The following is a 126,817-nucleotide window of genomic DNA, read 5'->3' as shown; positions in this document are numbered from 1 at the left end:
ATTTATTTTGCTTTTCTTTGTATGCAGAAACTCTGCTGGTTTTATTTTTTCCTTTTAATAAATCCTGTAAATAGTTATTCTGAGTCTAGCTGACTAGTCATTACTGCCGCAACTAGCTTCCTCGCTGTGCAGGAAAACTCTGCTACGTTTGGGCTAAAGCCAATAGGGCTATGCCTGACACTCCAAAGTTCCATGAGGTTATGGGCATTGTGCTGCCAGCCTGAGTTGCGGTGGTGTCAGCAGCAACGGCGTTGGTTCCAGTAGTTCCAGAAGTTGTTGTTCCTGGCTGGTTCCTGACCGTGGTGAGCTGGTGACGCAGCGGACACAAGGACAACAGCTGCAGCGTGTGAGTGCTGGGTGCTGTGGTTCCTGTTTTCTCTCTCGGTGGTCGTGAGTAGCTGGTTCCGGGTTCCAGGGACATTGCTCTCAAGATGACCTCACAACCAGTTCAGATGGCTTTTGAGCGTCTGAATGACTCCAATTACTTGCTGTGGTCGGAACGCATGCAGGCAGTGCTGCAGAGGGATCGTCTCTGGCAAGTGGTGAGTAAGTTTCCTACGAAGCCTGATGATGAAGACCTTGATAAAGACCAAAGAGCAAGGGCCACAATTGTCTTGGGGCTGGAAGATTCCCAGTTGCCGTATGTGAGGGGAATCAAGACAGCTAGAGGTGTGTGGCAAGCACTTAAAGAACTCCATGTGCGTGAGACAGCGGTTTCCAAGCTGTTCATTCGCAAGGCATTGTACAAGGCAATGTTACAGCCTGGGGTTACAATGCAAGAACACCTACACAGTTTACAGTTAAAGTTTGCTGCGCTACAGGAAAGAGACTGTGCGTTAGACCAGCAGGAGAAGGTGGCTATTATTTTGAGTTCTCTCCCTGAAAGCTGGGATAATTTAGTTTTGTCTCTAGAAGGCATACAGGAGCGTGATTTATCAGTCAGTTACGTTACTGGGCGTTTGATTGAAGAATGGCAGAAGAGGCAAGAAAGGTCGTTGGCTGCAGAGGCTTCTACAGGTGGGCGGTTTGGAAGGAGTTCTCATGCCGTGCCAGAGGTGAAGCAAAAGCAGCGTACTGGTGAGGAGTCAGCGTTTGCTGTTAGGCGTTGTTTCCGATGTGGGTCTTCAGCGCATCTAAAACGACAATGTCCGGAGTTGGTCAAGTCTCAGTTGCCGGTGCAGGAGCAGAGACGAGATCAGCAGCAGCAGCAGCGTAAAAAGAAATTCTTCAAACGAAAACAGTCGGCTCAGCTGGTGACCGCCGTGGCCAAGATTGCTGATGAGAAACAAGCTGTCTGGGTGGTCGATTCGGGAGCGTCGCGCCACATCGTGAATTCAGATGAATTGTTTGTTTCCAAGAACTCAGCACAGCGCAGCCAGGTGGCTCTAGCAGACGGAAGTACTTCCGAAGTAATTTCGGGGGGTGCAGTTTTTGTTCCTTGTCTTCGTGAATGCCTGCAAAATGTACTTTGTGTGCCTTCATTAAGGAGCAATCTGATGTCTGTAGATTGTTTGCTGAAAGCTGGGTTTAAAGTGCATTTTGAAGGAGACAGTTGCATTATTAAGAAGGCTGGTGAGATTTTAGGCACTGCTAAGTCAGAGGGAGGCTTGTTTTGGCTTAAAGCAGGATCTCAAGTTGCAGCAGTAGTCAGTAAATCTCAGCCTGCTAACAAAGCTATACATGACAACTGTGTGCACTTATTGCATAGGAAAATGGGGCATGCTTGCTGGAAAAGTGTACTAAAAATGTCCGAATTGGCTGATGGGGGTAATTTAAAGAGTTGTAACAAGTACCTTGATTGTAATGTGTGTAAAAAGGTTAAAACCCACAGAGTCTCTTACCCCAGAAGTGACAGAGTTAGTGAGTCACCGCTACAGCTGGTTCACATGGATGTAATTGGTCCATTTGCTGTAAGCAGGGGTGGATCGCGTTTTTCACTAACAATTGTGGATGACGCCACGCGTTATTCCTGGGTTTTTCCCATGAAGAATAAGGGTGACGTGTTCACTAAGTTTAAAGGCTGGGTGGCATCTGTGGAAAGATTTCTGTCCATTAAACTCAAAAGGATTCAGACGGACAGAGGTGGCGAATTTATGTCAAATGCCTTTAAAGATTGGTTACAAAAGCGTGGCATTGGGCATAGAAAAACGAACGTTTTTTCCCCAGAGGAGAATGGCGTTGCAGAGAGGAAAAACAGATCTTTACAAGATATGATGTTTGCCATGCTTGATGATGCTGATTTGCCCATGTCTTATTGGGGGGAGAGCATGCTCACCGCGTGTTATCTCCAAAACAGGCTCTTTCATCAAACAATAGGTACAACCCCTTACTTTAAATTGTTTCAGAAAAAACCTAAAATTGACCATTTGCATGTGTTTGGATCAAAAGCCTGGGTATTAATTCCGAAACAAATGAGAAAGAAGGGAGATCCTAAGACCAAACAGTTAGTGTTTGTGGGTTACCAGGAGCTGGGAAAAGGTTTCCGTTTTGCTGAAGGGACAAATGGCATTGTGATCTCCAGGAATGCCAGTTTTTGTGAACATAGTGGCTGGGAGAGACTACATGCCAATACTGAGGTTTGGTTTGAACCTTCCCAGGAGCTTCATGACTCTGAAGGTAGACACAGAGAATCAGAGTCTGAGGGGGAGGAAAGTTCAGACAAGAGCTCTCAGGAAAGTGAAGTTAGCCAAAGACCAGTTGCTAAGCAACAAAAGAGAGGTCGAAGTTCTGAGGAGGAAAGTGGGTCAGAAGAAAAATTTTCTCCCAGAAGATCTAAAAGACAAAACAAAGGAGTGCCTCCGGTGCGTTTTTCTCCTGATACTGCAAATGTGTTTAGTGTAAGTGCAGAACCCAAGAGTTTTCAGGAGGTGTTAAAGTTACCAAAAGAGGAGGCAGAGCTCTGGAAACAGGCAATGGAGGAAGAGATGTCCTCTCTGAATGAGCACAAGGTTTTTACACCAGTGGCAGCGCCTGAGGGGGCAAAGATTGTAGGCTGCAGGTGGGTGTACGAAAGACTTAGGCCCGGTTAGGACATATCTAGGGTTGGAAGTGTGCTGGGCCCAAGATGGCAGCTGCCTAATTAGTCAGCAGAACAAAGTTAAACAACTACTGACTACATACAGGATGCAGGATTGCAAAGGGGCAGCGGTGCCTATGGATCCAGGTTTCATAAAAACACTTCACATAGATGAGAGTCCTGAATTTGAACATCCTGATGTATATCACTCTGTAATTGGAAGTTTATTGTATATAGCACAGTGGTCCAGACCTGATATTAGCTATGCAGTAGGCATATTAAGTAGATTGATCTCAAAACCCACACTAAATGCCTGGAAAGGGGTAAAACAAGTTCTGAGGTACCTCAAACAGACAATTGGCTATATGTTACAATTAAATTCTTCAGAGGATGAAATGTTGAGTTGCTACTGTGATAGTGACTGGGGAAATTTGCCAGATAGAAAATCTGTCACAGGACTAGTTATAATGGTCGGTGGAGCTTTAATCAGCTGGCGGTCACGCAAGCAAGACGTTGTAAGTGTGTCATCAACGGAATCAGAGTACGCCGCATTGAGTGAATTGTGCAACGAGGTGATTTATTTCAAGCATTTGTTGGCAGATTTGAATGTAAATTGTGGAGAACCAGTACAAGTTTACATTGATAATCAAGCTTGTATAACATTAAGTAAAACAGAGGGCTTCAAATCGCGTTCCAAACATATCTCTGTAAAATACCAAAATGTACGTTGCTGTGTACAAGACAATGTAATCACCTGTACTTATGTGTCAAGTGAAGAAAATGTAGCAGATGTGTTAACTAAACCATTGGCAAAGATAAAGAACAAGCGAATGTGCAAGGGTTTAGGTTTGCTGGAAAAATGATCTCCTACATAGGTGTATTTGGTGTTAATTGTTCAGCAGAATCTGTGAGGGGGTGTTCAGTTTCGGTTTCAGTTTCTGTTAATTGGTTCTCGTGGGAAACTTGCAGATTCTAGCTTCACCAATTAACTCAAGCTGGTGTCAATTTACTCTTGGCAGAAAGCCCAGGTCTGCTTGACCTAGAAACTACTCACTCTGATTGGTTAACGAGCAGCACTCAACTCTGTTATCTAGGGATTGCTAGCACAGTTTGATGTGAGGTGTGTTTGGAGTTAGAAGTGCTGTGTATGGTTTTGAGAGAGAGAAAGAAAGAGGATTTATTTTGCTTTTCTTTGTATGCAGAAACTCTGCTGGTTTTATTTTTTCCTTTTAATAAATCCTGTAAATAGTTATTCTGAGTCTAGCTGACTAGTCATTACTGCCGCAACTAGCTTCCTCGCTGTGCAGGAAAACTCTGCTACGTTTGGGCTAAAGCCAATAGGGCTATGCCTGACACTCCAAAGTTCCATGATGTTTGTTTCCTTCCACCAGGCCTTTGCCCATGGGTAATATTTAGAGCTGGAAAACACTCCTATGTTTGAAATGTGCTTAATGTTTACAAATCTGAGGATCTGCGTGAGAATTCCCCCTCACACAGGCTGTTTGAAGCACACAGGCTTACTTCCAAGAAATGTTTCAGAGCAGATCATCTCAGGAGACCATATTATACATTGATCTCTTGGCTTAGTGAAGAAATTCCTATGCCAAATGGATATTATCAGATTCTTAAGCAGCAGTTAGGCCTCCCCTACGAACGATTTGTTTCAAGTACACATATGAGCACTCATCCAGGCCCAGAGGCAGCTGTGAAGGGGAACGATCTGTAGTGGCAGCAGCAATGGGGGGCGGCAATAGGGGCGGTGGCAGCAATGTCCAACTTGAGCTCTGGTTGGAGCTAGCCAAGCTATCAGCTGCAAGAGCCAAGAGCCTACTGAAATCTGATGCTGGCCTTGTTGTCAGCCTCTGTCAACATCTGCTACCTGATGCTTTCAAGCTGGAAATGCTGCAAATTGAATCTGGGGGTTGCAGCAAACAAAGCACCTGCTCTGCCACCAACTTGTGGTCCACACCTGATCATAGCTGTCAACCGTCCCTTATTTGGCGGGAAACTCCCTTATCCCAGCACTGTGTCCCGCTGCTGTCCCTTATTGATGATGTCCCTTAAATTTTCCGGGTTTCAAAGGAAGCAGCTCCTCTCCCTCCCTCCCTGCTGGCCAGGGAGGCTCCAACTGTGTTGCTTGGCTGCGCAGCCCGCCCCCCTCCGGTCTCCTCTCACCAGTCTCGGGCCCCGGGAGCCCCTCCCCGCCGGGACTGAGGAGCCTTGAGAGGAGAGTGAGGGCAACCATAGAGAAAGCAGTTGAGAGAGAGGAGGAGGAGGAGGAGGCGCGGGCAGGTGTTCCAAGGGCTAACCATAGAGGGGGAAAGCAGAGGAAGGACCGCAAGCGCTTCTCCCATAGATTTGTAGTGGTAGACTAGCATAGATGGTCTGATCTGCGGGTTTACTTCGGGCGCTATTCCCCCCCCCCCCGCCCCGCCTGATGGAACTGAGAGCTGCAGATGGAGCACAAGAGAAAAGATACAGAACTGCAGCAGCATCTTCGTAGCTTGGACTTCGTTTTGTGCAAAAAGTGGTTGCTGCTTGTAGTTATTTAATTGCAGTGTTTCATCAGCTGGTGTCTTGAGCAGCAACCTCTGGAAACGAAGGGCTAAAAACCGGCGCTGCTCTCCCAAATTATCTGGTCCCTTTTAACTTCGTATTTCAGCTGGTTGACTAAAATCCCTTATTTTAGCTGCTGGTCCCTTATTTTCAAATCTGCAAGTTGACAACTATGCACCTGATGTCTTTTCTCAGTTTCAAACCCACCTTCCACAGCTTGCGACACAATCAAGTGAAAAGGCAAGCTTCATGCGAGTCAGCTGAAGACAAACCAAAATAATACGGTTGATGCGTGAGAGAAGCAAGAGACCGGGCGATGCTCACTGTCATGTGCCCTCAGTGCGGGGTTCGCCTGCTTCTGGCTCAGCCTTGCATTTTTATTATGACAACAGTGACATCCAGTAGCTTTCAATCCTAAAGACTTGATGAAAATATGTGATGGAAACTTTTCTCTCTCTCTTTTTTCTTTCTGGAAACATGAGAAGAAGCTGCTTATCTTTGGGAAGACGCTACCTTTGATGCTGATGTAAAAATGTACAGAATGTGTCTAAACTCAATTAAGAAGTGTCTGAAGGGGGGAAAGAAATCACTTAACCTCTTCAAAACACTTCCTTTCCCCATTCTAGAGACGGTTGATGTGGCCTTTGAACAAGAGTAGGAGGGCAGGCGAGAATTGTGCTGAAAATTTGCTTCTTTGAAGTAAATTGCCTAATTCAAACTACTGTCTCTAAGTAGTTTCATAAAGGGGGGAGGATCAAAACTAGCATGAATTACAGTTTAGAGCAAAATAATGTTGCCAATCTGCTCAAGGTAGCACTGCCCACCTTACCTTACCTTCACCTCTCCTTGGCACTGCTCTCGCACAACTGCCTGTTGGAGTTGTGCTCAGCTTTCCCCATGTGGTAAACCAGAGAATGGCACATAGCAGCCTTTTCAGGGACGTGCCTTTCACAGACCCTGGACTGCTTCTGCCCATCAAGGCAGGCCATTGGGATCTTCCAGGACAAGCAGAGGCATAAAGAGCTTCCTGTTTCAGTTGAGCCTGGATTGAGAAACAAGGTCTTTCTGACACAGATGGTTCTGGCATAGATGGTTCTGTATCCTTTGGTACTGACTACTCAGCCCTGACTACTGTTGACTATGGTCCAACCCTGACATCACTGAACCAAGGACTGCTATGGTCGACACACTCTCCACACGTGGAGGCACCGTGGAAACTTTAAATACGTTATCTGTCCAATCCCATAATGCTAGCAGTTACCTTTACAGGACACTTAAGAAGAGCCCCCCCCCTTAAAATGACTATTTTGGGGAGGAGTTTCCCCAAAACAGTTCAACAATTTGGGTTTGTTCCCAAAGAAAGCTCAACAATTTTGGTGGGTTTCCAAAAATAGCTCAACAACTTTGCAGGTGTCAGGAATTTTAATTTTTGGAATACGGCAACTCTACCTAAGATCATGAATTACCTTGCATGTTTATTTTTTAAAAAAATTAAGGGTGGGGGAAGTTGAACAAAAGACCGCAAAATACGATCTGTAGCATGCAAGTTACTTTTAAATGCAAAAGATGTAAATGCTAAACAAGGTTAAGAATATTTTGCTTCCATAAGAATCAAATTCCTTTAAAGGGTTTCTTTTTTTTGTACAAGGAATGTAAATGCTACACTTAAAACAAACTGAAATTTATTTTGTTAATATAAAATAATATTAGAAACTGGAAGGGTGTGTTGTGTGGAATTTAACATGTATCCATACAGCTCTGTACAAAAATATTAACTTTAAACTACAAATACAGAGACATCTATAGACTTAAGTCACATTCAAAAGTTCTGGCTGGTGATGCTGGAAAACAAGACTACATTGAGGATAAGCTCAGTGACCCATTTCAGACGGAGGTATGGGGAGAAGGGTTAGGGACTGAAACCATCCACTGTCTGCCTCTTTTAACACGAATCAATTAATGAAATGGTTTGCTGTTAAATTATAGCCTGCCCTCACACACATGATGTAAATACATGCTTAATTCCCATTGAAACCAGTCAGTTCTGCTCAAATTAAATTGAATTATGCATAAAGAAAAGAAGCGTCTTCAGAGCACAAAACGCCCATAGCACCCTCTGCTGATAAAGAGGGAAGAGAATAAAATTCACAGACAGCAATTCTACAAACATGGTTTTTTTTAAAGACTGTTGTGGGGGGGATGGATGCATGAAAAATGCATATGACATTAACTGTCATGTAAAGTGATCTATTAAAGAAAATTGTACTTGGAAATCTACATTCAGAACATCCCAGCCAAATGAAAAGATTCTAACCAAGCAAATGCATTTCACAACCTTCCCACATTTCTATTCATCAGTCCAGTATTCATTTTGACATTATTTGATGCCACCACTCAACAGGCCATTGAATTATTCATTTGGCTCCTATTGAAATATTAAGGATGTAATCAATGGAGCGCATGGATGCTTAGTAGGCTTGTATTGAAATGAGATGATGGGACGAACTAGGGTGCAGACTAGCTAGGATAGGGTACCATTCAGTGTTCGTACAGAGGTGAGATCATAAAAAGCTCTTCTGTTAAGTCAATTTAACTTACTATTACTGATCAATGGGGCAACCTAATATAAGTTAAGAGTCAGGAAGTAGTGGCTCCTAGGCAGTACCCTGATAATGCCATTGTCAAAACCAAATGTAGACAAGTAAATTAAAACAATTCTTTAAAAAGATAGTTTAAAAGGCTCTTCTTAAAAACCTAAAAACTCCCTTAAAAGAATCAAGTCTTCAAAGAAGTTGTATGATCTAAGAAAGTCTTTAAAAGAATCCTCCCAAAAGAATTTAAAAATTATAAAGTAGCACCTTTGAGACCAACTGAGTAGTTTTAGGTACTGTATAAGCTTTCGTTTGCATGCACACTTCTTCAGATACCTGGACAAGTAGTAACTGCTGAGATAGGTTTTGCCAGAAGGCCATTATGGAGTATAGATATTGGAGCTGTGACCCATCCAACCACTTTTTCCCCCTACTGGAAAATGTCCTTCAAAAGCAGAGTCCAGCATGACACTACACTACTGCACTATAATTTATTGGCAACTTCCATTCTGTCCAGTCTAGTCAAGCCTGGGAGTATTTTTTTTTCCCCACTACAGCATGTAATTGTTCCTCTTTAGGTGTTAAATTAGCATAGGAAGGAAGTATTATCACAAATGATATTTGTGAGTGGATCAGTTTGGCTTCAACAGAATTGTAAGACATTCTGCTATCTTTTGCACACCCAGCCAGATGGGCAGGGTATAAAGAATAAATTATTATTATAACAACATCCAGTGTAGATGTTCCTTTCCAACTCTGGATACTTCATGCATCTGATGAAGTAAGCTCCAGTCTACAAACGTTTGTACCACAATAAATGTGTTAACATTCAATTTCTACAGCATTGTGACTTTGACAGCAGAGAAGGCATTCAGAGGCCCATTTGCCCCACACTTACAGACAGACAGACAGACAGACAGACACACACACACACACACACACACACACACACACACGACTGCCTTCCTTTTAGCTCAGTATTGTCTCAAGTGTTTCAGGCAGGGGTCATTCCCACCCCTAGCTGGAGAGGCTGATGGACCTGTTCCCCAAAAATTGAATCTGTGTCCTTCTACATACAAAGCAGCTGTGCTCCAGCCTTTCCCCACCAGAGCTCTGGGGGCCAAACTATATATTCTTTTTTCTTTGTTTTAGTGGCTCTCATTTTTCAGTGTAAGCTGCCTTGAGTCCCATCAGGGAAAATGGGGTGTGGGGTATAAATAAATCTTTAATAATAATAATTTGATTTCATATCTTTGCCCTTAAGTGTAACATAAGGTGTAACATAAATTGCCAATGCAAGGAGTCTATCTAGAATCGAAATGTAGTGGGGAGTAGGAGGGCTTTAGCCTTTGACAGCCTTCCTGCAAAGGCCTGTTTTGGAATCAACCCTTGATTGCTGGCAATTAGCATACTGGGGAAAACTTCTCATTTGCTTTCATTTTAAAACTCACATGAAAACTAATTTTAAGATGCTTCGTACTGTTGTTTTTAAAAACATAGTAGTCGACTTTGGAATTGCTCAGAGCATGCCCTGAGATCTACTGTGATGACAGTTTTAATAAAGCAGCTGCTACGTGCCACCAAGTCTAGCTTGGTGCTGCCTTTTAAATAGGATTGTTTGTCTAGAAATGCAAGCAAAGGCCAGTCTCTGGACTAGAAGAGGCACCTTTTGATTGCACACACTGAACTGAATCCCTAATAAATTTCCCCACACCTTTGTCTGAACCAAGGGAGGCAAAGGTCTGCATTTTCTCACAAGCATGTACAAGCCTCATCCCAAGTCATATGGCTTTCAGCCTCAGAATCTCACTCTTTATTGACTTAAAGAGTTTGTCTGAGTGACAATGGACATCACTGATTTGTTACTTCTGTCATCTTTGCTACCAGTGCGCTTTACTTCAGATCAAAGTCAAAAGCCTATCTAATATATATATATATTACATATACAAACCACAGTGACAAATAGTATGCTTTGTTTGACATTGCAAAGCAAACAAGAAATTGCTTTCAATAACAAAGAGAAAGAATCCCCTCTTTTCAGTCCTAATTCTAAAGCCTGAAATGCTATGAACTAGAGGTTTACTTCACGCTCAAGGAATGAGCCCCTTTCAAAAATATAACTAGCCTGACAAAAGTTAAACTGGAATTGCAGTGTCGGGATTTTTTCAAAATTGTGTACTAAGAAAATGAAAATAATTAGCTTCCCATCAGCAGAAAGTATTTCTTTTAGCACAGTTTGTTTATTAGAGCCAATACAGTAACATACTTGCAACTGCAGGAAATAAAATAACCATAAACACATAAAATAACCCCCAATAATGAAACAAACGTTGAAAAATACATACAAATACCAGTAGTATTTGCATACCTATTCTGATTTAGATGCAGCTCAACAGCCTTGAACCTATGCTGTCCTAGATTTCAAAGCCAAAATTCTATGATCAGGAAATCCCAAACTATGGGAATTCAGGACTCACAAAATAAACCATGCAAACACACTAATTTTGGACTCAATTTTATTTGACCTAAATATTGCAACAATGGTTGGTTAGTAGTAGCCTGAACACAGTTTAAAATAACATCAGGCCTTATTTGAATACCTACACTAAGCTAGATATTGAACTGCAAAATAGTGCAGTTGGGAGCAGTGCAATGAAAACATAGCTTATACTCATGAATGTGACCCAGAACCCTGATGTGCACATAATTCCTGCAGGGTCAAGCTTCTCATCAGGGCCAGCACATCCTGAGTCGGTACCCCTGTGGGTGGTGAAGTTGCACTGGCATCAGCACAACATCTTGCTGAATTGCATGAGATCTTGCGGAGTGCACAAGATTGTCCTGGAAATCGGTGAGATCTCACCAGCAATCGGCAATGCTTCTCCACCAGTGACAGAAACAGTATGGCTGAAGCTGGGAGGCATGGCAACAACAGCAGGGCCTCCAACAGCAAAACAAGACACCTCCAACAGCAAAACAAGACACACTGTTCCTGCTCCTCATTCATTTCAATAGAGGCTGATCTGTACACATTTCCATAATCATAAAGGAATAGCAGGCTCAGTGGCGTAGCGTGGGGGGTGCCAGGGGTGCCGACCGCACCGGGCGCAACATCTGGGGGGGGGCGCGAGTCCAGAGGGAAGGGACAAGTTCCTTCCTCCGCCGGGCTCCCCGCCGCCACCGCCAGCCTTGCGCCCTACCGCGCGCGCCCCCCGCCGTCGCTGTGGCTGCGCTCCGCTCACTGCTCGCAGGAGGAGCAGCCGCTGCAGCAGCGCCGACGCCGCCACCGACGCCTGGCCGGGCACGGGCAGCCTCTGCACCCTGCCGCCGCCGCCATCCCCTCGGCCCAGCCACAGGCGGCGGCTGCTTCTGCCTCCATCCTCCTCCGGGCAAGCAGTGTTGTTTGCGCGGCAGCGCCAGCGGCAACTCGCAGGTTAGGGGTTGGGGGGGCGCAAATTACTTGCCTTGCCCCGGGTTAGGGGGCGCAAATTACTTGCGTTGCCCCGGGTGCTGACAACTCACGCTACGCCGCTGAGCAGGCTTCCTCAAACTCGGCCCTCCAGGATCCCTAGCTAGCAGGACCAGTGGTCAGGGATGATGGGAATTGTAGTCTCAAAACATCTAGAGGGCCGAGTTTGAGGAAGCCTGGAATAAGGCAAATAACAGTTTCATAATAACCCTGCTTTGAAGTTCCATCTGCAACATGTATACCAATATTGCAGCCATGGCCCTCTTGTTGTATTGCTGGCCACACTGCTAATCTGTCTGCTAGCAGGGTTGCATGTCTACGCTCAGTTGTCACAGGCATGCCGCTCAAGCCAGGAGTATCAAAGGGTGTGGCCTGCAAGCACAACCCAACTCTCCCTTTGATCCAGTGAACATATGACGGGCACATCTTCACACTAATGATATATGGGATTGTGTACATGAGCAGGGAAGAATATAAAGCAGGGATAGCCAGTGTGATGCTCTCTTTTGGTTACTGTATTTTTATTCTCTTTCACACCGCTATACACATTTGGATAACGTGCTTTGTGTGCTTTTTGTTTCCTTGGCACAGGTCACTTACTGCAGCAACCAAGGTTTGATTTGAATTTATATCCCATACTTTCAACATAAACCTATGTACTCATGGCAAGTAACAAAATAGTAAGAAAGCAAAAGTACAATTTTAAATAGTAATAATGAAAATATAATGCATACAAATTATCACAGGGAACAACCTAATCAAATAGAGTAAAATTAAATTGTCTTAAGTGCCGGGATGCAGGTGGCACTGTGGGTTAAACCACAGAGCCTAGGCCTTGCCGATCAGAAGGTTGGCGGTTTGAATCTCCGTAACGGGGTGAGCTCCTGTTGCTCAGTCCCTGCTCCTGCCAACCTAGCAGTTCGAAAGCATGTCAAAGTGCAAGTACCGTAGATAAATAGGTACCACTCTGGCGGGAAGGTAAATGGCTTTTCCGTGCGCTGCTCTGGTTCACCAGAAGCGGCTTAGTCATGCTGGCCACGTGACCCAGAAGCTGTACACCGGCTCCCTCGGCCAATAAAGCGAGATGAGCGCCGCAACCCCAGAGTCGGTCACGACTGGACCTAATGGTCCCTTTACCTTTACGCACCATAACTCTATGGCAGGGGACCAAGAGACCCCAGTTGAAAACCCTGAAGGATGTCACAGCCAGTCAGTGTAGACTTTCGAGAGGACCCACTGCAGAATAACACAGAATCAGTCTGCAATGAGGTTTTATTTTCGGAATGAAATCAGTTTTCCAAGAAGCGCTTTTCAGGGGCAAAAAAAAATATGTTATACCTCTCGACTGTGGGTAAACTACATAGCAAAAACAAAGACTCTCCACGTGGTCCTGGAGGGATGCGCGTGCATACAAGCCTCAGTATAAGGCAGATTCCTATGTTCCTTAAAATGTTTACTTTGGTAACTTTTAAAAACCTGAGGAAACAGAAATAGGGAGCGTCTACAAAGCAGGTGCTCACTACTGGCTACTCCTAACTAGGAGAATGAGGGGTCTCCAAGCGAAACACGTTCAACTGCGCTCTCCTCACAAAATTAGCAGCAGCAGCAGCGTTCACTGTAAACCACGCGCCGGATCCACCTGAGCCGCCCACCGCCAGAGGTGCGTACGCGCCTGCGCCTTCCCTCTTCCTCGCCGCTTCGCGTCTTCTCCCGCGCGCCGCAGACGTTCGTTCAGTCTCTATCTCTCTCTCGCGCGCGCGCTGAAACCTCCAATCACAACGAATCTCTCTCGCTCGCGCTCAACCGTCTCCGTCGCCGGTGGGCGCGCGCGCGCGCGCGGGCACACTATCTGTTTGGGCGAGCCTGGTCGCTTAGCAACCGGCGCGTGGCCGAGCCTGAGGGGGGGGGGGAAAGAGCGGTTGACCAGGTCGGTGTGTTGGAGGGGCGAGGGAGAGAAACGTCGCGGGAGGCAGGCAAGCTGAGGGGGGAAATCTGGAGCGGGGGCAACTACTGTTAATCTGTTTATTACATCATTCATATCCAAGAGTTTTCTGGTTTCCTCCTCCCTCTTAACCCTTTTCCCTTTTATGTAGCAAAAGTCTGAGGGCAGGGACTTCTCTTTAGCCGTTTGTAAGCTGCTCTGGAGCCTTCCCTCCACCCTTTTCTGAAGAGCGGGGTAAAAATTCGTTAAATGAAATAAAACCAACGTCTCGCCTTTCTTCCAAGATGCCTCAAGCAGCGCACGTCGTCCTCTTTCCCCACTATCCTAGAAAAGCCTGTGAGGTAATTTCGGCAGATTGGTCACCATCAGTGAGCTGCTTGGCCGATGGTGGAAGTTTGAAACAGTCTCCCTTGCCCTGATTGGACACTCTTAACCAGGGGTCAGCAAACTTTTTCAGCAGGGGGCCGGTCCACTGTCCCTCAGACCTTGTGGGGTGCCGGACTATATTTTGAAGGGGGGGGGGGATGAACAAATTCCTATGCCCCATAAATAACCCAGAGATGCATTTTAAATAAAAGGACACATTCTACTCATGTAAAAACATGCTGATTGCTGGACTGACCCTGGGCCGGATCAAGAAGGCAGTTTGGCTGGATTCGGCCCCTGGGCCTTAGTTTGCCTACCCATGCTCTTAACTAACAGCTCAGGGGTGCCAACTTGAATAAAATACAGTATTGCGGGGGGGCAGTTAAGCCCTGCCCTGCATATTCGATCACTTGACACGATGCATGGACAAACCATTCGAAAGGCAATGCCCATCAACTTTGGAAGGGGAGGGGCCCCTCAATTTATGGGGGGGGGCAAAGGGCCCTCGACCCCTAGGAGTTTGCTCCTATGACACCACTGGACTCTTTGTAAAGTTTTTCTGTTTCATTTATGCTATGCGATTTGTGCTCAGAGTGCTTTACAATAATTTTAAATTGGGATGTGAAAATATGTAGCCCTCTATTTTTATTTATTGAATTTATATACCACCCTTTACCTGTGGGTCTTGGGGCAGTTCACAGAATAAAATCAAGATATAAAACCACAAAATACATAATAAAAATAAAAACCAAGCTAGTTTAGCCCCCCCCTCCCCAAAAAACACATTTTATAAGGGCATTGCAACTCCCCTCGCCATTAGCTGAGGTGGTGTCCAACTACACCTAGAGAGATCCCTGATTAAAAATGACAAGATAACAAATCAGGGGTGAGACTCACGTTTTGGAATCACAGCAAGGGACCTGTGAGAATGATCAGTAAAAACATTATTTTTTGAAAGTTGGTTGGCGTTGAATTCTAACAACAACCAGAGGGAGCCCTGATTTAAAACAACCAGCTGTTAAACCAGGGGTGGATAACCTTTTGCACCCATGGTCAGCACTCCAGAGGCTGTGTGTCAAAATTCACAGGGCCAATTCTTGATTTATTTTGAAAAGGACAAATTTAGAGCTACAGTTCACAACACAGATGGGCATCACAGTGACCTTTTTTTAAATGGAGAGATTCTAGAGGACTGGGTTTTAAAAAAACAAAAAACCTTTTAGCACCACAGTATTAGAGCCGGGGACCGATGGGATCAGTGAGTAAAAACATTTAAATTTAATTTTAAATTTTTAAAAGATGGAAAAGTTAGGAGGAGTGTGCAAAACCTTCTGGCATTATGGTATCCAAGTGAGAAACCCAGAGAAAGTATCAGTTTTATAAAAAGCAAATCAAACTTTTATTTGGTATCATAGTAAAATGAAGAGTCCCCTGCACCAAGGAAGTTACATACTGTATTCCAAAGTTTGCTATAGAAGAGGGAGATAGCAAAGGAAGATTACACATCCATTTCAGATGTCCTTATTTAGGCTTAGTAGGAAGATGTAGATTAAAGGGCTGTGATGAAAAATATGAACAGGTAGACGTAGTATAGAGCACAGCTCGGAAACCTATTGCCCTACAGATGTTGTGGACTACAATTCTCATTTTCCCTGACTATAGGCCTTTTAGAGTGAGGATAGTGGGAGTGAAAGTACACCAATATTTAGAAGGCCATTGGCTTCCCAGCATTCATCTTAACATAGCCTGGCCCAGCCAGTCTGGCAGGTGCACAATGCAATACTAGTTACCTGCCAGACAATATTTTTGTTGGTCAGTTTAGTGACAGTTGGAGGAGAGCTGCATTGTACTTGAGCTTTTAAAAAATCAGGATAAAATTGAATTCTTGTTAATGCATCTTATGTGTACATACGATTAAGAGGTTGTATATAAAGAGAAGTGGAGGGGGGTGATCAAAGTAGGAATCATAAATAAAGCACAGTGTTATGGGGTGTTGGGTGCCAGTAGAGGGAAAACCACAATGGACACAATCACACAATCCACTAACAGTCTGTTCCGAAGTCCCCCTAAAAGAAATGATGCTTAGCTTAGTTACAACAAACTCACATCCCGTTGCTTTCAAAGGGATTTAGTTGCAATTATCTTTTACTAGATTTTGTCTAATTAAATGTTGCTGCTCAGTCCTGTCCATGCTTTGGCGCACGTCCTGTTGATTTAAAGTAATAATTACTTCAAGTAACTATGCTTGGAATTATATCCTTAAGATAGTAATGTGGTGCATATTTACAGATAATTTGCAAAAAAAAAAAAGTAAGATTTTTGGTTACAGCAAAGATTAGCAAATGGGCAGGCCAAGGTTTCTGATTAATAAGATACCATAAGTGAGTGTAGAGGTAGTACTGGGAGACAATTAGAAACAGAAGATGACCGAGAAAGAAGCTTTTTATATTGTGGAAGAATAAAGGAACTAGTAGCTCATCTAGTCAGTCATGCTTTGAATATTATTAAAGAAGAAGTCAAAAGGAAATCTTAAGTTAATAAATTGTTTTTTATGGAATAGAAAATGTAGACTATTTGAAACATTTTAGAAGAAAGCAGCTTGCTTCAGGTTTTGGTCAACCATCTAGGATGGCCAAGCAACAATGAAAAATAACGTTAAACCTGTGACATGGAAACTGTTGGAACAATTGAAGAACTGAGAAATGTATTTTATAAGAGCTCACTTAAGTCTTTGAGAGGTCAGCTCTTCCAGATATATTCTGAATACTTTTTGTCCACCACATATGTCACCAGAAATAGGCATGCCTGTTTTATAGCATTCAGCTGTGATGCTGAAACTGACTCATGGCATAATAGACTGGCCCCACCTGTCTCATAGAGCAACTTCAACATGTGCCATTGTGCTACATACACATTATATTTTGGGTTATCATTCCAATTACTTCTCTAGTGTTTGTATTTGTTGTTTTAGGACACAGTTTTGACAGTCTGTTCTATCAAATGTTTAGATCAGTGAAGCATCCTTCCATACTGAAGATAACGAAATCATCATTGCCTCCAGTTCCATGATGCAAACAAAGTATAGCAAGGTGCATGAATTGTATGGTTGTAAAACATGCTAAAAATTGTAACTTTTACAATAAGGTATTATAAATAGGCCCATTTGATGTATGTAGAATATTATCTACTGACATGGGGTTTTTTAATGTGTAGTTGCTTTGGAAGGCAAGAGTAGCCTAAGGTTTGGTTTTTAATTACATCGAAACAAAATATGTTTAGGCATGTCAAACTTTTATAGTTCATAATGAGTTTATTGCACATAATAATTATGGGTTCAGTAATTAAAAGTTTAAAAATTGCTGCTATTTTATTTAATATAAATGATAAATCAAAGATTTCTTTTGCCTTTATATAAGTAAAAGTTAGGATGTGTCAAACATCAATCTTATGTTTCATATTATGGTAATTGTATATTAGTAAGACTTCAAGCATGGGAGTTGTAAGAGTATAAAGCCTCTGTCAAGTGAAAAACCATCATTGGCTAAGGGCTGAATTTCTTTTGTTGTTTAATATGCAGTACATAACGTACACATACAGAAGTAATTTATAATAATAATTATGAAACTTTATTTAGGGGAGTTCCTCCAAACGAGACTCTGTAGCACTTACCGCCGTGGCATTACAAGATCACATTTTACATAATCTTCAGGTGCAGAATCTTTCATTAGCAGATCCTTTTAAGTCAAAGACACAGAGTAAAAAGAATTCATACAAACCTGTGAAGAAGGAGACAGTCAGAGCAGTAGTTGATACTGGACTAAAGAAAACAAGCAGGCACCAACAAAAAAATGAAGATCCAGAAAAGGAGTATGTTCTTGATCCTTGTCCTCAGCCTCTCACGTTAGGTAAATTATGTTACAATGTGTTATTTGAAAGAATATTAATTAAATTATAATAAGTATTTTTTTTCCATATTGCAACAAAGCAGAAGAAGAGTCCTACTTGTCCTTACAAGTAGACCCATGTAGTCTGCACTGTTTGGAAGCTTAGGAGCAGGGCACAAATATAGCCTGACCTGGTTTGCCTAAGCATCTACTATTCAGAGAAAATACTGTCTCTGAACATGGAGGTTCTAAATATGATAAGTAGAAGGAAACTTTTAAAGACCAAGGCTAATTCATTTCAAGACTTAGAGTAAAAAAAAAAATAATTGGTAAGGATGTGAAAACCTAATCTGTGAATTGATATGGCTATGATTACCTTCAGTTGAAATGTAATAAATTACAGTGGTTGAGGGGGGAAACCGCATAAGGTGCTGACTATATCTTTGATAATTGTGTTCACTCATTATGTTTTCTAACACCAAGAAGTATCTCACGAAGGCTAGGACTTACTTACTTACTTGCATGCATAATATACTGTGTGACTTCATCCTTTAAAATAGTAGCTCTGGCTTTGGGTTAAGGGGCAATGTCTTTAAAAGAATGTATTGTTTCCTCCTCACCCATATATGTAAATTGCCACTGTGATAAAGAATAGCAAAAGACAATCCTTCCAGAATAAATAACTTTTTGAAAGAGAGTTCTTTATATCAGTGAACTGAAAATACAGTGCAATTAAACTGTATTAGCACCATCTAGAGTTGCATTATTACTGCAGGTGGGATAAGCACTTGGGCAACTATTGCTTTTTCAAAAGGCAGTTACTAGTCTGGGCATAAAACTTTTACTTAACCTTTATCTACCCCTTGCTCAAAACTTTACAAGTTATGTTTTCATAATGATTTTAGGGCAAACCCATGAATAATGCCTGTAGTTAAACACTTCAAATCAAGAAGCAGACGTGTCTCATAATAAAAACACATGGATGCAGAAGCTTAGAATCCTGCCTCAGGAAACAGGAGTTGCACAGGCAACACATAATATTGCCATGAGATAACATGTTATATTATCTGGCAATCAGGAAGGCCTGCCCAGCTCAAATGTCTACACTTTCCTGACTCCTAAAGTTTCTAGCACACTCTTATTAACCCAATAATAGAAAAGCATTTAGCCTTTCTTTCCCTTTCAATCCCTTCCCCCGGCACTTAAAAAATGTGACTCAAGCATTTCCAGAGGTTTAACACTCTAATCCTGCAAGCACATTAGATACTTACAGGTATGTTTAGAAGTCTGCAACTGGAAGCTCATTAAGATATGTAGGTATGCAATCACATAACTCTCTGGGCAAAGGGACTTCATAGTTCAACCCTGCCAAAAATTGTTAAGATCTTGGTTTCCGTACATCATCCTACATCTTGGACCTCTTCTGCAGCTTTCTTTCTGCTAATATCTCAACTGCATTTTTAAAAAAGCATCTTACATTTGTTTGTGTATTTAAAGCACTTGCACCCCACCTTTAAGCTGCATAGCAAATGCCCATGCAAATAAAAAGCCATCAGAATTGGGAGGGATAAAGATTGGACATGCACACAAATCTCTGGCGCAGTCATACTGTATAGGCCCAAACTGGGCTTGCTGCCGCTATTGTGCAATATACGAGGAAAGTCAATTCATATATGACAAAGGATTTCTCAGAAACATTAAAACCTGCTACATCTTTCAGAACTGCAAAAAGGATTAATAACTGCTTTCAAAGAACACTTCATTGAACTGGCTTGATGACCAAGATACTAGGTGGAAGGGTGAATCACACCTTCTGCTGGTTCAAACAAATAAGCCTCCAAGTTCCAAGAAATTTACAGTCAGTTGATCAGTCTGCATTTGTTTAATTGTTCAATGCACTTTCTGTGAGTCATAACATGGAATGGTTTCCGTGCTATTGTAGGTAAATACAAATATACATACAGGGATGGGATCTGAAGTCTACAAACTAAGATGTTCTGGCCATCTATTTTTGGTTCAGGATTTTGTTTGTTGGCGCCCTGCACTGCACATACTCTCTCAGTAACTTCAGTTGAAGAGTTGTCAGAGGTTTTGCTTGCCTGAAAAAAACTATAGTGCTGCTTTCAGATGGCACATCTGCCACTCTGAATAAGTGAGACTTAAGGGTTCATAAAACAGATCAATTAATTTTTCATTTAAATGTAGATTTTAATATTCAGATTAGTAATAAATTTAATATGTGCACATGCACAAAGCATTAATTTTGGGTGGTTTCTTGTGGGACTAAAGCCAGCCTGCACACTGTCTGAAAGAACGCTGTCCAACAGAATTACATTTTTAAAAGGGACAAATAAAGTTTAATTCACTGATTGCCTATTATTCTGTTACTTTCATCGAAGCCACTATTTTCAAACCTGTGCTGGCATGGTATATGGATGTATGTTTGTGTACACAGAAGGAGGAAAGCTTCCATGAGGAAAAAGCTTTAATGTGTGTCAATGTCATTGCCATATTTTGGACTTTGTGTCTATAGCTCAGCAACTTGGGTTGGTGGAACCTCCTGCCATGCCACTAACCATTGAGGAATGGGAGCATGTGAAACAACGATCCATAAAACAAGGAGATTCAGTTCAACCTTGCGCCATATGCAGAGAAGAATTTGCACTTCAGCCACAGGTATTTTGTCTGTCTTAGCATTAAGTCAGCTATCCTATGAATATGTTGAAATATGGACTGGAATCACAGTCAAAGCACTGGGAGAGGATAGCAAAACTTAAATTATATCATTTTGCCACTGCACAGGGTCTTTTTGTATCAATGTGTGTTGATAGAATGTATGCTGAAGTTGGGCATAGGAAAAGTTGGATCACTTCCCCACGTTTCTGAGAGAATGGAATAGTTTGCTACTCCTGAGCAATCATTGAATTCCTCTTCCCCAAGAAGTCTTCTGTCAACAAAGAGCTGGAACATGCTTTTTAATACAGAGTACCTTGTGTAGCTACTATAAATTACTCAAGTCTAGGCCTTGTGAAATAGCTCAAAGTTGCACCATTTTTGTAAACCGGGAGGGGGGGAGAGAAGCAGGCCACAGGAGTTGAAAAACTTTAGAAGAAGATCCTTAAGTTTATTTATTATAGTCAATAATAATAATAATAATAATAAGTTTTTATCATTATTATCACCACCACACCATTTCCTGAGCAGAGTTCATGATCATTTTTAGGAATTTTGATTGTACTAAGGTAGAATCACGCTTTTAAGAAAGGGAAAGCCAATATAGGTTAGGAAACAATTTTTCAAAGTAGTTACTGCAACTTTTTGTTCTTGATCTGAAGTTGCAGATTGTTATTCTAGCCAATTCCCCCAAATGGTTAATGTAAATTTTGCTAGATAAAGAATTACAAATTGTGATTGAGCCCTAAATATTATATTTCTTCAATGAAAGCTATTTATCTGACATGCCATTAGCAATTTTCACTAGTTATACCAAGAGTAGTATATATTTTTTGAATTTTTAGGTTTCACAATATGTTTTTATTCTCTCCTAACAGGTGCTGCTGTCATGTTCTCATGTGTTTCACAAAGTAAGTAAACCCTACGTTTATTAAAAGTGAAATGTGCATCAAAACAGTCTTGTACATTGTAGAACTAATGTGAATTTAAAGTGTTGAAGTCAGGCTTTTGTTTCTAAGATTCACAAGTTGAAATAATTTGAGGATAAACTGTTTTGAGATAGTTGCTCTTTCTTGTAACACTAAGCCAAGCCATGGTTTAGCAGGAATACATGAACTCCTGGAGAGAAGATTCTGGCTGTTTTGCTCCTCCTCTGTTCCTGCTGCTGCTGCTGCTGTAAGCTTAGCTGCAGTTCAACCTAGTGTGTTGCCCAAACCCAGACTCATGATTTGTCTCCTCAGCACAACAATGGCATGTTGTAAATCATGAACCTATCTTGGTTCATAGCTTGCCCAGGTTCAGATGATGTGCTGAATTAAACCATGGCTTAGTTCTCCATGGTAGGATTGAAGAATGAACAAAGTAATTGTGATCTCCAAGAGAGCACACTAAGCCATGGTTTGGCTTAGCTTTACATGCGAGATGGATCAGTGTCCTTTATCTTATTGTGAAATGTTATCATTCATATATATAAAGGCAAACGTACCACAATTGCATGTAGTTATGCACTCTTGAGGTTCTAGTTATGTCAGTGGACCTAGTGTTGCATTCCATTTAAGTGTATCAGAATCAACAATGAGCAAGATTTAACTGTGTATAAGAATAAACAATTTGCAACATTTAACTATGCATGGCTCTTTATTTACTCTAGCTGCTTCATAGTTATTTTATTACATATATTATTTTATTAATATTCTGATATTCCTCTTTAAAGAGCCAACACTGTTTATTATTATGGAATTGGCAGTCTGAGTAGTGCTCTAATAAGGATGGCAAAAAGTGCCTAGACAACATGGAAGTATAGGAAGAACAGAAACAGATCAGGAATTGTAGAAACTCCTCTCCGCATTCCAATTCCATTACTTTGAAATAACACATTTCCAGAATTTTAGCATCATGTACATTCACTGTCCCCTGCTGCTAGTTCCTGTGCAAGCTTTGCATAAATTGTACCCACAAACTCATATGTATAAAGATGGTGGGGTGGTGAGGGAAACACATTTCAAGCAGATTTAAAGGTAAAACTGAATGTTATTTTTCTAGGCATGCCTGAAAGCTTTTGAAAGATTTGCAGGTAAAAAGACCTGTCCAATGTGTAGAAAGATCCAGTATCAGACCCGAGTAATTCATGATGGAGCACGCCTATTTAAAATAAAGTGTGCTACAAGGTAAGGATGACTGGCAAATGACAAAACTGTTTTCACTGAGAAACATTTATTGGAAGATCTGCATACACAGAAGACACTACACAGTGATGGGTGCAATGGGTGTATACCAAAGCTAGATAATGATACTTTAACCTTTTTTATTTACATTTTAATGGTTAACATTTAATTTTTACAATTTAATCATCTCTTATTTAAGCAGAGATGCAAAGCTTCTATGCAAATTTTCACTTTGAGGCAGATACTAAGTTAAGGTTGATTTTGCTCAGAAAATGTGTGATCATATTCCAGGCTCATTCCAGACCATCATGTGGTTCATGCAAGTGCCTCTACTGGTGCAGTGGAACAGTAGTTACTACGAAACTACTAGAAATTTAAAAAGCTCAACAACTTCAACCCTAAAAAAAGCGCAACAACTTTGGTCGGCCCCCACGGCCCTTCACTTCATCAAATCTGGCCCTCTTTGAAAAAAGTTTGGATACCACTGCTTTTGATGGTAGATGTATGCGAAACCAAATGACCTGCTAGCAAGATTTTAAAGATAAAAGAAAGACCATAATTTTCTACTTATAGAAAATCTTTCTAACTTGTAGTAGCAGTAATTGGTGTGAAATAGTAAAAAATGGAAGTGTCTAGTCAGGAGCTCGCAGTCAAGGGTTATGTTTTGTTGCTGTAGGAGAGCCTGTCTTGTTCTAGTAGTGGTGGAAGACGAAAAACAATAAGTGGTGCAAATGCATTCTGGATGCATGGTGGCCACATAAATTTGCTTAGCAGTTTTGGCTCCATTTAATAGAGAGCCATTCCTCTAAAGTAGCCACCACTGACAGAAATGAGCTCTTTTTTCATCCTATTTGTTAGTCCCAAGATAGGAGCCACCAAAGCTCGCAAAGCCCTATTTCTAGCCTTCATTCTGGGTGTTTTAATCTGTATCTTTTCTTGCTACAGAATTCAAGCTTTTTGGCGGGGGCATATTGTTAGGAAATGGTATAAAAAGCTAAGAAAAACAGTTCCTCCAAAAGATGCCAAATTAAGAAAAAAATTCTTTGAAGAAAAGGTATGTGTAGCATTTTTTAATTCTTCACAATGTTCCCCAGATTCCTCAACCTCAAATTATAGTGCTATAAAAACAAAACAAGTCCAGCATTTATTTATAAGTTAATACTTTATACAGCAGAAACCTAATACACCTTGATAATGTTTAAAAAGTATATAATGACTCTGGGTTTTTCCTGGAGATTCTCTTCTGCATGCATTTTATGTTTAGTCAAACTTGCAGGTAGGTGTTCTTTTGTTTTTTCTCCTATATAGTACATGGTGGAAGAGCTGGATAGCTACAGTGCTTCTGATTTAATCTCATCTTTAGTTTAGACTTTTAACTGGGATAGTGAGAAGAAAGGTTTCCACTTTGTGTAGCAGTCCACTACACAGATGTTGGGGACACTACCATGTGGAATAATTTCAAATGCCTTTCATACTTCAATAGCTGAAAACAAAAATGTTTTTCAAATGATTTAAAATAGTTATTCTTAGTTCTGCGGGAATCTTACACTTTGTAGTTTTGGGTAATTTTCTTATTATATTCTCAAAGGATTAATTGTTAGACCAAGTCATGTTTGATACATAAACCATATTCAGTGCCCTTCTAATGATATGATTCAGTTCCCAAAAATCATTCACATATTATCTATTTTTATGGATATCGCTTCTATGTAGAATAACAACAGCAGTCATTCCAGTGTAAGAGACACAAAGTAGTTGCAGATATTAAGAGCATATGTATATTGTAACAAAAGGAAATAATGATTATGACAATAAGAAGCCATGTCCTCCCACCCATCATGCTCTCTGTCTTTCTGACCTTTCAGCTTCAATCATGTTGCTTTTCAATGCAGCAAAATCACTCTGAGTTGACTTTACTACATCAGTTACAATCTAAGATGCGTGGTTTGAATCTTCCCACACCTAGTTAAAAAAATTGCTTCAATGCTTTACTGTGTCACAGTAATTACTAGCTCTCACCATGTGAGGGCATATTTAAACAATATATTTGCCTCTCAAAACTCATATGGGGAAATCACCTCAAGGTGACTTTATCACATCAAAACATAACATGTTAATCAAGCTTCAGTCTTAATCTTAAAATGCAATCTGTACAACTTGAAAATATGCACTTATGGAATTAAAAGTAGAAATCTAAATATAAAGAAGAGTTGGCTGAGCCGCAGCTTGCATAATCATAGTCGCTGGTCATGATCTAGAGCAGTGCTTCTCAGCCTGTTTTAACTGATGCCCCATTTTAGCTAATACAGAAATCCTACCACTAACTTCAAACCCAACTTCCCTAATTATTTTATTTTAATGTTCAAATGGATGGAAATTGCATGATGTTCAGTTTTTTACTTATATTGTACATATTTTTTGGGAAATACACCCACACACAGAATATCTTCATACGCCCCTGGAGATGGGATGCCTCCTGGCTGAGAAATACTGAACTACACAGCTCACATACAAGGAAACCTTCATATTGATTTCAACAAAAACACGGCAATAGGTGTTCAGGCCCCTCAGACCCTCCATAAAGTAAACTTTGCCTTTTCCTTCTACAGATTTTCTTCTGTTTTCATTATTTTAAAAAATCTGATCAACCGTACCAACTCTTCCTTAGTTGCCATACCCTTGTTGCTTCTTTCTAACACAGGGGCACACTACTAAAACCACTCAGATGACTTGTATATAAGAGGCAGCATCATTATATTAACGGTGTTACATTGTAATTGTTAACTCTTTAATTCGTTTTTCTTAGTCTCTAGTTTTTCCTCAGTCCTAGTACACATTCTTCCTCCTCTCTCTGCATTGCCAGGAAGTTCTCAGGAAGTTGCAAATAGCCATGGAAGGAACTGCAGTTGATCCATGAGCCCCGGGGGGGGGGGGGAGAAGGCCTGCTCCAATACCTAGTCTTATTAAAAGGACCAGAATGCAGGACAGTATTTTATACCCTCAATGTGGTCTACACACTGTCCTTGAGCAGTTCTTTTCTCATGGACTTAATGCTATGCCAGGAGTGGGGTAAGAAACACCTGCAACTCAGTTTGCTCCATCCATTCAATTTGCTAGGTTTGATGGACAGATAGGTAGTAATAACCAGTCATCCTTGTCTGCAGAAAATAACACATTCACATTCAGTTCTCCTTATGGAAAACCATTGTTCCTAATCATGTACTGCCCTCCACTTTTGAATCAGAGATTCCACACTACTTTTCACAGTTATCCAGCCTCGTTGTTCACGTGAAATATACTTTTTAATATGTGTACACTTCAAGGTCTCATAGGCATTCAACTTGGTCCTGAAAAATATAAGGATGGAAAAATATAGGGCCATAGCTGCTTGCACCAGTATGAACTTTATCCAGTTAGGTATGGATATAATGGTCACATGGACAATTGGTGTAATAAACTTAGCTCTTTATATATTATTAATACATTTAATATTTATATATTTAAGGGATTTGAACCCCCCTTTCCACTATACAATATGTCTCAAAGCTATGAACAAGCCTTGTGCCCCCTTATGCTCTTCTCTCTTTGTGTCAACAAGCAAGCATACCAGAAAGTCATTGGTAAATTATATTTTCCTTTCTGTCAGAAAATCTATAGTTAATGGCTTTAGAGCAAGCTAGGATATCAAGCTGCATTTTGAAGTTGGCTTCATATTTTGGCTTTTTCCAAAGCAGTTAACTGTAGTTTTCTGATTTGAAAGTGATATAGAACATGGATAGAGAAACAATAATTAACTGATGACTTCCTGGTATGTTTGCTTGCTCACAAAAGTGGAGGAGTGAAGTGGCTGTATTTGGGGACACAAGACTTGTTCATATATCAGCTACTTATGCAAAGATACAATAATTTAAACACAGGTACTGCCTCCTGCCAACCAGCCCCTCCCAGTTCCTTACCACTTAATCTGTTCCATGAAATCATGATGGTCCTGAATGGGGTAACTGTGCCCCTGAAGGACCAGGTGCGCAGCCTGGGAGTCATTTTGGACTCGCAGCTGTCCATGGAGGCACAGGTTAAATCTGTGTCCAGGGCAGCTGTTTACCAGCTCCATCTGGTACGCAGGCTGAGACCCTATCTGCCTGCGGACTGTCTTGCCAGAGTGGTGCATGCTCTGGTTATCTCCCGCTTGGACTACTTCAATGCGCTCTACGTGGGGCTACCTTTGAAGGTGACCCGGAAACTACAACTAATATAGAATGCGGCAGCTAGACTGGTGACTGGGAGCGGCCGCCGAGACCACATAACACCGGTCTTAAAATACCTACATTGGCTCCCAGTACGTTTCCAAGCACAATTCAAAGTATTGGTGTTGACCTTTAAAGCCCTAAACGGCCTCGGTCCAGTATACCTAAAGGAGCATCTCCACCCCCATCGTTCTACCCGGACACTGAGGTCCAGCGCCGAGGGCCTTCTGGCGGTTCCCTCACTGTGAGAAGCCAAGTTACAGGGAACCAGGCAGAGGGCCTTCTCGGTAGTGGCGCCCTCCCTGTGGAACGCCCTCCCACCAGATTTCAAAGAGAACAACAACTACCAGACTTTTAGAAGACATCTAAAGGCAGCCCTGTTTAGGGAAGCTTTTAATGTTTGATGTATTAGAGGATTTTAATATATATTTTTGGAAGCCGCCTAGAGTGGCTGGGGAAGCCCAGATGGGCGGGGTACAAATAAATTATTATTATTATTATTATTATTATTATTATTATTATTATTATTATTATTATTATTTTGCCATTGTTGGATACATTCATGCAGGACCAAAAGAATGACACAAATCAAGAGCATGTGTCCTTATCAGCATCATCTGTGTTGCTCACATTACTTATCTACAAGTACCTACTGATAGATTCAGCAACTTCGAAGATAAAAAACATACCCTGCAGAAACAACAGGATGGCTTTCATAGTTAAAGAGAAACTTGGTTTATTCATATGTTTTATCATTTATAATTCAAGCACCCAGGAAGATGCACACAGATTTCCATTAGATATACCGTATTTTTCGCACTATAGGACGCACTTTTTCCCCTCCAAAAATGAAGGGGAAATGTGTGTGCGTCCTATGGTGCGAATGCAGGCTTTTGCTGAAGCCTGGAGAGCGAGAGAGGTCCGTGCGCACCGACCCCTCTCGCTCTCCAGGCTTCAGGAAGCTATCCCAAGTCTTGCAAGCCCCGCGGTATGTCCCGCGGGCTCGCAAGGCTTGCGGGCAGCAGCCTGCACCCAAAAGCTGGGGACAGCGGGGAGGCGCAGAGCCGCCACCCCGCTATTCCCCGACCTGATCTGGAGGCTGGCGGGGGGAGAAGCAAGCCTGCTTCTCCCCCCCACCATCCCCACAACCTCCAGATCAGGTCGGGGAAAAGCGGGATGGCGGCGCTCCGCCATCCCGCTTTTCCCCGACCTGATCTGGAGGCTGGGGGAGGGAGAAGCAAGCCCCACAACCTCCAGATCAGGTCGGGGAAAAGCGGGATGGCGGCGCTCCGCCATCCCGCTTTTCCCCGACCTGATCTGGAGGCTGGGGGAGGGAGAAGCAAGCCTGCTTCTCCCCCCCACCATCCCCACAACCTCCAGATCAGGTCGGGGGAAAGCGGGATGGCGGCGCTCCGCCATCCCGCTTTTCCCCGACCTGATCTGGAGGCTGGGGGAGGGAGAAGCAAGCCCCACAACCTCCAGATCAGGTCGGGGAAAAGCGGGATGGCGGCGCTCCGCCATCCCGCTTTTCCCCGACCTGATCTGGAGGCTGGGGGAGGGAGAAGCAAGCCTGCTTCTCCCCCCCCACCATCCCCACAACCTCCAGATCAGGTCGGGGGAAAGCGGGATGGCGGCGCTCCGCCATCCCGCTTTTCCCCGACCTGATCTGGAGGCTGGGGGAGGGAGAAGCAAGCCCCACAACCTCCAGATCAGGTCGGGGAAAAGCGGGATGGCGGCGCTCCGCCATCCCGCTTTTCCCCGACCTGATCTGGAGGCTGGGGGAGGGAGAAGCAAGCCTGCTTCTCCCCCCCACCATCCCCACAACCTCCAGATCAGGTCGGGGGAAAGCGGGATGGCGGGGCTCCGCCATCCCGCTTTTCCCCGACCTGATCTGGAGGCTGGGGGAGGGAGAAGCAAGCCTGCTTCTCCCCCCCACCATCCCCACAACCTCCAGATCAGGTCGGGGGATAGCGGGATGGCGGCGCTCCGCCATCCCGCTTTCCCCCGACCTGATCTGGAGGCTGGGGGAGGGAGAAGCAAGCCTGCTTCTCCCCCCCACCAGCCCCACAACCTCCAGGCTTCAGGAGAGCCTCACCGCCAGCCCCACAAGCTCGGGGGACAGCGGGAGAGGCGCAGCGCGCCATCCCGCTGTCTCCCGACATGGTTTGGAGGCTGGCGGAAGGCTTCCTCCTCCCCCAGCCCCGCAAGTTCCCAGAGCGATGCCAAAGTTGCGCGCAGCTTCGGCATGGCTCTGGGTCCCGTTCTGGGGGAGGGGGAAGCTCGGGCTTCCCCGCCCCAGCCCCGCGCCTGGCGGGGGGGGGGGATAAATTTTTTTTTGCCTCTATTTCCCCCCCCAAATCTAGGTGCGTCCTATGGACCGGTGCGTCCAATAGTCCGAAAAATACGGTATACAAAAAACACTGTAGTATTTTACTAGCAAGTGAAAGTTATGGCTGATTCTGCACGCTATTAATCACTGTAGGTTCAAAGCTATCCAATACACTTACATGAGAAGTAAGTCCCATCCAAATCAGTGGGGCTTAATTCTGAGTAAACATATAGGATTGCACTGTAAATATCAGTTTCTTAAGGCACTTAGTCTGCAGTCCTCTGCACATTTACCTAGAAGTCAATCCTTGCAGGCCTTAGTTTTGAGTAAACATGCATAAGATTGTAATGTCACCCTGTGATCCTCCAAAACTGGTGTTTCTAGATTGCAAAAAAGCATTTTAACATGGAAGTCTTACCTTTTCAAAAGTTAAAGAACCACACAGTTCAGTTAAAAATGCTACAAAAAGATGGCTGAGTAAAATGTATTAAAGTATATATTGACTTCCTTTGGCAGTAACACACAAAAGAAGGATCAGGTATTGTACTGGTAAAGAAATTCTACAGTTAGACCTTGTGTTTAAAATGTCACTGCTAAGTAGAATGTATTTTATTTGTCTGACTGTGGCACAGTAGCCTTTTTATTAATCCATTCAAGATTTTACTAATAAACATCAAAGGGGTTGCAAAAGGTTACTGCAACCAAGCTATGCTAATTTTTAACACCAATGTATACACAGAGTGAAGTGTTGCCTAGAATTCAATGTGCTTGGTAGTGAATTTCTTTGATCCTTATCTAGAACTCTGCTTGTATATGTCATCTAATTGAAGTAAGATATTTTATTGCTGTAATTAAATCTTTTCAAATGCATTGCATTATCTTAAACTTAGCTAAAAATGCAGACAATTGTTTAAGAAGCTAGGTATATTATTTGTAAAACAGTGCAGCTTGTTCTAGTATCCTCCTTCCCCACCATGTGACTTCTTCCCAAAGATTTTAATTTAAATCTCACCAAACAGCATAATGGTCCATGAGTTTGTTTAGCCATTTGACTTCCTTTATCACATAGAGATGGCAAACATTCTGTTGCTAACTTGATGTGGCTCCAGGCAGCAAGGCTATGAGGATTTTAAACCAGTAAAAGCTTATCAACTGATTCATTGATATGCTGTAAATTCCAGTCTTTTCATTTTACTTTAAAGTCAACACATTAGTAAGCAATTTGCTGACATAAAGATGGATTGCTTTAAAAGGGTTCCCCTTGGGTGGACAAAGTTCACCTCAATGCTTTTGTGTGCATCTTTAATTTAATCTTGTTCTTGGGCGTTGCCTAAAACTTGTGACTGATGGTGCTTTACATATTGATAAAAATATTTAGAAGGCCTCCACTTTGTCATGTTGTTCAAGTTAAAGGGCAGAGAGGTCACGAAGTAGATACAAAATTAATTTCTTAAATATAGCATTCTTTTCCAAACAGCTTTTCTGGGAAATAAAGATATCCCGGTTTTTTAACAGAATATTTTCCTTTTATTCATTCATTAACTACCTTTCCTTTGAAGAAAACATGTAACTGCTTGGATCCTAAGTTGCTTGTCCATTCATGTAAAGTGAAAGGGGTGGTTTCTGCCACCTCTCCTTCTGTTTCCAGCTCACAACACCATATCACAAACCATTCCCAAAAGTTCCCAAACCCCCAGGAGGGGAAGTGCTGGGGTGAAGGAGACGTGGGAACGCTCTATTCAGTCCAGAAAGGAAAACATTAGGATCCCCCAAATTTTATTTTACATTACAAATTTATATTTTTGGTGTCTGTTGAAGATCTTCCTTTTTCAACAAGTCTTTTAACTATAGATTTTTCATCAGTATCACATTTGAAATTGTTTTCTTAAATGTTTTTATTGCTGAACACTTTGGGATGTTTCATAAATAAAAATAGATTAATTGCAAACACTGACTTTGGTCTTAGTGACAGGAAGAAAACTGCCCTATGATCCTCAGATGAAGGGCAGTATAGAAATTGAATAAATAAAATAAATACCGTATTTTTCGCTCTATAACACGCACCCGACCATAACACGCACGTAGTTTTTAGAGGAGGAAAATCCGTAGGCATGCCACCCGTAGGCATTCCCTCCATAACACGCACAGACATTTCCCCTTACTTTCTAGGAGGAAAAAAGTGAGTGTTATGGTGCAAAAAATACGGTAAATAAAAATATTTAGGAAGCTTCATTCACTGTCAAATAGCCAGGGGCAGTTTTAGGCAGAAAACAGGCAAAGGGTCCTAATCCTGTTGGAGAGCACCTTCTGGATTGTGGCCTCACATTCTGGGTGAGAAGCAGATACAAAGCTAGTAATGTGCATTGGGAATAGGATTCCTTATTTAAGCCATAAGGGTGTCTCTTAACTCCCTGCAATGGAGGCAACCCTGGCACTGATGCCTCATATACTCTTCAAATCTGCTTGCAACCTATTACAATGGGAGTAAAATCTGTGTCTTACCGTTCAGTTTTCAGAGATCTGCCAACGATTATTGAATTCATATGATACCCGCATAGACGAACTCTTCTCCGAGATTGATTCTAATGTAGCTGAAAGTCAAAACGTGTTTCAGCAGCTAGACAAGAAGCTGGGCCCAGGCATAGATGAAGTTGAATGGGAAAAGATACAGATTCAGGTTGGTTTCAGAGACAAAAATGTATATTGCCTCAATCTAGCTAAAAGACTGACTCTGCCTCCTGTGCTTTGTGTTAATTGACTGGTAGCAGCCTTTTTTGGACCTATTATTTGTCCTCCCTTTTCCAGTGATGTGCATGTGCTACTCCCATGAGGGAGGATTGGCTGGCTGGGCTACTTCTGCATCATTACCTGCGAGCTTAGGAATTGAACAAAGTGGTGGACTACTTTTTCTGATCCAAGTCCAAAACTGCTTCCACTATACACCGCTGCACACAGAATTATCAGTGTGCCCTGTTCAGACAGCAAAGCCAGCTATTGGTGGTTGCCAGTGCCAACTCGTCCTTGAAGCTTTAACATAATCTACCTTAGAGTTCTACCACCTGTCCAGCACAAAGCGTAGTTACCTGATTTGCTGCATTAACCCTTCATCCTGTTCATTGTTGGCATCTTAGTGATCCTAACCCATTGAGCAAGTTCAGGGAACCATTTTTCAGTGCCAGGGCTTGATCAGAACTCCCCCACCATCCATGGGCCATTTTTGAGAGAGCTATCCATCTTACATCATATGATCAGGCAATTCAGATTTCACGCCAGGAACAAGTTCAGGCTAATCTCCGATTTTAAGAGTTGTAGTGCTTCGCACCATAACTTGGAAATAAAGAGATCTCTGTGATCATATTGAGTCAGTTGACAGATAAGTATGTGCGCTCAGAATGGGCCAAATTCAGAGGCATGAACGTACCTTATGGACCTCTTGAACCCTTATACCCCAGCTTGATCAGAGAGAGCATCTCGAGGAGCAGTTACCGTATTGGCCTGAATATAAGCTGCACCCGAATATAAGCCACACCTTTAAAAATCGGGGAGGAGGAGAGAATACCCAAATATAAGCTGCTCCCTTAAAATTCTGTGGGCACTCACACCTGTTCCGTTTTACCGTATATTTCAGCAGTGATATCATAAAAGCCAATTTTTGTAAGGTTGTGAATTTAAGCCACATTTTAACTTTTCATGGTCAGAATTTGGGGGGGGGGGTGAGGCTTATATTCAGGCCAATGCGGTAGTTGCTGTCCATGTTTCAGAGGCCCAACCAGTCTCTGCTAAAAATTAGGTATTTTGTGTCACTGCTACCATGCTATGGCACACTTTCCAGCAGAGATTCGACAGGTATCGTTGCTTGTGACTTTAGACCTTATTATGCCTACAGGTATTTGCAGCTGATTAATTTGATTAGCAAGTCACTTTAAGGATTGTTTTTAAATGTGTTTTATATTTTATAGTTGAGCACCACGGTGATATTTTATATGATGGTACAGAAATAATAATAATAATAATAATAATAATAATAATAATAATAATAATAATAATAATAATAATAATAATAATAATAATTTATTATTTATACCCCGCCCATCTGGCTGGGCCTCCCCAGCCACTCTGGGCGGCTTCCATAAAAACCAAAAATACAGTAAAATATCACACGTTAAAAACTTCCCTGAACAGGGCTGCCTTAAGATGTCTCCTGAATGTCAGGTAGTTGTTTATCGCTTTGACATCTGCTGGAAGGGCGTTCCACAGGGCGGGCGCCACTACCGAGAAAGCCCTCTGCCTGGTTCCCTGTAGCTTTGCTTCTCGCAATGAGGGAACCGCCAGAAGGCCCTCGGCGCTGGACCTCAGCGTCCGGGCAGACTGATGGGGGTGGAGACGCTCCTTCAGGTATACTGGACCGAGGCCGTTTAGGGCTTTAAAGGTCAGTACCAACACTTTGAATTGTGCTCGGAAACGTACTGGGAGCCAATGCAGGTCTTTCAAGAGTATTTATAAATACTTTTATAAATGCAGAAATTAGGCTTGTGGGCCAGAGATTCTTTACCCATTCTTAATAGTCACAACCCACTATTGCTGTGCAATAAATTGCCATCTCAAATACTGGTATTGAAATGACATCGTGATAAGTGTTTCAACAAGGCAATATACCGAGAACAAAAGGTGGAGACTTGACAGCTACGCAGAGGGTAGTTCAGCTGATAACTTTGCAGGCATCAGCTCTCCTGCTTTGTTTGCTCTCTCACTCTTCACTCCCTCCAAACCCCTCACACAAACCAGCGAACTCTTTAAGCTTAACCAGTATCTTCCACACCATCTCTCTCTGCTTTGTTCTCACTCAACCTCACTGAGAAATAAGGAGAGTGGCTGGCTGTTGGTAACCCCTTGCAAACACACAAACCAACTCTTTAAGCCTAACTTCCTGCTCTCGCCCAAGAGGTCTGCTAATTATGCAGAGCCTGCTAACAGTCCAGGAGGAACACCCCCCCCCCAGGCTAGACAATCAAAGATTCAGCAGCAAAGTAGACAGAATGTAAAAAAAGAACTGGAAATCTCTTCTTTCTTCCCTCACACTCACCCCCCACTGGTGGAAAAAAAAGAGGGGGTAGAGTTTTCATTTTTATTTTCTGGTGGTGTTTATGTTGTTGGTTTCCCCTAAATAGCTTTCCTCCATATTAAAAAGGAAGATTTTAAAAATTGATTTAAAGGAGACAGTCTTTGCTTGCTTGCCCTCCCTCCCTCTCTTTAATAAAAAGGGAGAGATTGGTAGTATGGGGGTTTTGGGGGAGCCCTTCTGTGGAGGGGGATGGAGGGGAGAAGATTTAGCTGCCTGCCTTATGCTGAAATGGGAGGTTGGGTACTATGTGAGAATGATGGGGAGTGTGTCTGTAAGCAATGCAAGCAAATGAGTGTCTGCTCACAAGCAAGCCCTACTGAATTCATTGACACTTACTCCCAGGAACATCGAAGTTGGGCTTATGCATGCATGGATTCCACTTAGACCTCTGAGTGGGGAAGCAGATGCAACTTGACTAGTAAATCACTTAAACTACTCTTAAATAAGTTGAAAATATATTAAATATATTCTATGGCAGTTTATTTATTTTTATTAAATCTATTTCCTTACATTTTATCATGATATTTAGCTGATGCTGTATCGTGATGTTGAAAACCAGATATTGCCCTACCCTACAAACCCACTAGAACTCTTTCCTACATTTAAATATTTTCTCCATCTTTCATCAGTGAAACATTTTGAGTATTTTTTTATTTGACCAGAAATGACTGACAGACTTTAGTGCTGCAAAAGTTGGTGTAGTTAGTATAATTCCAGTTTCAACTGTTCTATCAGCTTAAGAACTGTTGCAAAAATGATGATTCCAAAGCCATTCCCCCCCCCCCAACGTTCTTTTGGACTTTTTTGTGTATGAATACAACGTGTTGCTATTAAGCCAGTTCAGTATTTTCTATGCTTACCATTTTCTTTGTTTCAGGCATTCCGGCAAGACATAGTTGACTGCCCAATTTGCATTATGCCGCTCATCTACCCCACTCACCTGCAGGACGGAATTGCCCAAGCCAGCTACCCATCATGCTCCAGCAAGACCGTTCTGCTCTCCTGTTCACACATGTTTCATAGTACTTGTGTTCAAGCATTTGAAGACTTCTCCTTGGGAGAAAGACCCATATGTCCTTTATGCCGCTCCCATTATCAGAAGAAAATACTTAACTAATGTTTTAATATAATTGTTCAAGGTAACTAAAAAAAGGCATTGGGTTGTATCCAATGCTGGCCATATTCCTTGGAACAGACCCATTGAAATTTAAGTCCATTAATTTTAATGGGTCCACTTTGAGTAGGCCTTAGTTGAATGTGTATTATAGAAATATTAATGTATTTCAAGTATATATATGAATTACTTGCCATTTTCAGCAAGAGCTGCCACACAAGTTTTTCCTTTGTGCATATGTTTATGTCAATAACCAAAGATTGCTGTCACTGGCCTTCTGGCAATTCAGAGTGGGATGGGCTTTTATAGTATTGGATACAGCGTATTTTCCCATAATCGGGAAAGGGGTGGAAGAGATGTCAGATTTATGGGGGAAGGATTTACCAGGCCTTAATTAAAACACCCCTTTCATCCAGTTTCTCGAAACCAGAGACTGTAGGCAGAGGACATTGCAAGTGTGGTAGCAGTAGCAACTAGGCCACCATGTTCAATCTTGTCCCTCACAGACTCCCAAGCGGGAGAGAGGTTTCAATTCCTGCCAAGGAGTAAGCACTGAAACTGGGAAGAAAGGCTCAAACCCTCAAATCTGTAAGCAACCTAGGGGGTCATTTCATGCGTTTCACTAGAGTCGGATGTAAATACATGCGAGCTCCATCTCATCACCATTCCTATTTTTAGAACAGGGTTCTAAAACATACAATAAACCTCCCTGCTGCAATTGCTCTTCATGAGTCATTCCCATTGTTCCACATTGCAGGCAGTCACATTACAGAACCATCATCCTAATCCCTGAAGAGAGCTTTTCTCTCCCATAAAGTCAGTTCCTCACAAAACAGAAATAATATTATATTACTTGTACCCTACCCATCTGATGGGTTGCCCCAGCCACTCTGGGCAGCTTTTAACAAAATATAAAAGAACTCACAAGGTTGAAGAATGGCTGTGTTTATCCACAGGATAGCCACTTGAAGGACAGTTAACAGGAAGGTAACTTTTGTTTGTGGGTTCTACGGAGTCCCAAATGGGAAGAATAACAAGCTCACCAAGAGATGGGAATAGGAAGCAAGCAAGTAAAGAGACAATTGAGGTAGTTCTCAATAGCTTAGAAATGCTTTGTATGAAGCCAGCAAGCTTTTTGTTTTTGTTTTTTGTTTTTGGTGTTTTTTTTTTCATTTCTGGCAATACTTGCAAGATTTGAGTATGTGCTCCTTGCCCAGGTGAGTGAGGCACAAGCCAAATATACTCAAAAGAATTTTATTCCCTACACTCACCTTGATGTGAGTATGACAACAGGCTAGAGACTGGGGCTAGAAAAGACAGCACCAGTACAAAGGCAATGAGGAAATGCTAGAACAGAATTCCAACTCACTTGGAGATAGAACCAGTGTCTTTCTGCTTAGTTCCTTTCTGACAACTCAAGAAGGAACCTCTTTACACAAGTGGTTAGTCAGAAAGGAACTAAGTAGGAATACACTGGTTTTACCTCCTTATAGGTAAAGGGTAAAGGGACCCCTGACCACTAGGTCCAGTCGTGGATGACTCTGGGGTTGCGGTGGTCATCTCGCTTTATTGGCCGAGGGAGCCGGCATACAGCTTCTGGGTCATGTGGCCAGCATGACTAAGCCGCTTCTGGCGAACCAGAGCAGTGCACGGAAACGCTGTTTACCTTCCTGCCGGAGCGGTACCTATTTATCTACTTGCACTTTGATGTGCTTTCGAACTGCTAGGTTGGCAGGAGCAGGGACCGAGGAACGGGAGCTCAATCCGTCGCGGGGATTCAAACCGCTGACCTTCTGATCGGCAAGTCCTAGGCTCTGTGGTTTAACCCACAGCGCCACCCAGCACCTCCTTATACTATGCATCAAAAAGGTATTGTACAGGAGTGAGGAGAGGAGCCAGCACTCCTTAGTCTTCCAGAGCTTTCTTCAAGATTCTGCTTGTGGTCAGCTTTCAAATCATGGGATGTATGTCTTCCCCTACCTGGATGTGCTTTCATCCATTTTCTATTTAAAAAGTGTTCCTGGGCACATTAATGGTACACCCCAAAGATCTGTAAAGGTGGCATATCTTATTGTCCATAAACTTCACTCATACATACAAACAAATACATACATTGCTACCCACTCCCCATTTCTTCTGAAGAAAGTTCACAAGCTCCCTAAGAGGAGAACAGAAAAATCTCAGTGCAGAGGCAGAACATCTGTGAGATGTTCTCAATACCAGGCTGTACACAACGTCAAAGTGTTTTAAGTGAACAGAAGACAAGGTGCACCATTATGAATCTTGAGCTGAATGAAACACCTCTGAACGAAGTAAGCTGTAGAAGAACATATTGTCAAATCCTTTAATTGACACTGTAAAACAGGCAACTGTGTAAAAGAGATTGGAGAAAGGGGTGAAGGTAAACGTCACATTACAATCTGTAAACAAAGTGTCCTAGTGAAGCCAACTTCTAAATAACCCCTCTATGTCTGCTTGACATTAGCTTAAAAAGCTAGAAAGTAAAGATGTGCTCAGACTTTGCAACAACAATTCTGTCACGCTGTGTTAACACAGTGTACCAGCGGAGGAGAAAGCCAAACAATGGCGCACTTAAGACACTTAACTTGCATACATTTTTGGTCTGATTTGATATACATCTAGCTCATACAAGAAAAGCATATTTGTGCTTTAGCCTCATAACGAGGCAGATGGTTTATGACTGAAGTAGGGGTTTTTGTACCTTAAAAAAAAAGGTACAAAACACTTGACTACACAAGTCAAACCACTAGGAATACATTACTAGTATCCATCAAAGAATTACTAATACCATCTACTTAAACACATTTAAGCCTTTATAACTTTAAGTATTTATGTGTAATTTTTATCACTATATTTGAAAGTAGAATATCTGTAAAATAATTTTCAACTGAGGGATAAAATGACAATTTTAACAATTTCACATGGACAAAGTCAAGGAACAGGAGACCATCACATATACTTATAATGGGGGGGAGGTGCTGAATCTGTCCCCCTTCTAGTGACTCTTATTTCACTTGCATCTCCAGAGTGGTACATTGTGGATTTTTGTGTAAGTTTGGAAGTGGGAGGCAGCAATAGCCAGGTTATACTTCAATTTCACAGGGTGAGATGGCCTGTATTCTTGTATCACCGGGAAACAATGATTTGCTGCAATGGCACTGGTCACATTACTAGATAGATCCCTCCTATTTTCGTGCCAAAGGCATTAAAACTTTACAGGGGACAGCTTAGACTTTGGCCTAATTTCATGCTAGCGGCTGGGAAGGGGCGGGGAATGGAAGGGGAGGAAGAGGTCCTACCCATCACTGGCCTATTTAGCACCACAAATATTGTCCCAAATGTGGCCCTTGAGAGTGAAAGAAAGTACCCCACCCCTGATCAAGATGCACACCAGTACATAGGATATGTTGCACACCTGATCCTAAGAAATTACAAGAATTGAGATGGAGCCTTCACTAATCAAATGTTTTTTGGGGATGGGGGCAGGTTTCATACCATGTACCATTAATGCTAACCACCCCAGGATAACCAAAGGCAACATTTTCAGGGAAGCATTTCCTCTTGCACAGCTGATTTGAATGGGGCTGTACAGTAGAGCACTTACAGGTGAACCAACCCAAGTTTATTAAGGTACTTACGGAAGATTCCGCATGCCATCTGCATTTATTGTCTTTGATGTTTAATTTGCAAATTTGTCTTAAGTCAACTCTCTACCTATGAAGAACATGGATTAAAATTCTCAGTAATTTGGTATGAACTTTGTCCAAAGAATGATAGCCACAGAATCACAAATACTTTCAAATTCAGTTGGATCCATCTATATGTTGACTGCAGTAGCTATGGTAATAAGCATACTGTTGATGTACCTTTACTATACAGAATCCACTTATTTTTTTCTGTAGGCATATTACTATTACAACATGAACGATTATGTTTCAATGTGGTGTTGAGTGGAGGTGCCAAGCACACTAAAAATCCTAAAACCAATTACTACCATTTCAAAATGAGATACAAGGTATCAATATCTAAACTCTTGGGGCTGGCTCAGATAATAAAATGCTGTGAATGTGAATGGAAAAACAAGTCAGGAAGCAGAAGTTCATTGCAACTTCCCTTGCTTAACAGCTTCCAAACAAGCTTATCCACAAGTTGGCTGGTTCAGAAGCCATTAATTTTCCCATTTGCATGTGATGTGAAGTTATAGTTAACTCATAACTACAGCTTCCTGGCTTCTTTCCCCACTTATGTGCAGGGTGCTGTATGTGGTGCACAGCACTTGTGCATATCCTGGCTTAATCTGATTACCCTAACAATGTCACTAAGTGAGTCGATTTCTCTACATCTTCCACTGTGGCAAAAAGCCCCCCGTTTACAATTTATTCCAGTTCCCAGAAACAGTTTTATGAAAATAAGTTCTGTCCTGCATCTGTTCTATTTGTCATTTCCACTGACAATATTAGAAAAAATTCTATTATGTATTTACTATAAATGCTACCTTCCAAAATTTAATGCAAGATTAATTTTCATAAGAAATCATATGAAACTTAGAATAGTGTCTATTATCCAGGAACTCTACACTGATTTCAAACAGTGTAGAAAATGCTTGTGAGCCCCAATGAATCTAGTAACATTCTGAACTTTCTTAAAAAGCAGGATAATTTGCAGAATTATTTCAACATTGTACAACACATCAAAACCCAGTTTTGGACTTACTGAGATTAATATAATACTGATATTTTCAAAGTGAGGTTAAACATTAAAGTTGTGAAGATCCAGTTAACCTTATGGGATCTAACTTATAAAATGTGCTCATCTATGAATGGCCAGTGTCATCATCCAAGAACTACAAACCTTCAGCAAAGTTTCATAAAATGTCATGCTAGCCTTTACAATCTACCTACCTCTACTCACAGTATGTATGCTAACTTCCTTCAGATTCATATGTTACACACAAGATTTGCTAAAGTGTAACAATATCAATGAAAATTGCATGCCTTAATTGGAATCTATATTTTCATATTTAAAAAACTGGAGTTTATAATCTGCTACCTGATTACTCCATGTTTTTTAAAAAGATAGATCAACAAAGAAAATAATGAAAAAATGGTCTATTCTAATGAACTAGAATGCACTGCACACTTAACCCAGGGCATCTAGAGTGGGATAATTGTTTTCACACTTGTGGAAGTTGTGTGCTATTGTATCCTTTTCTCACTGCTTATGCATATAAGGCAACACATTACACAGAAGGGAATGAACAGAATTCTCTGTGCATTTAATGGAGTTGTGCGATTGCCCTAAAATGCATGATTATGTACACAACAATCAGAGGTCTGTGAAATTACAATTTAGCACTGCAACCTAGGCTTACGTTATTGTGTAATTCATAAGTCTCAGTGGAAGTTACCTTTAGTGATAACTGTAGGCCAGTTTGTTATTTAGAACCAGGAACTGCTGGTATCTTAAGACACAATGACAGTGGAAACTCATCAGACGGGCAATGAATGTACTGATCCTGGATCTTACCATATTCTCTATAAGTTGTCCGTTTTCATAATGCAATTTTACTGAAAAAGCAGCAACTCTAGTAAAGGATTTGCCATTTTCAACTAGCAAGTCTCATCTGACACCCAGCCTAATTCTTCAGCAAAAGGTTTATGCTCGGGAGATTCTTGGCCTAATATGTTGATGGATCAATATGGAGGTGTATCCAAAGAGGAATGGAGTTTTCTTTTCCGCTTCCAGGTTTCAAGACAATTCTGCGCCAGCTGACACAGTAATTTAACATGGATCAATCTGAGCAAGAAGAGAGTACAGTCTGATACACCCAGCTTTCTTGGGTGCAGTTTTTTTTGTTATCAACTTGGACCCAATATACAAACAAGAAAAAGCAATACAAAAACAAGTGCTATGAAGTGACAGGAATGTCATGAAGTCAAAAGGGCTCGGTTCCACCACCTGCTTTTCACAGTGTTTTCTGGTGCCCGTTTACAGATGGCTTTGAAGCCTCAGAGTCTCTTGCATTGTGTGAGAGGTGAAGCTTGTCTAAACCTGCAAAACATTTCAAAAGACAGTCCATTTAAATTTCTCTTTCACTTCTGACAACTATAGGTGTTTTCAAAATCACATTAGTCTTCGTTCCAATACATAAATAAATTGAAGATTTTTGTCTGTGGAGACCTTATCTGAGAACATGAGAAACTAGACAGGATTATAAATGGCACAAGAACAGCATCTGTGCAACTTAAATGCCCCTTGCAAATGTCTAGTAGAACTTGCAAACACTGTAAAGTCACAATAAGAGGTATTTCCTCTCCCCAGGTCTAAATATTTGGTTGCTGACGGGAGAAGCAGAATGTCATGGCATCATTATACAAATTTAAATTCTATCAGTCATTACAGAGGGGAAGGGGAGCTGCATGTGAGCTTTCCATCACATCTTACTTTCACACAACAAATACTGAACATTCTACATGGCTTTGTCTATTGATTTCTAATGTGAAGTTGAATCCATACATCTGCAATTTCATTATTACTAAATTTTCAAGTAACAAAATAAGCCCCAAAAACTGTAAAACAATAAACTACATCATGCAGTTTGAAAAGCAAAACAGAACAGAGCATTCGTCTACTCAAAACATCTCTCTGTCCATGAGTCTCTGGTGGTCTTCTAATGTTGCAATTCCTTAATTTCCACCTCAAAGCTTTCCAGCTTTTGCATCATTATCCAAAGCAAATCAATTGGCATGTCAAAACCTGATAAGAAATATCCTGTGCCCACTCTCAGTGTTGGTGGATTTGATTGTGGCAACACATTCCTTAGTTATATCTTATCTGAACTACTGTAATGTGCTGTTCATGATGCTGACTGAACAGTGAAAGTTCTACTGCTTCAGAATATTGCAGCCAGGCTATTGAACAAGGCAAGCTGTAGGTGGCATGCAACTCCCATATTACAAGAGCTTCATTTGGTACCAGTCTGCTCCCAGGGAAAATTCAAAAGTACTGGCTGTTAAATCATGACAAGCCAGAGAACTACTTGGCCTCAAATTGTGTAAGCTTTTGCAGATCATAACTAACATAATAATAAATTTTATTATTTTTATAAATAACAACAACAACAACAACTAGTATTATTATTACTACATTCTGATGGCAGATAAAGCTTTTATTCAAACAGGCTTTTGGCTTCATAAGCCGGCTTGCTATGGACACTGTAAGTATGCAAAACAATTGGTTCAGTTGTTCTAGTTGTTTTTATTTTTACTTTTGCTTCATTATAAGTTGCCTTGAGACCACTTGACAGAAAGATGGGATAAAATCAAACAAATAAATTGTTTTCTTAAAAGGAATAAACTAGGTGAACTCAACACAGAACCACTCACCACATATGTCTTTTTATACCACATGAAGGAAGCTGGAAACCCACACCGGGCAAATTATTCTCCCTATAACTCTAGAATTCAAATTAAATTAAATTCAAATTATGCACAATATGGCTATCAAACAAAAGAGAACAAATGTTACCTAATGCTTTGAGAAGCTCCTCTCTAACTGCAGAGGTGAACTTTCTAACCAGACACAGGGTTGTCACAATGGCAAAGAGGATATTGTAGGATAGCACGATGTAGAAATTTCCTAACCAGTTAAACCTTCCAAAGTCTCCAAGGAGATCAAACCTGGTAATACCTGCAGGGGGAAGAGAACGTGACATAATTCAGAAAAGCAAATGAATGAGGATGATATCTAAGATTGAAAAATGACCGCCAAGTACTTTAATCGAAATAAATTAAAAAATTGTCCAGTAGCACCTTAGAGACCAACTAAGTTAGTTCTGGTATAAGCTTTCGTGTGCATGCACACTTCTTCAGATACACTGAAACAGAAGTCACCAGACCCTTATATATAGTGGAAGGGTGGGGTGGGGTTTTTCTCAGAAGGGTAGTAGGAGATGGGTGATTGGCTCAATGGATATGATAAATCTGTTGACTGTTAACAACTGCAATTAGTCCTACAGGAAAAAGCAAGGGATAGGATGCGGATTACCAAAAATAGCTTTAGCATATGTAATGAGACAAGAATCCAATATCTCTATTCAGACCAGGTCTCTCCATAGTTTTCAGTTTAGTAATAAGTTGTAATTCAGCAATTTTTCTTTCAAGTCTGTTTCTGAAATTCTTTTGTAATAAGACAGCTGCTTTGAGATCCTGTATTGAATGTCCTGGGAGATTGAAGTGTTCTTCTAGTGGCTTCTCTCTCTTGCAATTCCTGGTGTCAGATTTATGTCCATTTATTCTTTGGCGTAGGGTTTGGCCTGTTTGTCCAATATAGAGAGCTGAAGGGCACTGCTGGCATTTGATAGCTTACACAATGTCAGAAGATGAGCGATTAAATAGGCCTGAGATGGTATGTTTGATGTTGTTGAGTCCAGTGATGGTGTTGTCTGGGTATATGTGGCAGCAAAGTTGGCATCTGGGTTTATTGCAGGCTCTGGTACCAGTGTCCATGTAAAGTCTGGTTGCTGTATTATTGTGGGTGAGGAGTTGTTTAAGATTGGGTGGCTGTCTGTAGGCAATGAAAGGCCTTCCTCCCAGGGCTTGAGAAAGAGAACTGTCGTTGTCTAGGAGAGATTATAAATCTCTGATGATGCGTTGAACTGTTTTAACTTGAGAGCTGTATGTGATTACTAGTGGTGTTCTGTTATTTTCTCTTTTGGGTCTGTCTTGCAGCAAGTTCTCTCTGGGTATCAGTCTGGCTTTGTTGATCTGTTGTTTAACTTCATCAGGCGGAGATTTTAGTTCCAAAAAGGTTTGCTGTAGATCTCTTAGGTGAGAATCCCTGTCTGTAGAGTTGGAACAGATGCGGCTGTAACGTAGAGCCTGGCTATATACAACTGATTGTTTGGTATGTTTGGGATGGTAGCTGAAAGCATGTAGATACGTTTGTCGGTCAGTTGCTTTTCGGTATCAGGTGGTGTCAATGCACCCATCGTGTATTTTTATAGTAGTGTCCAGAAAATGTATTTCTTGCATAGATTGGTTCATTGTTAGGTTGATGGCGGGGTGAAAGTCACTGAATATTCTAATACAGATAATTTTACTTTCCCATTTGCCATTCCCATTTATGACAGAAGCTCTCCTCATTTTATCACCCAGAAGCCTGCTTTACTCATCCTATGAAAAGCTTCATAGCATCCAATGTGGTGTGTTTTGAGATTCTGCAAAGCACCACATGACTCACTGTACCCTAATGCACTCCACTAATCCTGTTTGGACAGCTGTGTATGTGCATTTTGTTAGCTGTGCTTTAACTGTTCATCTTTGCAGTTTTAGCCTTCCTTTTATCTCTATGGCAAACAATATAGGAATTTCATTTGTGTCCCTCAGCAGGGAACTAGGGAGTCTTGCCTTTAATTTGCTTTTTGTGTAGCAGCAATGACACATCCTCTTGTGTGCATGTGTGCACACTCATTTTTTTCCTGATTATATTTTCTATAAGAAGGTCATCTTCATGCCTGTTGATATAAGGTTTCCCACCCCCCTAGAAAGCCTGAGCAGCAAAATATTACAGACCTATTTTTACCCCTCACATTTTTTTAGGCTGAAACACCTAATGGCTGCAATTACTCACTTCATTATTTAAATAAATGTGTACTAAAAGTTAGGAAAAATTGCTAAATTGATGAGACTTTCAAAAGCAGTTTGTGGAATAGCACAGGGGGCTTGCTCCATTAAAGGGAAAATATGCCTCTAGGCATGATCAAACATTTGAGAGTTCCTCAAGTAGCTCTTTCTAGGTTGTTGATGCTACTTTCCTTTGGTTTCCCTCGTTTCCTCTACTTATCTAGCAAGTGAGTATCATCAGTAGTTATGACGGAAAAGCTCATATTTGTTAACTATTTGTTTGTTTGTTTCTTTGTTTGTTTGTATCCTGCACTTCTAAAATCGTCTTCAGAAACCTCAGAATCTAAACATTAAAAGAACAATATGGTGCCATGCAAGTCTCCTGGAGGAGAATATTCCAAAATGAGGGCAGTGTGGTCCCACAACTAAAACTGCTCTTGTCCTGTTATAAACCACCACATCTCAGAACGCAAGGAAATCTGGAGCGGAAGCTCACAAATGATAGTCTCTGTCACTGCACTGCAGCCATGAATGGCTTTAAGGGGCACCAAGACTTTGAACTGAGCTCAGAAAGAAGACTGAGAATCACTGCAGCCAGTCTAGTACAGAGGACTATGATCCCACCACCCACCCCAGTTAGCCTTGCAGCTGTAACCTGAGCTACTTGCAATTTCCAGACTGTCTGTAAAAGGCAGCACAATGTACAGCCCATTGTAATAGCCCAAGTATATTAGATTTGTTATCTGTGGCTGCAGCTGCTTTCCTATTATCGCAATGACAAGGTCATTTGTGTTATGAAACAGTCTGTGTGGCTTTTCAACAAGACCACCTCACTGAGGTTTGTGGCTATGAAGAAACCTGAATCTGGATTTTCCACAACCAACCCCAGACCTATCCATTGTGCTACACTGGCCTCCAAACTGCATGGCTGCATTCTTGGACAAACCTGATGGTCTATATTCCATTTGACTTCAGGACTAGTTTTAGCACTGAAACTAGCCTGGTTGCCCTTACACCTGAAGGACACAGGGGTATGGCCTTGTTAATACTTCTAGACCCCTCAGCAGCTTTTGATACCATCAAATCAAGGGCAAGCTACTCAGCTTCAGAACTGGGGCACTTTGAGTCAGTTGCTCCATTCCTATCACAGAGGCAGATTTCAGGTGCTGGTGGGAAACTACCACTGAGCTCTGTGAAATTTAGACTACAGTTCTGTTTTAGGCTTTTGCTGTCCTGACCTTTTACTGCTAATACAGTGGTACCTCGGGTTACATACGCTTCAGGTTACATACGCTTCAGGTTACAGACTCCGCTAACCCAGAAACAGTACCTCGGGTTAAAAACTTTGCTTCAGGATGAGAACAGAAATTGTGCTCCGGCAGCGCGGCGGCAGCAAGAGGCCCCATTAGCTAAAGTGCTTCAGGTTAAGAACAGTTTCAGGTTAAGAACAAATCTCCGGAACAAATTAGGTACTTAACCCGAGGTACTACTGTATTTATGCCCTGGTTTATTTTTAATCTTTGCTAGCCACACTGGGAGGGCAATTTGCTTGAAATCAGGCCATAAAGTCTGTGCACACATCAACACACACAAATCCAAGGGTTTGTCAGTATAAGAATCTTACTGTCTATATTTCCTCCTTGCATGAAGAAAAAACACTACACAGAAGGCAAGGGTGTGCTACCAAGCAAATATACGCTGACTTTCCCCAGGGTCTTTCCTCTTAACTCTGTCCCTTTAGGGCCTACCACCCAAGCCACAGGCTTACAAGGAAACTTAGGCATTGCTGCTTGTGTTTCTGGAACCCCAGCAGTAATGCTCAAAGTATGGCGCTGACATGGGAAGAATGGCCAGTCTGCACTGGCTTAAGAGCTCCAGCAAAGTATGTTCAGAACGCTGTTTCATAAGACACTCAAGTTGTACCTAGATTTTCTTTCCTGAAAATATGACTGAAACCATTTACTGATCTGTAGGCAATGACGCCAAACTACACACACCTCAATAAAGAGTTCTCTAAAAAACAGAAATAAGACTTACCCAGTGTCCTTGACATAACTGGCAAAGCTGAACTGAGGACTAAGATCGAAACGCAGTTCCCAATTATCTGTTTGAAAAAAACAAAACAAAAAAGGATTTCAATATGATTGATGAGCTCTAAGTCTACCAAGTAAGGCACTGAAAACACACCCAGCTTCTTCTAATTTGATTTTAAAGTCTGCCCATCCCTAAGGTTAATGTTTCCTCTGCATTTCTTCAATATTGCTCAAGTCTCCTCTAAAAAAAATTATGTAGACCACCGGGACTTTAGATATTGGCATATACTGTATCATACAAACACAAAGAAAGCATACTAAGCCCCTATTTCTGCCACAGATGCTTTTTAACATACAGAGATTCCAGCCTCTGTGCATCCAGAACGGCATTTGGTCTCTGTGTTGAAACGAGCAGCAGGCTGGAGTTGCTGCTGTTTTTGGTCCCAAAGGAATCTTTGGGTTCTTTGTTGGTAAGAACCACTGCAGATCAAGAGCTGAAACGGTAATGGGCATCCTTCTGTGTGCTGAAGCGGGGGGGCTGAAAGAATACTACAGGTATACAAATCACTGTATAGTTTATTTAAATTTAAATAACAATTTGACACACAGCTGTGAGGCATTTGCGAGCTTTTTTGCAGAGAAGGTCCTGTTGCTCCGCCGTGACCTCCCTGCCAATTTGGATACAATAACGGAACTGGAGGCCCCTCGACTGTCCTCGGGTCCAGTATTGGACCACTTTGACCGGATATCCCCAGCAGATGTGGACAGACTCCTCTGAGCTGGAAAGCCCACCACCTGTCCTCTTGATCCGTGCCCATCCTGGCTGATTAGAGCATGTCCAGACGAGGTGCGGGCCCCCCTAGGGGATATCATCAATTTGTCCCTTGGCACCGGGACATTCCCAGGGGAATTGAAGGAGGCAGTGGTGCGCCCACTCTTAAAGAAAACATCATTAGATCCTTTAGATCTATCCAATTACTGCCTGGTTTCGAATCTTCTGTTCCTGGGTAAGGTGACTGAGAGAGCAGTTGCTGAACAGCTTGGTGGGTTTCTGGATGAAACATCGGCTCTGGATCCATTCCAATCCGGCTTCCGCGCTGGTCATGGGACCGAGACGGCTCTGGTCGCCCTAACAGATGATCTCTGCAGGCAGCTGGATCGAGGCGGGTCGGGGCTGCTGATTCTTCTAGACTTGTCAGCAGCCTTCGACATGGTCAATCACTAACTCCTGGACCACCGCCTTGCCGACGTGGGGATTCAGGGCACAGTCCTTCAATGGCTGCGCTCGTTTCTCTCTGGTCGGGGACAGAGGGTAGCGCTTGGGGGGGAACTGTCATCGCGCCACTCCCTGGTGTGTGGAGTCCCTCAGGGTGCGATACTCTCCCCGATGCTTTTCAACATCTTTATGCACCCCCTCGCCCAGCTTGTCCGGAGTTTTGGGTTGGGCTGCCATCAGTATGCTGATGACACCCAACTCTATCTGTTGATGGATGGCCATCCTGACTCGGCCCCAGACACACTGATCAGATGTTTGGAAGCTGTGGCTGGATGGTTACGTGGGAGCAGGTTGAAGTTAAATCCTTCGACAACAGAGGTCCTTTGGCTGGGTCGGGACGATATGGGATTGGGGGGCAACTCCCATCTCTTGTGGGGGCGCAATTAGTGCCAGCACCGTCCGTTAAGAGTTTGGGTGTAATCTTCAACACCTCCCTCTCCATGGAGGTGCAGATTGCAGCTATAACAAAGGCGGCATTTTTTCATCTCCGCCAAGCTAAGCAGTTGGCTCCTTACCTCTCTCGCCCTGACCTAGCCACTGTGATCCACGCGACAGTCACCTCCAGACTGGATTATTGTAACTCGCTCTATGTGGGGCTGCCCTTGAGACTGACCCAGAAACTCCAGCGGGTGCAGAATGCTGCAGCGAGACTCCTTACGGGGTCCTCGCTGCGAGATCACATTCACCTGGTGCTATACCAGCTGCACTGGCTCCCGGTGGAGTACAGGATCAGGTTTAAGGTGCTGGTTTTAACCTTTAAAGCCCTATACGGCCTAGGACCCTCGTACCTACGGGACTGCCTCTCCTGGTATGTCCCACAGAGGAATTTACAATCTTCAAACAAAAACATCTTGGAGGTCCCAGGCCACAGAGAGGTTAGGCTGGCCTCAACCAGAGCCAGGGCTTTTTCAGCTGTGGTTCCGATCTGGTGGAATGCTCTGCCACAAGAAATTAGGGCCCTGCGGGACTTGACATCTTTCCGCAGGGCCTGCAAGACAGAGCTGTTCCACCAAGCCTTTGGCCAGGGCACAGCCTGACTCCCTCCTTTGGCAATCTTCACAGAACTCTACCCAATGGTTGCCATCAATTTGATTTGAAGTAACTTTTTAATGAAATGATTTTAAAATGTTGTCTTATTTTATTGTTGTTAGCCACCCTGAGCCCGGCTTCGGCTGGGGAGGGCAGGATATAAATAAATAAATAAATTATTTTTATTTTTATTTTTATGGCATTTAAGGCCACTTCTAGAAACACTTGCTTACATGTTCAAGATTTAGGGGGTAATTCAACACAGCATCCAGGAGACTGTTCCATCAATGCAAATATTTCTCCTTGCCCAGCAGAATCATCTCCCTTCTCCTTCGCAATGTTCTTGGAGTCTCCTGAGTCTCCAGAGCAGATTTGAGGGAGTCACAGGGGGAAGGAGGGGGGAAAGCCCCACTGCACTAGAGGGAGTCCTCGCACTGGCTTCCGTTTATGCAGTGGGTAGTTGAATCTGACACTCATACATTAACCATGGATTACATAAATATGTGATGAGCATTTTTCTAACATGCTGTATGTGAAGGGGCTGAGCATATATATTGGGATTCCTCAACATTTTTAATCAAGGATCATCTATAGTTGTTTACTTTCCCACTTTCAAGAATTGCTTTCAAGATGAAAGCAAATATTTTCCCCCTCCTCCAATTCTTTGAATACAAAAAAAGAAAGGAGAGAAGGAGAAAGGGGATCTCAAAAATTCAGAAGTTAATGGACAGTAGGTTTTCAGTTTAAATAATTTTGCTCTGTTTGTGGGAATGACTTTTTAATGTGTACACTAGTTCTTCTAAAGCCACTATAAAGTTCTGGAAAAGTCAAAGTAGCCTCAGAATAAAAAGTGTTGCTGAATAAAACTACTTCTGATTTAGTTATTCAATTTGAATTAATTTGCCTGCATTACTTGTAGCAACCAAATTCTTTGCATTTCAAAGAAGCTCCTAAAGTACAGTTTGCACAGAGTTACTCATTAGCAATACAAGGGGGGGGGAGGGAACCCTTGAACAGATTTTCTATGGCTAGTTAACAAGCTTGGCCATTCCAGCACTTTACAAGTGAATGGACGCCATCCAAACTAAACAGGACAAGGCTTTTCCTTCCTTCCCCTCCCCCTCAAGACCATTCAGGGCCTGAAAAAAATCTTCTAGTCTGTTTACGCAACTTACAAACACTAATCACCACAAATGAGCCATTCAGAGCAATTACCATCTGTGGGAGTCAGGTTTGCCTTGGGTGGAAGAAATGGGCAAGCAAGAGGAGGGAGACATCACCACCTCGGACTTTTTAACCTACCTTTGTCATCGTTGTGTCATCCTTTCTGGGAGTGAAATCTCCAAAAAAGCGTAAGCTATAGAAGCCAACAACGGAAGAGACCATTAGATAGCTGTGAGAATCAAGGAATAAAAGAACCACTAAACAATGCCGGTTTCAGACTCCTAGAAGACTTAAGCACCACAAAGGGAAGGGGGGAAGAGAGAGAAAGAGAGAGAGAGAGAGAGAGAGAGAAATAACAACCACTTTTGAGTGCATGGGAATGGCCGGCCTGTCATTTTCTCTCTTCTAGGCAAGTGTCTTAGTAAATTAACAGCGTCCCAGAAAATTAGACAGAATACTTGTTAACAGACAAGAACGCCTACTGAAAGAAAGGATACAAAATCAAAATGATCTCGAGTGCTGCTCCCACAAAACCAAATGTGGACAGAGAGGCATTTCCTATGCCAGGCCCCTGCAAGATTTAAGAAACAAAAGTATTACACAGAGAGCACTATTATTTTTCTGCCCATGAAATCTCAAGCGCATTGGACAGAAGTACTAAAAAGGAAGAGTTATGAAGCATCATTTTCTGATAATCTTCTTACTAAGCTAATCCCTAGCCATTAATAATCACACACTATCAAGGCTGAAAACATGAGCCAGACATTCCAAAACATAATTATTTTCCATCCAGATGAGTTACGTTAGAATGCCAGTGTGCACAAATAATTTGAAATGCGCAAATAATTTGACGCAAATAAAGGGAAACCAGGGGAATTGTAAAGCAGTTTGCCTTACTGGCTTAACAGTAAGTGCAACTCTTTCTAAATCATGCTCCATGTGTAAATAGAGTAACACAGAAAAGTCACAATATAACTAAGATATATATAAAGAAGGGTGACTGTACACAACTGGAGCCTTGTTCAGTCTTCCTGCTGATGTGATGATCCCTATTGCTTTAGATACATGCCACTTTAAACAGCTTTCCCCACCAGCGGTGGTGTTAATGGTGACAAACAAACAGCTCTGTCCATTATTAACCTGTACACATCTGCTGCTGCTTCCAACACTGATTTTTGCGATTGTTCCTTTTATTCTAATTTAGATATGTTACACATGCCAAACAATGTGTGAGCCACACTTCACAATATGAAAACTTGAGGTTGTGTGACTGCTAAATCAAAGTCAGGGACAGAATTCATACTTCTGAACACAGGTCTGCAATTCTATACCCATTTTCCTGAAGCCCACTGAATTCAATGGGACTTTTCCAAGTAGGCATGTATTAGATTGTGCTGTCAATGTGCCTTTTGCTGGTGTTAATATCACAAAAGAATAACACTTTACCCTTGACCCCTTTGGCATTGCAGTTTCATCAACCAGCAGGCAAAGAATATTGCAAGCAACCAAGAGGACAGAGATTGCCTTAAAAAGAAAAAGAAACATCAAGTCATAAAGGTTCAAAAATATTTGCTGTATTTCACACTGATTACCATTTCTGAAGAATTCCCCTCTGTATTGGAGAGGAAAACTGAGTGCTAATGGCTTAGGGCAGTGGTGCCCACAGGGTGTGGCCTGCCACACTGGTGTGGCAGGAGAGGGTGGCAAGTGTGGCAGATTCAAGGACAATCAAAGAAACATTTAAACATTTCAGTGTAGTATAGTATCATATCACATCAAATGTAATTGTTTTATACTCTCTGGATGTCCCACAATCATATTATAAAGTAGTTGTGTTCTATGTTATAAATCAAGCACAAATAGAAGTTGTTTCTTTTTGTTTTCCAATGTACTTCTTATCAATAAAAAATTGGTGTGGCACAAGCAGATTTTTATTCTGGAAGTGTGGCCCAGGCCCAGAGAAAAAAGTTTGAGAACCACTGGCTTAGGGAGACAAAAACAGCTCCTTATTATTTTTGTTACTCAGCTCACACACGTACATGAAAAAGATCACTAATCTCAAAAAGACAGGTGGGTTTTAAGCAATGGAAGGAAATTACAGCTTACAGTTTCAATTAGCAGCAGGATCATTACAGCTGGATACACAAGATTCCTCTCCCAAGCTGAAGCCTTTTTCCGTCGTTCTTTTAAGAGAAAAATAAGAAAACTTGCTATTTTAAGGTGTTTAGAGACAAACATCTTTTCCTATTCTGAAAGTAGAAGTTCTCTAAGATATAGATCCACCACACTTAACTAAAAGCAGCCCAGATTAATATTGTAAGCAAGACTACTGTGGAATTCCAATGACAACTTCCTAGCCTACCTCTGGTTTCAGGAGCAGTTTGTAGGTCATTTATATTGCCCTGCCAAGCAGTAAGTGGCACGCACAGTACTCTGAGTACTATTAAATTGTCCCTAACCATGACCAGGCAAAGTATTGGAAGGATTCATTTTGGGGACATCAACCACCTACCCATCTTTCTGGAATGTTTTCCCCAACAATCTGGCTTCACATATGAGGAAGTACTTGGAACATTCAAACATTTGGCTCCCTGTATGGAGTCTGCAATGGTATCCTTTTCACTACAGATTCCATCACATGCAAAAAGCTTATCAAAAAGAGCTAACATCCCATTGACAGAAGAATGTATATGTGATTTATTTCCTCTTTTAATATAATTTTCCAAAAGCACAGTCAACCCATGGAATTTGTTACAAGGTGTGGCAATTCTCACCAACTCAGGTGGCTTTAAAAAGTGATTAGACGAATGCATGGGAAGATAAGGCTTATGATGGCTCCAGGACCAGAAACAGAATGCATCTAAAGACCAGCTGGTTAAGTACATCAGCAGGAAAGGGCTACTGCACTCATGACCTATTTGTGGGTTTCCCAGAGGCATCTATGGGAAGCGGGGTGCTGGACTACACAGGTCTTTGGTCTAATCCAGTAGGGCTCTTATTTCCTTATTTTGTGTGACTATATCCATCCATCAGATGGGATACTTAATTTTAAAAAACAACTGAAAGCTATTAAGTACATATTTACTGAGTCCCATCAGGGAAAAACACAGGGCATAAATAAATCAAAACCCATTTACAGGACTGCAGGGTTTCCCGCCATTAAGTGTGATGTTAACAAAACCTATTTACACAAGAGATCGTCTTGGTAATAACACCTGATATGATAAGCACACACATTTCTAACTCCACCCAGAAACAGTTTTAAACTGAACTAACACACACACACACACACACACACACACACACACACACACACAGAGGGAACCACAGAAAAGGCCCGATGTAATTACCCAATTTTGTCTTCATACTCTTCACATTACTTAGTTCCTGCTTCAGCTGCTTTGTGTTGTACTCCACTGGTGAAGACATCCCTGTTCAAGAAGAAAGACATGGCCACTTGGTTAGGACTACTAAAACAAACCTGGCTGGATTATAATGGTGCAAAAGAAGCAATTGCGCCAGGGCCCATGCCAATAGGGGCCCAAGACTATGAGCTGAAGCTGCTAGGAAAGTTATGAAGCAAAATGTGCAAGCAACCTTCTAAATGATTTCTGTGAGAAGACTCACACTGGCTGCTGCCAGCGATGTTTTTAGCCAATGAGTTAAATCAGAACTGTGACTGATGAACTGTTTGAATCCCAGACTATTGGAATCCCTGGGATCCTAAAGAGTTGTTGTTTTCCTTCCTCTTTCCTGCTTTTTTCTTCTTTTCTAGTCCTTGGCATTTCCATTGCCCTTCCTTTCTTTGCAGAAACCAGGATGCACCTTTCCTGCAGTGGTCCATCTGCAAAAATATAAACTGTCCTCTGCTTCCACATGGAAAAAGGCAAACACCTCTTTAACCATTTTACACCAGGAACAGAACCATAAATCACAGGTGGAGCATAATGTTTGCATGCATGGGGTGCTAGGTTCAACCTCTGGCATCACCAGTAATGAGGATAAGAGGAGAGCTAGGAAAGTCCTCAAAGAGCAGCTGCCCCTTGGAGCAGAGAAGAGTGAGCTAAATAATGGGCTACCCTGTATAAAGGAAGCTTTATTTGTCAATACAGGTGTTTGGATGCTCACCAAATCTCGCTGCATCTGCAGTAATTTTCACATCAGTGTTAATGGGAAATACATCAAATCTTTAATATTTACACTGACGCATAAATGACAGGTCTTACAACTTCCTCCGAGATGATAACAAGGCAACACTAATCCCAATATTTTGCCAAAGAGCAAGGCAACATTTTAGAGCAATCACATCAGAACTCTGAAAGACAGCACAAACTATTCAAAGCACTACAGCCTCTCAACTTCATTTCAAACAAGCACAAAAGTTTAATGTCTGCATTGTCTAGCCAATAAATCAAACTGGTAGACAGAACATGTCCAGACTAGTCATGAAAAATTAGAAGGGATTCTCCAAGAAAACCACAAAGCAGCTCATTTAAGGTCAATTTAACAGTATTATTTTGTTTTTCTTCCAGCCCCAACATAATATTTCAGTACCTCAAAGGAAATTGTAGGAGTATCTATTTGCATTCCCTGTAGGTGATTGGCAGTTCAACACCAATTAGTTCAAAATTACACTGTTACTAGTGCGCAATAAAAACAACACCTTTCATCTTTCTTACATAGGTCAGAATACCTTCAGAGCCAATAACTTTGATCAAATAAGCATTTTTGATCCTGCCCCACCCGTCTCCTTGGATTCAGGAAAACTAATAGCTAAAGGCAACTTTTCCCTTTTAATATAAAGAAAGTCCTAGCTTTATTCTTTTGGTGTAGGAATGATGTGGGTATTGAAATACAATATGCTAGAAACACTGCTGCCAACCCAGTCTCTTTCGCAACAAGAAAGTTTAGGCAGATCATCCATTGCAGGGATGATTTCCTCACCACCAAAAAAAGCATATGGGGAAAATAAAGTTATATAAAATTCACATTTTATAAATTATAAGTGTTTTTAATAATTGGCATGATCTTAAAAAGGCATTTTTAAAAGACACAAGATTAATAATAATGTAAGTTTTTTTCAGTTTTATTCCTAGAAGCATTCCGCTAAGCCAGAACCGAAGTAAAAATATTGCTGATTCAGATCCCACCGTCTAGGAAATTATGAAGATTATAGCTACCAAAGTTTCTCATTCTTTCCAGGATTAGAGGCAGGTTCCATAGTCCTTCATTATGCTAGTACCTGAGTTTCTGCCAAAAATGTGATTAACATCTGTTCTATGTGTGTCCACACTTGCAAACAGGTGCTCAATACTTCCTTGTTCAGTATTTGTTAGTTCTCAGTAGCATACAAAGACACAGTTCTTCAACAGGTGTGTTTCTTTTTCTTGGATAGATGAGTGGGACAAGCGAAGGTCCACAGCACCACTGTGTTGACTGCCCCACAGAAAAAGGAAGATTCTGAAAAGGTTCCATGTTTAGCCCAGGGAATTTTTATGTACAATGCTTTATAACACACAAACCAACTAACCTATTCAAGAAACCGAGGAGAACATTTCCTGTTTTTTGGTTGCAGTTCCAACACCTCTGATCCTACACTGTTGCAACTGAGGATAAACAGGAACTGCAGCTTCCGACTCCAAAGCTCTTCTTTGGAATTCTTCAGGGAGAGGGGATTTTCATCAGGACTGGCATGGGAGATAGGGTTAACTTCCCTTCCCCGCAGAGTCCTGATTAGTCATAGGGGCAGTATCTTCAGCAATTGCTGGGTGAAGTGCAGGAAGCATAGGAAGCTTTCTTCTACCCAGTGAGACAATTGGTCCATCCAGCTCATTACTGTTTACACTGACTGGTGGCGACTCTCCAGTTTCAGGCAGTCCTACCTGGAGATACCAGTCTGGTATCACGGGACACCAGGGACCTTCTGCATGATGCAGATGCTTCACCACCAAGCTATGGTCCTTCCCAACGGTTGGCTAACTAGCTGATCCCCTGATCAGGAGCACTCAGCACTGCAACGTTTTGTAGCAGGCCCATCCGTCCACAAAAAACTTGAAAATAGTCAAACTAAAGGAAATGTGACTATAGTAACTACACGTATTCCAAAGCTTCTCAGCTATACAGTAAAACATTTAAGCAGCTGAAATGCATATTTTAGTCTTCCCATTTGATTCTCTGAAAGGACAGAATTCAAAACCGACTGTGTCAAAACACAATTTCTCTTAAGGAGCTCTCCATGAGCACCAAGGAAACAATAATGAAATACACAGCAACAATTATTATGCAGTTCCATCATAACATCAAGCTCTGTAGTTAGGGAAAAAATAATTACTCCACTGTAGCTTCAAAGAAATTCACTGACATTTGTGCTAAAGGTAACATATAAACCTGTTCAATGAAACAGATGCTCTGCTCTAAAAATCTCAAGGTAGTTGTGAGGGTTTGATTAGCTGCTTGTGCGTGAAAACGTGCTCCCTCAGAGTTTGTGCGCCCCCACAAACCTCCGTGTGTGACGGAGCTCCTCAGACATGTCTGCTCTAGTCACTAGTAGAGTCCGACAGTGGCTGTCTGCGGAAGCGTTTCCAGCAAAGAAGTTCCTTAACGGAAACGCGTCTCCTGGACTCACGGCGTGACAGTTTCCTGCGAGGTATGGGTCTCCCTATGGGAGACTCCGATACCTCCCCACTGTTCTCGCTGGAAGTCTCCCTGAGCCCTCCCTCCTGCTCGCATTCCCTCAGAGACCCACTCCTCCCCCTGCTGGTCCCTGCTTCAGCAGTTGAGTCTCTTTCATCCTGCCTGAGTCCCTCCACCACCTGATGCTCTGATGGCAGTTCCCTGACATCCACCTCCCCTCCAGGGCCCCCCTCACCCCCTCCCAATTCCTCCCCCCTGGGAGGTGAAGGGCTAAAACCCCGAAACGAATCTTCCTCATCTTCTGACGTCTCGAACAATTCTCTCCATCGATCGTCGTCCTGGCCAGCTGAATCCTCCTCCTCTTCAGAATCTGGGAACCCCTCCAACTCCTCTTCCTCGTCGGTGGTGGCAAAGTATTCCCTTCGGAACCTCGCTACAGGCTGAGGTTTACGTGGGAACCTCTGATGAAAAGTCTCTATTAAAACCTCGTCATTGACATCCTCTGCCCTAACCCAGGTGTTTTCCGACTCCGGTTCCCCTTCCCACATTACCAAATACTCTACTTGATCTCCCTTCCACCTGGAATCGAGGATCTCCGCTACATGGTAGCTGTGTTCCTTCTCCTCCATTGCTGGTCCCCTAGTGACCCTCCCCTCACTGTCTCCTCTATACGGTGACAGCAACGACCTGTGAAAAACTGGGTGCAGCTTCATGTGGTTCGGTAACCGGAGCCTGAAAGCCACTGGATTGACCTGCTGTATGACTTCAAACGGACCCAGCCTTTTGGGTCTTAATTTCTTACAACCTCCTTTGAATGGCAACCCTTGGGTTGACAGCCACACCTGGTCCCCCACCCTGATGCTTTCACCTTCCCTTCTGTTTTTGTCTGCTTGCCTCTTATATTCCTCCTTAGCCCTGTTTAAGTTGAGTTGGAGCTGGCGATGGATCGCTTCCATTTCTTCCACGAACTGTTCTGCAGCTGGAACGCTCCAGTTCTCCCCCTCCCCCCCTGGGAAGGCTCTGGGATGGCACCCGTGATTAGCCAAAAAGGGGCTCATCCCCGTGGACACGTTCTCTGCATTGTTGTAGGCAAATTCTGCCAACGCCAGCTTCTCCACCCAATCATTCTCTCTGTCATTAACATAACACCTCAAATATTGTTGGAGAACCCCATTTGCTCTTTCCGCCTGCCCGTTGGTTTCAGGATGACGGGCCGTCGAGAAATTAACCTCTACATGCAGTAAGCTCATGAGCTTCCTCCAGAACCTGGAAGTAAATTGTTTCCCTCGGTCTGAAACCACCCTCAAGGGGGCGCCATGCAACCTAAACACATTCTCTACAAACAATTTGGCGGTTTCTTCTGCTGTAACCGCATGTGAGCAGGCTATGAAGTGGGCCATTTTAGTTAACAGGTCTACTACAACCATGATGGCTGTTTTCCCTCTAGACCTTGGCAGATCAGTCATGAAATCTATTGCCACTGCTTCCCACGGTCTCTCAGGTGTGGGCAGTGGTTCTAATAAACCAGCCGGCGCCTGCCTCTCCCCCTTGGCTCTTTGGCATTGTTCACACCCTCTCACATACTCCCGCACATCTTCCCTGACCTTGGGCCACCAAAATTCCCTGGTAACCAGCCACATGGTTTTGTGTTGCCCAAAGTGCCCTGCTGTGGGGCTATCGTGCAGCTGCTTGAGTACTTTCTCCCTCAATTCCCCTTCAGGTATATATAACGCTCCCTTATAATACAATGCCCCATTTCTCTCCTCAAAACCACCGGGTTTGTCTTCCTCCCCTCTGAGATCCCTGAGTTTCCCCTGGGCGTATGCATCCTGCACCGTACCCTCTACCAATTCCCTTTGCCCCACCAAAGTCGCCCCACACACCCAGCGGTCCTCTGGAATGATATGGGTTTCTTCGGGTGCTCCCTCCCCCTCCAAATATTCAGGCTTGCGTGAGAGAGCGTCCGCCCTAACATTCTCTGGGCCTGGCACATAACAAATCTCAAAGTTAAATTTGGAGAACTCTTGGGCCCATCTCAACTGCCTTTGGTTGAGCACTCGCGCCGTTCTCCAGTACTCTAGATTTTTATGGTCCGTGCACACTTGCACTTTATGTTGTGCACCAACTAGCAGATGCCTCCATCTCCGGAACGCCTCATGAATAGCAAGCAGTTCTCGGTCGTACACCGTGTAGTTCCTCTCGGATTTGTTCAGCTTCCGCGAGAAGAAGGCACACGGACGCCACTCCGACTCCTCCTTCCCCGGCTGCAGAAGAAGCACCGCCCCTATGGCTCTGTCAGATGCGTCTGTTTCAACCCTTAGCTTCTTTCGTAAATCCACATGCAGAAGTTGTTCTTCAGAGGCGAAGGCCCTTTTCAGTTCCTCAAACGCTCGCCCCGCCTCCGCCGTCCATACAAACTTCTTCTTACTGCTGAGACAGTCAGTGATGGGCGCCGTCAGATGGGCGAAGTTGCGGATGAACTTACGATAAAAGTTTCCAAACCCTAGGAACCTCTGCACATCCTTCTTGGTTTTGGGTGTTTTCCATTCCAGCACTGCCTGTACCTTGCCGGGATCCATGGCCAATCCCTTGTCTGACAGGCGGTACCCCAGGAATTCCACCTCCTTGGTATGGAACCGACACTTCTCCAGTTTGACCCACAGCCTGTTGGCTTGCAGTCTGCTCAACACTTCTCTGACGTCTCTCACATGTTGCTCCTCATTCTCAGAATACACCAACACATCATCTAGAAAGGCAACGCAATTCTTGTAGAGCAAAGGGCCCAGCACGTGGTTCATAAAAGATTGAAAACACGCGGAGCCTGCTTGTAATCCAAATGGCATAACGAGGTATTCAAACGCCCCCAAAGGGGTAAACATGGTGGTTTTCCATTCATCCCCTTTCCTTATGCGTATCAGGTTGTACGCCCCCCTTAGATCCAGCTTTGTGAAAATCTTTCCCTTCCTCACCATGGTCAAAATATCATCAATTCTGGGCATAGGGAACGCCACCGGTTCAGTCACTGCATTCAGCCGCCTAAAATCACATACAAGTCTCGGCTTGTCTCCATTTTTTTTGTCCACAAAGAACACTGGGCTCCCCCCTGCTGCTTTGGACTCTCTGATGAAGCCTCTCTTCAGGTTCTTGTCAATGAACCCTCGCAACTCCTGCATTTCCCTGTCTGACATGGCATACAACTTGCCCACGGGAAGCTGTGCTCCAGGGAGTAAATTGATCTGACAATCAAAGGGTCTATGAGGTGGTAGTTGGTCAGCTTCCTTCTCGCTGAACACGTCGCTGAGATCTGCATACTGTGGTGGTACCTTCACCTTCCCCATTACTTCAGTCCCTGCTAGGGTGGCTTGGGCCCCTACGGAACCCTTCTCCCCTTTGCAGTGTTCTAGGCAATGTGCTGAACCAAAGGACACCACTCTTTGATGCCAGCCAACCAGCGGATCATGTAGAGCTAGCCAGCTCATTCCCAAAATAATGGGAGCGCCTCCCAGGGTGGCCACATTAAACGCTATCAGTTCTGTGTGCCTTGCCACCCTCATTATCATTGGGACAGTCTGCAAGCGGACTCCTCCTCCCAACAACTCCCTGCCATCAATCGTGGTCACCTGCAGGGGGTTGCTTAAAGGGATGGTCTGTATCTGGTGTTCAGCAGCAAACTCCTTGCTCATAAAATTGCAGGAGCTGCCTGAGTCCAATAGCGCCTTTATTTTTAGGGGGTGCCCATTCTGCAGCTCTAGCGACACTTCAATCACTAGAGCAGGTCGAGGAGCTTCTGGCACGGGCACTTTCACTGCTCTTTGGCCTGGCTGCAGTGCCCCAATTGTGGCAACCAGGCGTTGGCTTTTACCTGCTCCGCTCCCCCTTCTTCTCCCCCCTCAACAGCTCCCACCATCCCTTGCCATTCCTTCCTCTGGGGGCAGACTCTGGCAAAGTGGCCTGGCTGTTGGCAGAGATAGCATTTCCGGGGGCCCTTTCCCTCCTTCTTAGCTCCCTCGCTGGTTTTTGAAAATGCGCGCGCGCGCGCTGTTCCGATTTCCATCGGCTCTGCCGGCGGGAAAGCTGGCTCAGGAATGTCTGGAATGCGGAACTCCTTCCAACGTTCCCCTCTCCCTTCCCGCCTCTCCAAGGCTCTTGCCTCCTGCCGCGCTCCTATGGTCAGCGCGGATTTGGTCAGCTGATCCATAGACTCCGCCCTGGGGCTCCGTGCCAGCTCGTCTTTCACCCCCGAAGAAAGACCTTCTTCAAATAGCATTTGAACGGGTGCCGCCGATAAATCCCAACTCAGTCTGTGAATCAGCATGGTAAACTCAGTCCAATATTCACGGACAGATCGACTCCCCTGCTTACAAGCCATTAGCTGTCTGCGCACCACCCCTTCCTCAATATCGCTGGAAAACATGATATCCATTGCACGAAAGAACTTCATTGTGTCCTTTAGTATGTCATTGTGCGTTGCCATTAGGGGTCGCACCCAGTCTCTAGCCCCTTTCTCAAGATGCCCAATTACAAAAGCAACTCGCGATTCCTCATCAGGGAACTCATCGAACTGCACATTAAGGGCATATTGCATCTCTGTCCTAAAAGCATGGTAGTCCTTGGGGTCCCCCCCAAATTTCTGCACCAATCCTGGTACCTTTCTGGGGAATTGAGTGGCTCTCCCCTTCTTGTCTGCATCCTGAGCCCTTCTCTCCTCCAGCCTCGCCGTCTGCAGGGCCAGTTGAACCTCCAACGCTCGGTATCTATCTTCCAAGCTTGGACCAGCTCCAGCCCCTGCTCCTCCGGTTCCGGTTGGTTCGCTCATGATGCCTTCTCTTGCACAGGCAGCGTACAAAGACTGTCGGACTGCTGTGAGGGTTTGATTAGCTGCTTGTGCGTGAAAACGTGCTCCCTCAGAGTTTGTGCGCCCCCACAAACCTCCGTGTGTGACGGAGCTCCTCAGACATGTCTGCTCTAGTCACTAGTAGAGTCCGACAGTGGCTGTCTGCGGAAGCGTTTCCAGCAAAGAAGTTCCTTAACGGAAACGCGTCTCCTGGACTCACGGCGTGACAGTTTCCTGCGAGGTATGGGTCTCCCTATGGGAGACTCCGATACCTCCCCACTGTTCTCGCTGGAAGTCTCCCTGAGCCCTCCCTCCTGCTCGCATTCCCTCAGAGACCCACTCCTCCCCCTGCTGGTCCCTGCTTCAGCAGTTGAGTCTCTTTCATCCTGCCTGAGTCCCTCCACCACCTGATGCTCTGATGGCAGTTCCCTGACAGTAGTCTTTGAAATTCCAGCTATAATTCTCTGTATTTTAGATGCTTATACAAATAAAACTATTCTCTATGGTTATATTATGACATGATTACGGTACATTACATAATGATTACATTATGACTTGAGCTCATTTGGAGGTTCTGGCAGGGCAACACAGCTATCATATACCCTTGGCCGAAGAACGGTGCATTCATTCCTATCTGAGATAGTCATCCTCTTCCACCGAACTTGCAGCTTCAGGAAGGATGCACATGGAGCAGTGAGGGAGGAAGGGCCCAATCAACCCTGGCGACCAATGGAGTGACAGATGTCACAGCCAGATCACCCTCAAAACAATGTCACTTCATTGTAATTGCCACCCTATATTTGTTTATTGTGTTTTTCTTCTTATGATAGCACCTTCATTTCTGCCAGCACAGTACACAAACACTTGGGCCACAATCCAGCAGCATCTGCATACCCTCTGATGGAAAAGGACAATGTGGTATTTCTTTCTGTGAGTTCCCTGTAACGTTTTATGCATAGCATGTAAAGAAATGGTTGGCATCCATCTGTTTTGAGAGGCAAAGGAGTGTGCCTCCAGTGGTTCTGAAGTCAAATTGCTGCATTAGCAGCACGAAAGTGACCTCTCCAGGGTGCAAGCCTGGGACGTGTGTATGGGGGTCCTGAGCTGCCCAGATGATAAGAACCCCCTCTCTTGTCCTCGCTGATGTGGTCCAAAGGAAAGCAGAGTACATTTGGCACCAGCTTGGCTGCAGCAGCTTCCAGAAGGAGGGATACAAGGAAATGTATTCTTGGTTTTGCCTTTATTTAAAATGGCTGCCCAAACCACAATCCGTTCGGAGCACTTCCTGTCCTTAAGCAAAGGCAGGTTTGGATCGAAAACAAATGTGGCAGCTGGTAAAGCTTATCATTTCTGTAGAAATGACAAAAAATTGCCGCCTTATACAACCAGATACAAGACAAACCACCGTACGTATCAAACATACCTACCATTTAGCCTCCTCATGATAGCTTCTTCTTCCAAGGTGATGATATATATCTGTTCATCCAAGTCTTCAAGGATCTAAGTCAGAAATTTAGACACTAGATAAATATGCATTACAGGTAGTCCATACACAATTCACCATGTACATGGCAGAACCTAGAGAGAATAGGAGCCTAGGCATGAGGACAACCTATACTGCTGGGCCAAGTGTGAACTGGCCCTCAGCTGACCAAAATGGAAACATTTATTTTTATAACAATGCTTCTGGCATTCTCCTAGGTTTTTCTCTTGGTTCCCAAACACAATGGATAATTTTACATTTGTGCATATAGAATTGATCCTATGTGATGAGCAAAATTCTTCAAGTTGTCTACACATGAAGAAGGTTTGTTAAAAAATGTTCAGTTGACCACACAGGTCAAGGTCACAATTCTGAAAATACACAAGTACAGATTTATTTATACGTAGGACCCAGGTTACAACATAAAAGCATTTTCCTATAACAAAGACTATGAAACAAAAACTTTCAAGTTTGTTCAATATTTTTTTCTAGAAAAGTTTTCCAGTTTAAGTCACCTGGCCTGAGATAGCTCAGTCAGTAGCACATGAGAATCTTAATCTTTGGGTCATTGCTTAGAGCCCCATATTGAGCAAAGGATCCCTGTATTGTAGGGGTTGGACAGGGTGACCCTCAAGGTCCCTTCCAATTCTATGAATCTGTGATTCAGACAGAACTTGGTCAAACACAGACTGTTTAGGTAAAGCTACTTTCTAGTTTGGGATTCAGGTCCCAAGCATGATATTTTTGGGCCTGTTACAAACATGTTAACATGTGCCTTCTCCACACACTTGCCATGATCCCATACATACAATTTCATGTTATCATAAAAGAAATTTTTCTAATTCTGAAATTAAATTGTATACATTTCTGAAATTGCACCATGGTGCACACCGAGGTTTCTCTGCCATGCCCCCAAACACTCCTCATTTCGGCTATTTTGTTAGAACACAAATTCCAGCCGGAATGAAAGTTCTACAAAGCTTGCCGACTATTTTGAAAAGAAAATGGTCCTAATAAAGGGTGTAATGTTTTGCTTTTTTATCATATTGTACCAACACAGCAGGACGCAGGTGGCGCTGTGGGTAAAACCTCAGCGCCTAGGACTCGCCGATCGCATGGTCGGCGGTTCGAATCCCCGCGGCGGGGTGCGCTCCCGTCGCTTGGTCCCAGCGCCTGCCAACCTAGCAGTTCGAAAGCACCCCCGGGTGCAAGTAGATAAATAGGGACCGCTTACTAGCAGGAAGGTAAACAGCATTTCCGTGTGCGGCTCTGGCTCGCCAGAGTAGCTTCGTCACGCTGGCCACATGACCCGGAAGTGTCTGCGGACAGCGCTGGCTCCCGGCCTTTAGAGTGAGATGAGCGCACAACCCTAGAGTCTGTCAAGACTGGCCCGTACGGGCAGGGGTACCTTTACCTTTACCTTACCAACACAGCAGCAAACGTTTTACAAATAAATCAATTCATTTCACAGCTTTATCTTTCTGCACTTTTTCTTTGCAAAATCATGGATTGTTTTCCAAAAAAATCAATTTCTCATTAGATCCCTTGACCGACAAAATAGCCAGGTGCCATAACTGCAGTTTTTGATGAGTGCAAGCTTGCTTACACTTATTTCGGTGTCTGACAGAGAGCCTGACAGTGTGCAAAAAAGTATGGAGGGCTATACACACTTCACTGAAAACTAACTGCAGTTCTTGGTTGCAAATATCCTTTAGTAAGGTAAGTGATGATACTTCACACTCTTTTCCAAGTGGACTTGGAATATTTATTTTCAGGTGGAAATGTCTCTGAAATATCTGTAGGATATGTGTGAAACAGACATTTAGAAGTTTCCTCCAGTTTATCGGGGCCTAGTTAAGTATTTTATGACTGAACAAAATATAGAACATATGGGTTTATTTGATTACAATTTAGCCTCATTATCCCCTCATGGTAATGGGGTTACAGCCTGGCCAGACCAGGCTCCTACTTGATCTCAACCCACCCACCCACATGCTTGGGACCTGTTTGGATTTGCTTACTGCATCAAAGCAGGCAACACCTACCGTTGGCTTCACAAGCAACTGACCCATCACTGTAAACATTCGTGAAAGTCCCACTGGTGTGCATACTATGGAGGAAAACACAAGATAACACAGTTCTAGTCTCCATTAAACAAAATCTGAAAGAATTAATATAGGGAACGAGCAATTGTAGATAGCAAGAGAAGCTCCATTCTGCCCAATAGTTTCTTAATTTGTTGCCATGCAGGATAGACATTGGCTGTTTTCAGCTAAGTAAGAAACTCTAGTAGGGGTATGAAGTTTTCACAACTAGTGAAGCACTGAAGTTTTCATAACTAGTGAGCACATTTATAAACAAATGTTGTTAATACTAGTCTAACAAAAACCAATAGCCAGGGGTGAAAGGATAAAGCTATTGATACTAAAACGTCAAAAATAATTACATATGCATTACTTCCTCTTCTGGAATATATGGCAAGACTTACGTAGAAGTAATAAACATCCCATCAGTGATATACAGGAATATAAATAAGGGAGGTAGAATTCCCAAAGATCTGGAAATAAAAAAGGTAAAATGGATTCAGCTTGTACACTATTTTGTCTCATTTGGGCAATAACATGGGGGAAAAGTATGCCGATCACCGTGCAATCATTCTGCTGCTGTCTTAGTAAACAATTATACTACCATGCTTACAAACATTTACTTTAACACTTTAACAGTGGCTGACATGGACAAATCTATCCTATGAATGCATATATTTGTCAAGTTGCTTTAACCTCAATTAAGACTCTTGCTGAGCAGAGAAATGCAATTCCCCATACCTTCTGTTCGCCGCAGTGGAACAGAATATGTTATAAAGATGTCCGTACCATACAAAGACTCCATACTCGCAGCATCATTGTCTATGAGAGCTGAAGCCACCCAAACGATTCCAAGGATAAGCAGTGCAAGAAGAATGAGCATAACAAGGGTTTCCAAAATGCGTGCTTTGATCCCCTGTAACAAAAAATAACTTGCAGTTAAAACACACACAAATATATATTGACCCACACACAGCTGATCACCATATATTTCCTCCCATAAGTGACTTTTGAGAGCCTAAACCAGACTTTCTTCTTCTAAAGCCACAGACAACAGTTTACAGTTACTAACTGGCATCACAGTTTTTAACAATTTAATTCCATAAATCTTAATATTTTCACAGGAGCGTTTTCAAACGACAAACTGCTTTTATTAAGTCCCTCAGCTGAGAAAGGATATTGGTCAAATGTTATCTACAGTTCCAGTCAAGAGAACGGAAAGCCAAGTGCGGTATGTAATCCAGCCGGCATTAGTTTGCTCAAGTACAATGTGCCAATCCAAACACAGTCTTCCACCATAATGGTTTCTGCTCTGTTCCTTGCAATGTGAACACCCTCAAGAGCACAGCACAGCACTACACATACTTGAGATGCAATACCAGTTCCTTAGCATGTAGGTTATTGGAGATGGCTGGGTTTGATATAAACATGGCCCAACACACATCAGTTTCTCCTGAGCCAGACACCCAGATCCTCACTTTAAAGTTCCTGCAATGCCACAGGGCCAATTTCAATTCAGCAAGAGGAGGTTGCAAGTTTTAAAAGCTTAGCCTCATTTTCATAAAAGCACTTCAAAAATCCTTCTATACTTCCAAATCCAATTTCCCTATGTCTATCGCATTTCTTTTCACGATTACAGCCATCCTGCAGAGGTGTATAAAGGACCTGATAATTAATTCTTCTAAAAAGCAGAATATGCCTGTAAAGTAACTTTTCAGCTCATGTACGAATGGCGGCTGACTTTACAGTCTTGAAGCAATGAGAGACTAGGAAGCCACAAAGCATAATTACTAAGAAAGAAGCCCTCTCTCCTCCCCTAATAAATCTGTATTAAAGAGGATTACTATTATGTCAATTGAAACACATTAAGACATGCCTCAATAAGTGTGTTTACAACTTATACCTAGAGGGTAGTTTCTCTCCATTCATGAAGTATATGTTTTCTGATGACAGTTCCCTGTTGACTCTGGATCTAACTTTTGACTTAAAATTTTCAGATTTTGTACTTTTGGAAAATTCCAGGAATAAGTAGAAGCAGAAAACACACCAGGCTACCATACACATACAATTATATGGATTGGCTAAGAAATATTAAGTATTATTGACTCAGAATCAAATGAAAATTATCAAGTCTTGTCAAGAGAGTGTGTATTAGACTACAGATAAAATTTATTTTAATTGTGAGAAAAGCCTGACTTGTTAGGTTGGTATACTAGATTTGGAGCTTTCTGCAGTCATGCTTGAGGCTTACATTAATATGCATTTGTAGCTAGTGTCCTCATTAAATTAGTGAAAATCACAGAAGCTGCCTTTGTTGTTACAATCATTCACTATTGGGACATGAGAGTCAAGAAACTTGAATCAGCAGACCTAAATGGAAGGGGAGCAACACAATTTTTGAATATACTCAGGATAAAAGATGCATGGATGGATGACATACAAAAGCCTCATACTGTCTAACAAAAATTGTTGTCTCTCATTCATTAAAAATGAATGAATTTAAAATGAATGAACTTGGTAGGCTGGTGGAAACCTACACATCCTACAATGCTTGCCCCAAAGTGCTATCTATCAGCAGTAATATATACATATATTAAAGGAAGCAAAACATCAAATAGGAATACTAGACTAAGGGTCATTTTAAAATAATATATTTGCATACATATTTATTTTAAAATATTTTGATACCACCTTTCACGTCAAGTATTGAAGTGGTGTAGTAGAACAATTATCAAAATTTTAAAAAACAAGAAGATGCAAATAAAAACTAGGAAAGAGATATGATGACAAGCATTAGCAAAGATCGGTGTTTTTTAAATACCATAGGATTGCATTGGAAAACAGGGAGAACAAGCTCCTTCTGGTATGCTGGCCCCAAACCGTTTAAGGCTTTGTAGCTCAATACCAAAACCTTAAACCTTATTAGGTGACAAAATTCAAACTGATTATTAAGGTCAATTAAATTTTTCAAAGATCTTAAACTTTAGCTGTCTACCGTATTTTCCGCCCTATAAGACGCACTTTTTCCCCTCCAATAATGAAGGGGAAATGTGTGTGCGTCTTATGGGGCGAATGCAGGCTCCTTGGCTTCAGCGATAGCAACGCGAAGCCTCCGAAGTGGGCTTCTGTCATATAAAGGAACTCTCTTCTCATTAACAATTTTTCTGGGAAGCTATACAGAAAACCCTGCTTGGGAAAAAGGCAAGAGTTTAATCAAGAGATGATTCCCCAGTGAAGAGCTGCCCTTGTCTTTAATAGTATTACCAAGAAATAAAAGGGATTAAAGTTATTCCAGAATTTTTTTAGAGGAACAAAATGTTTTTAACAACAAATCCTCTAAGTGATGCACTACAAATATTCCATCACAGTTAAGATAATTCTGCACTTACTTCTTAAAACATGTAAAACTGTGTTAAGATACCTGGCAAGAAAGCCAAGATCTAAAGCATTTGTACTAAACAATATTCAAAGATAATGCCAAATAAGATTCTCTCTGTGCCAAAAAATCAAACATTAAACCTATATCTAAGGCTGCTCCATCAATTTCTAAACCTGCTATTCTTGGCATAGCTGAAATTTCAAATAACGTAGTTTATGAACTCCAAAATCTATCAGGAATGATCCTGTGAACTAAGGAGTCACAGCATATCAGTCATCTATATTAAATAGCCAGCACTAATTTGCTTTTTTCTGTTTAAAAAACATATAGGACCTAAAATCACCACAAAGGTGTAAATTATTTAACTGAAGTTTTATAGATTTTTTCCCTGCATATTATCTGTACAGTGCTATGCAGTCTCTTGTTGCAAATTGTTTCTCACTGCTGAAAATTTAGGAAACAATTTGAAGAACTACAGAAATGCTTAACATAACTTGAAGCACTGAGCTGTCATAAATAAAGTCTTTTGGGCAGCGATCTCTCACTCATATCTGTACAAAAAATAAGGCTAAGCCTGTTTTATTTTCAAACAGTTTTCTTATTACAACTGTTCTATGCTAGAGAGGGAGAGGTGGAAGTGGTGATGGGGTTACTACTTGACACACAACAGCTGGTGAAATATTGCTCTATTTTTTGTAACAAACACCAAGATCAAAACATTATGCAAGTTAAATTTCCTTGAAAGGTTCCCAGCAGGAGCCTTCCTTTTTGTTTTTCGCAGTGCTTGATTTCCTTTCACCCACAAAAAAAACGGCTCACCAAGAACATCCATGTGCCACTAACACTAAGCAGCACTTCCTTAATCACTTATTTCCAACAATTTATGGATGATCAGTGGCAAAAAAACGAGCAAAAATAATGAAAGAACGCAATGAAGCGTCCTTGAGACATACTGGCTTAGACTTCCTACTCATTTCTCTGTCTCTTTAACATTGGGGGCCTGATACAAATTAGCCACTGAGGGGGGGAAAGTCATCTGGTCATAAAATACAGTACAGGGTCACTTTTATGTAAGTTTGCCAAAAGGGACATAAACCAGGACAATTTCAAACTGTGACACAGGATAGAAGTATATTAAAACAATCTTTGTTCCTCCTCTATTGTGCTGTCATGTTGCTCAGCTTTATAGATATTCTGAGCACCAACACTGGCCTCTTCACTTCCACCTGGCCTACCTAATTAATTAAGCAAGGAAGTTACCTCAAAATTTTCTACCATTTGCTTTTATTATCAAGCACTCTCTTTTGATGTTCTCAGAGTTAACTTCTTAATCCACAGACTTCTTGTGCTGTGTTTCAAACATGAAGATGTCTGGATACTTTGCATAATTGGTCAGGATGTTGCTGTCGCTCATGGTAAATTTTATGCCATAACTTCAAGGGCAAAAAAAAACCACACACACAAAAACCCAAGGTGAAAGTATGCTATGGTGTGTGTTTTTTATTCATGTTTCAAATTTCGCATTTCAGTAAAATACAAATGATGCCCCTTCAGAAGCCCTTCTTACTATGATAATACATTTGATGATATGTCAAGAAGCATCACTATAGCTAGGTTATGAACACATATAAACAGCATTTATCTTTCAATTGAGAATAAACACAAATTGAACTTATGGCGCTGTGTACACATTGTGTGCACTGCTCCCCTAGGTTCCTTTGGGAGGAAAGGAGAGATAGAAATTTAATAAAATACATACATACTCTGACAGCTGAGATTTCAACATACAGGCCAAAATCCAAATAGCTCCTTAAGCCAATGCAAAAGGTTTATCATGGAACATGGAAATTTAAGAATCAACGTATTTTTCGCTCTATAAGATGCACCAGACCACAAGATGCACCTAGTTTCTGGAGGAGGAAAACAAGAAAAAAAATATTCTGAATCTCAGAAGCCAGAACAGCAAGAGGAATCGCTACACAGTGAAAGCAGCGATCCCTCTTGCTGTTCTGGTTTCTGGGATAGCTGCGCAGCCTGCATTCGCTCCATAAGACGCACACACATTTCCCCTTACCATTTAGGAGGGGGAAAGTGAGTATTATAGAGCAAAAAATACTGTACTTTCCTTTCCAATAACCCGCATCCCCATGCCATATCCCCTATAATAGCAAACTCAGGGCAATACAATCAAACCAAAATGAGGTTACTGAGAAACAAGAGGGAGAGATCAGCTTAATTGGGTGAACTTCTAGCAACTTAGAAGTCTAAAACTTTTTTTTTTTAATTCAGAGGGGGAAGCCTATTCTATTCTATTCTGATCACATGCTGTAGGCAGGAGCAATGATTTCTGAGATGTCAGCTCGCTCTGATCAGTTTTTCAGACTCGCCAAGCTGTAGCAGGTGTTAACTGTGTCCTTCTGTAAAACATCTAAGCAGAATTGTATACCTCCCACCCCAGATCAAAACAAGGATACATAGAAAAATGTAGAAGTAAATAATGAACACATATTTTTAACAGAAAACTGAACTGCACACCCAAGAGGAGAGGGCCCTAGTTAAACCCTCATCACCTACCGTCCTATTTCTGTAAGTTGATGAGGGATTAACTTGCTTGGGACATACCACAATGGTTCCCAACTGGACGGGTCCCAATTGCAGTGCTAGCGATCAAAGCACCTGATGCAAAACTCTGCAGCCGAATGCCGCATCAGAGGAAGACCACTTGTAAGCTCCTTACAAGTTATAATATTCTAGAAGATATACTGCAATATTTTGTTGCTGATAAACTTGTCACAAACTGTTTTAAAAACTCATGAGTTTTTGTGTTCGTGGGTGGGGGGTGCTATCTTGAAAAGAACATGTCTAAAGGTCCTTGTTATCAAGAACTAATTCCACAGTTCTTTGGATCACAGGCTCAGAAGGCAATGGTGTTTTTTGTTTTGTTTTGTTTTGTTTTGTTTATTTATGCATGTATGTACAGTATATATTATTACATTTATAGCTAAAGGTAAAGGTAAAAGATCCCTAGACAGTTAAGTCTAGTTGAATTCAACCTTGGGGCACGGCGTTCATCTTGCTTCAGGCCGAGAGAGCCGGCCTTTGTCCACAGACAGCTCTTCCAGGTCATGTGGCCAGCATGACTAAACCACTTCTGGCGTACAGAACACTGTGACAAATGCCATATCACACAGAAACGCCATTTACCTTCCCGCTGCAGCAGTACCTATTTATCTATTCACGCTGGTATGCTTCCAAACTGCTAGGTTGGCAGGAGCTGGGACGAAGCCATGGGAGCTCACCCCGTCATGTGCGGATTCAAACTGCCAACCTTACAATCGACAAGCCCAAGAGGATCAGTGGTTTAGACCACAGCACCACCTGCACCTCTATTATATTTATATCTCAAGGTGGTGTAATAGTTCTCCCCACTCCATTTTATCTTCACAACAATCCTATGAAGTTAGGCTGAGAGACTGTGACTGGCCCAATGTCACTCGCTGAGCTTCTTGGGTCAAATGGGGACTCGAACCCTTGTCTCCCTAGTCTGACATTCTAACCACTACACCAGACTAGCTCCAAAGAGCCATGAGGGGAAAGAAGGACACTCCCATTGCTATTTTGGAAATGCTTGCGGAAGAGCTTCCTCAGAACATCACACAGCGCTGTAACAATTCTCATGCTTCTACTTGCGCAAGCAGAAGAACATCCTTGATTCAGCTTCCTTTTTCTGACACAGTGCTCAAGTGCATGGCATAAAATAGTCCTTCCACATAGGAAAGTGTAGCTTGGCTCTAACACAATGAGACAGAGAAGCTACCAATTCACATAATAGGTAAATTATTCCAAAAAGAACCAGCTGAAGCACCAGCTGCATATTAACAACAACAACAAAAGTCAAGCAGCAGATGAACAAAATCTCCTTGGGTAAAATAAAAATCAAGAATTAAAATATAGGAAATTAATTACATTGCCCTTCTTATGTGCTTTTAATGCTTTGTGTATCACAATGAGTGAATAAGTGAAAAAGTAGATTCTAAAAGTAAGCCTAGGTGAAATAATTTGGGTAACTAAAACAATTATGTTTGTTTACTATCAAGGCAATAATGAACTCCAAGACATTTAACAAGGATGTAAGTACTGAAAACCAGCTTTCAGAGTGAAGACGGATCTATCTAGATTTACAATTTAAAGAATATGGAGAAAACTGCAGACCCAATAAAAAAATGTAACAGTGGACTAAGGGAAAAGGCCATTTAAGTCCCTTTTAAAAAGCAGTGAGTTAATCCCCTTAGGCCTAAAATATCCTGTCTGAATTAACAGAATGGTTTAATTAAAACCCTAGACAGAGAATCGTGTTTAGTTTGATTTTCAGAACACTGCATCCATCCGTGGTGAGTGGCCAATTTCCGTATCTGTATCTCTGTGTAATATGGAAGTGGTTTAAAAACAACAACTTTTGCCCAAGGGAATCAATGGGAGCCTTCCAGAGGAACCATATGCCATAGAGAATGAATGCCATCAATTAGAACAGAATAACTCACAATAAATTTGCAAGCAGCAAATAGTGGTAGTGATGAGGATTTATCTTTTTTAAACAAACAGAAAATATTAGTCTAGTTGTTATAAACATTACTAAGGCCTACTTTTCATTATCAAAATATGTCATAATTTATTATACAATATATTACACTAGGGTAGGGGGTTAAGTTCTAGCCGTCAAGCCATCAGCCGGTACCCAAAAAGAGTCAGAAGACTTCCTTTCATAACTGCAAATTTAACACTGTCTGTTCCTTAACTGTAGTAATAGGTTCAGGAAGGTAGCCGTGTTGGTCTGACGCGGTCAAAATATATATTAAAAATGTCCAATGGCACCTTAGAGACCAACTAAGTTTGTTCTGGGTATAAGCTTTCGTGTGCATGCACACTTCTTCAGATAAACAGTAATAGTAGTAATAGGGTTATGAAAAGGTAGCAGAATTACATATTCCCATCAGCCTTAATCAAAAGCAGTATAGCTATGGTCCAGAGACAAAGCCATGGTGAACACTATCCAAGACTTGTTTCCAAAATCAGCACAGCGATAACAACAATCATGTCGAAAGAAGCAGAGACTGAGGGGAGAGAGTGTGTGTTTCTAAAGAAAATGCATATTCCTTAGCTGGATCCCAGCTCCATAATGATGATTAGGGGATTGGTATCATTACATCTGTGGAGGCCTCAGATATCAGATACAGATTGTAGTCCTACCTAATGGGAGAACCTCAAGACTTGTTCGGGGGGGGGGGATAAATGGCTTTTCAAATGCTATAAAAATACTCACCATAAAGTAATATCAAACATCAATTCACGTTTTGAATTACTGTATTTTTCGTCCCATAGGACGCATAGGACGCACCTAATTTTTTGGGGGGGAAATAAAGGGAATTTTCCCCCCCTTTATTTCCCCCCCAAAAGCAGGTCGGGGAAACCGAACCAGGTCGAGGAACAGCGGGATGGCGACGCTGCGCCTCCCTGCTGTCCCTCGAGCTTGTGGGGCTGGCCGATGTCTGCCCGGCGCGAGGGGCGCTCTGCTTCAGGGCGCCCCACCTGTCGGGCGGCAGGCTGCTATCCGCAGCGTGGGGAGCCCTGCGGGGAACTCCTGCAGGGCTCCCCACGCTGCGGATGTCTGTCCGGCGTGCGGGGCGCTCTGCTTCAGGGCGCCCGCCCGCTGGGCAGCAGGCTGCTATCCGCAGCGTGGGGAGCCCTGCGGGGAACTCCTGCAGGGCTCCCCACGCTGCGGAGGTGTTCCCAAAGCGCCGGGCGCTCTGCTTTCAGGGCGCCCGAAGCTCCGGGAAGGAGGCTGCTATCCGCAGCCTAGACAGCCCTGTGGGACCTTCCGCAGGGCTGCCTAGGCTGCGGAGGTGTTCCCGAAGCGCCGGGCGCTCTGATTTCAGAGCACCGGACGCTCCGGGAAACAGGCTGCTATCCGCAGCCTAGACAGCCCTGCGGGACCTTCTGCAGGGCTGCCTAGGCTGTGGAGGTGTTCCCGAAGCGCCGGGCGCTCTGCTTTCAGCGCACCCAGCGCTCCAGGAAGCAGGCTACTATCCGCAGCCTAGACAGCCCTGCGGGAACTCCCGCAGGGCTGCCCAGGCTGCGGATGTCTTCCTGAAGCCTGGAGAGCGAGAGGGGTCGGTGCGCACCGACCCCTCTCGCTCTCCAAGCTTCAGCGAAAGCCTGCATTAGCCCCATAGGACGCACCCAGATTTCCCCTTCATTTTTGGAGGGGGGAAAGTGTGTCCTATAGGGCGAAAAATACGGTAGATAGTTCAGAATTCACTCACTTCATCACTTACATCCTCATAGAAACTTGCACCTACTTCCATTAACAAATGGTTTGGGAGCACCTAATCTTGCTCCCTGAAATTTGCCATTTTAAAGGATGGTGTAAATATATACAAAGAAAAAGTGAAGAGTTTTAATTATTTATATTCAGGTTGCTACATTTAATCAATTTATCCAGAAGCACATTTACATTTTTTTTAGCTCTACTTTATTTACATTTTTTATATAGTAAAAAACAAATTCATTATTTTGGAAAAACCTATTTCCATTTCATTTATTGAGGAGTATGATTGTGTGTGTAGGAAAGTTTCATAGACACACACACACACACACACACACACACCAGATACAAAAATTCCTCTGCAGGCATGGTATGTACATTTTCATACACCACCACCTGTGAAGCAATGCAGGTATCAGATATTCAGTGAAGGGCGACAGCTCAATGGTAGAACATCTGTTTTGCATGATGAAGGCCCCAGGTTCAATTCTCCAGGTACAGGTGAGAAAGACTCCTATCTAAAAACCTGGAGAGCCACAGTCAAACATGTTGACAGTACTGACCGAGATTGACCAATGGCCTGACTAGCAGATTCCAGGATCACTGGGATATCTGAACCGTTTTCATGCTCATACGCTGTCATATGCATTTTGCCCTGTCTGGGCTTCAAAATATAAATCTGTCTGAACAGGAATACAAAGGAGACTTCTAAATTGTATCTATGGAGACTCCACATGAAGAGGAAAGGGTTAATTCAGATGGCAGAGGTGGAGGATAACCTGCAGAAGGAAACTAAGACTAAGAAGGAGACCATACCAAACAATGGGAGAAGTTAGCAGTCAGCAGCAGTTCTATTTAGATGATTGCAGTCTCTGGGAGCTTGCGACTAGGACTTGTAAATAAGGGTGTCTGAAGCGTGTTTTCAGGGGAAGGCCCAGAGTGCTGTCACAGTGAGCCTGGTGCAAAATATTACTCAATTTTTTAAGTGTCAGCCCAATGGTGGACCTGTCCTTTTGTGGCCCTGAATCTTGAACAGTTATGGGGGCCCATTTGCAACCAGCAATGTCTGGGTAACCACTGTTATTTTCTTCAATGGGGTTGTTCCACAACAGATCACTGTACCTTTACAACAACTGTGATACTGACTCTCAGACTTTGGAATAGTTGAAATATATACAACCAAAAATTAATCAATTTAAGTCATGTGACTCCATTTGGGTCTACTAGACCCAAAATTGTAAAGCAATGAGACTTAAGGTCGCTTCTGGGCCCCTTCAAGATTCATAACGTATTTCAGATATAAACTCCCTAAATAAATCTCTCTCACACTCACTTGTTATACTCCTTCAGAAATATTATTTGTGTACTGTGTTATTTGTTTTATTGTAATAGCAAGGTTATCAAACCTAATATATTAAGAGGACTAGCCTGAATGCAGACCAGCCAAGAGTTTTGTTGCTACTATATTTTTAAGTTCCTATTACTCAGGTTTATACATAATTATTGCCAACGCCAATTACTATCATCATTTAACACACAACAATTTGTTTTACATAGATCCTAAAAGCTGGCCATTAGTTTTATATATATAGCGCTGCTGGCTGCTCATAGTATTTTAACCATCACATTCACATATATTTAATACCCACGCACCTTTTTTAAGCCAGCAAAGCCTTCCGACTCCAGAAAGAAGAAAGCAAAGGGCATCAGTACAAACAAACAAAGGTTGGAAAAGAGAGAAACAAGATTCCATAAGCCTAGAGAAAAACAAAATGTATGTGTTACTTGTGAAAACTGCAGAATCTTTACAGTATAACACAAAATGAGTTCTATCATTTATTCCACAACACCCTCACTGAAGTGAAGAAACATGCTCAGTTATTTCTAATGATTTCAAGTTTACTATAGCTGAAAGTAGGTGGGGAAATTAGCAAAAAGGGCAGGGGTATTATCCTGCAAAACCCCTTCCCCGAGCTGCCAATTTGGGAGACGTGTAAAACAGGGCACCATTGCCCTGATTTGATTTGGTTTCTCAAATGTCTTGTAGCTGAATTTGATTGACTATATGGCAGCGTGACATCAGTACACTGGTTGTATGAACCCTGGCTGGCTATAATGCACAGATATCCTGTTTTTTTAAAAAATACAGTATGCCAAAGCAGCTACCCAGAGTCAGCAAACATGAGCAAAATGGTAGGGGAAAAGGCCAGGTTTGTGAAATCTTCGGAATAAACATGTTGGTTCTGTGAAATTAATTCATACCTGTGATGGGATGATTAGCTGCTTGTGCGTAAAATCGTGGTCCCTCAGAGTTTGTGCAACTCCACAAACCTCTGTGTGTGACAGAGCTCCTCAAACATGTCTGCCCTAGTCACTCGTAGATTCCGACAGTGGTTGTTTTCGGAATCGTTTCCAGCATAAGAGCTCCTTAACGGAAACCCGCCTTCTGGACTCACGGCGTGACAGTTTCCGGCGAGGCGTGGGTCTCCCTATGGGAGCTTCAGATACCTCCCCACTGTTCTCGCTGGAAGTGTCTCTGAGCCCTCCCACCTGCTCGCATTCCCTCAGAGAGCCACTCCTCCCCCTGCTGGTTCCTGCTTCAGCTGTTGAGTCTCTGTCTACCTCCCTGAGCCCCTCCACCACCTGTTCCTCCGATGGCAGTTCCCTGACAATACCAAAAGTGTTTGTCCACAATTCAGCTCACTGCTGAACTTTATTCTCATCTGCTTATGAAAGACCACTATATCACTTAATTATTACCTTCCAGTGTTAACAGTAATGCTCACTGACACTTTCACTACTCTGAAGTACAGTGGTACCTCTAGTTACAAACTTAATTCGTTCCAGAGGTCCGTTCTTAACCTGAAACTGTTCTTAACTAGAGGCGTGCTTTTGCTAATGGGGCCTCATGCTGCCGTTGCGCCGATGGTGCACAATTTCCGTTCTCATCCTGGGGCAAAGTTCTCAACTCAAGGTAACTCTTTCAGGTTAGTGGAGTTTGTAACCTGAAGCGTTTGTAACCTGAGGTGTTTGTAACTCGAGGTACCACTGTACTTAGTTTGAAAACTAGATTCCTCTTCTTGGAGGAAACCAATTTTCTGGATCCATTTCAATCAGGGTTTTGGCCTGGTTTTGGCACAGAAACTGCTTGTATGATAGCCTCTGTCATGAGGAGAGATGGGGAAATATGTCCCTGTTCAGTTTCCTTGACCTCTGATCCTGGCCCAGCTGCACTGGCTGCCAATCAGACCCAATTCAAAGTGCTGCTTTTGACCTATAGCGCTTTTAACGGCTTAGGACCACAATACCTCAAGGACTGCCTCCTCTCATATGAACTGCCCCAGACCCTGCAATCATCATGTGAGGCCCTCCTTCATGTGCTCCCTTCTGAGAGAGGTCTGCAGGGGGGCAACATGAGAACGGCCCTTTTCTGCAGCGGCTCCCCATTTGTGGAATGCTCTCCCCAGGGAGGCTCTGGCTCACCCGGTGCCTTTATGACATATCTTTAGGCACTGCACAAAAAATGTTCCTATAATACCTGGCCTTTGAGCAATCTAGGGCCTTTAAATTGTGTTTTCACGGGGTGATTTCTTTTGCTATTATGTAATCCATTTCATGTTTTCTTTTTGTATATTTCTCTTGTGCACTGCCCTGTGATCTTTGGATGAAAGACTGTATATAAAATAAATAAAATAATAAAATAAAATAATAGATTGGCATCTGAAGTGGCTCAGTTGCATGCCACATGTTGTCTAGCTCTCTGAAAATTACTGCAGGCAGTGCAACGTAGAACTCAACCTCATCCATTCAAAGTTTGGTCCTCTTTTCCTTAGAAGAACCTATGAGGCGAGCAGCTTGGGCAAGATCTTTGTCAAGGGGGGCAGGGAATCAAACTACACCCTGAAAATATGTTTGGAATGTTTTGCTATGCACACCTAATTGTTCTCCTATACTTACTTTGTCCACAAATATTTGTGTGCCAAAAATTGCTTTTATATGTATGAAGAAGCATAGGCCTATTACTGCCGGTAACTCTTTTAACCCCCCCCCCAAAGAGAGGATATCATAAAGGAGGAACAAAAGGTTGTCTGGGGAGGGGGTAAACTGGCTGGGTGCGCAAAGCATGGGGTGAGCAACCACACCCTAAGCATTAATGCGGCTGATGACAAACTACAATGTATGAAGGATTTTATGAGCAACCCACACAAACCTTGCCAGCTTAACTGATACAATCTAAATGTTAAAGCATTTAAGTGAAAGAAAACTGCAATTAAGCAAGCATGTTACCACTTCTGATAAAGCCTCACCCTTGCCGACAGTACTTGTGGAATAGAATGCAAGTCCTGCATTGTGTGGATGTGGAATTTTCACTATATTCTATCCCCATCTGCTGGACACATATGAGATAACAAGAACCTCACATTTGTCATGTTCATTTTATGCACATTCCACTATCTCAAGAGTTTTGAAAGTGAGCTAAATTTATCTGGTGTTAGACATACCTTAAAATTATTCTTTTCACTTTAAAAGGTTATCTACCTTGGCTTTCAGAATCATTACAAATGAATAACTGAACTACAATCACTAGCCTATTCCAAAATAAAAAATTCCTTCCAGTAGCACCTTAAAGACCAACTAAGTTAGTTCTTGGTATGAGCTTTCGTGTGCATGCACACTTCTTCAGAAGAAGAATCTGAAGTATCTGAAGAAGTGTGCATGCACACGAAAGCTCATACCAAGAACTAACTTAGTTGGTCTTTAAGGTGCTACTGGAAGGAATTTTTTTATTTTGACCATGGCAGACCAACACGGCTACCTATCTGTAACTAGCCTATTCCAGTTAGCTCAGTTGGTTACGAGTGTGGTGCTTGTAAGGCCAGTGTTCAGTTCCCATACATTCCACCTGCATATTCCTGTGTTGCAGGGCTGGACTGGGTGAACACTGGGGTCCCTTCTGAGTCTACAATTCTAGGATTCTAAGTGTAATAAACCTGGCATTCCCTAGATGTTTGTATCAAACACAATGCATTTTCAAAGTTTTCAAAAGATTTCTGAATTCAATTAAACACCCTTTATAAAGGAATCTACTATAGGAATAGACTGCAAAATTATATGCTTACATGTAGATTACAGATATTACTATGCAAAATAAGATAAACAAACTTCATGTAGGAGCTTCTGGTTTTAAACTACCATGTGCGCCCCCCAGGTAGCAGATGATACACAAATATATTTTTATTAATTCCATTTCTCTATGAAGGACTCAAGGGAAGTAACACATTCTAGTGCAAGAATTAAAAATATTAAGTATCTAAAACAATCCATGCTAGCGCTTAATAAAAAATACCACAATGACTGAGGACCCCCAAGCACACAAATTCAGCAGCTAACTAACGTTAATACAGTGGTACCTCGGTTTAAGAACAGCCCGGTTTAAGAACGATTTGGTTTACAAACTGGAAATAGTGTCTTGGTTTGAGAACTTTACCTCGGTCTAAGAATGGAATCCGAACAGTGGAAGGGCACCAAAGGCAGGAGGCTTCATTAGGGAAAGCGCGCCTCGGTTTAAGAACGGTTTTGGTTTAAGAACGGACTTCCAGAACAGATTAAGTTCGTAAACCGAGGTACCACTGTATAACTTTGTATGTGACATTCAATATCACACTGAGATTCTAAGCTGCTGACTAAGCAGTATACTCCACCTGTTCAATTACTCCCCCCCAAAAAAATATATATGGTGACTTCAATGTCATTATTTCACAGACCCTTTATTCACACGCCACTAATTTATTTATTCAATTTATATTCCATTTTGCCTTCAAGGAGCTCAAAGTGGCACACAAGTTTTTTTCTCACCACCACCTCATAAGGCAGGTGAGATAGTGTCTGGTCCAGCACTACTCAGTGAGCTTCATAGCTAAGTGGGATTTGATCCTGGGTTTCCCAAATCCTAATCTAAGTGCTACACCACACTAGCTTTCTCATCTTCAAAGCAAAGAAACGGAATAATTCCTGTCTTGCACAGCCAATAATCTTGCTTCTGCACTGCAAACTGAAGTACCAAAAAGAGTGGCAGTCTTTATACACACATTCCCACACATCAGTCTCTCAAAGCAGAGTTACCATTGATGATCTTCATTTATCTCATGCCCCCTTAAATCAATTCATCGTACAGTTGGATATGTGGGTTCTCATATGCAGCTTGTTGCTATTGGCGAGCTGGAGGATGACCAGGAGCTCCCTGAGGCAAACATCACGGAGGAGCAGCCTGTCAATGAATTGTGTCTACCTAGCTATTTGCTGGGCCTCCCTCTGTTTTGACTTTAAGACTGCCTTTGAACCATGTTACCTCTGGGTTTGAATGTATGACTGCCATCAGACTGCGATTCACATACCATTCACTGCTGACTCTCAGCTACACTGCTTGTGTTATCACCTGTGGAACGCCAGTTCTGTGTGGTTCAGAATACTAATCTGAATACTGGACAGAAGTAGAGCAGGACATCTCTGACCTCATAAAAACAAACTCTATAATGAAAACAAAGCAGCCACTCTTCCCAAGTTTCATTCTTCCCACACAGAACCAGAATGACAACTAATTGGGGATGCCGCCACATCCCACAAATCTAGTATAGATAATTGAGGAATGTCTAAAAGACAGCATTCAACCCCTTCGGAAAAATAGTTAAGTTGATCTATCCAATGGAAGTCCTGTTTGTTTGTTTGTTTGTTTGTTTGTTTGTTTGTTTTGTTTTGTTTTGTTGTTTTAACTGGACTTACAATCAGCCTGTCCCAAGAGCTCAGGGTGGAAAAGAAAATGCAAATTATTGTACCATGTCCCTTGCCACCAAAAGCCAGTTTTACTAAAAGCATCTTGCATCAATTGCAGAAGATGCATAAGTTCAGGATTTGGAGAGCCCTTATGAAAAAAGAGCATTCTAAAGATGAAAAGCAGGTAAGATCACCTGCCCAGTTTACTGAATGCCCCTACTTAGGATGGAAAATATTTCCTAAAGTAATCTGTGTACCCTAATGGTTCTGATTTGATGCATAGCTGGTGCACTTAAAATAATTTTGTGTTTCAAATTCAAGTACCAATATTAAAATGATATAATACAAACCATGAATTAGAGATCCATTTAACCACTGAATATAGTAGCTATGTGGAAAAGAGAGCAGGATTTCGTTGCTGATTATTGAGAAAGGTAGAAGGAGGACAGCACCAGCTGAAACTGCAAGAGTAAATGTACTCAAGAATAGCCTGAAAATCAAAAAGAAGAATTATTGTTACTGCTAATACAACAGTTCAAACTGTTAAGTTAATGAAAACAGCTTAAAAAGAGCTTCAATGCATAACTGCCACTGCTTTGCAGGCACCAGAGCTAATATTCAACATGCAAAGTTTATTTTTAAAAAAAAATAGAATGGAGAACTATCAAATATTAGCTGCTATTATTATTAATTTATATATGTCTTACACATACCAAAATGGCCTCTAAGCAGTTCAATTAGCACACCATCCTCTCACTTCCTTATCTTTCCTTATACCTCACAAAACAAAACAAAACACTATTCCTGAATGTGTTAAAGAAAACCAAACATCTGTCAAGGTTAATGAAAGTGCTCCCTCTGCTGTAAAAGTCTAGTACTGCTGAAGTAATGAAAAGCTCTGCATGGGAGCAAATTCAAACAAATTTTGGTTTGCAGATGAATACTAAAAAGGAAACACACACATATGCCACAATCCAAAGAACAACACAACTAGATTGGCATGCATAAGGAGGCTCTGGGCTGAGAATTGTCAGATTGCGGCTCCCATGCCATATGGAAGTTATGATAATGATACTTTTATAAGAGTTCTTATAAAAGCTATTCAAAAAGTCAAAATTCTCAGTGGACACCTAAGTTTTAAAGAAAATTTAAATACGGGGAATGCAGATTCTATTTTCAGTTTTTGCTTTCATCAGGCTATTTGATTCATAAACACGGTATCCATTGTCAAAAACTAAGAGATAAAAAGCTATGCAAGCAGCATATATTTTAGTTTTGTGCTTGGAGAGCAATAGAGTATTCTTCTTCTACAACAGAAAAACACTTATTTGGCCTCATTCATTCATTATACTAAACCATAGTTTATTAAAATAAATTAAAACTAAATAAATTAACTACGGTTAATTTAAAATAAATTAAAACTAAATTAAAACTAAATAAATTAACTACAGTTTGTTCAGTGATTTGAAACCATGGTTTGTTTTTGGTTCACCAAACATTGGCCTGGTGTTACGTGTGAACCCAGCAGCCTTCTTTAACCACAGTTTGTTTGCCCACCCAACTCTAGAAAAACTACAACAGCATGGGGCAAGAGCAGCTGGAAAACAAATAAAACTTTGGAAAAACAATCCATGATTCATTTGATTGTCTGTGGGTTTAGCGTTATGTACAAGCCAGACCTATATTTGCACAGCACTGGAAAGGTAATGAAAGCCTAAATAAGATATACATATACATACAAACATATACATACGAAATTCTATTGACAATAGCATCTTCATCCTCTTGCTCATCTGAAAAATAATACATATTTGTATTACATTTTATTTCCAAGACAATTGTTGCCTGCTTTTTACTTCTTTTCCAACATTTTTATATATAAAAAGGTTAAAGTGATCAAAATGCACAGATTACAAATCAGTGAACCCTTGTTTAGACTGCCCTAGTCTTTGCCTTAATGACAGATGCCTACACAGCAAGATAGCCCAATCTTTGCACTGTCATAGTACAATGCTCCTATATACAAGCTTTTTTCCTCCACTAATCTCAAATTCAGCATTTGAGTCTGCATCACAGTTTAGAAAACCTATTGTTCTTGACTGACTGCCTTTGGACAGTCAATGAGGCAGCAAATGAGGAAGTCACTCATGCTTCCTCTATGGCTGTTTTTAACTTTTACATAGGCAAGAGACACATCTCGGTGGCAAAATGCACAGTCCATGTTATCCAGTGCATAAACAAAACAAACATCTCTCCCTTCACCTTCAAATGAGACCCAGAAATGTCAACAGAGGAAGCATAAGTGACTTAAGTTTCCTTCCTTGCTTGCTTTGGTAGAATGTCCTAAGGCCATCTTATGCTTATTTTATTTGCAAACACCACCAATATTAAGAAAAGCGTACCACGGCACTGCAAAGCATAACATCAACAATAAAATTCCATTAATAAAGAGAAGTGAAATCTCAAAGCACTTTGAAACCATAGGTAAAAAGTTTATTTGTAGATGGGATTGCACATAATTTGGGGGGAAATTAGAATACAGTCATACCTCGGCTCCAAATGCCTTGGGAGTCGAACGTTCCAGCTCCCAAAAGATCAAAAACCGGAAGTTTCAGATGTTCTTTTGGAAGCTGAACATCCGACGGGGCTTCCGTGGCTTCCGATTGGCTGCAGGAGTGTCCTGCAACCAATCAGAAGCTGCACTTTGGAAGTCAAACATTTCAGAAGTCGAACAGACTTCCAGAATGGATTGTGTTCAACTTTCGAGGTATGACTGTATGTACAATTCTTAATTTGTTATCACACTTTCTTTACTTCTTAGCAATTTGGCTTTACTTTAACAATGTTAAAGAAAATGGAAAATGGAAATTGTGCTTCCTCTGTGTTCTACCATGAATTTGTATTTACAGATTGGACTAGCAGACATTCTCTGAATAGGATGACTCCCCCCTCTGGCCTTGATAGGCAGGGTCTTCAAGACTGTTGCCACCTCTTCCAGGAGGAGCATTTGTCCTGCCCTCCAGACCTAACTGGCAGAAAAGAAACAACCCCTCAACCCCAAAATAAAACAACTCAGGGTAGATAGGAAATGAGAAACAGATTGAAAAGAGGTATAATTTGAAAAGTTCCAACTGTAAAGTGCAAGACAATATGAAACCGTATTAGTTATTAGGATTTGTATTAAGAAATTTTATATATATGATTTGACAAATCAGTGCAAAATTTCATATTTAAAGAGAAAAAAGGAAAAATACAGTTTTGGAATTTTGAAACTTTAGAAAGCTCCATTAAAATATTGTCAGAAAAGAAATGAGAATGTAATCAAAATATTATGTAAGGTTTTTTTTAATCAAACGTCATGTTTTTTATCATACTTCATATTTGTACTTTATAAAAGTACTGTATTTCATAAATGTTTAAACAAAAAAGAGAAATGTGAAAGTTTAAAGGAACTAATTTTCATGAAGCTACATTTATAAATATACACAATGTTAGAGATGAAAGTGAAGAAAAATGTCAAGATGGCTTGATGGTGCAAGCCACCAGAAGCTTACCCTTACCCAAGTATAACTTAGTTTTTGACGGATAAGAAATGACCAACCAGGTGTCTGTGGGAAGTCTGCAAGCTGGACATGAGCGCAACAGCCTTCTGCCCACCTGCAATTCCAAGCAACTGATAGTTGGTGGAATAATGCCTCTGACAGTGGAAGCAGAACATAGCCATCATGGCCAGTAGTCTTGGATAGCCTTGCCGTCAATTAATTTGTCTATAATAACATAACTGAGTACAAATAAATTTGGATGTTAAGTTTATTTATGTTTTATTAATTTTTCAATTTGCAGATTTAACAAAGAATTGGGGTGAAATATCATGAAAAGATGGAGAATAAAGTAAAGAAGAAGAAAAACAGGAAAAAATAGTACTAACAGTAACAGTAAACCATAACATATTGGATACACTGTCCATCAATACGTGGATCTTACATTAAAAATACAAGTTAATATAAGCCCTCCAGTTAAACTTTAATCTCAAACCCTTAAATAGTATATCATTTACTGACATAGTAATGATAAACTAAATTAGCAATCCTGAACCCATATTTATTTAGACTGCAACCATACTGCTATTTGTATCACTAGGATCCCTGTCATGCAACTTTTAATAAGATTGCACGTGGACTCATTGTTAAACCGTGTTTATAGAAGACAATCTTACTCGGCTACGAGTGATCACCAAAGAAGAAGAAGAAGAAGATTGCCACCATGCAGTCTGTAGACATTTGGTAGCTAGGTGGCAGCATGGCACAGACAATGAGCTTTCTTTCTGGCAATTGCAGTAACGTGCTTTCCAAGACTGTTAACACACATCTGCTTGGACAGGTTTTGCCCCACTAGGTTATTGGCCCATTTTACACATGGCGCTGTTGCATTACTTGCTTATTGTTGATTATTTTTTAGATTGTATGTATAGTTTAGTACTTATTTGTTCTTATACATATTAACAGTTTAGTATTGGAATTTTAGATGGTAAACCACTTGGAGATTCTTTTATCAGAAGCAATATATAAATTATTTAAATAGATAAACTTCACCTTCTATTAACCAACTTGCAAAATTATAAATGAAGAAAACAGGCACAAGTTAAGAGCTGAAGTCCTAACAAGTTGGGAAACTCAGACTGCAAGAAATAAAGGTTGGGCAAATACAACGAAGAAATAATGTAAAATAGTACGGCTCTCTGGTCAAACACAAACTTTCCCCTCATCACCCAAAACACCTTTTTGGCACTGTGCCCCAATATCATCAAGAGCATCTCATCTATTTCCCATTTTGACTGCAGTCTACATATGACTATAAAAACAGTTACCTCCTTTCCTCTTGTATCTTCTGATAATGAAGTAGGAAACAATATAGAGAATAGCAAACAGAAGAAAACAGATCTGAAAAAGAAAGTTACAGAGTGAAGAGATTCACATCATATAACAAGCAGCAATTTAGTTTTCAAAAATACTAAGGTGACACAACCTATAATAAATAGAAAGAAAACATTATACCAACAGTATAATTACAAAGTACCAATTTTACTGCTTCAAGGGCCACACATAAGAAAATTCACCACTATATCTTCTTAACTAGTCAAGATATATTAAAAAGGCCAGATTGCACAGGAATTAATCCATCATTTTTCAGGAACAATGTGTATTAATATGCAAGATGACTGCCAGTCTTATTGTCCAGTGAGCATGCCAGCAAACTTCTGTTTTGCTTGCACAACACATTTGAAAATATAATCTGGCAATTGACCCAGAGCACCAGTAGGATGCAATAATGGCACTCCAGCACTCCTGCAACACATGAAGTCTGCTAATTCATTGCACAAGTCTAGGTATTTTTTTACTGGATCAGGCTTGTGGGAAAATAAACTATGCATTAAAATGGTGTTGAACTTTATACTACTCATTTGTATTTCTTTCAACCACTGACATGTAGACAACTACTGTCCCCAGAATATAATACAGGAAAACAAAGCCAGATATGTTAGAAATAAAGTAGGAACAGAATGAATGGAAAGTTAATTAAAGGTTTTAAACCATTACACTTCCTGTAGTAGCCCCACAATCTGACACTAAAAACCCAACTATTCTTTTTTTTAAAAAATAATCTTTATTAAAGTTTCAAAAGGTTACACAAAACAGGACAGAAAAAACAAAAGAAAACACAAAAAACAACAAAAAGATTCCACCTTTTAGATCTCATTTTCAATAACTTCTTTTCATGACTTCCCCACATCTCCCCTTATTGTATTCCAACTCCAGTTGTTTATTCAAACAAGTTTTTATCCTTAATGTCTTAACCATAAATTGTTAATTTGCTTAACCATGATTTGTTAATATGATTCTATAGTAAGTTTAGGCCTTATCATTATTATCCTTATCCTTAATTTAGTTTATTCAACAATTTTTGAAATATATACCTTAATCATATATGAAAGAAGAAACAAGAAATATAAAAACAAGAGAAAAGATACCTTTCCTAAAGTTGTCCTTAATTCCCATCCATGGATTCCCCATTCTTATAATAATAAAAAACATATAATTTTTACACTACAAAGTAAAAATCAGGCCGCCTTTGGACTTCTAAACCCCCACCCTTCTCTCCCCGGTTTCAATCCCAAACCAAAGTCCAGTTAGTCCATCTTTTTAGCCTGGCAACCTTATGTCCGAGGCTCTCAAATCTCTCTCAGCCCCTTTCAGCCGGCTTCTTCAAAAGTCTCTCATGCTAAACATCCAGGGTCGAAAAGGTACCTTCTCAGTGTTGACCATGCTTCTTCCAGCCATGCCTGCTTGTTTGAAGATGAAGCTCCAGCTCTGCTTCTTGAATCTGTATGTCCCAAATGGTCCTGCTTTCACCTTGGTCGAATTAGAGTTCATCTTAGCAGGTCTCCGGCTCTCTTTTATCTTCTGTGGCATTTCAGCCATCCCTTCTTTCTGCTCCTCCTGTTCAGCAGGTGTCTTTTCCTCCTCTTCAATTTTTGGTTTCTGTCAGGGAACTGCCATCGGAGGAAGCAGGAACCAGCAGGGGGAGAGGTGGGTCTCTGGTGGAAGGGCTCACGGAGGCTGGCAGAGACTCAGCAGCTGAAGCAGGAACCAGCAGGGGGAGAGGTGGGTCTCTGAGGGAAGGCGAGCAGGAGGGAGGAAACAGGGACACGTCCAGCGAGAACAGTGGGGAGGTATCTGAAGCTCCCATAGGGAGACCCACTCCTCGCCGGAAACTGTGACGCCGCGAGTCCAGAAGACGTGTTTCCGTTAAGGAGCTTTTATGCTGGAAACGATTCTGAAAGCAACCACTGTCGGAATCTGCAAGTGACTAGAGCAGCCATGTCTGAGGGGCTCCGTCACAGACAGAGGTTTGTGGACTTGCACAAACTCTGAGGGACTACGATTTTACGCACAAGCAGCTCATCATCCCATCACAGCATTCCGACAGTCTTTGTAAGTTGTTTGTGCAGGAGAAGGCATCATGAGTGACCCAGCCGGAACCGGAGAAGCAGGAGTTGGAGCGGGTCCAAGCTTGGAAGAAAGGTACCGAGCGTTGGAGATCCAACTGGCGCTGCAGACGGCGAGGCTTGAGGAGAGAAGGGCTCAGGATGCAGACAAGAAGGGGAAAGCCACCCAGTTCACCAGAAAGGTACCAGGATTGGTGCAGAAGTTTGGGGGGGACCCCAAGGACTACCATGCCTTTAGGACAGAGATGCAATATGCCCTCAATGTGCAGTTTGATGAATTCCCTGACGAGGAATCGCGAGTGGCTTTCGTGATTGGGCATCTTGAAAGGGGGGCGAGGGACTGGGTTAGACCCCTGATGGCAACGAATAATGACGTCCTAAAGGACACAATGAAGTTCTTTCGTGCAATGGATCTGATGTTTTCCAGCGATATTGAGCAGGGAGTGGTGCGCAGACAGCTAATGGCTTGCAAACAGGGGAGCCGATCTGTCCGTGAGTACTGGACTGAGTTCACCATGCTGGTTCACAGATTGGGGTGGGACTTATCGGCAGAACCCCTTCAAATGCTATTTGAAGAAGGGCTTGCTTTGGCTGTGAAAGACGAACTTTCCCGGAGTCCCAGGGCGGTTTCTATGGATCAGCTGACCAAAACTGCGCTGACCATAGGGGCGCGCCAGGAGGCGAGAGCCTTGGAGAGGCGGGAAGGAAAGGGGGAACGGTGGAAGGAGTTCCGCATTCCAGACATTCCAGAGCCAACTTTCCCGCCGGCGGAGCCGATGGAAATCGGAACAGCGCGCGCGCGCAGTTTCAAAGCCCAGTGAGGGGGGAAAGAAGGAGGGAAAAGGCGCCCGGAAATGCTATCTCTGCCAACAGCCAGGTCACTTTGCCAGAGTCTGCCCCCAGAGGAAGGAATGGCAAGGGATGGTGGGAGCTGTTGAGGGAGGAGTGGAGGAAATACCGGAGCAAGTAAAAGCCAACGCCTGGCTGCCACCGTCGGGGCACAGCAGCCAGGCCAAAGAGCAGTGAAAGTGCCCACGCCAGAACCTCCTAAACCTGCCCTAGTGATAGAAGTGTCACTAGAGCTGCAAAACGGATACCCTCTAAAGATAAAGGCGCGGTTGGACTCAGGCAGCTCTTGCAATTTTATGAGCAAAGAGTTTGCAGCTGAACACCAGATACAGACTATCCCTTTAAGCAACCCCCTGCAGGTGACCACGATCGATGGCAGGGAGCTGTTGGGAGGAGAAGTCAGCTTGCAGACCGTCCCAATGATCATGAAGGTGGCAAGGCACACCGAACTGATAGCGTTTAATGTGGCCACCTTGGGAGGGGCTCCTATTATTTTGGGGATGAGCTGGCTGGCGTTACATGATCCGCTGGTGGGCTGGAATCAGAGTGGTTTCCTTTGGTTCCGCACATTGCTTAGAACACTGCAAGGAGGGAAAGGGGTCAGCAGGGGCCCCCGCCACCCTAGCAGGGACGGAAGTAACTGAGAAGGTGAAGGTAACACGACAATACGCAGATCTCAGCGACGTGTTCAGTGAAAGGGAAGCTGACCAACTACCCCCGCATAGACCCTTTGACTGTCAAATCAATTTACTCCCTGGGGCACAGCTCCCTGTAGGCAAGTTGTACGCCATGTCAGACAAAGAGATGCAGGAGTTAAGAGAGTTTATTGACAAGAACCTGAAGCGAGGTTTCATCAGAGAGTCCAGAGCGGTGGGAGGTAGCCCAGTGTTTTTTGTGGATAAAAAAAACACGGACAAGCCGAGACTTGTGTGTGACTTCAGGGCTTTAAACGCAGTGTCAGAACCATTGGCCTTCCCTATGCCCAGGATTGACGGCATTTTGACCAGGGTGCGGAAGGGAAAGATTTTTACAAAGCTGGACCTCAGGGGGGCGTACAACCTGATACGCATAAGGAAAGGGGATGAATGGAAAACCACCATGTTCACCCCTTTGGGGGCATTTGAATATTTAGTGATGCCTTTCGGACTACAAGCAGGCTCGGCGTGCTTCCAATCGTTTATGAACCACGTACTGGGGTCTTTGCTTTACAAGAATTGCGTGGCCTTCCTAGATGACGTGTTGGTGTATTCTGAGAATGAGGAGCAGCATGTGAGAGACGTCAGAGAAGTGTTGAGCAGGCTGCAAGCCAACCGGCTGTGGGTGAAACTGGAGAAGTGTCAGTTTCATACCAAGGAGGTGGAATTCCTGGGGTACCGCCTGTCAGACAAGGGATTGGCCATGGATCCCAGAAAGGTCCAGGCAGTGCTGGAATGGAAAACACCCAAAACAAAGAAGGATGTGCAGAGGTTCCTGGGGTTTGGGAACTTTTATCGTAAGTTCATCCGAAACTTTGCACACCTGACGGCACCCATTACAGACTGTCTCAGCAGTAAGAAGAAATTCGTTTGGACTGAGGAGGCGGAGCGAGCTTTTGAGGAACTGAAAAGGGCCTTCGCCTCTGAAGAACAACTTCTGCATGTGGATTTACAAAAAAAGATGAGAGTCGAAACAGACGCATCAGACAGAGCCATAGGGGCGGTGCTTCTTCTGCAGCCAGGGAAGGAGGAGTCAGAGTGGAGACCGTGTGCTTTTTTTTCGCGAAAACTGAACAAATCCGAGAGGAACTACACGGTGTATGACCGAGAACTTCTTGCTATTCATGAGGCTTTCCGGAGATGGAGGCACCTGCTAATTGGGGCACAACATAAGGTGCAAGTGTGCACTGACCACAAGAACCTAGAGTATTGGAGAACGGCACGAGTGCTCAACCAACGGCAGTTGAGATGGGCCCAGGAGTTCTCCAAATTTAACTTTGAGATTTGTTACGTGCCAGGCCCAGAGAACATTAGGGCGGACGCTCTCTCACGCAAACCTGAATATTTGGAGGGGGAGGGAGCACCCGAAGAAAGACATGTCATTCCAGAGGACCGCTGGGTGTGTGGGGCGGCATTGGTGGGGCAAAGAGAACTGGTAGAGGGAACGGAGAATGATGAATACGCCCAGGACAAACTCAGGGGTCTCAGGAGGGAGGGAGATAAACCCGGAGGTTTTGAGGAGAGAAACAGGGCGTTGTATTACAAGGGAGCGTTATATATACCTGAAGGAGATTTGAGGGGGAAGGTACTCAAGCAGCTGCACGATAGCCCCACAGCAGGGCATTTTGGGCAACACAAAACCATGTGGCTGGTTACCAGGGAATTTTGGTGGCCCAAGGTCAGGGAAGATGTGAGGGAGTATGTGAGAGGGTGTGACCAATGCCAGCGAGCCAAAGGGAAGAGGCGGGCACCAGCAGGGTTATTAGAACCGCTACCCACACCTGAAAGACCATGGGAAGCAGTGGCCATAGATTTCATGACTGATCTGCCAAAGTCCAGGGGGAAAACAGCCATCATGGTTGTGGTAGACCTGTTAACCAAAATGGCCCACTTTATAGCCTGCTCACATGCTGTCACGGCAGAAGAAACAGCTAAATTGTTTGTTGAAAATGTGTTTAGGTTGCATGGCGCCCCCTTGAGGGTGGTTTCAGACCGAGGGAAACAATTTACTTTCAGGTTCTGGAGGAAGCTCATGAGCTTACTGCATGTAGAGGTCAATTTTTCGACTGCCCGGCATCCTGAAACCAACGGGCAGGCGGAAAGAGCCAATGGCATCCTCCAGCAATATTTGAGGTGTTATGTCAATGACAGAGAGAATGATTGGGTGGAGAAGCTGGCGTTGGCGGAATTTGCCTACAACAATGCGGAGAACGTGTCCACGGGGATGAGCCCCTTTTTGGCTAATTACGGGTGCCATCCCAGGGCTTTCCCAGGGGGGGAAGGGGAGAGATGGAGCGTTCCAGCTGCCGAACAGTTCGTAGAAGAAATGGAAGCGATCCATCGCCAGCTCCAACTTAACTTAGACAGGGCCAAGGAGGAATATAAGAGGCAGGCAGACAAAAACAGAAGAGAAGGTGAAACCATTAGGGTGGGGGACCAGGTGTGGCTGTCAACCCAAGGGTTACCATTCAAAGGGGGTTGTAAGAAGTTAAGACCCAAAAGATTGGGCCCATTTGAAGTCACGCAACAGGTCAACCCAGTGGCTTTCAGACTCCGGTTACCGAACCACATGAAGCTGCACCCAGTTTTCCACAGGTCGTTGCTGTCACCGTATAAAGGGGACAGAGAAGGGAGGGTCACTCGGGGACCAGCAATGGAGGAAAGGGAACAAAGCTACCATGTAGCGGAGATCCTCGATTCCAGGTGGAAGGGAGATCAAGTAGAGTATTTGGTAATGTGGGAAGGGGAACTGGAGTCGGAAAACACCTGGGTCATGGCAGAGGATGTCAATGACGAGGTTTTAATAGAAACTTTTCATCAGAGGTTCCCACGTAAACCTCAGCCTGTAGCAAGGTTCCAGAGGGAATACTTTGCCACCACCGATGAAGAAGAGGAGTGGGAGGGGTTCACAGATTCCGAGGAGGAGGAGGATTCAGCGAGCCGGAACGGCGACCGATGGAGGGAAATGTTCGAGACGTCTGAAGATGAAGAGGATTCTTTTCGGGGTTTTACCTCCTCACCGCCCAGAGGAGAGGGAACGGGAGGGGGTGAAGGGGGCCCTGGAGGGGAGGTGGATGTCAGGGAACTGCCATCGGAGGAAGCAGGAACCAGCAGGGGGAGAGGTGGGTCTCTGGTGGAAGGGCTCACGGAGGCTGGCAGAGACTCAGCAGCTGAAGCAGGAACCAGCAGGGGGAGAGGTGGGTCTCTGAGGGAAGGCGAGCAGGAGGGAGGAAACAGGGACACGTCCAGCGAGAACAGTGGGGAGGTATCTGAAGCTCCCATAGGGAGACCCACTCCTCGCCGGAAACTGTGACGCCGCGAGTCCAGAAGACGTGTTTCCGTTAAGGAGCTTTTATGCTGGAAACGATTCCGAAAGCAACCACTGTCGGAATCTGCATGTGACTAGAGCAGCCATGTCTGAGGGGCTCCGTCACAGACAGAGGTTTGTGGACTTGCACAAACTCTGAGGGACTACGATTTTACGCACAAGCAGCTCATCATCCCATCACAGTTTCCTTTCTTGTTCAGCTGCCTGTGTTTGTTCAGCTGCCTGTGTTTTGAGCATCAAGTCCCTTTCCAACTCAATGGGTGTATTTTCTGTTAATTTCGGTTTTGTGGGGCTTGTAGACAAAACATGGCCTTGCTCGCTCGTCTCTCGCAGCTTTCCCACGAGAAAGATAAGTTCTTGCAAATCAGCTCGTATTTCCCGACCTAGTTCCATTCTTGTAGTGTCCAAGAATCCCCTCTAGAGGGATTCTAGTTACTTTGTACTCTTTTCCCTTCCGATCCAAAAGTCAGATTTATTTGTATCAATCTTTCTTTACTTTCAATATTTTGTAACAATATAACCGGTTAAAATTTAAGCTTTCAGTTTTTCCCAACTTTGACAGCTAATTTGACAGCTGTCAAAAGTTTTCTGTAAATCCTCAGCAGGCTCTTTTCACGGGTTACTCCCGGGCTTGAGAAAGGTGGTACTTGATCCAAACAAATAAACTCTTGTCCTCCAGCACATTAGCTTAGTCCTTTAAATCCGTGGAATTTATATTTTTTATCCAATCATAACAATTCTTCTCGCAACCTTAGATGACAGATCCTTGCTTTAAGCTGTTTACAATAGGGGGGAGACGGACTTCCTTTTTTTTCACCTCCCCCGCTCGTACCAAATCCAAAACCGAATTATTTGTAATCCAATTTCCAAATTACTCACGGGTTGTTGCTCTTGATTTTAAGTCCAAATTTAGGTAGGAAGAAGTCAGCGCTCTCCGACAAACGGCATGCAGCTTCGCTTGGCAGGGGAAGCAGAAGACTCACAGCACCACGCCGCTCCCCGGCACCCGTTCCGTAGCCTTTAAAAAGGCTCCTTCACAGGTCGGGAGGGCGCTAGCGGTGCCCGCCAAGTCACCATGTCCATGGGCTCCGTGCCCGTGGTTTTTAAGGGTCCCCGTGTCGCTGGCACGGCAAGACCCAGCCCACTGTCAAGCCGATTCCCTCCGGAGCTCGGAGGGAATCCGCCATTAGTCGATCGCGCTAACCCGGAAGTCCCTCTAAAAACCCAACCATTCAAATTCATAATTTATGGGATGCCAATCCCCAATTCTACCGATAATTGACTAAGGCTTGCAATCCTATGTACACTTACCTACCAGCGAGCAAAGACTCCAGACTGTGGGGCTGCACAAAACATCTCATGTCAAAGGACAAAGTATAAAGTTTGCAATTTGCGCTACATGGGAAACAACTACTACTGTATGTCTTCCTTCTTACAATGACTGGCAACTGAACAGAGTGATCAGTGGAAATCAGCAGCAATGTATCTTTCTAACCTGATTTATTCTTTTGTATCCTATCAGACCTTGAACTTTTTCATTAAAAAAAAATCTTACAATCATCATCATCATACTAATAGAAACTAGGAGAATAGAATACAAAAGTGTTGGCAATGTGGTGCCCTCCAGCTGTTGTGGACTGCAACTCCCACCCTCCCTGCAGGGTCAACAATGAAGAATGATGGGAGTTGTAGCTCACAGAACCTGAAGGGACCAGATGGCTGCCCCTGGAATCAAGTGTCTAGAAAGAAAGAATGGCTGCCGTGGTTGAATAGGAATATTCTATGCTGCAACATTCTGTTGCAGGTCCCACTTGACTCTTACCATAATTGAAACATTCCGATACAAAATGTGATAAAAATGCAACATGAAAGTTAGTCTTTCCTCTAATAATGAGAGTCTGTGCAATGTAATGTTGCCCATGGATAGCAAATGGCCAAAGGATTGCACTCCTCACATACACAAATTTTACTATTAATCATGTTTAGTAGTCAGTATGCTGGTTTAGGAATAACACCAAACCATGGTTTGGCATTACATATATTAGAAGAGTAGTTAATAATAATACTAAAAGTACAAAGGCACAACTGTGCCTTAAATGTCTGAGTAGAAAAGAAGAATAGAGATTAATAAAACAACAAAAATAACTCTTCATAAAAATATTCTTTAACTTTAAAGTCGAGTTTCACATTAAATAATGACTGAAAGGCATCATGTAAGAAGAATGAACTCAGGATGAAAGGGAGAAATGAGCTAAGAGGAAGGCATGTTTGGCAAATCCTCGCCGTGATCAACTCCTACCTGGATCCAAAATTGGTCTCCACAGTTGCCTACGGACACACCATTAAGACCATATTCATGGAAGACAATCTTACTCAGCTATGAGTGATCGCCAAAGAAGAAGATTGACTGTATATTTGGATGGAAGTAGAATATTCCCTTCCCCCCATGCATATGTCAGGACTTAATCTGAGCTGGATTGTACCTGAACAGTATATTAATTTGCAATTTCTTTGGACTCTGGCTTTATTCACTGTGCTTTCACTTGAATTAGCTATCTCTAAATGCCAATAACCAGTTATATCAAATGACTGGACACATCAGCACTCTCCAGGCCAGCGCTTGTCAGCATATAGTACCCCATTCCTGCTTCAGCTCATCTTACCCAGCACTTGTCATTAAAACCCTGCAGAGTGCTTCTATTATCCTTCATTCTCAGGGTTTCAGGAAGGAGATAATGAAAAAACTAGAGGGTTGTTTATGCAAAGACTATTTTAAAATACATTATCTACAATTAATTGGCTAACACTTACGTTCTCATGCAAAAACACTTATGGATTAAAAATGGCTTGCTTTGCCAAGTTCAGTTTGACTGGAAGCAGGGTCATATTTAATTCTGAAACAGTACTTCCAACCCACAGCGAGAGATCTATTATTCCAAATTAAATCAGTGTGATTTAAAGCCAGAATAAAGGTAGTTCACATTTTTGCAGAGAACACCTAACGCCATGCAGGGATTTGCACATGCAATCAATTTCTGACTTCCAACTGCAGCTACCCATAATTTCATCACAGTGATCTTCAAAGTGTATTTTTAGGATAGAGTAGGAAATGGGTCTATAAACAATTTGTCAGGTGATGCTATAGAGGATAATCAAAAGTATATCCTTTCTTCACCTCTTCCTCATGCTAAACCTCATCCAGTGATCTACAACTAACCAACATGGTTGGCACCCATGTGTCTCGAGAGACAATGGAAGAGTGCACCTTTGGGGATGAAGCCAAACCATTGGAGGGTTACAGCATCTGCTGTGGCTGTAGAGACCGATACAGGAGGGACATGTTTTGTTACAGCAGGGGCAGATGAAGGCACTAGGAACTAGAGTGGTTAGATAAATCGCCTAGAATGAAACATTATACATAAGAGATGGCAGCTACCAGCATACCCTACAGATAGTTAATTTCACTTGCACAGTATTTTTCTGTTGTTCGGCTAGTGGTTGAGACTCCACCAACCAAACTACAAAATGATACAAGTGAAATTAACTGTCAGTAGGATACACTGGCAGCTGCCATGTCTTTTTACATACAATGTTTCATTCTAGTGATTTAACCACTCTCAGTTCCTAGACGTTTACACACCATATATTCTGTAATAGGGCAAAGACAGGTTGGCAATGTTATTATCACATTCCAAGCATATTGTGTCCAAGGACCAACATTTCTCATGGCTAGCGCTTGCAAAAGTAACTGAATTTAAGCTCTAGAACTTCTTTGTGATCAGATGCTGTAGTTAAAAGGTTGGTGATTTTTTGGTTTTTTTTAAAGGCCTAAAATCTGGGGCAGGGGGAGATTATACAGCCCTAAATCATTCCTTAGATTCCCCCAACCCCAACTCAAGAGATGGTTCTACAACAGCAAAATACTACATACAAAAAAAAGGTCAAATGATGCAGGTCTGACAAGAAGCTATAACAACTCATAGCAAGCAAATAAACACCCAAAAAGTGAGAGGCAGTCCACATTAATGCCCTGAAGTATATTAATTCTTGAATAAAAGCAGCAGGAAATATAACCATTTGTGCATCATCTTCAAATTGCTGATACAGAACTGCATGTAAACCTGGAAAGGCCCTAGTGCAGCCTTTTTCAACCTTGGGTCCCCAGGTGTTGTTGAACAACAATTCCCATCGCTCCTAGCCAGCATGGTCAGTGGTCAGGGATAATGGAAGTTTATCCAAAAATGCTGAATGTGTATGCGGATAGATGACTGCATGGAAACACATGAGGTTGAAACCAGGATGAAGTGGGAAGAAGCTGAAACATGTAAAACCACTTCCACATGTGCTCAAAAAAGCACAGCCATAATTGCAAATACAACCATGGATCCCTCAAAATAATTTTTAATTATTCCCAATATTTTATAATTCCCAATATTTTCCAAGCTTAGTGATAGAGAAACTGGTTACAGTGGTACCTCAGGTTAAGTATTTAATTCATTCCGGAGGTCTGTTCTTAACCTGAAAATGTTCTTAACCTGAAGCACCACCTTAGCTAATGGGGCCTCCTGCTGCCGCTGCGCCGCCAGAGCACGATTTCTGTTCTCATCCTGAAGCAAAGTTCTTAACCTGAAGCACTATTTCTGGGTTGGCAGAGTCTGTAACCTGAAGCGTATGTAACTTGAAGCGTATGTAACCCGAGGTACCACTGTATCTTGTAGGTTATCTTAGGACTCATGATACAACACAAATGCATAGAATCAACAGCAATGCCTTCCTTAAACTATCTTTCTCAGTGGTACTACTGTTGAGTCTGCAAAGCATTACAACTGTAAACCACATTAAAAGGTTTAGAACAATTTAGAACAGTTTCCCAAATTGAAAGCAGTGAATATAATTACAATTAGCAATCTTTCTTCTATACAGCAGGTGGCAACAGACTGATTCTAATGCAAGAGTGTTCCCATAAGGAAATGCTTGTGTCCTTCAGGGCCATTTGGCAACTAAACAAAGTACTAATAGCTACATGCAGATCCATCTCAAGCATCATAAATAAAGATATGCCACTCACAGACTTCTGCAAAGAATATCAAATCAAAATTTCATTTTTATTTGAATTCCTTGGTGCCTCAGAAATGCTTTAAAAAAATGGAAATGGGAGTGGGGGCATAATATTGTCAGTTGCCTTTGCTCATGAACTGCTTTGATTACAATTAAAGAGGTGAATCAGGAATTAATTTCATATGACAATAGTTATCCATCTTCCTTAGGAGAATGGTGAGCCTGGAAGACCTTAAGAATGATGGTATCATTCAAGAATTTCTCAGTCCAACCCATCTGTAGTATAACAACAACGATGGCCTATCATATAGGGTTGTCATAAGGATTACTGAGAAGGATATTGACAAGCTGAAATGTGTAGAGAGGTGGGAGACAAAGTTGGTCAAGGATCTGGAAACCAAGCCTTATGAGGAATGGTTGAAGGAGTTGGATATGCTTAGCTTGGGAAAGAAGAGACTGAGGAGACTGAGAGGAGATGTGATAGCCATCTTCAAACATCTAAAGGGCTGTCACATGGAAGATGGAGCATGCTTGATTTCTCCTGCTCTGAAGGCTAGGACCCAAACCAATGTACTCAAATTACAAGAAAGAAGATTCCGACTAAACATCAGGAAGAACTTTCTGACAGTAAGAGCTGTTCAAAAGTGGAACAGGCTCCCATGAGAGGCGGTGGACTCTCCTTCCTTGCAGGTTTTTAATTAGAGGTTGGATGAATCTAGCTGAGATTCTTGCACTGCATGGGGTTGGACTCGATAACCCCTGAGATCCCTTCCAACTATGATTCTATGAAATGTAGCTTCTGAGTGTAGAAGCATTCTTTACCTCAATTTTCAATGCCTGGAAGCCAAAGTTTACTTGGCATAACAACATAAAAAAGTCAAGTCTGTTAACCCTGCTAGATCATCCACCCATAGCAATGTCCTCAGAAAACCCAGGTCCATCACACTGATCTCTGAAATTCTTGCCATTGTAGAGGAAGGAACAATAGGCTAGATAATATTAATCTCACTGCTTCAGAAAAGAACGTTGAAAGGACTGTACTTTCCATACTCTCAAGCCTTAGCTTATTATTATTGGTTTTAAAAATGAAGTTCCCAATTAAAACAGAAGGGCAGTATGATAAAGCCACAACAATATCAAGTTCTCTTCTGCTGCTTTTTGTAACACACCTTTAATAAGGGCGAGGAACCTCTTGCCAATGGGCCAAATTTGGGGTACCATAGTTCCTAATTTGGTCCACGAGGCCGGTTTCCCCAAACCATGCCCATCTGCCCCACACCTGACATCTTATGTGATGTCAAGTGTGGGGCACCTAGTGGTGTGTCTGAATCATCTGTACAACAGAGTTCCCCTTGCAAAGCCCCTTGCACTGGTGTTCCCAGGCACCTGACAACCAGTTAGCTGTCAGACACTTGGGATGCACTGCAGAAGGGACAACCCACCTGTCCAGTCAGGAATGAGGATGGAGAAAGATCTGGTCATTTGGGTCAAAAGGTTCCTTGCCCATGCTAGAAGGTAAAAAAGGTGTATGTTCTTCTCCTACATTGACTGTTCTAGGCATGTAGAAGAAAATTTGAAAATAAAGAAGTTGTTGGCACAAGTTAATATGTTTTTAGCTTAAAGGTAAAGGTACCCCTGCCCATACGGGCCAGTCTGGCCAGACTCTAGGGTTGTGCGCTCATCTCACTCTATAGGCCGGGAGCCAGCGCTGTCCGCAGACACTTCCGGGTCACGTGGCCAGCGTGACAAGCTGCATCTGGCGAGCCAGCGCAGCACACGGAACGCCGTTTACCTTCCTGCTGGTAAGCGGTACCTATTTATCTACTTGCACCCGAAGGTGCTTTCAAACTGCTAGGTTGGCAGGCGCTGGGACCGAACGACGGGAGTGCACCCCGCCACGGGGATTCGAACCGCCAACCATGCGATCGGCAAGTCCTAGGCGCTGAGGTTTTACCCACAGCGCCACCCGCGTCCGTTTTTAGCTTAAGTTGATCTTATTTATATTTTAAATTGTTTGGAATACATGTTTGAAACTTTTGAGAACTTAATGTGTTTTACTGTTTGTAAACCACTTAGAGATTCTATTTATAATCAAGCAGTATATAAATCTTGTTAAATAAAATAAATAAAATTCCAAGGTGGCACTTTTACAATAAACTATATAAATAAAACTCAATATATCAAATTATTCATGATATTCTTTAGTATAGAACTACATCCCCACACCTGCATATTCATGGAAGCTAAGAGTTATAACTCATAAAAATTTATCCCAATGTATTGATTTTTCATACTTTTGATATGACAGATTTATAATACTCTACAAAAGCATTAAATTAGAACCAGTACTTTCCTCCCCTTAGAATAAATAAGAAACTAGCATTAAGCTTTTATGAACAAAATATAAGCACAAACAGAAGGATTTGGAGTCACAAAAAACATATTATTCTGTTTACAGCAGAATATTACTTCCTAACACAACTGGATAAAAGCAAAAATCAACAACCAACAATCAAAAACCAAGCAAATCACTCCCTCTTCTCATAGGCTAATGTGACGGGAGAGCAATCCTGCTTAATGCTGGGTTCCTGCTTAATGTTTCAAAGGCTCCCAACAACTAGCTGGCTGTCAAGCACTTTGGCAGCTGCTCAAAGCAGGCTTTGATCAAGCCCAATTTTTATCAGTATGATGTCAGGTCAGGTACAGGGCAGGTGAATGTGACTTGCCCAAAATGGACTCAGGGGCCAAATGGGGAAGCCTGGTGGGCCAACACTGACCTGAAGGCTGGAGGTTCCTCACCCCTGATTTAAAGCATTCGGATTTGGTCCATGACATGCAAGTTCATATGCCCACTCAGCCATAAGTTGCACTGGTGACATTAGGACAAAGGCTTGCCTGGCACCTTTGTTGCGTATCATTAGGCACCAGGCAAAAACATTCCTCTTCTCCCAGGCCTTTGGCCACGTAAACAATCTATGGCCTTTTAAACTGGGAGGTGTGTTGTTTCTATTTGTTACTATGATACATATTTCATTTTTTCATGGTAAAGCACCATGTAATTCTCAGAATAAGGGTGATATAGAAATTTAATTCATTCAGTGGTTTTCAACCACGGTGCCATGGCACCCTGGTGTACCTTAAATGATGGTCAGGGGTGCCATGGGCAACACTAGCCTCTGTCCCTCTTTCCTTCCCTCCCTCCTCTGATGCCCTCTCACATCTCTGCCTACCCCAAGCTTGCATAGCTGTTTACTGCAGCAGCCCTGGCTATAAGCTCTGCAAAGGAATGGTGCCTGAAGGAGGCAGCTCTCTTTAGGGTAGGGTGAGGGCATCTCAGAGACCAGAGAGAGCAGCAGCAGCTGCCTGGAGGACTCCCAAGGAGAAGAGGGGGGCATCAGGAGGCTGAGGGAACACTCCACAAGGGAGGGTGTTTGAAAAAGGATGAGAGGCTGCCAGCTCTGCAGGCAAGGGGGGACATAGCTGCACTCCAGAGCCCCACACAAATGCCCTAAAAAGAATGTAGTTGGCCAAGGTAGCCGTGGACTTAAAAAGGTTGAAAACCTCTGAATTAATAAATTAAACTAATTAATAATAAACTCACAGTTAACCCCATGGGGAAAGTATGAGGTGCAAATATTAAAATAAGACTCTGAGCTTTCTCTAGTTATTGTAGATCGTACCATTTTACCAAATATTTGCAAAAATATTTGTGAAAAGGAATAAATGCTGAAAAACCTGATGTTTCCCAAAGACCATAGAACAAGTTTATTAGCTGAGCAGGAATCTGGATTTTGGGGAGCCATTCAAATTCTTGCCCAGCCAACAGAATTCCCAGACCCAACCTCAAAACTTTAGGACTGTATTACATCGCCACATTCACTGACAATACTGAACAATAATTTTAAATAATCAAATTTCAACAAACCATGGATTAGTCTATGAAGCCTCCTCATTTGGGCAAGGCATGCCCATATGCCCAACCTCTGACATCAAACATGACACAGTTTCAGTGTAGGCTGTTTAAAAGTCCTTTTGCAAACAGCCCACACTACTCTTTGAAGTCCCAACAACTGGGGCTACAAAGTGCATCACCTGCTGTTACAGTGACTATAGTAACCCCACCTGCCTGCCAAATTTGGCCCAGCAGGCATGGGGAGGCATGGTCCACCAGGATTCGCTCAATTTCCAACTACCAAAATCCAAAATAAATGCGGATTTATAAGTGTGTGAAACAGGCACTGCAATACTAACATGCCTGCTGCTGTGGCTTCAAGTAACCAAAGGAAAAATGTAACAATGATGACTGAACAGTTCAAACCCACTCTGGTCAACATTCACACAGAAAGAGAATACATTTCACCTTGAACTCAGCTGAATAAATTTCTATCCATTTTTAGCTTCCCAGGAAAACAACTGTCTGTGATGCAAGCCCTACAGGTCAAATAAAGGACCAATTGTACTGTTCTTTAGAAGATTATCAGCAACATGCCAGGTAGGCCAATTAATCAAGAGTTATAGTGAGAAGAGAAAAAGCTTTCAATCCTAACATTATCACATTCTTGTAACATTAACACATTCACGTTAATACTTGGCTTCCATTCATGGTTTGTCTGGAAAGAAAACAAATCTGTGAGCCTGGTTTCACACTTCACAACAAGCCAGGTTCTGTATTGGTTTGGGCATGTTTCCTCTCCCACATTGGCACAGTAAAGGCAGAGTAGGAGAAGAGCACTGGTGCACATTAATTTATTTTAAACTATGGTCTAACAGTAGGAACAAACCCAGCCAAAGAAAAAATAGCATCTCCAAGGAGACATTGAAAAATTACTTAAAAGACAGATATTGATTGGTAGTTTGTGTGGAAAAACTAAGAACAAATGGCAGCAGCCAAATCACAAATATATGTGATTGAGTACCCACATTTTCCCTTAATTTTTAGAAGCCACATACAACACTGGATCCAATCTAACTGTAAGCACACAACCTGATAGCTCAGTCAGCACAGCATAAGACTCTTGATTTCAGGGTTGTGGGTTTGAGCTATGCATTGGGCAAAAGATTCTTGGATTGCAGGGGTTTGGACTAGATGACCCTTGCGGTCAATTCCAACTCTACAATTCTGGGGTTCTATTATCAGAAAATCATATCTACCTTCAGCAGAGAAATGGGAGTGAGTAGGAGCAGGTGAAACCAAGTCCATGCCCCGCCCCCTTCATCTCTTGGAACACTTATCAATGCAACTGTTGACTTTTCTACTGCAGTTACTGCATCTGGACTGAAGGAGGGGCCATAAATACAACACCCCACCTGTGAACAGAACAAAATTCATATTCACGGAAGAGGGATTTCTCACTTCCCCCTACCTTCTGCAGTACCCAATAATCTTCTCCTGGGTTTGGAGACCCTTGGGAATAGTGTGCGATATTGTGCACATGGCTCCAGATAGAGGGGGGAGTTGGCTGATATCTCCCCCCTTATGTGAATAGAGGAGCAACTTAGGAGCCAAGTTAATGTTCTTCATCCATATAAATTTGCCCTTTGATTGGATTAGGAAACTAAAAACTGCCATACATAATTAGTTCTTAGACAAAAGTAGTCAAGTAGTCATTCCCACCATAGTAGACAAATGACCTCTTGGAAGGGATTGAGAGAAACCATGAATTAACAACCATAAATTAACTCTATGCAACATATTCTATTTAACACACCTACATGGAAAAAATACCCAGAGGATCTAATTTATACCAGGGAATTTCACTCAATAAAGCAGAATGAATGCCATTTACTTAGACAGTAAATAAGCACTGAGGATGAAAAAACTGTATTTAATTATTGTTTCCAGATTTTCCAGAAAACTAATTAAGGATTTATATTTAAGATTTTCATGAAACAATAGCACCATGAGTAGTCCTTTAAACTTTTGCAAGAAGACCCTAAATTCTACACACAAATCATCGAAACTATAAATTTATTATCATTCACATTTGTTCAACTGGGTTCTCCTTAGAACTGTTGCCATGGTCTGGGAGCTTCTGGAGGGATATACAGTGGTACCTCAGGTTACATTCGCTTCAGGTTACAGACTCCGCTAACCCAGAAATAGTACCTCAGGTTAAGAACTTTGCTTTAGGATGAGAACAGAAATCGTGCTCCGGCAGCGTGGCAGCAGGAGGAGGCCCCATTAGCTAAAGTGGTGCTTCAGGTTAAGAACAGTTTCAGGTTAAGAACAGACCTCCAGAATGAATTAAGTACTTAACCTGAGGTACCACTGTATATGCATTTAGCATTGAGAGGGTCATAGGAGTCTGGTGCAAGGCAACCAGAAAAGTTATGTCTTTTGATCACTGGCCATCAATCAACATATTAAAACTGAAGCAATAAAGCTGCTGGCACATTTGTAAAGCTAAGCAGGGTCTGATATGGTTTCAATTGGATGGGGATTGCAAGTTGAGATTCCTGCATTGCAGGGGGTGGACTAGATGACCCTCAGGATCCCTTCCAACTCTACAATTCTAGAACTCATTTCTTTCCATTGAGTTGTGATCTCAATGAATCAGTCAACAAACTTTCTAAACTGCAAGTCATCTCATTTCTGGAAAATGTATCGTGCATTATTTATAAACATGTAGCCTTTAAAAATGCTAAGTTGGCATATTTGGTGCATCTCAACCATCATTTACCCTGAATGCTATCACTTCAAAGACTGAAAAGGATGTTATAAAAAGAAATTCCACACTGGAGTTTTATAATTCGATAGAAAGGAAGTGAAGGCACCCATGGTGCAATTTCACTTCCAGAAAGTCCATTTTCTCATATATTGCTAAGAAAATGTTACAATTTGTTTGATGTTTATCTGTATTTTGAGTCTGATTAATCTTTTATTCAAAGTCTCAGTGAAGCAAGGGACTAGGTGAGGAAAGCTATCTGAAGCTGAATCCAAACAATGATGGCATGATGACATGGGTACAAGAAACTGACTACTGTATTATTCTTTGGTAAATTTGTTGTACGTTTGTGCGGTCTGAAGAACAAAGGATGGTATGACTGCCAAGTCCACTTTCACAAACTAAATTTGTAGCTATTTAAAATGCAAACTAGGTTCATAGCACCAGGAGAATTGGACCAACAGTAAGAAGATGCTGCTGAGAATTATGAAAAAAGCAGAAGGCTAACTTAAGGTATTAGTTATTATGCAACTTTTGCACAACACAGAAGTGTTGCTGTGCTATGTGTGGGCTGCAATTTCTGAGAAGGACTTAAAATTCAATTTACTGAAAATATCAGCTTACAACTGAAGAGAAAAAAAAAGGTTTTATAAAAGACCAAAGCTGAGTATAACAAATCCTCAGAAATGAGAACAGACTCTCAGTTGTTCACACCTTGATCTAATAAAACAAGCAAAACAAGAAGGGTCACTATAATCAAAACCAACAAGCTAAACATTCTGGTCTACTCCTACTCTGAAAGGCAGGATTCTCCATGCATTAAATGAACAATGTGTCCCAGGCCACAGGAACCAGCCTGATTCCGGGAATAGTGTAGTGCAAAAAAGCAATTAAGGAAGTATGCCAGGTTACAAAAAGCTTCCAAGAACACTAATTTTATCTAACCTGTTACAGTTTTTTTCAATAAAAAATTAGAGGCCAAAACTGAAAACACAGTTTGGGGGAAGTATACCATAACATTCCTAGAGAAAAACTATATATTCTATTTCTGGTTAAGAACAGCATTTAACACAGGCTGAGCAACTATAAAATCCATTACCAAAAGTATTGTGTAGAGGAGATGACGTAGTCCTGTGACACTGAGGTGTTAACCACATATTCCCTCATTCTGATGCATGCCATGCTCAGTCTGGAGAAAGTGTGAAAGACGTGTGTAAGGAAAGAAGGAACGCAACAAGCCACCCCATACTTGCCTATGGAATTTACAAAGCAACATGGTGGTTTTAAGTACTGTCTTTATCTAACATTAAAATCAGCCGAAGGAGAGAGAAATGTAAAATATTACACTGGGGAGTATTGAATAATAGGATGGAGGGCATGCCTTACAGCACAACAATTTAAGGTGGCATCAGGCAATAAATAAGCAGGAGTACAATCTACTCACACATCCAACTTTTCAGTATTAAATTGGCACATCACTTCATGGGGAGACGTGCAGATTCACTTTTGTATCTGCGGGGGTGGGGAGATGTGATAGAACCAAAGTGGACAACTCTGAAGAGGCCATACAGACAGTTATGTATTTCTGAATGTACCCAGCATGAAACTATGCAAAGTTGGGGGGGGGGCGGACAACAGATTGGGGAAGAATGCTTTGAGTATAGTATTTAGTATGATGTAGGGAAAAGCAAAACTTTAGTGGGTACAGAGACACAAAGTACATAGCACTTACGAGGCAGTTGGCTAATACGGGACTGATGTGGAGAGGCTAGACAAATGATGTACTCTTGTACTTGACTGGCACATGTTCAACAGTGTGTGTCAGCATTAGAAATATTTGGCCATGAAATTCACTTGGTAACCTTAAACCCATTACCCTAACCTACTTCACAGGGTTGTTATGAAGTATAGTGGGGTGGGGGATCCATGCACTTTTTGAGCTCCTTTGGGGGCAAAGTGAGGTACAACTTTTTTCCCAAAAGTTGATGGTAGTCAATTGCAAACAACATGACCTCTAGAGATTCATCTATAAATGTGTGGGGAATCTTTTTCAGCATGAGGGCTGTATTCCCCCATTGGCAACCTTATGGGAGTGGCATGCCAGTTTAGGTGGGACTAGAGAGAAAACTGGGTGGAACAATAGGCATGACCACACACAAAAAGTAGGGTGTTTCTTTATGCACATACATCTCTCTATGCTTTACTCTGGCAATTAAGAAACATTATCCCAGTTCAAGGACACATTCCAGTCAGTAAAAAGCTGATGAGGAGCATGACCTGTGGAAAATCCCAATGACCAAATAATGAGGCCTGGAGGGTCACATTTGCACCCGAGGTCTGAGGCTTCCCATCTGTTCTAGAAGATGGAAATACAGTGGTACCTCGGGTTAAGAACTTAATTCATTCTGGAGGTCCGTTCTTAACCTGAAACTGTTCTTGACCTGAGGTACCACTTTAGCTAATGGGGCCTCCTGCTGCGGCCACAGAGTTTCTGTTCTCATCCTGAAGCAAAGTTCTTAACCCGAAGTACTATTTCTAGATTAGCGGAGTCTGTAACCTGAAGCGCCTGTAACCCGAGGTACCACTGTATATGCAACAATCCTGCACACCTGCTCAGTACATGATAGGCAAAAGTAGTAGATGGTATTTATAGAAGGGCTGTGGTGACACCATATACTTCCAGGCTTGGGTTAAGGTTTGGATTATGATCTGGAGCTAGGAAGCACTTTATATGCAAATCAGAATGGCATAAGCTTCTTTGTAGAATGTACTCCCACATTCAGCACAGGAGGTAAAAGCAGTGGATAGCTGGATACATCAAAAACACATCACTTGTGCAAAAGGTGATGGACTGAACTTTGAATGCTTCTATTTTACTCAGAAATTAGTACCAATGAAACTAATGAAACCACTGAGAAGTTTTATTACAATCAAGCAGTATATAATTTACTTACAGGTACTGAGAATCAGAACTAGAGTACAGCTACAGTGTGTGTGGTACAGTCAATACAGCTGCCGTACTTGGTATGGGCTGTGTTTGGGGAGAGGGTTATATGAGAATGAGGAAGACACTCTCCTGCAGGAATGTATGATACATACCACTTATATTGGCTGCAAAGGTTTTTTCTCTACCCTGTATACCCATCCTGTGGGCAGTCATATGAGCATAAGCTTTTCCAAGTGAAAAGATCTTTGTGAACTAAGTGTCAGTCAGTCAACACTTTATATGCTGAAATGAAAGGTCACTGCAAGAGCGTCCCATGAATACATTTGACCCACATAACTTATGCCCAATAGAGTGCAAAAGTATCCCATGAACACATTTGACCCACATTACCTTGTTTGTTTAATATATTTCAGACATGTTTGTTTACATATTTATTATATTTCTAAACTGTTCTTCACCTGAAAGGGATCCCAGTGTTATATACAGCAAGTAATAAATACAGTAACACAATGCTGTTTTAAAGTCACAGACCATAAAACCAACTTACAGCAAGTACCTGACATAAGCAAAACCCAGAACTCTGTCTACAGAGACATCCCAGACTCTTAAGAACAATGATGCTGTTAAAGGGTGGTAAAGTGCTATTTATTATTCTACCTCCTCTGCCTATGGTGGGAACAAAAGAATTATAGAAATAATAATAATAATAATAATAATAATAATAATAATAATAATAATAATAATAATAATAATAATAGACACCCTGCGCAGGTGTAGAAACTCTTTAGGCCAATCCTCCTTGGAGACAGAAACTATGACCAAACACTTCCAAAGCTGCACAAAAGTGCAACGCGGTTAATGGTCTCATTACATGTTTGCCTTCGCAACTACTGTACTACATAATGCTTAAAAGCCTGGCTTTAGTCCCTAAGCAGCGACAGTAGGGGCAACACGCACACAAATAGGGAAAAACGTGGAACAGTTTCTTTAAACTGAAAGGCGAAGCGTGACTTGAGGAAGGCGAGGGAGGAGGGTGCAACTTAACCACAAGGGAAGTCCTTTTTTTAAAAAAAACAGCAGCAGCAGCAGCAGCGTCTACCAACTGCCCGGGCGCATAAAACGCAGGTGCAAGTCACACGAGCCCGCTCGGCGCCGCTTGCAAAGCGAGAGCGCAGCGCCGTCTCCCCGCACGCGGGGGCGGTGTGGGCGGGCCTTCGTGAGGGGGGGGATGGGGGCAGAGCAAGCGGGGTCGACACGTTAGAACCGTGGGGGGCGGTTTCGGAGGGAGGGCGAGGGGGCCGTCGAGGGAGGCGGTGCCAGCAGCCCCGAAAGGGCCCTCGGTTCCCGGCGGCTACGCACCGTGTACTCCCGCACTTGGCTGTGGAAGTTCTGCTCGCGGATGGTCACCTCGTCCGCGTCCATCCTCTCATCGCCGCCTCGCAGCCCCCTCAGGCAATGGCGGCCGCCGCCCCAGCTCCTCCTGCTTCCAGGGCGACGGGCGGGGGACCATGGCAGGGGGCGGCGGCGGATGCCCCTGACACCTGGGGGGGAGCGGGTGAGGGAAAGAGGGCGGAGGGGGCGGGAGTGAGGCGCGGGCACGACGCGACACTTAACGACGCGCGCCGCCGCCGCCGCCTCCTCGCTCCCTCGCCGCGGGGTCTGTCACACACCGTCCTGCGGCTGAGGGGGGCGGATCGGACAGCCTCTCTGAGGGGGTACCTCGCTCAAGGGTGACGCTGCGCCTGCGCAGACGAGGCAGGGGGGCCCGCCTGCGCGAAGGGCGGGCAGCGGGCAGGGCCTCCGCGACCACGGCGCTCGAGGAGGAGGGCGGGGCTTAAGCAGCGAGGGTGTGGCTACCGCCGCCTCTTCTGCGGGGCGCGAGCAAAAGCTGCGAAGAGCGCGCGCGCCTCTCGAGGGCGGAGCTTGCCAGCGGGAGTGGGCGAGGCTGCGGAGTTGTTGACTTAGGAAGAGACATTGGGAAGACGTGGAGCCAAAGATGCAAAGTAGGGCGGGGCTTAGGCAAAGGTTTGCGGGGTTCGAAATAGGCGGAGCCAGTGTGGCTATTCCACGAGGAGGCGCAGGCGCTGATGTTCTTAAGAGCGGAAAGCCCACAGCGCTGCAGGTGCATGCTTATTTCCAGTACTGTACAGGAAATTTATGTTTGTCTGGACTAGATGACTCTTCGGGTCCCCTTCCAACTCTATAATTTTATGATTTTGAGGTGAGGCGACGGCCTCTAGTGGCAGGATCCACAGGTAGCACAAGATTCCCCCCTCCCCGATGTTCTAGCTTTCCATGTACAGTGGTACCTCAGGTTACATATGCTTCAGGTTACAGACTCCACTAACCCAGAAATATTACCTCGGGTTAAGAACTTTGCTTCAGGATAAGAACAGAAATTGTGCAGCGGCAGCAGGAGGCCCCGTTAGCTAAAGTGGTGCTTCAGGTTAAGATCAGTTTCAGGTTAAGAACAGACCTCCAGAACGAATTAAGTTCTTAACCCGAGGTACCACTGTATATGAAATTTATATCCAAAAGAACACTTGGGTATTTCCCCCATCTTGCAGGCTAAAATGGTGCAGTCCAGTAAGTGGTGCTTCTGCTGTTTAGTGTGAGTCACTTAGTCTGAACCAGAGTCCAAAAAAACTGTTCCATCTTTAAGCAACAGCAATGACACATCCGTAGGAATGACACATCTGAAGAAGGGTAACGTAAGAACTCTCTCTTGACCCCTCTGCATTCTTAACGTGTTGATTGCCGTGCATCTATCAAGTTCTGTCAGCCGGTGTCCCGAATAAATCAACCACATTCCTTATGACTGAATAGTTGGCCCCTATGGAACCAAAAAGCAAAATGAAAACAGTATTTTTCATTCTCATTATTTGAAAGCAACTTGGTGATATTCAAGGGGCTTGCAGTTTGGCACATTTACAGAGATTAGGAAGGAAGACTCCTTTATGGCTGCAGGATAGAGAGGATGAACCAAGCTGCTCCCTCTTTCTAGTTTAAGATGCACAAGGTCCTAAGTTTCATCCCCAACATATCCAGGTAAGGCTGGGAATATCCCCTGTCTGAAACCCTGAAGAGCTGCTACCAGTCAGTGTTGACAATACTGAGGTAAACGGACCAAGGATCTGTCTTGTTATACAGCAGTTTCCTATGTTCCTAATTACTTCGGCTTTGATTTTCAGTTACTAGATAACCATCCAACAAGAATTATTAATTAAGAATCTCACAATTGGTCTGTGATCATTTTTACATTTAGCAGATAGATGACGCTGATTCCTATGTAGCTGTACATTTGTAATAGCATTACTTACTTAAAGAGACTGTAAGTACTGACATCATTTCCATTACACATCACCAGTATTTTGATAGATTTGATAGTCACTGCTGAGGGCTATTTAACAAATGATTTGAAACAGTTCATTTAGCTCATATTTGTTACACTTTGCTACCATGGATGTGTTAATGTTAAAACTGTCAAAACGTGATATTTAACTCAGTAATAGAATCATTGTTCCTAGCGTAACAATTCATTGTCCCAAACTATCTATAGTTATCTATTTTAATTCATTCTCACTCATTGGTCACTTATAAATCTTCAAGTTCACTTTAGTTCTAGACGTTCGCATCTAGAATAAATACCATTTGCCAAAATTGCACTAAAAATTGTATATTCTTGTATTTAAAATGTATATTCTTATTTCTTAGAACAGCCTGATTTCTGTGTGCTATTCACTGTGTTCTCATGCTTTACCAGCCCAGCCCAGGGAATCAACCAATCTGCATGGATGGATATTGTACAGATGTGAGGATTTGGGATTCATCATCTCTGCAAATATACATGTTTACATCACTAGTGGAAGAAGTATCTGAATCAGCACTACAGAAGATATTCCAACAAAATCAGGAAAGGCTGAAAAAGTTGGATATGTTCAGCCAGGAGAAAAGAAGCTTTGGCTGGTGAATGGGGCCAGAATGTCCTTTCCATTTTCTTGTGCAGTCCCAGGGCAAGTGACAACTGAGGCTAAACATTCATTCATGCAGAGATTGTGAAAGCGACCTCCCTGTGGCTGCTGCTTTGGATAATGGATGGTGGCAGACTGGTCTCCTGCTTGCAGTGATGTTCTTTCTGGAAGGCAGCCTCCCAGGAACCATAGGTCCCCAGACATGTTCTGTTTGTTCTCATTAAATGCATGTTACGGATCTGTACACACATGAATTAAACATGGCCTGGTGATACTCTGTTAATTCTAACTGCAAAGCTCTAAAGAGATCTAAGCTTGAATCCAACCATGTGCAGAGTTGTGCTCACATAATGGAACTTCTTCTCCTGTCCCCTTAAACATTCCCCCCCCCCAACGCTTTGGAACAGATTCTGAGAGTGGGGAGGGAAGAGAAGGTAGAAGTGCCAATACCATTCCCCACAATCACCCATGACATGCACAGGAAGTACAGCAAAATGTGAGGTTCATAGTATGTGTCATGAAACAGAATTTCTTTTCTTTTTCTTTTTTTCAGAACTGTTCTGGATTTCCATTGCATGCCATGGTTCTCCTGCTCTCTATCAATAACAGCCACAAGAGAAATACATTATGATATAAATCACAGATAACATCCTTTTGAAAGTGCAAAGGGGAGTGATCTAAGGAAGAGCAGTCACTGTGAATTACTGGGCAGATCTGTTGAAAACATTTGACCAATAATTTATGAGCTTGGGGTATTTCTTGACATGTTTTTAATGTGGGAGTATGGATTTTTCAGAGTGAGCCATTCTGGGAAGTGTCCGTCTTGAATCACTCTAATTTCCGGGTTATTGGATGTATTCCATTCTAATGGTTTAAAGTTCGTGGAAAGCTAACTTTGTGTACAGGTTTTATTTCATTGTTGACCAATGTCCTTTTAATATCCGTTGCAGGGGCAGGGATGAGGCAATGCGTCTTGCTAGGTTGGCCCTGCCAGGTAACACTCATTAGGCAAAATAGACTGGGGTGTGGTGGGGAATTGTATAGTAACTAGTAAGTTTCAGGAACATGGAAGGCATTATGGAGGATGATGTTGGGTGTGAGACAGGACAGTGGGTTACCTTGGGCCGTTCACTATCTCTCAGCCTAGAGCACAAGCTGGTTGTAAAGCTAAAAGAGGGAGTGGGAGAACAAGGTATCACACTTTGAGCTCCTTAGAGAAGGGGGAGATAGAAGTGTAATCAATAAGTAAAATTTGCCTCAAGCCATAGCAAAAAGATGTGGGACCTTTCAAACACCCATTAGAAATGGAACCCATATGTAATATTTTCATATTAAATGTGTCCCTGTGTGTACTGCTGTGGTCATACAAAGGGCTGCCGAAGAGGTCAGAGACCATCTTGGTCAGGCATAGGCAAACTTGGCCCTCCAGATGTTTTGGGACTACAACTACCATCATCCCTGACCACTGGTCCTGTTAGCTAGGAATGATGGGAGTTGTAGTCCCAAAACATCTGGAGGGTTGAGTTTGCCTATGCCTGATCTTGGTTGTGAGTCCTGGAAAACCTGCTCCCTGCCTTGGGAGGGTGGGACTCTGACTGACTCCAGCTACAAAAGCTGAGGCTGCTGAACAGACTTTTGGCCTGGGGTATTGTTTAGAGGGAGGCATTGCTGCTGCTGTTGTTAATTTTTTATTATTTATGTGGCAATTGCTTGATTTGGTTGTGTACTTTCAATGTTTTGCTTATTATTTATGACTACTCTTCTTATGTTTGTAGTTGCGTAATTTTTTAATATAAGCTGCCTTGAGCATGGTTTTAACTTTGGAAAGGCGCATACAAATAAAATGATTGATTGATTAGTTATCACATCCAAAGCAGATGTAGCCCTTCTGCTTACAAACATCAGCCAAGTTGGACAGGACCCTCAAAATCCAATCTTGGTATTACCAACATTCACAGTTAGAGATATGTTAAGCTCAAGGGCCCACTAACAATGGTGTGTTTCCATCATCAATTGAAGACAACCTGTTTACTCAGCCTTTGCCTGACAGTGCCCGGTGTCCATAAATTGTGGGTGTTCAGCTGATGACAACTGTTGCTTTTTATTGAATATTTATGGTGTGAACTGCTCAGATGGATGGATAGATGGACGGACGGACGGACGGACGGATGGACAAGCAGATAATAAAGTCATTGATTTCACTATTGACTGATTTTTATTGATTATAAAGTTTTTATGCTGTGAGCTGCTTCAATTTTTCCTTTGTAAATGAAAGGCAGTATAGAAGATACCCTTTTGATAGATTGACTGATTGCATTTATATCCCATCTTTTTCTCCAAGGAGCTCAAAATGACATACATGCTTCTCTGCCTCCTTTTTTAATCCCTACAACAGCCCTGTGAGGCAGGTTGGGCTGAGGGGCAATGGCTGGCCCAAGGTCATCCAGCAAGCTACACGGCAGAGTGGTGATTTGAACCCTGGTCTACCCAGCCCTAATCTGACACTTTCACTCCTGCACCACACTGGCTCCGATAAGTCATTTTTTTACTTCACGGCAGTATTTTTAAATACATCACTGTTGTCTTCCAGATGCGCTGGCAGGGTCTGATGGGAAACTAGAAGGCACCAGGTTGGCAAAGCCCACGTAACTATATTCTTGACGTCAGCCCCTTAGGAAGAATTATCTCCCAATTATATATAAAAGATGACCAAATAGGAAACACCTTAAATTTATATCAAATTATAATCGAGTTATTCTCCACTATCCTAATTATGTGCATTAAATATTTTTTATAGGGCAATAATTTCAGAGTCTCATGTTTTGTGGGCAGCTGCTAAAGTGGTAATTGCATTTTAACTTGAGAAAGACAGATCAATCAATCTCTGGTCTCAGTTCAAAAAAAGAATGTTTGCAACTGTCACTTAAGTCATTCATTCATCCTTTTGCAATATGTTTGAGTGGCGCTTCCCATTAACACCCCTAAGCTGCTTGCTTTCGGTGGGTGAGTTAATAGATAATGCAGGTAACTATGGCATAGCAATCTACCTACATGGGTAACATGCAACCTAAAAGTACCATCACACTTCCACTCGACCTTATGTCTGTCTTATCTCTATGGGATCGGGATTGCTCATATTGCTCCCAATGGGACAGAAGCAGGCTGTCTTTTTTTCATTGCACTCCACATCCCTGATTCGGGGATCTGCAGGAGCCTTGATGCAGACATAAAGCTCTTGCCCCGTGGCTTTCCTTTTCAAATAATAATAATAATAATAATAATAATAATAATAATAATAATAATAATAATAATAAATAATTTATTATTTATACCCCGCCTATCTGGCTGGGCCTCCCCAGCCACTCTGGGCGGCTTCCATAGAAACCAAAAATACACTAAAATATCACACGTTAAAAACTTCCCTGAACAGGGCTGCCTTAAGATGTCTTCTGAATGTCAGGTAGTTGTTTATCGCTTTGACATCTCGTGGGAGGGCGTTCCACAGGGCCGGCGCCACTACCAAGAAGGCCCTCTGCCTGGTTCCCTGTAGCTTTGCTTCTCGCAATGAGGGAACCACCAGAAGGCCCTCGGCGCTGGACCTCAGCGTCCGGGCAGAACGATGGGGGTGGAGACGCTCCTTCAGGTATACTGGACCGAGGCCATTTAGGGCTTTAAAGGTCAGCACCAACACTTTGAATTCTGCTCAGAAATGTACTGGGAGCCAACGTAGGTCTTTCAAGACCGGTGTTATATGGTCTCGGCAGCCGCCCCCAGTCACCAGTCTAGCTGCCGCATTCTGGATTAGTTGTAGTTTCCGAGTCACCTTCAAAGCTAGCCACACGTAGGGAAGTAAATGTAGGGAAGAGTGCCTTGCATTAGTCCAGATAAGAAGACTGGAAAACAGTCCAGTGTTTGAAACACTACAGATAGCTCCAGGTGAGCAACTTGCTCCTCCAAAGGCTGGAGGTAATCTAAGGTGATTTGTGAGTCTTGACCTCAGGTCCACCCCTTTTTCAGGTTTAAAGGTAAAAAGGTAAAGGGACCCCTGACCATTAGGTCCAGTTGTGACCGACTCTGGGGTTGCAGCACTCATCTCGCTTTATTGGCTGAGGAAGCCGGCGTACAGCTTCCGGGTCATGTGGCCAGCATGACTAAGCCGCTTCTGGCGAACCAGAGCACGGAAAAGCCGTTTACCTTCCCACCAGAGTGGTACCTATTTATCTACTTGCACTTTGGCGTGCTTTCGAACTGCTAGATTGGCAGGAGCTGGAACCGAGCAACGGGAGCTCACCCCGTCGTGGGGATTTGAACCGCCGACCTTCTGATCAGCAAGTCCTAGGCTCTGTGGTTTAACCCACAGCGCCACCCGCGTCCCTATTTTCAGGTTTAGCTTCCTCTTATTATTATTTATTGAATTTATATACCGCCCTGTACCCAGAGGTCTCAGGGCAGTTCACATAAAAGATCAACATAAAAACCACAATATATATAATCAAAATAAAAACAACTCAATATCACACACCCACCCAAAAAAGAGCCACATTTTTAAAGGGCCTTGTGTACTTTTCATTGTGCTGTGTTTTGTAAGGAGGTTTCCGGAATCGCACATGCTGTCTTTTCCTCGCATCTGCCAGAAGCCACCTGCCTGAACAGCTAAAAGGCTCCGGAGAGGCCACTGGAACATTGCTGCTGCCTTGAGTGTTGGAACCTTTAGGCTCTTAAAGGGCCACCCACCTGGACTGGAGGAGAGTGTGTCTTCTTGCCACTGCCCCCTGTCTGGTACACTCTCTGAGCCACTAGGCAAGCATGGTAGCATGGGAGGTACTTGGCTCCTTGAGGCTCAGGGGAAGGATCTTCTGAAAAGTCTTGGGAAGTTCTGGTCCAACTCTGGCTCTGTGTCCTGCGCCAGATCCGTCTCTTCAGCCAAAAGCACTGCAATCTCAGACACAACTACACAAAGCAGGATAAAAGAATTGTTGTTGTCCTTTCCTTTCCTTCCATTCCTTAAATACTGTATTTAGATTTAGTTTCTGAATCACCAGTAACTGAGCTAAATAAACAGTTCAATGATCTACCAGGCTGCTCACTTCTACAAATTAGTCTTTGTGTGGCAATTGATCCCGGGTGATCATCAATGCAGCACAGGATCAGCAAACCCATGTGTGGTCTCGTCTTCCATGAACTGGAAAACTGGGAGGGGGTGGTTCCCTCCAAAGGAAGGGCAGATTTTGCAAGAGTTTGTTTCTCTCAAGGCAAAAACAAGTGTGACTTGCTGTCTATGTATGGTATTCCACAAACACGCCACCATCTTTTAAATGCAGTTCCCATCAGTACTGCTCCATATAATACTGGTGGCCTTTTATACTGGTAACCCCATCCCTATTGGCATTCGACCAGCTCTTGAAGACACATCTGTTTAGACAAGTGTTCTCCTAATCTGAACCTCCTGATGAAATAATTTTAATAGCTGTTGTAACTGCTATGCCATTTTAATGGCCTCATTTTATTTTAAATTTTTTTGCTGGAATTGTTTTATTGGGAATTTCAATTATGCATATTTTTATACTTGTAAACCACTTAGAAGCCATTCTGGCATGTAAGCAGTATATAAATTAATAAATAATATTAACGGTATACATTCGGCATTGGTACGCCAGTGGCTTATCCACCTGGGTCACTGATTTGCTAATATGGCAACACTATCAGCAAATGGTCTGGGCTTTGCATCACATGTAGTAAGTGTTCCCCATCATGCTAAAATACACTTGCCAAATCAGTTTATTTAAACATGATGTGGGGGTGGAACATTTGCACAGGTAAAGGATTTAGCTAAAGACCATGTAACAACTGTTTCATTCCCAAAATTACATGCTACTCACACAATTAGATACTGCACTCAGAAATCATAACATTTAACTATAATATATTTCCCCCAATGGGTTTACATAATCCCTTTTTGCCATTTTCTCTTTGACAAGAAGCCATACACTTTTATTAAAGGCTTTTCCCTCCCAAAAATGTTAGAAATCTTAAGGGCCATAAATCATCTTAATTCTTACAATTAATAGAGGCAAGATTTATTCTTAAATCATGAATGCTCCTTTCTAATTAAATTCAAATGAGTTTAATACCTCTCCAAAGTGTTCGGATAATAAGTAGTCCCTTTTTTTGGACCTTAACATCCTTGATCCCTGTCAATAATTAGATTGGGTGGCTTATAAAGCACAATGCTTGGCATTTTTAAAAATCTTTATCTTCCTCTTCTGTCTCATTAACAAAAATGAATAGGTTCACTCTTCTGGCAGAGGAAACCATGGGGATTCAATGTTGCTCAAGGACATGACAGATTCTCGGGATATTGAATTACGTCCTTCTGTCCTCCTTGGAATAGCCACTGATGAACAGGAGACCTAGATTTCCAAACTCATAATTATTTCTCAACCAGAAAACTCAAATTGTATGATGAAGAAAAATTATGCAGAAGTATAAACTGAGGTCATTTGCAGTATTTGTTCCAAAAAAAAATTTTAATTCTTGGCAGGATGCTGCAAATGGTCAGAGCCTGCGTGAGACATTTTGCTGTTTCAAGCAGCTATGGTGCAGCCCAGAATCTATTAGGGATGCTCTAAGTAGTGGATTTCCTACCATGAGCAGGTGCTTGGATTGGATTACCTTTGAATCAACTGTATTATTCTAGGAGTATCTTGGGGGTCTCACTATTGAGGGTCTTCTCATGGTATTCAAAGCATGAATGCTTTTAAAACCTGGTCCGTTCAGAGAAGTGCTGGAGCAGATGATTCAACCTTAACCCCTAAACAAAATGCAAACTAATTTAAAGCTATTGGTGTTTGTTAAGATGTTTACATTCCCCGCATCGCAAGCCCTGCACTCGCAGCTTCCTCTTCTGATAGGTACAACTTTCTGCCAGGGCACATTTTGTGACTTTGCTAAAGGCAAAGGACAGGCTTGTGTGCCTCTTGTCAGATAGCTCTAAAAGTAGATCTGAATCACATTCTGACTCATTCCAAAGCACTCAGAAGAGATATTGAAGGAGAAAGAGATGTGATGTGATTGTTGACCTCCTAGAAGTAGCTCAACAGCCTGGCTGTTTTCCGTGCCCTCACCAGCGTTAGGGGTAAAAATATATTTATGAGTGCAGCATAATTTAATATTTGTATGTTTCTTATTTTGCTCATTACTGTGTGTGGTACTTTATTGATCATTGCCAGTCCTGCTGCTGTTTCAGAATGCAGAAAGTAATTATGTGAGCAGCAAATCTAACTGATCAGCTCTTAGTATTGATAGTCAGGAGAACTTGACCCAAAATGAGGATAACAGCAGTTAGGACTGAGATTACCCAAAGTATAAAAGGGGGAGGTTAAAATCCCACACTCAAATGCCATCTTCAGAATTTTATCTTCTGAACTATAGTCCTACAATTCTGATTCAAGGATAACCCTGCTCAAACCATCAAGGTCTCCTACTTCAAATGCAGCTTTAGAGAAAGCTGGTCCAAAAAGATGGGAATCCTATCACACACTGATAGAGGAGATGATGGCACCATATTCCAAACCTCAGTACAGTTCCTTATAAAGACCTGGAAGATGTGGCACTGGGAGGCCCATATAGTGTGGAATAAACTAGGACCCCAGTCCTGGAAGGAGCAACATCAGCTCTTCTGGAACAACTTTCTCTCCTGCGGCTATTACAGTCACTTACAGCCACTCCAGCAGACTGCCTCAAGAAGAAGAGGAGTTTGGATTTGTTATCCCGCTTTATCACTACCCGAAGGAGTCTCAAAGCGGCTAACATTCTCCTTTCCCTTCCTCCCCCACAACAAACACTCTGTGAGGTGAGTGAGGCTGAGAGACTTCAGAGAAGCGTGACTGGCCCAAGGTCACCCAGCAGCTGCAGGTGGAGGAGCGGGGAATCGAACCTGGTTCACCAGATTACAAATCTATCGCTCTTAACCACTACACCACACTGGCTCTTCAATGGAAGAGATGGGAAGCAGGACTCATTCCATCAGCTGTGCTGAAGAATCAGTGCCATCAGGTTACCCCTTTCCCTGAACTGCTTTCATTCCAGCTAGTCAACATAAGGAGTACTATTTAACTCCCCCATCCCCCATCCATCCCTGTCCCTTTCTCCTTTTGCACCATGTAGTTTTAGATTATAAGTCTGTGGGCAGGGACTGTCTTGTTTAACTGTATGTAAGACACTCTGGGAGCCTTTTGGCTGAAGAGCAGGATTCTGGTGCAATAAATAAACTACTGAGGAAATGACACTCTGCTGAATACATGCCATGCGTTTAAAGCACATGGCTTCTGCCAAAGAATCCTGGGAACCATAGTTTCCCTCCTGCACAGTGCTACAATTCCCAGCACCCTTTAAAAACAATATTTCATCCCGCTCCCTTTAGCTTTCCTTTCCCATTTACCCCAAGCTACTAATCTCCATTGCCTGCTACAGCATACTCCTTGCTCTGAGCAACACCAGACTGTTCAGTCCCTTATTTGTTTTTTAGAGTGTGGGATTTATAAACAATACAAAATGGAACAGCTTAGGTTCCCTTCTTCAAACCTTCCAGTCCTGTTACCAAAGTCATGCAGTGCAATCCTAAGCCTTCAGAGGGGCTTCCTCCCAAACAAATGTGCACAGGATCACGCTCTTTGCATCTTCCCCATGATGAATCCATACTGAGAATCCCAAGCAATAGATATTTGTAAGACAGAGGATGCACTACGAGGCTGTGAGCTGCCTGTTCTAGAACTGTAAGTTCTGGGCCGGCAGCAGAGCATCCGTCACACAATTGACAATGATTTCTGTACATGATCTCAGTTTAATCTGCATATGTTTATTGAAAGATGAGATTTAATGGGTGAGTCTAACCTTGCTGCCTAATTATGTTATTGCTGCTTTAATATTTCTCTTTAGAAACTCTCCTGAAGGGAATTGGGCATCTCCCCAGAAGGGAAAAGGTTTTGTCTTAACCGACCGGAAACATTTATACTGATGTCAGGAAGAATTATGGGTATGGGTAAGGTAAAATAAAGTCATTAAAAGTGAAAAATTTTGTTTATATGTAAATACATAAGCTACATTAACCAAAGCATTATGCTAATTATTTCTTTGCAACGATGCTAACCTTTTGCAGAATATACATGGGTACCAGAATGCCATAGATTAACTGCCATTCCAATTAAAGTGTGCATTCAGAAACGCAGGTGCCCCTTAGGGCTAAACCACATGTTACATACTGCAGCTGTGTGTGTCTGTAACATAACCACAATGGCTAGTTCTTCACTGCAGTGGACCTTCAGGACAGAGTGGTGACATCACACACACACACACACACACACACACACACACACACACACCAGTGCTTTTCTGCTTGTGGGGATTCCAGACCCATGATTGTGATGAAAGCCCAAGCCTGGAAGCCCAGCAGGAGATGGCGGGGGCCAGCAGGGGGTGGGATAGTGAATGAAGCACCCTCCCCTGTTACTTCTTAGAATCATATAAGAATAAGAGTTGGAGCTCATCTGGATCTGCAATGCAGGAGACAACTACATCATCCCCAAGAGATGCCCAGCCAGCCTCTGCTTAAATGCCCCCAGCAAAGAAGGGCCCAGAGGCTCCCACGACAGCACATTCCACTCTCAAACAGCACATACTACAAAGAGATTTCTTCTAAGAATTAGCCAATATCTGTTTGGGTGCAATTTTCACCCATTGGTTCTAGTCCTGCCCACTGCAGCAACAGAGATCACATCTGTTCCATTTCCCAATTACTGTAGTCAATGGAGGCTACACACTCTGATCATAGTTGGTGGAGGGAGGGAGGTTCCACCCACCTCAGGAACCTACCCATCTATTGAACTTTGTCTCCCTGTTCAGGTATTTGTAACCACCCTCACAGTCTGAGGATCACTGCTTACTCAATCTTGCCAGCTATGCATAAACCATCAGTCCAGTTGAACTTAACAGGGCTTTATAACAAATACACTTGCCAATTTCAGGATACATGACGGCAGCCTTCCCCAATCTAGTGTTCTCCAGATGTCATTGGACTATAACTTCCATCATCCCTGAGAATTGGCAATGCCGGCTAAGAGTCCAACAACTTCTGGAGGGCACAATGTTGGGGGAAGGTTGCATTTAGGCAACCAGCAAAGGCCACAAAATGGCAGTGGCCAAGGATGGAACCAGGTGGATAAGCGAGATCAGAAGTTTAAGCCATGAAGCCATTGAATTCCCAGACTCAGACCCCAACACAGGAGCCCCCCAAGCCACAGACCCCTTAAACTTTTGTCCCAACTCCCAATATGCACCTTGAAAACCAAATTCTCATGAGGAACTAGCCCCTTCTTCACCACAAGCCTTGCCATCTCTAGGCAATAACAAGGCAACAAAGTGGGAGCTTTCTTGAGAAGCAACTGAGAGCAAGGTGCAGGCCAGAGGTCTGCCCCTTTAAAGGTTCACACTGTTCAGCAAAAGTGTGGAGTCTGGGAGAGTTGATTTGGCTGAGAAGGATAAAGGGGCTCAGCTGAGCTTGAGATTTCCTTACAGCAAATTGGCAACAAGGAGCTATCCAAGGTCCTGCGACTCCAGCCTGATACTAGCTTCCTTGCTGACAAAAATCACACCCAAATGTCTATTGTGCCCTGTGGTCAAGGCAGGACACAGTTTCTGATGACAAGTCTTCAAAAGATGCCTAAGAACATCAAAGAGCAAATATAGAGGATTTACAGTAATTCCCATTTGTATTCAAAAAAACCCTACATCCTCTTCTGTTTACATGAGCCATCAAATCCATATCTAGTCCCAATGAAGAGATTAAAACCTATAAATAGGGAAGGGGGGGTCACTGAGTTCATGGATGGTGACTTCAGCAAGTGACTTCAAGCCTACTTTCAGCAGGGATCAGTGGTAAGTTCCCCATGGAAAACTTGGGCATTTCTACATGTCCCACATCTGACATCACATATGATGTCAGGTGTGAGACAGATGGGTGTGGTTTGCAAAAACAGCCTTACAGGGCCCAGTTTGGCCTGCTGGATGCTGGTTCCCCCAGCACTGCTATAAATGAAGGATGCAGTCTTTGTAGCTTTGGGAGTTAATTCACTGCTGTTTCTTCTACTTTGACTTTCTCTTCTCCCCACTGTGATCATACATAGTAACAGCTGCGTGAAAATGACAGGCATGGTTGTGGTTTAATGGGAATAACGACTGACATCAAGGGCTAGATCAGAAGGGACTGACATTTTTTTTTAAGTTAAAAATAAAGCCATTAATTTAACAAATATGGAGAAAGGACAGAGGCAAAAGGAAATGTCCCCTTGTTAAATATTTACCACTTGAGCTTTGATGAAAACCACCCTATAAATGACAATATAATACAAGTAAGTGTTTCCAAGGTTAGGTCAACTTTCACGTTGAAGTTAAGTCTCTCATAGAGGGAAGAATTACATTTCTTGGCATGGATGCATTAATTATATAAATTTCATAAAGGAAATGCAAAGTCCTATAATGTGTGGCATTGATTAATGATCCTCTTCTGATTTATGGCTGTGTATTTTTGAACTGTGATATTTAACAAGCAGCTAATTTAAAAGCTAGGTTTCTGTCACAACTTTTTATGATGCTTCCAGCAATCCTATTGGTAGCTTGAAAATTATTGTGTTAACACTTTGGAAGGCCAATTTCTAAACCGACAGTTTTCCCACTGAGAAAATAAAATTATTGTGTATTAAGAAATTGTGTTATATCTGTTTCTTCTGTCCCTTGCATATTTCAGAGGAAGCATCTCCCCCTGCTATGATCTTGACTGTTCTTTAAGCTTTGGCATACAGGCCAAGCCTGTTACACTGAATACATAAGGTAAAGGGACCCCTGACCGTTAGGTCCAGTCGCGGATGACTCTGGGGTTGCGGCGCTCATCTCGCTTTATTGGCAGTGATCATGTGGCCAGTATGACTAAGCCGCTTCTGGCAAACCAGAGCAGTGCACGGAAACGCCGTTTACCTTCCTGCTGGAATGATACCTATTTATCTACTTGCACTTTGACGTGCTTTCAAACTGCTAGGTTGGCAGGAGCAGGGACCGAGCAACGGGAGCTCACCCTGTCGCGGGGATTCGAACCGCCGACCTTCTGATTGGCAAGTCCTAGGCTCTGTGGTTTAACCCACAGTGTCACCCGCGTCCCCGACACTGAATACATAGCTACCACCAAAACCAGCAGCTGTACAGGTGCCTTCTACATGCCCAACAATAATGCTCATCAGAACTTATCTATGTTGTGAAATCATGCAGCTCTGCATTACCCTACCCTTCTTCATATCATTGGCTGCTCCCGGCAGGAGGAAGAAAATATACAATGCAATCCTATGTCACTGCCCTTAATGGAGCAGAGGGTCTGCCACCCATCCACAGCCCTGCTGAGAATGCTGACTAGGGAGGAAGGTGAGGAGGGGGCAGGCAGATCACTGCACCAACCTGGAGCAGGCACAGCAACTGGGCTCACATTGGGTTTGATGCCATCACGTGATGGCAGTAGGATTGGCTTAGTATCCAACAGATCCAGGGCCAGCTCAGTCATTATCCCCCCCCCTTACTGGAATACCCCCATTTGGGGGCTGTTGGCTTGCTGCTTCTTGCAAGGAATGCGCTGGCAGCACTTCTACCTTCTGCTGAATCCAATCACACCCAGCCTATTGCAAAGAGGGTTGGCATTGCTTTTCCAGTTCTGTTAGATGTTATATAGGCAAAGGAGCCAGTGTGAGAGCCAGTGTGGTGTAGTGGTTAAGAGCGGTAGTCTTGTAATCTGGGGAACCGGGTTCGCGTCTCCGCTCCTCCAGCTGCTGGGTGACCTTGGGCCAGTCACACTTCTTTGAAGTCTCTCAGCCCCACTCACCTCACAGAGTGTTGTGGGGGAGGAAGGGAAAGGAGAATGTTAGTCGCTTTGAGACTCCTTAAAGGGAGTGAAAGGTGGGATATCAAATCCAAACTCTTCTTCTTCTTCTTCTTCTTCTTCAAAGGGAAGCAAGACACAGTTACCACTTTCAGTGGCAGCTATGCTATTTGCATAAAAGCTGGGGGGTTTGTTGTCGTTTAAAAAAAACATGAAAATAAGTTCTGGATGCATGTGGAGAAGTGTCTTATATGAATTAACATCCACATTATTGTATTCTATTTTTATTGCATGAAATTTATATACTGCTTGATTATAAAAAAAACTAAACAAAACCTCACAGCAGCTATAATGGTTATCAATGTCTCCATGCTTTTTCATAAGTTTCATATATTTGTACATCATCACAGACGTACTGTAGATGTATGAGATACATTTGGCCATTAATGTTAATTTTCAGGTCTTTGAAAGCCATTCATCTTTGAAAGCATGACATCAAGTTTAAAAGCCCTCCTTTATTTGAAAGGTTAAGCCTATTAAACACTTAGTGTGTGTAGGGGTTTTTTGGTAGAAAAACAGTGTATATTTAAAAGTCAGCACACTGCTTCTACAAAGAATTAAGTTATAGCAATTTTTCATGCTGTAGTTTTAAAAATTATTTTATTTACACAGTCATTTCAAAGCTATGTGCAATAAGAACAGCAAAGAAGCCGATATATTTAAAAGAAAAAAGCCTGCCAGAACAAAAATGTCTTCAATTGTTTCTGCAAAGTGCAGATACCGAGCACCTGTCATATCTTGACAGGAATGCAATTCCACAGAACAGGGGCTGCCAGGTTAAATCGCTGCTCCAAGTTACTGTGGAACAGGCTTCTGTGATATTTGGCACTTGCAGGAAAAAAGTTACTGCAGATCCCAGGGATCTACTGTGTATTATTATGTGTGTGTATATACACACATGCACACACACACACACACACACACACACACTGTCATTCAGGTGGTTTCTCATGTAATCTGGTCCTGAGCTATGTAGGGTCTTACATATAAGTATGAACGCCTTGAAGTTGGCCCAGTTGCAGATTGGCAGCTAAGTGTTATATGCTGCTGATAGTTTGCCCCAAGCAAGCTAGCCACTGCATTCTGCCCTTGGACCAACCCCGAGAATAGCTCCACATATAGCACATTGCAATAACTCAACTGCAAAGTTACCATTGCATGGACAACTGAGGTTAAGCTATCCTGATCCAGAAACAGCCAAA

The 126,817-nt window shown here is 42.6% G+C and overlaps 2 protein-coding genes and 1 long non-coding RNA gene across 4 annotated transcripts; 2 read left to right on the top strand and 1 right to left on the bottom strand.

Annotated features, from left to right (window-relative positions):
• The first annotated feature begins 13,453 nt into the window (after positions 1-13,453).
• RNF32 (ring finger protein 32) lies at positions 13,454-35,677 on the top strand. 2 transcript variants are annotated; one of them, XM_081163850.1, is made up of 9 exons: positions 13,454-13,605; positions 16,949-17,029; positions 17,575-17,845; positions 20,358-20,500; positions 21,376-21,408; positions 22,541-22,665; positions 23,608-23,716; positions 31,745-31,912; positions 35,235-35,677. In XM_081163850.1, the coding sequence occupies exons 2-9, from the start codon at positions 17,006-17,008 to the stop codon at positions 35,472-35,474; spliced, it is 1,113 nt and encodes a 370-aa protein (XP_081019976.1). In that variant the 5' UTR covers positions 13,454-13,605; positions 16,949-17,005; the 3' UTR covers positions 35,475-35,677. The 2 variants fall into 2 exon arrangements, with proteins under 2 accessions (XP_081019976.1, XP_081019975.1); XM_081163849.1 differs by having other exon boundaries at positions 13,472-13,559.
• Positions 35,678-37,321: 1,644 nt separating this feature from the next.
• LOC308569764 lies at positions 37,322-39,249 on the top strand. The gene is made up of 2 exons (XR_014000825.1): positions 37,322-38,855; positions 38,887-39,249. It is a non-coding gene; the product is annotated as an uncharacterized lncRNA (long non-coding RNA).
• Positions 37,802-110,366, bottom strand: LMBR1 (limb development membrane protein 1). The gene is made up of 17 exons (XM_081163776.1): positions 110,031-110,366; positions 86,991-87,063; positions 83,877-83,916; positions 82,474-82,613; positions 77,006-77,109; positions 66,441-66,567; positions 66,056-66,124; positions 65,613-65,677; positions 63,512-63,584; positions 53,968-54,048; positions 52,724-52,800; positions 52,064-52,141; positions 51,115-51,188; positions 50,756-50,846; positions 47,153-47,219; positions 43,020-43,181; positions 37,802-41,543 (listed from the first exon to the last, which is right to left on the bottom strand). Exons 1-17 carry the CDS (start codon positions 110,091-110,093, stop codon positions 41,458-41,460), a joined length of 1,470 nt encoding a protein of 489 aa, XP_081019902.1. The 5' UTR covers positions 110,094-110,366; the 3' UTR covers positions 37,802-41,457.
• Between the last annotated feature and the right edge of the window lie 16,451 nt (positions 110,367-126,817).

This window comes from Podarcis bocagei (assembly GCF_964188305.1).
Source record: "Podarcis bocagei genome assembly, chromosome: 12".
NCBI classification, from domain to species: Eukaryota; Metazoa; Chordata; class Lepidosauria; order Squamata; family Lacertidae; genus Podarcis; species Podarcis bocagei.
This window is presented reverse-complemented; position numbering and strand designations above follow the sequence as displayed.

Excerpts from the sequence above, each read along its gene's own strand:
- RNF32 (XM_081163850.1), top strand. The coding sequence starts at position 17,006 with ATGATGCAAACAAAGTATAGCAAG. Across the intron at positions 23,717-31,744 it reads AAAAATTCTTTGAAGAAAAG|TTTTCAGAGATCTGCCAACG; the intron begins GTATGTGTAGCA and ends CTTACCGTTCAG. Across the intron at positions 31,913-35,234 it reads GGGAAAAGATACAGATTCAG|GCATTCCGGCAAGACATAGT; the intron begins GTTGGTTTCAGA and ends TCTTTGTTTCAG.
- LMBR1 (XM_081163776.1), bottom strand. The coding sequence starts at position 110,093 with ATGGACGCGGACGAGGTGACCATCCGCGAGCAGAACTTCCACAGCCAA. Across the intron at positions 87,064-110,030 it reads GCCAAGTGCGGGAGTACACG|ATCTGTTTTCTTCTGTTTGC; the intron begins GTGCGTAGCCGC and ends TTTCTTTTTCAG. Across the intron at positions 66,125-66,440 it reads GAGTATGGAGTCTTTGTATG|ATCTTTGGGAATTCTACCTC; the intron begins GTACGGACATCT and ends TTTTATTTCCAG.